The sequence below is a fragment of the Netta rufina genome, assembly GCF_964035555.1.
Source record: "Netta rufina genome assembly, chromosome: 12".
Classification (NCBI taxonomy): domain Eukaryota; kingdom Metazoa; phylum Chordata; class Aves; order Anseriformes; family Anatidae; genus Netta; species Netta rufina.
Window position 1 is genome coordinate 13,323,923 of NC_140135.1, and position 121,896 is coordinate 13,445,818.

The 121,896-nt window shown below is 42.3% G+C and overlaps 2 protein-coding genes across 5 annotated transcripts; both read left to right on the top strand.

Moving 5' to 3' along the window:
* Positions 1–8,957: 8,957 nt before the first annotated feature.
* Positions 8,958–34,086, top strand: WDR44 (WD repeat domain 44). Of its 2 annotated transcripts, none has more exons than XM_084293880.1 (20): positions 8,958–9,110; positions 15,591–15,624; positions 18,980–19,054; positions 19,541–20,174; positions 20,840–20,970; positions 21,068–21,160; positions 22,064–22,200; positions 23,115–23,198; positions 23,501–23,607; positions 24,562–24,713; positions 26,107–26,245; positions 26,341–26,405; positions 27,587–27,700; positions 28,531–28,653; positions 29,267–29,458; positions 29,630–29,731; positions 30,090–30,205; positions 31,655–31,782; positions 32,473–32,604; positions 33,007–34,086. In XM_084293880.1, the coding sequence occupies exons 1-20, from the start codon at positions 9,034–9,036 to the stop codon at positions 33,099–33,101; spliced, it is 2,730 nt and encodes a 909-aa protein (XP_084150006.1). In that variant the 5' UTR covers positions 8,958–9,033; the 3' UTR covers positions 33,102–34,086. The 2 variants fall into 2 exon arrangements, with proteins under 2 accessions (XP_084150006.1, XP_084150007.1); XM_084293881.1 differs by having other exon boundaries at positions 33,010–34,086.
* Positions 34,087–39,376: 5,290 nt separating this feature from the next.
* On the top strand, positions 39,377–121,610 carry DOCK11 (dedicator of cytokinesis 11). Of its 3 annotated transcripts, none has more exons than XM_084294040.1 (53): positions 39,377–39,496; positions 54,767–54,883; positions 55,109–55,198; positions 55,893–55,975; positions 56,490–56,559; positions 58,789–58,884; positions 61,923–62,057; positions 63,189–63,366; positions 63,827–63,906; positions 64,483–64,566; positions 66,544–66,684; positions 68,467–68,676; positions 69,224–69,346; positions 70,236–70,318; positions 71,361–71,483; positions 71,664–71,740; positions 72,858–73,042; positions 73,145–73,210; positions 73,357–73,449; positions 73,864–73,987; positions 74,677–74,798; positions 75,236–75,322; positions 76,697–76,786; positions 78,244–78,362; positions 80,767–80,836; positions 80,916–81,041; positions 81,615–81,686; positions 82,101–82,247; positions 82,668–82,751; positions 83,180–83,291; positions 86,852–87,030; positions 89,019–89,132; positions 89,820–89,895; positions 90,223–90,326; positions 92,361–92,472; positions 92,627–92,693; positions 93,180–93,227; positions 93,770–93,912; positions 94,544–94,659; positions 96,451–96,588; positions 101,578–101,760; positions 102,471–102,584; positions 104,300–104,515; positions 104,597–104,654; positions 106,073–106,179; positions 107,146–107,268; positions 108,148–108,261; positions 110,567–110,713; positions 111,758–111,968; positions 112,267–112,457; positions 113,104–113,204; positions 114,696–114,834; positions 117,434–121,610. In XM_084294040.1, exons 1-53 carry the CDS (start codon positions 39,395–39,397, stop codon positions 117,554–117,556), a joined length of 6,213 nt encoding a protein of 2,070 aa, XP_084150166.1. In that variant the 5' UTR covers positions 39,377–39,394; the 3' UTR covers positions 117,557–121,610. The 3 variants fall into 3 exon arrangements, 2 of the variants coding, with proteins under 2 accessions (XP_084150166.1, XP_084150167.1); XM_084294041.1 differs by having other exon boundaries at positions 75,239–75,322; XR_014618795.1 differs by lacking the exons at positions 110,567–110,713; positions 111,758–111,968; positions 112,267–112,457; ... (1 more) ...; positions 114,696–114,834; positions 117,434–121,610 and adding an exon at positions 106,850–106,914 and having other exon boundaries at positions 108,148–108,161.
* The last annotated feature ends 286 nt before the right edge of the window (positions 121,611–121,896 follow it).

Here is a 121,896-nt window from a genome sequence, read left to right on the forward strand (position 1 = left end):
CAGCCCTGTGGAAGCAGTTGCTTGGGGTGAGAAACAGAGCTTCCCCACCTGGGCTTGTGCATGCACACTGACCCATCACGGGCAGGATACAGCTGGGTTTCTGCACTTCCTAAATATTTTGGGAACCATTATTATTTTCTAATTTAAATGAAGTTGCAGGAAATTAAGGGAGGTGAGAATGAAAGTGCAGGTGTCAGCAAAGGAGGTGTTTTGTTGTTTCTCAACCAGGCACAGCAGGGACCTGGAGCTGCTGGCTAAGCCACAGCAATGCCAACACTAGGTTCGTGGAACTGCTTTTTACAAGTGACCACTGACGACTCTATTAGCTTCCACAGCAGGTTTCAACACCTGTAGAAGGAAGAAGATTTGTTTCCACTAATAACACATTCCCTGCTAGCAATGTAGAATAAGTTAAATACTGTGAGCTTTGTCTTAGAATAAAGGCTATAGGCCACATAGTGCCCTTTTAAAGCTCAGATGTGATGTTTGTACTAAACTTATCAGTGGTGAAATAGGCAGGTTGCCCTCCTGGCTGCCAGAGCATGCAATGAGGCTAAACATGGTTCTCAGCAGTCTTTAGAGGAAAAGTAAATACTGACTCTCATTAAATATAATAACATATAATAACCTGATATTCATTTACTTAATGCTCATGCTATTAATAGGTGATATTGACCTAAATGTCTGAATAGCCTTATCCAATGTTCTATCATCTACCATTAATCCTTATCAGCTTTGTGGTCATGTTCAGAGATCTCCCTTGGGTATGTTTCCTGGACACTAGTAAACAAATAAATTGCTTCTGCTGGCTGTAATTAAAAAAAAAAAAAAAAAAAAAAAAAAAAAAAAAAAAAACACACAAGCAAACAAGATTTCCAGCAGTAAAAGGGGACCTTGCACTATCCTTCAAACAAAGTGCAGTGGCAGAATAAGGCTCTCTTCCTGCTGGCAAGGAAAAAGCAGAAAAGAGAATGTGAGATCAATACAAACCAGATGCAGTGCAGTCCCTGGGGTGCCCTGCCATTTCCACAGCAAATACTTTTCTGGGCAGGGAGGGCTCTGTCTTATTTTTCTTGGGCACTTCTGCCTTCCATTGCTGTTATTCAAGTTTTACTTGCACCCCTCTCTGCCACCCTTCATGGACAGCTCTTTGCTATCAGCTGCTTTTCCCTGTCTTTCTCTGTCCTCTGCCAGTATTACTTCTTACACCAGGGAGTACAGCTCCCCTCCAGGAACAGGACAGGTGATTCAGTGAGTGGAGCTTTGGTGGATTCTTTCCAAACACCATAAAAGCCGCAAAGGCCCATTTCAGACTGTTCTCCCACATCTGACTAGACAAGTTTGCAGATATTCACCATGTGTTCTTTCTGGGCACTGGAGAGAGCAGCAATTTAATTCCCTCTGGGAGATGGAGTCTATCGAGAGAAAAAGCAGCAGAACAAGCCACTGGAAGTAAACAGTAATTATCATCAGAAGCACAGATATATATAAACTGGGGTTAAACTAATACTAAGGTTGAGGCAGAAAACCATGAAACCAGGAGAATTAATGCTAGGGCTGCCATGGCAACCCTGACTTACTCTGGCGTGGTTGGGTGTTGCAGCATTTCTCCAGGACCTCCCAGCAAGTGCCAATGTTTAGCAGTCATGGACGTTTTTGGACAGGTAACAGAGCTGCTGGAGAAAGTGGCTGGTGCATTTGTGTAAAAGGATGCAAGTTCTGATGGAAGATCTGGAAACACAGTTTTGCATCAGTAGACCCAGGCTCATGAGTTAGGTAGCATATGAAATCTTGAACCCCCAGCCCAAGCAAGACATTACACCAGCAGAAGCTGATGAGTCAGGAAAGCAAAAGCTTTAGCAGTGAAACTTGGAAAAATGAAACCCCAGCTGCAAGTCCAAATCAGAGTCAGCTCCAGCACTAGTCCTGTTGACAGAGCTGCTAACTTCCAGTTCCCTCCCTGGCCAGCAGATATCTCTGTGCAACAGAAACAACTTCATTTTCCTCTAAGTAATATTCCTTATGGCCATTCTTAGTGTGACTCAGAGTCGTGGTCGCAATTGTTCTGTGGAGGAAAGGAGTCTACAGATTAATAGTTGATAAAATCCTAGTTTAAGAAACATTTGATAAAATCCTAAGTTTAAAAACCATTCAAACTGCTGGTTGTAGCCCAGGGAAGCCTGGGCTCTCCTTGAGGCTCAGCAGAGGCTTTGTCCAGGCATGTGCCCTGTGGGCTATTACACACAGATGTGATGACCATGAACTAGAGATGTTTTTTTTTGTAGTGACAAGCTTTGTGTTAATGGCATATATAAAGTTATAACTTCCAGATACCATAATACTTTGTGGCATTATTATACCTTTCAAGATCTAACTGATTTTTGTGAATGTTTTAAGAGAACATCTACTTTGGTTTAAATTTCTGTTCAATGCAGAAAATGTATGCAAGGTAATCAATTCACCATAATGTTATTACCTTTTCTATTTCTACTTTCTCTTTCAAATATAAGAAGGGTCTGTAAAGCGATGTTAGTAAAAGCTACTTATTTGTTTCTGATTCAACACTTAGATTAATTTTGGATCCTTTTTTGATCTTCACAAGTAGCTAATTATCTTTTCAAACCTGACAAAATTCAGTTCAAAGGGAGCTGCTTACAATTCTGCCTTAGAAGAATAGTGAATGCACCTTCTTTTACTGTGGATTGCTTTCATCGTGACTTTTGATGAGCTACAATGAAGAACAAAAGCAAATCTCTAGAGGAAATCATGGCTCCGCTATACAGTGAGGCACCAACTCTGATTCATATTAGCAGTACGCTTCTAGGCACTTAAAGATGGAACACAGAGCAAACAAAAGTGTAACAATTGTGTATGAAAGCATACGCATCCACTGAACATCTTCAGACAAAAATAAAAAAAAAAATAAATAAAAACGACACAAAAACGTGGAAATTTGGAGGATGGAGCATTTGCATTGGCAAAGGCTGAGACACAACTCATCTGCACATGCAGAAATTGTCAGTATGCCAGGAAGAATGAATAAAGAGCATGTCTATGTAATTAAATTGGTTTATTTGTGAGAGCAGATGATGTAGCACAAGTCAGAGCAGCAGGAAAGTTCTCTGAATACAAATCTATGCACAGTGAGTTTCAGGAGGGCACCTCAGGTGGCACCTGGGGCATTCTCAACCATTTCTTATTCCATTCAGCAGGCACCCAGTTTACACTTCACCTTCAGTTTAGTAGTTGTGCTGTGTCCTGTTTTTTATTTTGGATAGCTCCCCTCAAAAATAACAAGGTTATTTCTCTTCCAACAAACCAGCTTGATGCTCTGGGTCTGGAAGCTAGGGGAAAACCTCAGATGTTGCCAGTTTTGCTCAGCTCCAGGCACCACATCCTCATGCTTGTGGGATGGACATAAGCATCTTGTTGTCAGAGCACCTTTTCCTCTTAATCACGTCGGGAAAAAATCCCATCCATCCTGGGACAATATTTTCCAGAGGAACTCTTCTGTATTTCACAGACAGGGTTATTTTCTTTCCTACAGTGTGACCAGTGCTGAGCACTTTCCATGTTCCCAGGAAGGAAAAGCTTTTGCTACCGCATGATCCCTGCATGAATGCAAACCTGTTCATTGCTGCTAGATTAAGCAGATCAAGCACGACAGCCTTGCAGTGTGGCTTTAGTGATCAGTAGCCGGCAGATGCCACTGTCTCTTTCCACACCCATCACACACAGCAGCAGCCACAGCCACCATCGCCTTATCTCCCTTGCCCCACCTTCTTCAGCATTGTGTTTGATGTATTTTTGTCAGTTTGCAGTGATCTCATTTGCTGTTTATGAGTGTTTAGTTGCTGTTGTCACCTGGACATCTGGAGAGGGCTGTCTGGGTGCCCTCAGCTGGGTATGACATGTTTCCCAGCACAGTTTTTCTCCTCCTCCATACCTGGAGGCAGGTGTTGGACCACATTCCATCAGTCGCCCTCATATTTGCATTTCTCAGCATGTTACTCCATCCCTCACAGGATGATTTGAGTTCACCCATCATGTCTGGGCTCCCTGCTCCCAAGCATCCTCCCTCCTTGCTCCAATGTCCCTCATATCCTCTCATTGCTGACACTCTCCCAAAGCGGATCCCTTCTTGTCACCTTCCCACCACCCCTGCTAGCTCTCCTGCACCATTTTGGGTGGTGGCAATTTTGGAAGGCTCTTCCGCAGCCTGCAGCAATGGGTAGATCCGTGCCCTGGGATGACAGTGCAGCATGTCTGCTAGACATCCACCTGGTACCATGGCAAGAAAAAAAGCAAAGGAAAGCACACAGAGGTATAAGTGATAGAAATTCAGACCAGAACACACCTCTGAATGCCAGCCCACGCTGTGCACAAGCAGTGATTGGGTGGATGTAGTTGGGACACAGCTCCTTGTGGCTTGCTCAGCCTCTGCTGCATATTGCATTGTGCTGCCTTGCTCCCCAGTATGCTTTTTGGGCACGTTAGCTGTAACAGAACACTGTGTGCATGTCTATGCATGTGTGCATGTGTGTGCCCTGACACATCTGCACACACAAACAGGTTCAGGGTGTCATTTACCACAGCAGGAGCCACAGGGCGCCACTCACCACAGACCCCAGGCTGTTGTTAGCTCTGTGCAAGGTTAAAACTTCCGCGGATGGACTGCCATTGGCGTAAAGCTGCCTGTGCAACACAGCTGTGACCCAAACTCCCCAGTGAGCCCTGTCACCAGACTGGTGCAGGGGCCAGCTGCTGCCACATGACGGCTGCCCAAGCGGCGGCAGTGAGTCAGCAGCGGTTTGCAGTGCTGGGAAGAAGCACTGTTCTCACAAAGGGAACCAGAAATCATAATTTACATCAATGGGCTGTCAAGCGAGTTGGCAAAGATAGATCCTCCTCCCGTGTGTATGTGTGTGTGTGCAAGGTATGCAGCTTTTCCTGTTTTCCTGCTCCGCTTAGACCAGCACAGGCTTGATGCTCAGGACTTTAACCCAGAGCGATTCATCCTCTTTCAACTGACCATTGATGCCATCCCCAAGCCACATCACAGCTCCACACAGACATCACCTCTGGTCATCTTTGTCTCTCTTACTCTCACCAAATGCCATAACCCAGGGGAACATGGTTATGCAGACAAGCATCTCCAAGCCCTGCGATCAGATGCAGGAGACCTTAGTGTGATTGTTGGGTCAGTCACATGTTCTGGGCTTGACTTTGATCTCTCCTCCCTATGGGTGACATGGAACCATAGGACCCTTGCCTCTCCCTGCACGGATAGGGTAGACAGAAGATCCCCTGCTGGCTGTGCTGTGGGTGGAACCCGTTCCAGCTTTGTTCTGAAAGTACTTCTTGCCCTTGTTTTTTTAAAGCAATGAAAGTAATAATTTTGCTTTAACTGTTTATGCCCCTAGTTGACTAGATGGATTGGGAGACAGGTGATAATTTGCAAAAGCTTTGAATCTACCTTATATCTGTCTGCAGTAGGTATCTTAAGATTTAGTGAGAGCAAGACCTATCTTCCAGCATAAGCACTGCTAGCACATGAGCTAGGAAACAACTGAGAGAGACTCCTGTGCTTTCTGGGCCTCTAACCTAGGAAAGCAGCAGCACGCTCACTGAAGCAGACACAACCCTTTCTGCTAGAAGTCAGGCTGGCAGTGGCCAAATGCTGGGAAACTTCCAGCTGCCAGTGGTGCTTTTGGTAGGATGGTCCTGCTGACACCCCGGGGTGCTGGGGACAGGCTGACACATGAGCCTAATTTATGGAAGTCCCTGGGGGAAGTTCACATCTAAGCCAAAGGGGAAAAAAAATCACTGTAAGCTCAGGAAGGGAGCAGGCAGGTGGGGCTGCAGCAACGGGTATGCAGCTCAGCCATGGGGCACAGAGATGCACTGGGACCAGCCTGTGCTCACCCAGCTATGAAACACATAGACTGCCTGCCTAGCAGTACATAGAAACCAGAAAGTAATTCAAGCTTTGACAGTGGGGTGAATTTTCTATTATTTTATGTTAGAAAATCCTGGCAAATGAACTGTCTGCTATGCCAAAGAATTTGCATTTTTAGCTCCTCTTCCTCTTAGGAGCCTGAGGCTTTTGGGAGAACTTTTTCTAGGCTCAGGGGCCATATTGGGTACAAAATTGAGGATCTAGCATCCCACTTCTCACAAAAGTGTCTGTCATGGCCTCTTCCAAGCCACAGCATGTCACATTTCATTCAAGCATGCTAGGCACATCCATGCCAAGGTGAGACAAACCCTTGTTAACTCCCATCAACGCTGACACTGTCCCAGTGTTCATCCCTGCCTGCAACCTGGGAAAGGCTGTGCAAGCCCTGGTGTGAAAATATGCAGGTCACTTGTTATTCCTAATTATAACCTGAGAAGCTGATTGTAATTTATCTCCATGGACAAAGGTGGGTTGGGTTGTGCCACAGTGGAACTGTGGTTGTAGTGCTCCTGCTCTGGAGGCTCTAACAGCCTCAGAGGAGCCAATCTGATGCAAAAGGCAAGTGATTTTGGAGAGTGAAGGTCAAGACCATTGCAGTTAGGCTGAATTTTATTCACCACATAGACCTGACTAAGCCCCTGAGCTGTACTTTTATTTTAGCGTTCCTGAATTCTGCAACTATATAATTTCCTCTGCGTAACAAAGCATGAAGTCGTGAAGCTGCCGCCAGTTACTGACAGGCTGCTAAACAATTCAAGATGCTTTTCAATAGTTTTTTTCCCCCCCATTTTCTAGAGCTGCCTGCCTTCCCAGCTAAGGTTACATCATTGTTGTCTTTAATAATTTAGAGACTATCCCACTTACACTAATGCAATCGGTGTGTTTGGCTGTCAGTTAGAGCAGGAACAGTGAGCAGTGAATCACAAGTCAGTAATTTTCTGTACCAGTTATTTGCTCAAATTCTTCAACACTAAGAGCTAAGGTGTACGCTAGGCTCCTACCTACTTATTTTTAAGAAGAATCAAAAGAATTGGTCATGCATTTCCAATTCACCTCCTTTCTGTTGTCCCAGCTTCATGATTTTTTAAGGAAACAGGAAGACACAGCCCCATACCACGTGTGTATGCATATGCACAAACACCTCAGTGTCAAATGATTTGACAAGAGTAGCTCTCTCAAACATTTTAAGTTCTTACCAGTTTTACACTGTCTCAACAGTTTTTCACAGATTTTGACTATAGCTGTACCACACAGTGACCCTCTACTAAGCTGTGCTCAGCAGGATGCTCAGAAGCATGTACTTATTGCTGTGCAGATATTAAAAGATTTCAAAGGAAGCTTCTTTCCTTCATGAGTTATTGCTGTCTGATCATTCATAATTTGATGGCAGAACAAAAACAACCAGAAGATGAAATGAAAATTTATTGGAAGGAAAATACAAGACAAAGCAAATAAGGAACCATATAATTTAATTCCTGCTACTGGTTTCAAACATTCATTACATTAGGTAATTAGAAAAAAAAATCCTTTTAAGGATTCTTAGCAATTAATCTAACAGACTAGCTTGATTCTCTGTCTTTTGTTTCTCACTATTACCTTGATTCTGATTTCCCCCTGTGACCAGACTGATGGGAAAAAAACAGGCTTTCTCCTCACTTCTTTTCCACTGTACATTTGCTTTATTAACCAGGTGTTTTGGCAGTGTTTAACAGCGTGGATAAATATTTGCATCTGATTTATTGACCTCTATTTGAACGTCACCTGAGAGGTCACACTAAGCGCTGCTTTGGTTGTAGCAATCTCCTTGAAACTGCGTTCGTGCGACAAGCAGAAAACTGGGGAGGGTGCTGCTGTGTGTGGTGATTTTACTCAGGTGGGCAGCTGAGCTCTACCACAATCCTTCTCACTCCCCCTCATCAAAGGGCAAGGGAGAGAAAATATGATGAAAAGGGCTCCAGGGTTGAGGTGGGAACGGGGAGACCACTCAACAATTATCACGAAGCCACCCTTGCAGCCCCCCACTACCAAAACCTTGCCACCACACTGTGCCACCGCTGCCTCGATGCCTTGAGCGTCCAGAGACTCTACCTCACATCCCATATGAACCAAGGGACAAGCCTGTGTTCAGTTTTGGGCCCCTCACTACAAGGACATGGAGGTGCTTGAGCGAGTCCAGAGAAGGGCGACAAAGCTGGTGAGGGGCCTGGAGAACAAGTCCTACGAGAAGTGGCTGAGGGAGCTGGGCTTGTTCAGCCTGGAGAAAAGGAGGCTCAGGGGCGACCTTATTGCTCTCTACAGGTACCTTAAAGGAAGCTGTAGTGAGGTGGGGGTTGGTCTGTTCTCCCACGTGCCTGGTGACAGGACGAGGGGGAATGGGCTAAAGTTGCGCCAGGGGAGTTTTAGGTTGGATGTTAGGAAGAACTTCTTTACCGAAAGGGTTGTTAGACATTGGAACAGGCTGCCCAGGGAAGTGGTGGAGTCACCATCCCTGGAAGTCTTTAAAAGACGTTTAGATGTAGAGCTTAGGGATATGGTTTAGTGGTGGACTGTTAGTGTTAGGTCAGAGGTTGGACTCGATGATCTTGAGGTCTCTTCCAACCTAGAAATTCTGTGATTCTGTGAAAATGTGATTCTTGGCTTGAGCCAGCCCTCCTGCACCTGGCATCCCTGACTGACGGACATAGCCCATAACGGAGCCCCTGCAACCCTGGGCTGGCCAGAGGGGAGGGAAGGGGACAGAACTGTGGGCAAGAGCGCTGTCAGCACGCCTTTCCCCTCTTCTTCAGCACCCCGCACTGCCCTGGGACGGCGCACAGCCGCAGGGCCGAGCCAGGGGCGGGTCGAGGCGAGCAGAAGGGCGCAGCGCGGCGCCCAACAGCCCCACTAGGGGGAGCCGCCATGACGGGAGGCGGCTCCGCCATACTGCCTGCTCCCGCCCTTCCGCCCGGCACAGGGCGGTGCCGCCCCTCTCGCGAGAGCCCCGCGGCCCCCGCCCGCTCCCCCGCCGTGCCCCGAGGTGGCGGCGGCCCGGCCAGGCCCGGCCCGGTCCCCGCTCCGTGCGGCCCGGCCCCGCCATGGCCTCCGACAGCGACACCGAGGAGTTCTACGACGCGCCCGAGGACGTGCACCTGGCGGCCGCCTCCCCCACGCCGTGAGTCCCCTGCCCTGCCCTGCCATACCCTGCCCTGCCCTCGATTCCCTCCCTGCCCTCAGCGCGGCCCTAGGGGAGGGGGATGCGGCCGCCCCCTCGCCTGAGGTGTGGGGGTCCCGGGGCGGTGGAGCCCTGCCTCAGCCCTGCGGCCCCCCAGCAGGGTGCTGGGCCGGGTTGGGGGGCCCTGCTCGGCCGGGGGTTGCTGGAGAGGGTGGTGAGGAGACAGGCAAGGGGATGCGAGGGACTGGGGGGGCTCTCGGGGGGCTCTTTTGGGGGCTGGCAGCAGGCGTGGTGTTGGTGAGATGGTAACGGCCCGTCTGGGGCAGCGACACGTAAGGTTTGGAAAAGATGTGTGATGAAATAAGGGCTGGCGGAACTGATTCTGGAGCGCGATTAAAATAAAAGAGCTTTCAGGGGGAAAAGGAGAGAGCAGGCTCCCCCAGCAACAGGCGAACTGTTGCTGTGCGTAAAACAACTTCTGGTGCACCCTGTCACTTGTTTTTAACAGCGTTGCATTGACGTGTCTTGTGAAATGCAAGCGTGGGGTTCCGTGCGGTGAGTTTAACAGCGTTTTTATAGTGCAGATTCAGAGCTGTTACCTCAAACAGCGTCACTACGTTGTTAATGTTAGTAAAACACATTATTTCTTCTTTAATTTATAAATATCTTTCTGGTTTTGTGCTAAAACAGGTTATGGGTTGTATCAGTTCTGGTTTTCACGCAGCCTGGATCAAACCTCTCCATCATTTGATCTCGCAAGATGAGGTTTCATGTAGGTTGTTTGAAGAGCAATAAGATATGGATTGTGGGATCCAGCCATTTGAAGCTTTAATAATTGACTAAGAGCTCATTTTAATCTGTGTGCCAGTGGCTGCTGGATGCCTTGAACAAAGGAAAAACTAGACCTGTGCTGCTCACTCCCACATCCTGTATCAAAGCTCTTCTGAACTTAGCTTTTTACATAGCACCATGAAAAGCACATCTTGGCACACAGTTCTGCAAGATATGGTGAGCCAAATTAACAGCATGCTGTTGCTGAAGTGTTGTGTTGCTCCAGCTAACCTTGCCCTGGCAGTAGTGGTCATCAGACTCCTGAGTTGCTTTAACTCAGGAATTCAAAGCAGCTGAAAACTAGAAACAGCAAAACCTATTCAGTAAGTTAAAACAGCTAGAATCTGGGAGGGCAGGGACAGGAGAGGGTAAAGGTGTGGGATTGTGTGGCTAGAAGCAGAAGTGGGAAGCAGGAAACATCTTTTGCTTCAAGAGAGCCATTAAATCTGACCTGACTGCATATCCTGCCTTTTATTTGATACAAATAATGCCATATGTCCAGGCTTGAAAGTTTCCCCCACCTGTATCTAAGCAGAACTTGATATGAAGTTAATAACTTAAAACTGAAGATGCTTTTTGGTTTTGTATTGCTCTTCCATAACCTATAAGGATGCATCGTTGACTCAATTTGATAGAGATCAGTCAGCTTGAGTCAAGGAAGGAGTTAATCTCAGAGGATTTACTTTGCAGTGCAGATACTGAATCTGTTATTCATCTGACATTGAATCTCTACTAACAATATTGAGAATATTTTCTCTAAATAAGCTCTGAGGTTTCTTAAGAGCTAATTTCAAATTTCCATTGCATGCTTCTTGGAAGCAGGATTGTAGATTGTAGTTTTGAGACCTGTATGTGTACTGAGTTGAGATCCACAAAAAACAACCCAAAACCTCATGGGAAGAAGGGCAACTGAAAACAAGTTCATGTGACCCTCTGCAGTTAGAGGTTTTTCTTTGTGCATTCACCATTCTGATATCAGCAAAATGACTTGGGAATTGATTTTACAGCATGTTACAGCCAGTTTTTAGCAAAGTAGTGTAGATATATTTGCCCTCATTAAAATTGTGGGTTTGGTAGCTTCCTCCCTTCTGCCCTGTGTGGGGAAGTTTACTAACTGCTGATACAGAAATTCTGAAAGTGGCAACTTCTTTGCTATTTAATTGTTTTGCTAGTTATCTCTTGTGATATGCAAGAATGGAATTTTCAAGTTGGATGTAAGCTCCCAGTTCCCACCTGCAGTTTGGGTTTCCAAAGATTAAACTCTCGCTCTCAAGGAAAGCACCGTATCTGCATCCTCACATACACATATGAACTGGTGCTTTAAAAGGATTAATTAGTAAAAAATTACAGAACTTGTTACAAAATGTTTGTCATATAATAGTGAACTGAGGTAGCTCATGGATTGATGACTTCTGTAAGGGGAAGTGTGTTTAAATGAGATGTTTGGAGACTATTGTTTTGCCTCTGGGGAGGCCTATATCCTTCACGTCTGCTGCAGGTAGATCTGTCCTTTTGTGGGTAGCTCTGCTTTTGTCATGACATATGGAGAGTGTCCATCTTACTGATAGCTAGGTCAAAAGCAATGTCCCTTTCTGAAAGCTTTTTAAGATAACTAGTGAAAAAGAAACCAAGGTGCCTATGTGGACCAGTCAATGAAGGCATCTATTTGTTGTACGGTCAACAAATTGGCGAGGAAGAGGTAGTGTGACAGAAAATGTCCTTATTCAACCTCTATCACTCTGCTTTCAAAAGACCATAACTACGGAAAAGGTCTAGAAAAGGTCTTCATGTCTCTAATAATTTCTGGGTCTCTCATGAAGAAGGATGTCGGCTTTGAGAGAAGAGAATATGAAGTAAGGCTCCCTTGTTTGGATGCAGGCGTGACTGACTTTATCTCATAAATAGGAAAAGCACTTTACCCACTCAAATCAAGAATAGCCAAACCTATTAGTTTGAATATCATATACTTAATAGCAAGGAGTAAGTTTGTTCCTGCTATACTCTTATCCTAAAAACTTGTTATAAGAAACCAAATAAAAGGCACTAGATTCAAGAGACGGTGTAGGTAAAGAGAAATATTGTGTGGTACGTTCAGAAATTTAATTTCTTAATTCTAGCTTCAGTAGTCCTTTTTTTTCTAAAGATGTTTCAACGCTTTTCCTGAAGAAATGAGTTTTCTTTGTAGGAAGCTGGATAATGTTAAGGTGTGCCCTGTTTATACATGAGACGTGTTTAGCACAACTTTGTGTGTGTGTGTGTTAGCCAGTGCACAAAACTGAAGTCAGCAGGAAGTGGAGCACTCATCACTTCGCTGTAGTGCCTTGCAGCACTGCAGACAGGTTTCTGCATCCTGAGCTAGCTGAAGATCCCACACGCTTTCCAAGGCTAGCTCAAACAGTGCATTGCAGTAGTGACTCGGTGTGGTTTAGAAGGTGTGGACTACCACAGAGAGCAGCTTCAGGAATAATTGTAGCTTCCAGGCCAGCCTTGAGTTAGAGGGAGGAAACCATGGTGTGCCTCTGCAAGCTGAAGGACACCAGTAAGTACTGTGCTGGCTGAGGTTGAGCCTGTATCTTCTGTACAAGGTGCAACAACTGTCCATACCCTTTGAATCTCTTTCCATCTGCCTGTTCCCACGCTTTCTTTGTAACAATGTTCATCCTCCCAGGAAATCAGGCAGTTTACTTCCGGAGTTCAACCAACGGGAATCGTTTAGCACACTGGGTTTGTTTTTTGAAGGGCTAAATGTAATTTATTTTTTTTTCTCTCACAAAACTTAGCAACAAGAAGTTGAAAATGTGAAGCTTAGTAAAGATTGAGTTACTTGTTGGAAAAGGTATTGGGCTGGAGCTACGAGTGGGAGAGACAGCCTCATGCAGTCTGGTCAGCATTAGGATGAATTTTGCAGCTGAAGAAATACAAAAAAGTTCTTCAGGAGTTTGTTTGACTTAGATATTAGTCAGACATGTGGTTATGTTTGTTCAGGTGAAATGAGCGGGTGAAATAGGATTTTTCTTTGACTACTGCCTAATCTTTATGGATAACCTTGAACTTCTCCCTTTGTTAAACTGGTATTACAATGGTATCATAAGAAAACTGAAGCTAGAAGCATTTTATTTGAAGTGTAATCTACAAAATCTGTTGCTATGAAAGTTTTAATCATATTATTTGCTGAACAATCATATGAGAAAACAAAATGAAGTTCTTGCATTTTCTGTGGTGTGTCAGTCTTTATGTTTTACCTGATAACCCTGTAAAGCCACAGACCTTTCAAAGCAAAATCAGTATTTGGTTATTGGGTTGTTGATCTACATAGAAAATCTTTTCAAACGCTTTTGCTGCTACATGCAGAAACACATACAGGCAGGAATTTCAGATGCAGTGTCTATAAAACTATTGGCCTTCACGTAAAACTGAATGGGAAGAAGGCTGGTAACTTCACATGGTTGGGAAGGCGAGACCATTGCGGAGTAGTGTTGACCTGTGAGATACTTCAGCTACCAAACTTGCTCTTTGGCTTATTTTCTTTATAAATGTAATAGCGCGTAAGCAGCAACTAATCGTGACTAAGAGAATGATATTGAATAGCTGAAAATTTTTCGGCCAAAATATTTTTCAGGGAAGCCACTGAACTTACGTGGCTATATTATGAACACATCTGAAAGTGGTAGCATTGCCAAAGTCATGGAAGCTTTGCAATGTTTTCAAAGCATGGTAATTTAAATGGCAAAGCTTTACCTTAACATTAGACTTGTATGCTCAATAAATCAAGCAATCAGTACAGTTATATTCTATACCTGTGATCTCTAGCATTTATCCCCTAAGCAGCTTTGTTGTAATGCATCTGAGTAAAACAATGGGAAATAACATCTGTTTCAGTCTTTTTGCAGCTTGCATTTTTTGTTACCCAGTTGGAGGAATGATTTGCCTGTACTGGCAGCGATGTGCTAATTGATGGGAAGTGTCAGAAAACTGAAGTAGGGATTTGCACTTTATTTAGGTTGTAACGTCTAAGCAGTACCTTGTACAACTGGACCATGTGCTTGCTGAAGCCTAGGCATTAATGTAGTAATTATAAAACGTGTTTCATTATTGAAGTCATTTTGTGTATTTAATGAACTGACACACAATTTGACCTCTGTTTCTGTGGAAATCCAAGAGTAGATAGTAGAATTGAAAATATTTCAGTAACAAGAAATTCAGCACAGGTTCTAGTCTTTCCCAGCAATATATTATTATGGGAGACCAAAGACATGTGTGTTTTTCAGGTCAAAATACCAATTGCTCACTTTGCACACCGTGGTCAGTACCTTCTAGAAAGGAGCATTCTTTGAAACTGTGTTACAGATCTTGTGTGTTTTAAATGTCAAGGTCTGCACAGATACCAGTTTAAGAGATTAAATTAGTTACACATAACATAGTCTTTAAACAAATCCTCTGTGCTTTCCTTAACTCTGCTGTAAAAGTGCAGTCTTTTCTTGTTGCCTTAAAATATTCTCAAACAGTAAAGTATAATTAAAAAAGAACCAAAATTCTTAAAAAAACTAGTTGGAAGTATGTCTTTTTCAGAAGATATTGTCTCTTAAAGCCATCATTTTGGAGTCAGGAGGGTCAAATTAGACTGAAATCTGTATTTGTCTGTATTGGTTGGTACAAGATGATACAAATTGTTGAATGTCCCTGACCTTGGTAGCTACCTGGGATGATTTTGCACTCCAGATTGTAGTTACATTTAGTGCTAAACCTGTAAGGCTGTAATCTGTAACTTGGTTCTGATTATGACTGACAAACTTCTTTATGTATTCGTAAGATCTTGTAGACATAATAAACCAAGTGAGTCATTGCTTAAGTATCTTCTAGAATTCTGAAAATCTCGTGAAAATGCAATTTCAGGATATAATAAAGGTTGACAGTTCACAGATGGGATTGCATGGTGATCTGAAGAGAAGTAATTATTTGATACCAGTCCCCTTTGATACCTTGTTGCATGTGATTAGTGATATGAGAGGTTGTGTGTGAGTGGATGCTAATGCAACTTAACTGCTTCAGAGTATGGATTTTGGAAAGCAAGCAGTGCAAAACTGCTTTTCTCCTTTCATGATGTAAATGCTTATAGTTACATTTAGCATTGTGATTAGAAACAAGAGTTTTCAATTACTAGAGATGTTGAAAAGCAAAATGTCTATGATAATGTTGACACTACAGATTAGGATTCAGGCACTTGATTTGCAAGATACTAGGGCGTTTGTACTTCTGCTTCCCATTTTGGTGTCCACCCTGTGCTTTCTGTATAAACATGCTGATTTTAAAGTATCTATAATGGGAGATGTTCTTCAATGTCTGCTTGGAATAGCATCAGTTTAGAAAAGGGTGATAGAAAAACGGTTTCTAGAAACTTGAGCTGAGAAACTGTCAGGGATTATAGAGCCTCCAGTAGATCTGTGCATCTTAGTTGGGCACTTACGTCTATGTGGAACATTTTTTGTAAAAGAGAGAAGTATCAGGAGCATTCACTTTGCTTGTGTGAAGCATCGAGTATACATTAACCGTAAAGGAAGACTCTGTTAGAGATTGTTTAATATGAAGTTTACTGTTAAGAGATGTATTTTTCTTGGAGCTGTACTTAAGTCTGTCTTTTCTTTCTAACAGGTCACCAACGAAAGTTGGATCCCATGTGTTAAAGGTAAGTTTCTTAAAATCAGACAAATATTTGTTGATGAACATAGTGCTAAGCATTTTCACCTAATGTAGTTGTGCTATGGTAGTTCTAACATCTACACAGACAGGAAATTGTAGACTTTCCTTGCTGTAGGGAGCAACCATTGGGCTTACATCTCTTGAAGTTCCAACTTTACTTTTATTTACAGTATGTTAACATGTCATGAAGCTAATTTTATTCAAAAAAAATAAAAAATACAATTGAGTTGTACCCAATTACTAGACTGTCCTCTTTCAGGTGATTTGTGAATAGGAAGTAAGTTCCTGCAGGACTTGTTCTTTTGGTCAGAATTTATCTGAAATAGTTGAGTCTGCTCCCTTCAGTCTTCAAAACAAGCAAAATCTTTGTGTGTATACTTCAGAAAGCCTCCCCTCTAAGTTATATGAAAATAAAATACTATATTTAGCTTATTGAGACAGCATTGCCACTTCCCACACAGGTAATTGGTATGCTGCATCTGTGCACAGTGACAGTGCAGCTGAAATCTGACACACATTAAATAGGTGAAGAGTTGGAACATTGTACAAATAACACTCATTTGCCTGTCTCAGAAGGGCCAAATGTGGTACTATGCAATACTTTCACATGGAATAAAGAAGACTTCACACTTGACACTGTCCTAAAAATGCTGGTCGCACAAAATAAGTGTTTATGACTCGTCAGCAGTGTTAGAAAATAAGTTATAGTACTCTGGTCTCCAGCTGCCAGCAAATCAATAATCTTTTTTTTTTTTTTACAGTGATACAATATCTTATGGTATCTCTTGTGGAACAGACTTATCCCCTATTTTGTGTTCTACTTAATATCCCTTTAATCGTAAAGTATTACATGTTTAAACCTTTCAGGAAACGTAACTATCATTCTGACTAAACTCATCGCAGTTAAACTAACTTTAATGTCAAATTTTGTTGACTGAAATGTGGAGAATTTTTAGCTATAAAGTTTTGCATGTTATAGTTTTTTCTTTTTCTAAGTGTCTTCCTAAGTCACTTGTTTAGCTGTTTTTGAAGCTGAAGCATTAATTCCTTCTCTTATTGGTACCATATCAGTTCAGTGAGTGTGTGACTAATGGTATAGTTTGTCTTGGAGTGGGGAAGAATTATTTCTTAAGTCCAAAGTTTAACAGGTGTGGGAGATAAAATGTCAACAAAATTAGAAATTAATACAATGGGCTACTGTAGGCACTGGTTACACTTCAGTATTTAAGTTATATCTTTGAAGACAGATTTTTAGTGATAAAGCAAAATAGAACTTGCACTTGCACTAGAAAGATTTTGTATGGAAGGTGGGGAAGGGAGTGGACAGGAAAGAAGAATTTTTCTGTAACTGCAGCTGTCTCTGCGTGACATTCCATTTCTAGAGGTCAAAGCTCTAAAAGGTGAATGTTTACAAGTGTTTTTTCCCCAAACATTAGTGTGTGTTAATATGCTATAAAAAGTTTTTGACTAGCTGAATATCTTAGAAGAAACATCTTTTTTTGTCAGCACTACGTAGCCAGAAAATCTTTCAAAGTCAAAAAAGGAGAGGTCTTTTTTAAAATACTCACTGAAAAACGTGAATTAAATGTTTAATATGGAGAATAACTTATTTTGTGTATATCCAAAGCCGTGTAAGCTAAATTAAATTAATAGCCCAACAAAAATATTTTATAATGGTAACAGTTAATCTCTGTGGGCTCTAACATTGTGGGGTGACAGCTGAGGACTGCTGACCTCTGCAGGAATTATCAGAGTTCTATATCTGTTGGCAAGAAGGAGTAGAAGAACAACAATTCTGTATCTCAGCTAAGGGAATTGGTCAAGATACATTTGTTTTCCCTTAATTTTTTGAGCAGTTGTTGGCTTATTAGGTAGCAATTTTTAGATCCAGTAATGAGAAGTCCTTCTCTTTTGTGAGACAAACTCTGGGCTGCTCCATTAGTCAAGAGGTCCCTTCCAACCTCAGAGTTTCTATCAAATTCCACTTTTGATACGGCTTTTATATATAGTATTTGCAGGCAATGTCAAAAAAACAAACAAACAAAAAAAAAAAACCAACAACATGCAAACAGAAGGCATATGATGAATGTGTTAATAGACCATACTAACTGAGGTTAAGGTAGGCTTCTGGTTAAAGCACTATCCTTCTATGGTATAAACTACTTCTCTGAACACAAGATTTTTTGGGAGTTGAATATTTTTACTCACAGCTAGGGTATTTTCAGACCTGTTTTAAGTCTTTGTATAGATTTCCATACCTAGCATGCCCAATATGTAGTCTAATTCTTCTGTTCACAGGGCTGCTTATCCTAAGGATGATAGCTTTAAGTCTTGCGTAATAAAAAGTAATTAAATCAATTGCAAAGACTGAATGCTTTATTTTGGCACACAAACCCACTTCTAGTGAAATCTTTTATTCTTCATTTGATAGGATATGCCAGAGTGTTGATGCTATTTATACACTTCTAAACTATGCTTCTTAAATTGCAAACTGACTTCACATCACTAGTGTAATATACTCGTAGTGTTGATGATACATATAGAAACTATAAATGGTATACTCAGTTTTGAATATTCATGCAGTCTTTTATCCAAATGTTTTGAAAATGTTCTTGTTTTTTTTTTTTGCTTGAATCTAGTAATTCCATTTGTTCTGCTACAGTTTATATAAATTTCAGAAGAATCTGCATGAAGATGACTGATAGCAAAAATAGTGCTAGATATAGTTATTGTAGTAGAAGGTAAGATTCCATGTCAGAACCTCAAAGGCGTTTTTGTGACTACTTGATAGATCTGCCTATCTTAACCTGCTAACTTCTAATTGTTTCTGTCATAAATGGTGATAATACAGTTCTTGCATCCTTTCCCACAACCTGATAAACAGCAAAATATTTTTGTAGCTTTTATTTCCTCCAGATTATTAAATACATGTATTTCTCTAAATTTCATGCTACCTTCAGTTTTATCTCAGTTGAGGTTGCAACCTGTTAAATATATAGAACTTATGCATATAAAAGAAATCTTATTTGAAAAAATATTAATGTTTATCATGGAGTCTGTTCCATCAGATTTCCCTACACTGCAACAGTAGCAAGGAGAAGGTAGAACACCAAATGTTGAATTGCATTTTTGTTTAGTGTGCAGGCTGACTCTGTGTGCACTAGTGTGAAATAATATTCCTGTGTACAGTGCATTTCTGTGTACTGTACATGTTTATATGACAGCGGGTGAAAATGCTGCAGAATTATTTTCCTTACACTATTTAGTTTGTTGTAGCTGTACTTCAGATCAGTTTATTGAAGAACTTCTTACTACCTTCTACGTGTGTTTTTTTTTCATAGGACCTAGACAGCAAACTACACAAAGCTGGAAATGAAACCTTTGTACAAGAAATGAAACAAGATGATTCAAAAGAGGTTAGCTAAATACTGCTTTACTTTTTCATCATCACACAAGAAATACTAAATAATAACATTAATCAGTTGTCATCTGAAAACTGACAGAGGTTAGAATTCATCGTTAACGTGAGATTGTTCATCTAAAGTGTAAATATCAAGCTAAGCATTCTGAAAACAAATTTAAGATTCATTAGTGATAAATTGTGTGGTTTACAGGATCGTATGTATCAGTGTGTGAGAGCTTGGAGGGTTGAACAGCTTTTGAGACAGAACCAGCTGTCTCAAACTAAGTTAGAGGAGTGGAAATTATTCACTTTTATCTTTCAGATATGCCTATTTCTGCACCTAGGTTTTAATCTCCAGAATTTTTAAGCAAAACGTATTTTGAATGCAAAGCAACTCTTCAATGGAAGGATTTTTGTGGGTATTGTACAGACCAACTGGTAAGTGTTCTCCAGGAGTGCCTGCTGTTTAACAATAGAATTTCTTTTTTCATTTCTTTAGATTATTGACAGTATTATAGAAGAAAGCCAGAAGGCACAGCAGCTAGAGGATGATGATTCCTTAGGTACTAGAGGAAAAGGACTGAGTGTTCCAACTTCAGATACAAATGCTTGGATTGCTGGAGCAGGTATCATTAGTAATATTCCAGAAGTATTAGCAGCTAAAATACCATTACAAGAAGATCCAAGTGAACCAATGTGTCAGAGTATGGGTAAGGACACTGACCTGAAGTCTGGGAAGCTTTTGTTTACTTCTGAGGAACAGGAAATTGATAAATTAACAGAAGTAACAAATATGACTGACCATAAAATGAATGAAACTGAAGCACAAGAAGAAACATCAAAAAATGAGGACATAACAGAGAAGAAAGAGGCAAACGCTTTAGAGCAAGTAGCTTCAGATTTATCTACCAAAGACCTTCATACAACAGAAGAAATGCCTCCAGCAAAACCTCCAAGGCAGCTTACTGTAGAACCTGATATAGTTGCTAGCACAAAGAAGCCTGTTCCAGCACGACCACCACCTCCAACAAATGTTCCCCCACCAAGACCACCACCACCTGCACGGCCAGCTCCACCACCCCGGAAAAAAAAGAGTGAACTGGATTTTGAAGTGCAAAAACCTGTTTTAGAAGGCAAGTATTCAATTTAAATGGCTTTAGGTGTCTACACGGTTACTGTTTTTGTGTTTTGAGTGGAGAATCATTTAATCTTGTGATTTCAGTTTAATTGACCTGTAAAGAAAAGGAAAAAGTCTTTTAACAATCTTAGCTTCTTACAATGTAAAAATACCCTTTTGCATTACAAATGTTCCTAATTCATGGACTTTCTTGCGTACGGACACATTTTACCAAAATAGCTACTTTTGCAGCAAAGAGAATTGGCCACAGTAATGCAGAAACAAAACAAAACAAAAAAAACACGTGATACAATTGCAGAAGTATCTTACAATAAAGTATCTGCAATATGTATTAGCATAGAAATACAAGTCAAGGTGTAATCTGAGGCTTCATGAAAACGAGTAGTTCTAGGTTACTAGAAAAATGATCAAAAGGGGAAAAAAAAAAAAGTTTCTTAATAAAATTTAAGAGAACTAGGTGTGAAACCATGCTTGTGCATCCAGCTACGTATGAAATATGTAAGTGATGAGACACCTATAGTGGTGGTTGGTATAAAAACAAAAAAAACTTGCCGGAAAGGGTGCTTGGGAGTTAAACTATTATGCTAGGACTCCAGTAAACTGTGTAGCCTGTCCATGGCTAGTTTTATGCTCTTCTTCCTGATATGAATCTCTTTCCAGTTCCTCGAGAGAATTTCACAGCTGGTGGTCTTTTAACTCCAGCTACAGCAACAGAAGGCATGCCCAAGGATTCTCAGCCTTCTTTGGATTTGGCAAGTGCAACTAGTGGAGATAAAATAGTCACTGCACAGGTATTGGGAAGTGGTTCTGAGACTGAGAATAACTAATATTTTCTTTGATTCTGTTGTTATACTAGAGATTATGTATTCTATATTTGCAATGTTTCAGGAAAATGGGAAAGCAGCTGATGGTCATACAACAAATGAAGTACTTGGACCACAAAGACCGAGGTCTAATTCTGGAAGAGAGCTCACAGATGAGGTAGTAATAAATGTGGTCTATACATAGTACTTTTCTGTGCTTGCAATTTCCTGTCTGAGTTAAATGGTATAGTCACATCACTCTTGCCTTCTGACCCACTATATGCTGTGACTAAAGGCTCAAGTAGAAGGGACAACATGCTGACTTTGTCCACATAAAGACTTCATAGTTCCTGAGTCATTTGGGGTATTAGTGTTTGAAAGCATGAGGTGTAATAGATATGGGATGATACGAGTCTGTGCTTGTAGCTGTACAAACATAGTACAAGATTCAACATAAGGGAACACCAGGAAACTTGATATTTTTTTCACGCATAGGAAAAAGGAAGCAGTCAGCAATAAGAGAATGACCTTCCTAATATTAAGAAATAGTTTGTTCAGTTTATAAACTGCAATAATCCTAGTGATGTTATCAAACTGTTACCAGTTTATTGGTGTATGTTTGTGGGTGGTTTATTACTGCTGAACAGGTATACTCATGCTCCAAAAAAACACTTTACTCTTGTGTTCTGCTTGCTAGGTTTAAATACTCTTTCTCTGTAGGTAAAGGTTCTTCGACTAAATCTAAACTACAGCTGCTAGAATATCTGAAAGGGTATTCAAAATCTTTTAATTACATATTAGCATGGAAGGTGTCAGGCAGTGTCTGATGTCAGTATAGCTTCACTTCTGATCTATGAAACTGAAGCTTGTGACGACATGTAATTGTTTCACTACATGTAGTGGTTGATAGCACTTGCACTAACATGCCAAAGGCAAATTTAGCTTGAACTTTCTTCAGAAAATATAATGAATTAGAGAATCATTCTGTAATATAATGTGTAAGACCAGATGATTTCTGTTTTGCTCTAGGTTTTGGAGCCTAATCAACTCATCTTGACTTCACACCTTATTTTTTCCATAGGAAATTCTAGCAAGTGTAATGATAAAAAACCTTGATACAGGTGAAGAAATACCCCTGAGTTTGGCAGAAGAAAAGTTGCCAACAGGCATTAATCCCCTCACTTTGCATATCATGAGGAGAACTAAGGAATATGTCAGGTATGAATGATGATATCTTTCAGCTCTTTATAATACTGTTGCTCTCATTGTTTTTGCATGCATGGGGACTCTTCTTATGCAATTAAGATCCCTGATCAATCTGTCTCTAATTTGCACGTTCAATTCCCAGCTCTTTATGAACTAGCTTATTTATTGAGGCAACAGAATTGTTTATTGAATTATTCTAATTTAACTAAAAGTTGATGGTAGTACTGGAATGTGCACCTCTCAGGGAAGTATCTCTGAAAATCCAACTGAACTGCAGTTAGCACTAAATGTGCTAAATATTATCGTTTCCCTTATGAATTAAAGTACTTGAATACAAACAGTAATTATTATGCTCATGCTACCTCCTCCTTTAAGCTTCTCAGTGTTTAATTTAGTAGAATGTGGTGCTGTGAGATCTGTGGTCATTACAGCTGACTACATGGGGGTTTTCCTTTTCTCGGCAGAGCATTAGGCCCTTCTGATGCTTAAAACTGATTCTATTTGTAAAACTTGGTTTAAAAAGAATATCTAGACTGATGCTTTCCCTATTTTCATCATCAAGAAACCGGATTTTTTTCCTAATGCCTAAAAATAAGTGCATTATAAATTAGATAATTTCTTTTTTCTTTTTTTTTTTTCCATTGCTCTGTTATTGAAAAGCTCACTTCTATGAAACTATCTTTGGTACCTAGGGAATATATGCAGTTTTAGTATCAAGATTCCTAACAATTGAAAGATCTGTTTTATCACTTGGTTAACATTGTGTCCGTATATTTCCGATATGTGATGTGAAAGAATGAAGTGGAATCCTAAAGTTCCTACTTCATTGATAGTAGGATCCTAAAGATCCTACTTTGTTGATGTTTCAGTCAGTTTAGATTTAGCATGATTTTATACTAAACAACAATCACTTCTGTGTTTCCTAGTAATGATGCAGCCCAGTCTGATGATGAAGACAAAATACAGACGCAGCAAACAGACACTGATGGAGGGAGGTTAAAACAGAAAACGTAAGATATTGTTTCATGTCCCTACGAAGAAATGTCAGATTTCATTTTAGTAACCTGAAGTTCCCCTTCTCACTTCTGAACAAGTTCACTTTTAGGTACAAGTGATACCTGAAACTACGTAAGCCCATTGTTCTGCAGTTAAATTAAAGGTTACATGACTGCTGGCAAATTAAATGCTTATTTTTAGAAGCAATAATGGAAAACAGTAATACTGCATTTCAAAACAAAGTTATTGATTCATAATAGGGGAAAATAAGAATTTGCCAGTATTATGTGTTGAAAAAGTTTCCTTGCTTTTTAAGGACCCAGCTGAAAAAATTCCTCGGCAAATCTGTAAAGCGAGCAAAGCACCTTGCTGAAGAATATGGCGAACGCGCTGTAAATAAAGTCAAGAGTGTTCGAGATGAAGGTCAGTGACACTGTTTCCATGCTCCGCAAATAGTCTGTTTATCCTCACGCCTCTTGAAATCGAAGCTGGCTGAGGGGCATTTACCACTGTATGCTACCACTGTACAGTTGATAATGATGTGGCTTCTTAAAGTTTGTAGCTGAGTAGGCATTTTGAGAATATCAGGCTACGAGAATGAATTCTTGTATAGTAGCTGGTGAATGACCTTTTTGGCTAAATCAGTTAAATACTGTATTTTTTTATGCTGTTAGAAAGCTGTCTGGGTATGAAAACAAACTTTTTGAGAAGTTATTCCAGCAAAGTAAGAAGTTGGGATTGTCTTCACTGCTTTAATGAAATCAGATAGTTTTCTGACAGTCAATTCCATATTCTCATAAAAACAGAGCTCCTATTAGTTTTCCTAGCTACAACTGAATTCTCCCTTTGTTTCACCATTATTTTTTTTCAGGCATATATGATACTTCAGTAAGCCAGTCTAACCGTAGCCTGAGATAAGTGCTATAGAATTGCTGTGCTTTAGAATCCTATGTTACCGCTGACTGTTTGCCCCACCTGTTTTTGCAATTCTTATGCTTCACAGTCAAACCACCTGGCCATTTCAGCACATAGAAACCAATACAATTAAATGGATGATTTTCAGCATGCATTAAATTGACAGAAATTGCTAACCACAGGATGTGCTGAATGCAAAATTTGTTGCAAGAAACAGGGCAGAACAAAAAATGATGGCAATTACTTCTAGTGTTGACTGTTTTACTGCAACGTAAAATCAGCGTAAATGTGTTTTTAGACCTTGATGCAACAGTACTTTTGTTTCACTTTAAGATCTTAAAATTGCCTATCAAAAGTTGCTAATTCAAGACTGATTTGCTACCAAAATGTTTTGGCACAAATGCTTTCTAATAGAAAAAATGTATGCTGCAATATGTACTTCCAAATTTGTGTTCCTCTTAGTCTTCCATACAGATCAAGATGATCCTTCTTCCAGCGATGATGAAGGGATGCCATATACAAGACCAGTTAAGTTCAAAGCAGCACATGGCTTCAAGGGACCTTATGATTTTGAGCAAATTAAAGTTGTTCAGGATCTCAGCGGGGAACATATGGTATGTCTCAAATTTCTTCTGTGGCTTTTTTTCATTTCTTCTGATGACCTTCAGAAATAACTGTCAAATTTCTTCTTGAAATTTCCGTTCCGAAAAAGTAATATTTTGGCATGGCAAAACCACCGCATCTGGCAAGAAATGGAAATTCAGCTGATTTGATGAGATCATCAGAAAAAAAAAAACAGTAGTCTACACATACTTAGGCATGAGGAATTCTCCAGAGCTTTTCCTCAGAAGAGTTTGTTTTTCTGGTTCTTGTAATTACAAATCTAGGCTGAGTAGTCTATGATTCGCTACCAGAACTGAGCACAGAGCAGTGAGTTTGAACCAATCAGCAGCAAATAAGCTGTTTTGCTTAACAGAGATTTGACTGTAAGTATTGAACTGAAACACTACATTGGTTCCATAGGCAAAAGTGGGGAGAGATTAATGGGGTATATACATTGGAATGATAAGGATGGAAGAGACTGGAGTGTGATGCTTGCAAAAGGACAACTGTGGAGAGTGATGCAGCAGAACTACCCATCCATCACTGAAGCGTGCATGCTCCCCTGCAGAGTCTGAAATGCACTGTAGTATTCCTGACTTCCCAGATACTTCTGACAGCAGCTGTGTAACAGCAATTGAAGCTGTCCTTTATCTTTAACTGTTAGACCAAGGATAATGACCTGTAGTAACCAGTTTGACTGTAGAGTTCAAGCTTGCCCTCCAAAACTGAAGTTTCTGGTCCTGAAGGTAATGCATCTGTATAAGGTTTCCATCAAGCCAGTAGCTGACTTCTTAAAACCTAGAAAATTACCCAAAAGTATCCTAAGAGAAAGTTAGGTTGGTGGAATCAAGTACCTCGTAGCTGTTCATTAAATAACAAAGAGGAGGTTGAATACTGCTTGTGCAGTATTGTGTTCTTACTGGTTGCTGACTTTTTGAACTTGGCACTGGAAAAATAATTGTTGTCATCACAGGCTTTGCGAAATGCTCATTTAATTTATATATACGTAGCACTTGGTTTGGGTGCCAGAATGCAACTAAGCATGATTACTCAAAAAAAAAGAGATAACGCAGCTTGTGGTAACTTCAAGCACAGCTACAAATACTTGCTACTTCTGCAAATAAGTCCTGCCTTGCTGACTGTTAGTAAGCATATCAGTTTTACGTAGAATGCTGTGGCAACATCGAGCTTCCTTAACTCCTCTCTTACAGAATAATCTTCCCTATATGCTTCATCTTTTCAACTATTTTTTGCAAAGCTTGTTACGCTGTCCACAAGCTTTAACAACTACCTTTCAGTGTCTTGATAGTGTGTCCTAAATCATATCAGTGGATATTCTAGAAGGGTTTCTTGCTATGGAAAAGGGCACTTTAACTTAAACTACAATCTCTTCGTTTTTTACAGGGTGCTGTTTGGACAATGAAATTCTCTCACTGTGGTCGATTACTTGCATCTGCAGGACAGGACAATGTAGTGAGAATATGGGTTTTAAAAAATGCTTTTGACTACTTTAATAATATGCGAATGAAATACAACACAGAAGGTATCTTTCTGTATATTAGTAGAGCTCTAAAACATTAGAAATTCTAGTTTTGTAGTAACATAGAGATGATCATGGAATTTCTGCCTTTGTTCTAGGCCGTGTTTCTCCTTCCCCATCTCAAGAGAGTCTGAATTCTTCGAAGTCTGATACTGATGCAGGGGTATGCATATTAGATATTGAGAGGGAAAGAGGTGGGGGGAGAAGTTGCACTGTTCTGCAATGCCAAATCTTCGTTGTCACTTCATCCAAACGCATTAAAGAATTTTTGCCCTGAGGCATGGGCAAACTGTTTAATCAACAGATTTCCTCAGTTGAATACTGTTATCCCATATATATGAGATGTAAGCAAGAAAAAGTCATTAAACTCAATGCATTACAAAATCTGCTTAACTTCGCTGTGACCTTTTGACAACTAACTCGTTCCTCAGAGTAGATTTCAGAATTAAATACTAAAGAAGGAAAAAACATTATCGAATTTCTTGACCTAGTGTTTTGTCTTAGAGCATTACTTGGAGTTAACATTTGACTTGCTGCCTTTTCTGAGAAAAGGCAAGCTGAATAATAGGATACTCAGAAGCCTGTTAAAACATGATGTTCTTTACACATCTGTATAGAATTAAATGGAACATATCATACCAAAAGTTAGGACATTGTTACTTGTATTCAGATATTTTGTAAGCTTGCCATTAAAATCTACATAATCAGGATTTTTCTATTTTTGGTTTTCAGTAATGTAAGAAAAAGATAATAAAATTGGGGGTAAAGTTTTTTAGCAGTAGCGTTATTTAATGTGTTGCCTTGGTGGTGGGGAATCTTTCCTTACCCTTAAGTGAATATGCCACACACAGCAGGGTTGTTGTTTTGATTTTTTTTCATGACAGCTTTAGTATAGGAACTTCTAGTCTTGTTTTGCACTTGTCTATTCTGGAAGGCGCTTTTATTAGGAAGCTAACGTTCTTGATATGCATTAGGAATATTGAAAAATACGTCAGTTTATTTTCTAAATCAAAATGCACTTTCAAGTTTGGTATGCTCTGTTCCAAAAACTTATCTTCAACTGTTTGCTTTAATTGCTGTCAAGCTTATCCCATTGAATAAAAGCTGTATTGATGGACAGTGTAGAGCTGCTTTGTTTTGGCATTTTGAGATGATGTTTCACAGCGCGTTTGTACTTGAAAATGACTGTTTTATTTTTTTATTAGGACAGTGCTGTTTATTTTAACTTTTCTAGGAGTAGTTATTCAATTCATATTGGTCCTGTAGATTTTGTTAGCAGTAAATGCTATATTTTTAATTTTTCCAACTGACATTTTCTAATGTTTCAAAACACTTATCTGATAGATTTGCAGTGGAGTTGATGAAGACCCAGATGATAAAAATGCCCCATTTCGTCAACGACCATTTTGCAAATACAAAGGCCACACAGCAGATCTTCTTGATCTTTCCTGGTCTAAAGTAAGGCACCATAATAGAGACATCACAGTTCTGTGTTTTCATTGTTTTCTTTTGACAAATGTCATTGGAACTATATTTATAAACAATATGAAATAATTTTTGAATTTAAAAGAAAAGGTTTTTAGAAACATTGCTTATTGCATCTGAAATAACTGATAAAATGAATAACTTCTTAGACTTCTCTAAGTCTTGGAAAAAAAAAAAAGCTAGTAACAATTACTAGCTTTTTTTTTTTTTTTTTTTACTAGTTGTGTATTCACTACTAAAGCTAGCTTAATTGTTTAGAGTGAGAGGAAAAGAATTTCCATTGAGCAATTTTGTGATTTCTGATTTATGGCATTAACTGCTTTTCTTGATTTCCATATACTTCACTGTTTTTTGCAAAATGTACAGATTCTATAGTTATTGAAAACATAATATATATTACCTTGTACTAAATAGAAACTAGAAAATTTTCTTGTACTTCTGAAATGTTTCACATGAAGCTAACTTGAGTAATTCTTCATATTGGAAGACTTGTCATTTTATTTAAGAATTCAGTCTGGTTGGAGGACCTTAGGCAGGAGAGGTTCTCAACCCCTTCTATTTTGCAATAAAACCCTCTCTTTTATACTGCATTACAGTCAATGCTCTGGAAATACTGTGGTAAAGAAAATTTTTGCATCACAGTGAACCAGTGTTAAACTAGAACTGTTAAACGTATTTATCAGTTGCAAGAAAGCATGTACAAGGCACTGCAATGCAAGCCAAAATTTGCAGTATCAGGTTGCTCCTGTATTTTCTGTTACGTTTGTGCCTATTAATAACCGTGGAATTCTTTTGTTACACAGAATTACTTCCTGCTTTCTTCTTCTATGGACAAAACTGTCAGATTATGGCACATATCAAGAAGAGAATGTCTCTGCTGTTTCCAGCACATAGACTTTGTTACTGCTATAGCATTCCATCCAAGGGTAAGTGTAATTGCCCTGTTTCTTCTAGAGACAGAATTTGAAATGACAAGTCTTCCCCCTTTACTTTTGATTTTTAAAAGCACATTGAATAACAGCATTTGTACACTTCAAAAATATCCCCATTAGATAATGTTCCAGAACTGTGTGTTGATCTTCATCAAACATCTCCAGAAATGTACGTTTAACCATACAGAGCTTCCTAATATTAATAAAACTGAAGGAGAGAAGCATTTTTGGCATTCCCTGAATCTATTCATATGTAACTAATAGATGCATTAGGAACTCTGAAGGGAACTTTGAGCTCCTGACAGGATTAGTATTTTTCTGACTTATGTTCAGAGGATAAAAAGTAACAGTAAACAATTCTCTAACTTGAAGTACTTCTGTTCCTTTGACAAGGTTAAACGTATTCAGTCTAAAATCTCTAAGAAACTGAACTCTTTTTACCAGTAACTTTAACGTTGGCTTTTCAGTAATCTGAAACTTCATAATCAATTAATTTGGGAGGCTCTAGATAAGAGATTGTTTCAAAGTGGGGTGGGAATATTTTAAGGAAATACTTCAAGGGCATGTTCATAGCATAAGCTGAGATTAATGCAGTGTGTCCTCTCAGGATGACAGGTACTTCTTAAGTGGTTCATTGGATGGGAAACTTCGACTCTGGAACATTCCTGATAAAAAAGTGGCATTATGGAATGAAGTAGATGGGCAGACAAAATTGATTACAGCTGCCAACTTCTGTCAGAATGGCAAATATGCAGTCATAGGCACATATGATGGAAGATGCATCTTCTACGACACAGAGGTAAAAAGTTTTGAAACCGTTTTCTCATGCTAAAGAACAAATGGATTTAAAAGTCATGCTTATAATTTACCTATAAAGAATCAAACCTGTTAGAACTTGAAGCAAAATAGCTTGAAATTGAAGTTTTTACATGATTATTTCAAATCAGGATAAAATTTAATTTATTTTCAGCACTTGAAGTACCATACACAAATTCATGTGCGTTCTACTAGAGGCCGAAATAGAGTTGGAAGAAAAATTACTGGCATTGAACCTTTGCCTGGGGAAAATAAGGTACCGTTTTTCAGTGCAACTTTGGCTCAGTATGGCATTTATATCTAATGCTCAGTAAGTTTGTTTTGCTTGCTCAGCTAAGCTATTTGCTGTAACTTGCTTAAATCAAGATTTTTCTAAGACTCCTAAAACAAAATTGCTCTTTGGTGTTACACACTTACAGAACGCTGAATAGTGTTAAAACATTTTTTAAATTACATTTTACTCTGTGATTAATGCAAAACTGAGAAAATGCTTGTAGATGGCTTTCACTGATTTTTTTTTTTTTTTTTTTTTTTAATTCTTACTGTTTCAATTAACTCTGCTCCTTCTTGGGCATGCTAATGGTTTTCTCTTCTACGTTTCTTATCTTTTCTAGATATTGGTCACATCAAATGATTCCAGAATCAGATTGTATGACCTAAGAGATTTGTCTTTATCTATGAAATATAAAGGCTATGTCAACAGTAGCAGCCAAATCAAAGCCAGCTTTAGGTAAGACAGGAGTTCTTGAATTTTGGAAATACCATAGATGAAGTACAGAGGCTTTTGGTTGAATAACCCGTTTAGTTCGGTATGAAAGTGAGTCTCTGAAACGTCACTTAGCTCAGAATACAGAGGTAACTGCAGGCTCTGGTCAAGAATGACATAACTGCCTATGGGCTGAGATCCTTCTATAAATGATTGAATCCTTTTATATTGACAGTATGATCATTCTAATTACGAGAACTGTGCTGCAGCTGGTAGGGCTGGAACACTGTATTCTTTCTCCTCTGTGGTAAATACATTTAATGCCCTTACTTTTGTTGTGTTGTAGATTGGTTGTTGGTCACCCAAATATTGCTCAAGGCTGTTAGTAACCCCGTGTATCATAACTCTCAGGAAACAGCCTGAAAATCTGAGTTTGAATTCTTTTTTCCTGTTTTCCTGTGCTTATCTAAGATATTCTTCTCAGTTTGGGTGTATTGCTGTGACTGTCGCAGAAATAGTAGTTTTTAGGATAGAAAAAGGAAGGGCAGAAGGGGAGAAGAACATCTATTCTACTTCTCTTTGAGCCTTTTAGAAGTTGAAGGGGAAAAACGCTTGGTTATCTTTTTAAGCTAGATGTTTAAGCACAGGAGGGTGGTGTTTAAGGAGAATAATAGTAGGTTTAATCTTGGTTGTCATCTGGTGGTCTTTGGGTCAGCTTAAAGATGGTTTCGGTGTTTCACAGAATGGCTGATGTTGGAAGGGATCTCTGGAGGTTATCTTGTGCAGACCCATGCTCAAGATTAATTTCCCAAATTAAGTCATCTCTACTTACAAGACTGTAGCATGGTATTAGTTTTGATAAGTAGCATATGTATATAGTAAGTAAATTATATACTTGAGTATATATTGATATATATTATATCAATATATATATTGAGTGCATGTATGGCTTTGTCTCTGTCAGTGTGTATTAGTCATCTGGTTAGTCTTATTGAATGCCTTTCATCTTCCACTTGTGTGGACTTTTTTCTGCCCATAATTTGTATTGCAAACGATTCCTGTTATACAGTCTCAGGTGTTCACACAGGTCCCAGACTCAGAAGCAAATTGTGCCTAAAAATTATGCCAGTTTTTTGTTATTGAGCATAGCTGTTTAATTTAACCCTATTCTATTCTAGTATTACCCTATTATACGAGATGCTGCAGGAGAATGGCTTCTGTGCACCATTATGAAGTTGTCTTATTCACAAGAACAGTTTTTTCAAAGTTTTTTTCTTTTATCAAGAAGCTTACATATACCTTTTTTTAGAGACTGCAGATCAAAAAATACAGTCTTCAAAGATAAAGGAGCAGTTTTGAGTTGTGAACTTAGCCTGGCTGCACTTGTAAAGTTGCAAGTCATCTGAAGTGCCGTTGTAACAGTTGCTTGAACATCCAATGAAAGTAATGTTTTTTTCTTCTTTCTATTTTTAGCCATGACTTTACGTATATTGTAAGTGGTTCAGAAGATAAATATGTTTATATTTGGAGTACCTACCATGACTTGAGCAAGTTTACGTCTGTAAGAAGAGACCGTAATGACTTCTGGGAAGGCATTAAAGGTAAATCAGTTTTTGATCTTTGTTTTATCAAAGCTTATATGATTTCAAAAATTAAAAAAATATTTTTCTTTCAGTTTTAATTTGCTTGGCAGTGCTATTCATTTAGTTTGAACAACTTGTTAGCATTTCAAAAGCAAGGTGATATTAAGTTGTGGGCTTTTAATGACTGGACTCTGTCAGAAAACCTTGTCCTCAGGAAAACGATGCATGAGATTGGGATGCATGACTGGGATGGCAAGTGGCAAAGTAGCTTCAGTCAGAGATTCTAAATGAATGTAATGTATCACTGGCAGAAATGGATTGCTCATCAACGCTTAAATCCTTTATGGAAAAGTAACTTTGCAAACAAATGCAAACATTCTTATTGTTCTTTAAAATCTATAATGAAAGAAAAAAATGCAGCTCTCTTCTATTTATCCACCATGCCCCCCATACCCAAGTGTTTGGAAAATGCATGACTGTTTATATTAAATGTGCTTCAGAGTTCTTGACAACTGGTTTTGGGCACTTCAAAGAGCTGAGATCCTCAATCTTGTAAAACAATGAAAATTGTTCCTTGAATTATGAGCTTACCTGGTTCCACTAGCACTGGTATTCTGGGATATTTACTGAAATGTATGCTTGCTGTTTCTTGTAAAGATTAATAATTCCTTGAAACAATGTAATCAAAATTGGGTTGTCTTTCTGAAGCGCACAATGCAGTGGTGACATCTGCGATTTTTGCTCCCAATCCTGGCTTGATGGTATCTCTGGAAACTTCTGATAAGCAAGAAGCTGAAAGTAAAGGAGAAGATTCTGAAACAGCAGATACCATTCCCTCTGGTAGGTATTTACGATGATCTCTGCTTGTTAGCATGGTATGAGAAGGAAAACAAGAAAACTACTTTCAGTTTGGGAGGGAGGCTTTGGAACAAAAGTCCTTGTAGGGAGCATGGATATATTTGTGACTTAGCAGTGGAACATTTTGACAGCTCTTGTATTCTTAAAATCACAGAGAAAATGAAGTGAGGGGCATAGCTAGTGCTCTTTGTACTTTAGGTGTATTCTTGTTATATCTGAGCTGTTATGAGGTATGTCTGTCTCTACCACATATATAATGTAATAGTCCCTTTCCTAGAAATGCAGATGTTTCTTGAAGTAATAGTTAGAAATAACGTTTATATATATTTGTATTTATATATATAACAGTTAAATAGAAATAACAGTTTATTCTCTTTCCTTAAGGAGCATTGAAGATGGATCACACGGAAGTGCTTTTATCAGCTGACTTTACTGGAGCAATCAAAGTCTTCATTAACAAAAAGAAATATGTATCTTAATTATTTTGCAACTGACAGCATAAAGCTATGGTACTATGGGATTCAAATTCCATAAATAATGTGGGTAAAAGCAAAGTATCTAATGTAATAATGTTACCGGCTGATTTATTTTAAAATCTTTATTTTAAGGCTACTTAAATATTGGATCCTTGGAAAGCAGTGTACCTATTAACACCTGGGCTTATAGAATAGAGAGGAATGTGTAAGAATAATCCTGCCATACATTAGAATCTAAACTTTCTGGGGGAAAAAAAAAAAAAGATATTTGCAATTTAATTGTGAACCTGCACAGGTTTCTGCACGAAAACGTATTCACACAGGTGTGTGCCTTTTGGTTACATGCGCTAATTTGAACATATATCAAGAAGAATATAGTGGTGCTTGTGGCCACTAGATGTCAGGAGTGAGAGTGGAGACGGATGGAGGGGAGGGATGGCTGAAAAGATGCTGAATGATTGTCTGATCTTTGCACAAAAATCCATTTGAGAAAGATCTTGAATTTGTAGTAGTTCTTGTTCAGAATTTTAAGTTATGCAAGTTATCAGTGGGTCATCAACCATGTGTAAATGTTTTTATAAATTTCTGAACTTCAGGACGTGAAAATTTTTGTTGTCTTTTAATTGTTGTGGACTTTAGATTCTTATATATAATTTTTTTGCACACTGGAGCACAATACTTGTGTAAAGAATTCTCGCATTCCTTGTTCATGGGCACCAGGATATATTCACCTTCCAGATAAAATTAAGCTGCATTAGAAAATTCTTATATTTTACAACTCTGTAAAATAAATTGTTTACATTTTTTAAGCATTGTAGCTTAAAGTTCTAAGTTCCTGTTTATTTGTTTAGTGCCACTGAATTTTGAAAGTCTTTGTAAATATTCATATAAAACACCTATGAAGTAACATTCTGGGCATCATAACCCACGAAATGTTATTGATGGTCAAGTGTTTCAGAGAACAGATGTATCATTAAACTTGGTCACACACTTGGAAGTTGTTGCTTCTTTTCCATTTTGGTTCATAAATTTGCCTTTTGTCTAAATAACTTTGATCAGTTTCTCACATCATTGTCTTGCATTCACTTGTTACTTTGGAGTTCTGCTTTGTCTGATCTTGTCACTTTTTAACAACTTTATTTCTGAAATAATGGGGAATAGTGTATTGGAAATGGATAAGCTGTTTTTTTAAGCATAGTTAAAGAGTAGTTACATGGTAATTTAATGTAAGGAGGAGACTTCAAAAGTGTGTAAAGAGAGCTGTCCTTTCCATTAGTGGAAGAACAAAGGTATGGAAAGTCAGGAAATCAGTCCTTCTCTTTTAATTCTTTTCTTGCTTGGGAGAATTTGACCATGACTGTGTAAGACTGTACCAGTACAAGAAAGGGAGTTGCAAGGGGTACATTGTCTGACAAAATAAGTAGAAAAAATGTTATGTGCTATAGAAAATTATTTTCAGATGGCACACTTGGAGTAAGTATAACTCAGATTTGAAAATGCTTGTGTACATGAGACAAAAACAAGCTTTCAAGATTTTGGTTTTGTTACTTTGAGTTCTACAGAGTTGACAGCTGACACAATAGAGAGGAATGTGTAAGAATAATCCTGCCATACACTAGAATCTAAACTACGTAAAATATTTGGTATGTGACTCCAAAAATGAGTTTCTGTAATAGGTTATATATCTAGAAGACTGTAACTGACAGTTTCCTGTGAGCTAATCTCAGACACTTCTGAAGTTTGGTATAGATGCTACACATTTAGTGACATGCAAGCAAAGAAGCTGCTTTATATAGTATAAACACCACCCCTTTGCTACAGCTTTCATGAAGAATCCTGTAGATCCTGCTGGCCCCCCAGCTTGCCTTGCACATGGTGAGTTGGCCCCACCTTGTACAGCAGCCCTGGCATGCAGAGCAGCAGTGAGACCCTGCTGAGATAAGCACTCACCTGGACTGCACCCTTCTGGGAAAATCGGTGTTTGGACTTCATGGTTCTCCCGTCTTTGAGCTGTGGTTGTGCAATCCTGTGTAAGTCAGCAGAGGGCGGTCCTTTAACAGCAAGGACTTCAAATTAAGCATCAGTAAGCATTAATTTACTGCTACCCAGCTGCAGTATGCTTCCTTCACAGGTGTGGAGAAGCCAACAATAAGCAGTTTCATGTTGACAGTGCCTTTGACATATCCAGCATTAGGTGACACAAGTCAATAGGCAGGACAGATGGCACAGAAGGAGTAACAGTAGTAGCTAAGGTCTGCTAAACCCTAGTTGACAACAGAGTCCAAACTGTGCTGTTCTTGCCATATCCAGCCTTGCATGTAACAGTGCCAGTGCTTTAATCAGGCTGCTTCTGGGGCACCAGATGTGCAGTGTATAGCTAAGGAAAAAGCAAGTGGTGTCTAATCAGATTATCAAATACGTAGGTTTTTCCCCTTCTTGCCTGACATTAGGCATGAGCTACACAGAAAGCACTGCTTGAGGAATTCTTCACTTCTGAACCCAGAGCAGTCTGTCCCTTGGCTTTGTTATCAAGAAGGGTAAATGCGCAGATGTGATTCCAAGGCTGCATCCTTTTTATTGTCATTATTTTAAATCTTGAACCACTGAAATGCCTTAAAATACCTCACAGAAATTGCGAAGTGAGGAAACAGAAGGCGTAAAGGCATTTATAACCCCTTCCCTCCCAGCAAAATATGTCTGGATCTGGGTTACTGAGTCCTGCAGGTTCTCTGCAGGAATGCAGGCTACTGTCCAATGAAGTGAAACAATGGGATTAATCACCTGCTTAAGGTCAGTCACTTAGTTAAGTGTTTTTCTGGGATAGGCCCTTCTGAAGGTGATAAAAAGGCCCACGGTTAACCAGTGAAGGCAGTTCTAAACGGGATTATTTGCTAATGATAATGAGTGTCTTTTACTTTGAATGGTTCATGAGAAATGAAATCCTAAACCTGCTTCTAACCCTTCAGCTTGTCTCAGAGGCTTTCAGAGCCGATTCCAGAGTCCCATAAATAGGGTTCTGGATCTTATATTAGTGTCAGCTACAGGCTGATGTCTATTACCCAAAAAATTGAGTGTCCCTTAGTGCATCTTCCACGTCACAATGCTACTGATAAGTGGGGAAGATTCTGCTGTTAGTCTATTATGATGTCCCTTGCAAATCTTGTTTTCTTGTAGTCTGTTCTGTCCATCTGACCTAGGGAAGGAGCTGGCAGGAGAGCTGCTTCACCCATGTTGGTTATACTTTCCAGTGTATCTCCTTGCTGTTCACCGTGAGCTGGTGCTGTTGCTCACCCTCTGATCAGCCAGGCAGGTGCAGTTGTCTCTGATGACTTGGAAAGCTGGAATGGATGTCATTAAGATTTTAACCGTCTAGAAAGTCATGTAAATAGGTAAATATATATATATATATGTATTTTCTGTTATCTTGGGTTGCCAGTCCAAGCTTTTTTTGTGGGAATGTTTGGATCTCCAGGGTGAAAAGATTTCTGTCATATTCCATCATCCTTCCTTCCCTTCAAATCTCGGGCTGCAGGTCAAAGTAGCATGGACAGCTGTTCACACACACCCTGATATTGTGGGTTTTCAACATCAGCACACACAATGCAAAGCACTGAAATCCCCTTGTGGTTTCTGATATGTCATCAATTCTGTGCTTGCTCTGAGGACATTTCAGGCTTTTTTTTTTTTTTTTTTTTTTTTAAAGCTGGTAGTCAAAAGCTGATACAGGCTGGAGGTAGTTTGGCATCAGCTGTGAGTTCTCTTCTGGCTGTGAACTCCATGTTGTTTTAGGAGCTTTACTTTTGTTTGTTTGTTTGTGTGTTTGTGTCTGTTCTGTTACTTATGTTTTATTGAAATTTCCTTTTAGGTTGGGTAGACCATAAAGCCTGGTTAGTAGCAGAGTACATTTCTACATTCAGGCTGTCGATTTTGCCTCTCCTCAGAAAGAGGAGTTCCCTGCCTGACCTTGATGAGTGAAGGGTGACAGACAACGGAAGCAGGAAGAGCTATCCTAAAGACAACCTTGGACTGCAGCGAAGACTATTTCTTCAGAAGACCTGGTGTTCATTGCAGTTCCTGTGCTCCCAGTAAATGCACGTGCACGTGCCTGGGAAAAAGGCAGCCGATCTGTCAGTTGTAACCCATCAGCTGGAGAGCCTGGTGCTGGGTGCTCTTGTTGGAATCTTCTAAAGGCAAAGGAGAGGCTGCTGATGCTTACATGGAAGAAGGCAGCAGCCTGGGCATTACTAAGTTATACACTGAAAAAATATTTTACTAAACTGTTTTTTGAAAAATTAAACTGGGATCTGCATTTTTTTTTTCTGAAAAACCATCTCTGGCCTTTCTTCCCCATGCAAAATGAGATACAAGTCTTGCAACCTTGGGCTTTCTGCAGTTATAATAACTGTTGTAATTTTGTTGCAGTGATGCTGTGGCTGCTGTTATCTTGCCTTAGTACTCCTTGTGCTTGAAACTCATATTCTGATGTTCGAACTTCCTGAGAGGGAGTCAGAGCTTTCTGCATGTTGTTTTCATGTGATGTGTCCTTCCCATTATTTCTGTTTTCCTTTTGTTTTCATGCTTAGCTCCAAAAATCAGCCTCACTCTTTGCTGGTCTTCCATGGCTTCTTAGCTCATTTGAGTGGGATGCTGATGTGCAGCTGATCAGACGCAGCTCCTCACTGGCACCACACCAAGCTCATAACCTTACTGGAAAGTTCTTGCTTCTCACTGCATAAACAAGGGTGGGTGCTCTAGGGATGATTTTATTGCAAATGACCCATCACAATGCTCTTCTTAGCCCTTTGGCAAATGTTCTAGTTCTCAGAGCTCTTCCTATCTAGCAAACCAAAGACAGAAATGGCACTGCTCTAAGTGCTGGTTCTTGATCAGAGGTGCTGTGCTGGCCCATGCTCTCCTGTGGTGCCCAGGCTGCCCTAAGCAACCACAGGGGCTGGGGCTGTTCCCTGCAGGCAGCATGAAAAAGGCTGCCCTGTTCTAGGACAAGCAGCCCTACGCACACAAGTTATGCTGTGTTCCCTGTCCTCTCACAGCCAGGTGACTGAGCACTATTGCCATAGCCCGGCTCATCACAGTGGAGTCGGTGGGGTTGTGTAGTGTGGCACTTTAGCTGGCAAAATCTCTGCAAGAATGTGCACGGGTGAAGGGATAAGGAAGTGAACCTCAGTGCTCTGCAGCTGGAATTGTTTTTCAGAAAGCTTATTGCTTCTTCAGAAACGATTTAGACAGATTTGGAAAAGCCTAGTGAAAGGATGTTTGTGAAATGCTAATTCTCCAGCTAATAGCCCCCTTCTTTTCCTGTCCCTCATCTAGTAGATATTTTATATTAAAGGATAAACTTTTAGATTTGTTTTGCCTCTGGTGTAGAAAATCAGAGCAACACTTAATATGAAATGGTGTCTGCTGCCCCTTCAGTGAACTGCTAAAAAGCAGAACAATAACTCTCTTGCATGCTTTAGAAGTCACAAATAACATTTTAAATGGTTTGGATCATAATGGCTGTATTCATTGCCCCCCTACAGACTGGCTCTCACAATCTAACCGATTTCTCTATATGTTGTGACTGACAGCGTGCCTCTAATTCCAGTGGAGTCCTTGTGAACAGTATTTAATCAGCCATATGGCACAGTATGTGTAAATTCCTTAACGCTGTGACTACAGGGCAGCTCTATTCCATTCAGTATTTTACTGTGCAGACAAAGCACACAATAAAAAAAAAAAAAAAAACAAGCAAAAGCATTTAAAAGAAAGGTATTAAGGTGCAAAATATATATTAAAAAAATAAAAATAAAAATTAATGGATCTCTCTGCCTTTATTGTAATTTCAAAATCACCATCCTGGGAACAATACACGGTGCTAAAGCAAGCGGGACCAGGAATTAATCTCACTTCTAAGGACCGTTCCTTCTACCCCCGCTGCTTTTCTTGTTTTTGCAGCCAGAGAGCTGGGCTCACGGCTGCTATCATCACAACCCCGGAGAGGCTCAGGACCACGATCTCGTCCCGGCTCCAGCTTAACCTTACAGCAGGGACCCACCTGGGGCAGAGCTGCACGGAGCCTCCCCCTTCTCCGCTCCCGGGCACCCCGGCCGGGCGGCACCTGCCGCGGGGACAAAGCGGGGCCGCGCCGGGGGCGGGAGCCGAGCTCGGGCCCTCCCCAGCTCCGCCCGCAGCCGCCGAGCGGCTCCGCCCGGCCCCCGCCCGGCCCCGGCCCGGCCCCGGCCCCGGCCCCGCCTGCCCGCAGCAGCCCCGCTCGGCTCGGCGCGGACCATGCCGCTATGGCGGAGGTGAGGAAGTTCACCAAGCGGCTCAGCAAGCCGGGCACGGCCGCCGAGCTGCGGCAGAGCGTGTCGGAGGCGGTGCGCAGCTCTTTCGTCCTGGTGAGTGCGGGGCGCGGAGGGGCGGCACGGTTCGGCTCGGCTCGGGCTCGGCACGGTGGTACCTCGGGCAGCTCCCGCCGGGGCCGCGCCCAGGCTGGGGAGCGGTGGCGGAAGGGGTAGAGAGCGGCAGGGGATGCTCAGAGCAGGGGAAGAGGAAAAGGAAAGGGCTGGGCAGGGGATGGGGATGAGGATGGGGGAGGTGGGGGCCACCTGCAGTCCCTGTGCCCGTCTGAACGTCGCTCGGAGATGCGAGGACCGCAGGAACCGGCGCTTCTGTCGTTTAGGATTAGGGTTAGGTAGCGCTCCCGTAGCAGGAGCGGGAATTAATAAGAAGCCATCAGTGCCGGGCAGCGAGCGAACAGGTGCTGGAGCTCACCCTGGTAGTGTGCAGGCAATGTAAATTTGGCAAATAAATAGGGTAGGACTGAAGGGCGCAGCCTGGCAAGGTGAGAGGGATGTGGGCATTGGCATAAGGGGCAGTGTGATGTATCCCAGGAATCACGCTCAAACGTCTGGGGCGAAAGTCATGTGCTTTCTCAGATGCATTTCATCCCTGCCTGTGGGATGCTGCAGCAGGTTGTCTTTGTTGTGCTCACAGCTGTGCAAATGTTAGCTGTGGTACCCTGGGTGGATGCTTGGGTCAGTTCAAAGCTTCCCTGGGCTTTGTTGGATGTGTTTCACTGCTGCTCATTGAATTACTCTAGCATGCAATCACGCTTGACCTTGACTTTGATGGAAGGTTGTTCAGTGGGACATGCAGAAAGTACAATACAAGTTCAGTGAATAATTCCTATTCAGTTTCTACTGGCACATTAAGTGGTGTGTGAGCTAAGTGGAGGGTTTTTAACAGTTCTCTTTAAAATAGAGTTTTCTTGTAAATGTGTTAATTGCTAGGGCTGAAAAAAAAATCATGGTAATAATACAGTCTGATTTCCTTGTGCCAAGGCTATTGTTTCCTGTGTGCAGTTGTTCAGGGATCTTTAGAAGCTCCTTTGGGGTTTGCTTTCACTCTTTCATCAACAATACATAGAGACAAATGCTTTGTGGAAGCTGATGGAACCTCGTTTAAAATGAGCTTGTTTAGGAGCTAAAGAGCTTTGGTATCCTACAGGCAAACAGTTACACAAGGCCTGTGCAGGGTGCCCTCTGCAATAGACTGGAGGGTTAGGTGGGATTGCAGATGAAAATAAATGAAATCCTGACAGCAACCCAAAGGAGCCAGCGGAGTCCAGCAGCTGTCAGCAGCCACTCTCTTTCTGAGCCTCTCTAGGGTTTCATTGCCCACACTGTTCCTGCCAACTCTATCTCATTCCCTTTCAGACAGGCAAATCCCCCAGGGCTGCTGTGCTGCTCAGTGTGTTTGCAGCCAAGCGCCGGAGGAGGGTGAGGGAAGGTGTCTCTGATTCCCTGGGCTTGGCAGAGTTTCTTGCTTCTGACAGTTCAGTGGCAAGGGATAAATCCCAGCACTTCTGCATCACCAGGAAGAGGCATAAGATGCTGCAGCATTCAGGGACTGTGGAAGGAGGTAGTGTAAGCTTAAGGACTGTCTCAGATAATCACTGCAGGTGTCTGAAATGCTATGTGTGAGGTGCATACTCCCCAGGTTTCTCCAAGGACAAGGTGGTTCCTCTGCATCTGCCAGATCATCATGTTTGTGAGGAAGGGACGGATGTCTGTGCTGAGGTGTGCTGGCTGTAGCTGAGTCCACAGAGATCTGTGAATGTTCACATGGATGAGACAAGGGGTGGGGAGCAGAGCTAACACTGCATGTGCCTGATCACATAACTTCATCTGCAGGAGGAGTGGGCACCATAAAGGTCCATTACTGTGTAGATGGAGCTCAGCATTTTGGGCATTCAAGGCACTCCCTTGAGAGGAGGAACTGTCTGGAGTAAGACGCCATTTGCAGTCAGTGAATGAAATACTGCTAAATGAAAACATCTCAGGGAGGAGAACCTTTAACGTCATAGAAAAGGTCAGCCTGTGTGGAGCCATAATTTGTGCGTCAAAGGAGATGCATCTCCAGTCAGGAACACTGCGCTCCTGCAAGGCCACCCTGAGTGAGTGGGACATCTGGCGTGATGCAGCTCCCAAAATGCTGTCCTGCAGGTGCAATGCAGTTGTTTCTGTTCCTGGTTTCCCATTTACGCTCACCTAGCACCATGAGGATATCTGTTCTTCTCTTTGGTGTGCAAACCTGGAGTGAAGTCAATGCGAGTTTTGTTGGTAACTTCTGGCAGGGCTTTGCTCTTTTGTGAAAGGGAAGCAGCAGAAAGTGTGGTGCTTGGGCTTCCCAGCAAAGAGAGGCTGCCCACAGCTTCACTCCCAGCCTTCCTGAGGTGGCCTGTGTTGCCCATGTCCCACCCATTGCCCTTTGCACCAGCTGCTAGGATGCAGTCGTTGTTCTTCCTGTCATGATTTAAGGGGAGCTGTGATCCTGATCTGTAGCAGTGAAAGTCTAGGCTGTGGTGGGGAGCTCAGAGGCAATTCAGTCCCCCTGGATGGGGAAGGATGAAGCACAGCTTTCACTTGGTGCTGTTCTCTTTCTTCTTCCTGTGCTGGTGTTCCCAGTGTGCTGGCTGTCATTCTGGCCTTGCATCACGTTCACAGACGGTCTTTGTAGAGGAGGTCTTGGCAAGAAAAAAGACTTCAGCAGGAATCCCTTGAAAGCACACACAGCCCTACAAAGCACTGCTGCAAGCACTTAGGGTGCTGTAGGCACCAGGGCATGTGGGAACCCCGATTCTGTCTGCACACTTTTCTTTGCAAAGCTGCAGGGCAGATTGTATCAAATTCAGCTTTGAATGGTCCCTGATGCATGCTACCGATTATAAATCATTGGATAGAGATTTGGCAGAATAACAGACAAACAAGGTCACTGTTGAAATAGACAAATGCAAAAGCATTCAATTGGTTGGTGGGATAAATGACATGCAAAACAATGAAGGAAAAAAAATACTAAGATTTGGTTAAAAAGAAGAACAGTCAAAGCATAAGTATGATAACTGACACCACTCTTAACTAAGGGATTACCTGCAGTTTAAACCTTGGGGCACCAATAGTAAAATACTGTGTTAAAACTGCAACTTCAGAGCCAGAGTACAAAGTGCTGATGCTATCTGAGAGGGGTAGCGAGGCCAGACCTCTAGCAAGAAAAGGAGCAGCCAGGAGACCTTTGACAGTGAATAGACACTCTTCATTTTGGCTCAGACGTTCAATGAAATCTCCACGTTTGGTATGTTGCTGACTATTAACGGGAAGGTCGTGTGGTGAGGCAGGGGAAACCTGCGCTGAGTTGCCTGCCACAGTGGAACCTGCACAGCCATGGGAGCACTGTGGGACAGAGCTCAGCCCTCCCCAGGAGGATGGAGCCCCATGCTCCCTGGCCTGGAAGAGGTGCCTGTGCACCTCTCCCTTGCCCCATCTTTGCTTTCCACTCAAAACGTTATGGGGTACTGTAGAGTTGAGCAGAGCACATGTGCTTGAATGAGATCTGTAATTTGTGGCACTGCCAGAAGAATAGCAAAGGCTCTGCCTTCTGCCTCAGGATGCAGATCAGCTGCACATGGTCATTTGCATTGTTTGGCCTGGGTGAGCATAAGGCCAAGGCTTCCCTGTGCCTCCCCACCTCACAGGAGCCATGCGCTCAGCAGCGGCTGGGCCCTGGCGGGGTGAGGGTGGTCTCAAGCCAGTTGCAGGCTTTCCAAAGGTGTCATTCGCTGTGCTGTGACAGAGAAACGAAATGTGGGAGATCACAGGAAGAAGTGTTTGACAAAACCCAGACAATCCATTTTCCCACAGTGCTGCCAAAACCAGTCATCTGGTGGTAATTGTAAGTATCCCCCAAGTACTCTGATTTTCTTTAGATCATTTCTATGCAGATTAACTGAAGACCCATTCACTGCTTCACCACAGAGGTTTACACAGGATGCAGACCCAGAGCATCATACCTGGGCACCTGCAGCTGTGCAGGCTTTCCCCAAGCTGGGTGTCAGCCCTCTCTGTGGGTCATCCCAAAGCGCAGCTCGGTGACATGTGTCCTGCGCACGCAGGCACAGCTTGGTGCTGTGTGCCCCACGCGCTCAGGCACGCTCACAGCTCTCAGCCACACGTCTGGCAGCACGTGAGCTCCCAGCAATTGCAATGTGGGAGGACCTCTGCTTGCAAACAGCTGCATCAATCCTTGCCATACAGATGTGTTCAAATCCAGAGCATCTTCTCTCCTGTGTTACGCGGTGCTATGGGATGTGCTCCCTGTAACAGCACCGTGAGACTGTGGGCAGCACGCCAGGAGGAGAAGATGGCTTTTATTTGATCCTGGTGGGACTGGGTTGGTATGTGTCGCTCAGTTTCAGGCAGACACAAAATAGGAGATAAAAAGCTCCCAAAGAGAGATATTAAGAAGGTTTTGACTTGAAGCAAAAAGGCACTTTGTTCTTTCTGTGTGTGTGTGGTTTGTTTTTTTAACATCTTAATCTATATTGTATGTGACTGAATTTGTACTCATGCAGGGGAAATCAGCTTTCTGCATAGAATCCTATTTTAATTATCTAAATTTGCTTTGATCAATGTGCAGACTGTTTATGCGCACTGCTCATAGCGATCTTAGTGCTGAAGAGAGACACATTATATGCGTGTTCCCCCTCGGGTGTAGTCAGTACTCTGTGTTTGCATAACTTCAATAGAAAAAGAGATGTACTGGAGACAAGGGAGGAAATTCAGCCCTTACTTCAGTGGGTGGGAGTTTTGCTGCCGGTTCAGCTGGGGCAGGCTTTCCTGCTGCGGCTGGCTGCCTCCAGAGACTGCCGCTACTGCTTGCTCGAGTGGTTTCTGTGGAAGTGCACACAGTGAGATTATTACTCACAGGGGCTTAGTCAAGAAAAAACTTATACACATTCTTAAAATTAATCACATACTTTCCTGAATTGGGGCTTGTGTACTGTGAAGGGCTGAATTTAGCTCAGCATCGGCTGGTTGCTGTGACATGGCCTTGGGCAGTGCATGCAGTGGAAGTGGCCTGGTTTGTTCCTGCGTGAGCACAACTGGGGTGTGCTCTGGATGAAGGGCACCACTTTACAGGGAGGAGCAAGGGCCCTGCTACACCACACAGCTATTTGGGGCCACTTCTTAGCAAATCTCCTACCAACGCCCAGTCCGGAAGAGAGAGCAATACCTCCCCCATGCATGCCTGTGTGCTAAGGAATGGGTACTGTAGTCTGAGCTGTGGTCACTACAGCCTTTTCTGGAAGTTTTTGGAGACTAAAACAAACTTCTGATAGGTATTAAATCTTACCCTTCCCAAAGCATCATTTAAATATGATTCATCCGAGGAAGAGAGCAAACCAGGCAGCCCTTAAACTCATGTGCATGTACCTCTTGCCACTTTTTGCTGGCTGTATGGCCGGGGCTTTAGCACTCATTGGACAAGGCTGAGAACGGTTTGTCCTGTGCCAGAGGCAGTGTCATGAAATTACAGGTGTCCCTGCATTGACAGCATCTGCCCCAACCTGCCACCGTCAATGCAGTGAAACGCCTGGAACAGATGGTTGTTCTTGGTGCCTGCAGCTAGTGCCAGCAATGCAGCTGGGGACTTGGTGTGCTCAAAATCCAGTGAGGGGACAGTTCTAGGGCTTTGTTTCATCTCTTTCTGGTATCTGGGGATATTTGCAGAGTCCCTCCCAGAACCAGGATCATTTGAACCTGGGCTGCTGTAGTGCATATTACAGCATCCTTTCATATAGGCAGTTTTGTGTATCTTAGAGTGTTTCACTTAAGTCTTTGCACACTGATTTATCATCTCTAATGATGCAAAATTGCACAAGGCTTTTGACATTTCTGTGGCCTAAGAATGCAAATCACAATCACACACAGTAGCTGAACAGCAACCACTCCTGGGGCATATGCGTGGTTTTAGATTTCCCTGCTTAATTGCCTCCTCACTGCTGTTCTGGCCAAGGAAGAGAAGGATGGCTTTGTATGCCTTTGTGGGCATCGCTGTCATCTTAGAAACGCTGGAGTGTTTTTCCCTGCTGCCATCTCCCTCCATCTCTTTCATTCCCTTAAAAAGTACAAATCAAAGCTCTCCCTTGCTGACTCCTCTTCCCTTCAGCGCAGCCCTGTCTCATCTCTACCATTTTTCCCTGCCTCCTGCTGCTTCTCTAATGGGGTCAGGTCTGCTCGTTCCTAACCCCTTTCTTACCCCTGTCTCCTTTCTTGCTGAACTGCAATTTCTTTCTCTCTTCTATTAATAACTCCTGCCACAGGGCTATCCCTGGGGAGCAGCTGTGTGTGGAAGGAGACCCTACCTGCTTCAATACAGAGCACTCCATCCTCCTTCCTATGTTTTGGCAGTGGTTGGGAGCCTGGGATGCAGGTTGGAGCTGTGCTAGCAGGGTGCAGATGAAGGCCATGGACTGCAGCCTGCATGCCGAGGGCTTGGGGCAGGGGTACCCAGGCAGCAGCAAGGTCCCGCAGCATGGCAGAAGCTGTGGCTTCTCTCGGGTGTTTGGTAGAACTGGGGAATCCACGAGCATTGATTTTTTTGTGCAATCCAGCCCCACACATCTGCAGAGTTGCTGCAGGCTGTGTGCAGAATCAGGAGAGAAGAAAGGAGTCTCCTCCTCTTGTAGGGAGATGATTGTCTTGGCTCTTCCCACAGCAGGCTGGGGCTTCAGGAAAGTTGCTCTTGGCTCAGGTTTCCCTTGCAGTTCCACCTTTTTCTCCACGCTCCCTTGTCCCTTTGAATAATGCTGGAGCTTGTGCGGATGTCTTCACCTGGGAGAAACTTGGAGGTGCTTCCATCAACAACAGCATTTCATCTGTAGCCGAGTCGAAGCATTGCAGAGCCTGTCCAGCAGCCTCAGAGACCCTCCTGGAGCACTCAGCCACCATGTGTTTATTGGGGAGAACGTGGTTTAACTTTGCAGCCGCTGCAGCCCAAAGGCAGAGCTGAGATGGGCGCTGACACGATTTCCTGAGCTGGTTAAGTCACCACTGACATCCCCGGGGCCTGACTTCACTGTTGTGGGTGTTCACTCTATTGCTAAGGCAACCCAAAACCAGATTGTGACTTCCTGCTTTGGTTCCCCCTGCAGTGCTGCATGGGCTGGTGCCTAGCTGGGCAGAGAAGCAGCTCGCCTCCTCCCGGGGCTGCTCGCCTGCGGGGAGTGGCTGCCCAGTTGGCTCGGCCCAGTGCGAATGAGATTTCTTGAGTGAAAAACAAGGGTTTTTTAAGAGCAGGCAGGAAAGGGAGGGGTTCTGCTTGTGTGCAATTAATTGTTTTCAGATGTTCTGAAGCTGGATCTTCTGGAGATGGATGCTAAATATAAAACTGATACTACATAAATAAATGATGAAATACCAGTGACATCTGAAAAGCACTTTGGGATGCTCTAGTTAAGAACTTATATAAATATCATGCATTATTGTCATTATAATAACTAGTTCCCTCTAGTTCCCTTTTTTAGCATGCCCGTGCTTACAGAATGTTTTGAGAATTCCTATCTGGCAGAAATTCAGCTGTCCCATGGAAACCAGTAGCTTTTTGCCAATTTCTATTAACACTATTATTTTCAGAAGAGAAAATCAAAGCTGCGCTGTGTTTCTATCTCTCATGCTCTGCAGCAGATGCTCAGCTGGATGCAGGTGCAGCTCTGCTGACACAGAGATGCACTGATCCTTCCCTCTGCTCCTCATGCGGAAGGACTGGGTTTGAGCCTGGACATACCTGTGCCAGGGTATAGGATGAGCACTGCTGGAGTACCCTGCTGAAGGCAGCACCTAACATCTCCTCAGGGAGCCTGTGCTGCTGCAGAGGAGATCTGTTTGCTGCTGGAAGAGGAGTAAACAACTGAGCAAAACCCATAAAAGCTGCATGGAAAAAAGCCTTTTTCCAGTCCCTGTCTCCAGACTCATCTCAGCCTTCAGAAGTGCTTCCTCCTGTGCACCCGACCCCTCCACCTATAAGCCCTGTATGCCATTCACACAAAGCCCTCTGAGAGCTTTTGAGTCAGGGTTACAGCAGAGTCTTGCACTCTTCCTGGGATGCAGTGGTTTTGTTCCTCCAGCACAACCAGGATTCCTGTCTAGGCATTTGTCTCATGTTTCTAAACTTCCTTCTCTCTGGCCAGTGTAAAAATAGTTTTGGCCTGCTCCTACCCCACTTTATTGACTGTTTCTCATCCCTGTGGTTTTACCGTAGCACGTCTCTGTGCATCTCTTACTGTGCCCGGCTGTTCCATCCAGCCAAGGGCTGAGTTTGCAGCAGACTCATAGGCAGGAGCTCCCCGCCACCCAGTGAGAGCTGCCTCATTGCCTCCCTCCTGGTTTCTCCTCAAAATGTGGCTTTGCTAAGAAGTCTGCAAACCCCTTGGCAGCAGCAAGGCTGCGTCGTGTTGTGACTGCTGCCATCTGTGCTGACTAACGCTGTCGCCCTGTTTGCCCTTCCTCCCCTGTTTCTCCATTTCCACCTCTTCTTTCCTCAGCTTCAGATACTGTTTGGTTTTGCACTGGGTTACAACAGTTCCAGACATTGAACAGGCAAGCTCAGGGTCTCTCACTTTTTGTTTTTCTGCCTTATACCCAGGTTCCTGGAATAATGAGTTACATGTGAATCTCAGCTTTTTTAAATGAAGTACCCTAGCCCTCTTGCGAGCTTGAGCTAGAGCCTGTAAATGCAATCAGATGGCAGTGCAGGAACTGGGGGCAGAGAAAGTGAAAAGTTACCAATGTGCTACTTAAATAAATAAAAACAATAATAAAAATCTCTTCAGGACCAAACGATCTGAGAGTGCCGTGACTTGTGATCTTTGAACCCTTGACTTTGGAAAAGTTTTTCTGTGGATAGAAATTCCTCAGTTCTGCATGTCCATAGAGGTTGACAAATGGGTTTTTTCAGTTCCCAGATTCCATATAAATTCTCCCATGGACTGTCAGGTTTCGTGCGCAAAACCCCAATTAAGGAGTTTTCTTCTCTGAGTGGTATCTTTGCATTTCCAGATTGCATACTGTGGTAGGAAGTGGTGCCTCTCTGACGAGGGCTGCTGCCAGTCTCAGAAGTGATGCGACTGTGAATGTTATGGGCAGGGGGTAGTTGTGCACTTCCTTTATTTGCCCCTTTAGCCTTGAATCAATTCCCCAGATTTAATTTGTTGTCTATTTTCTGTGTATCTCACCTACTTGGTCCCTTGGGATTTATTTTAAAATCTGGACTTGCTAGGCTTTGCACGTAAGTGCATTACTGGGTTGCAACAGATGAAGCAGTAAATAAATCAGCTATAAAATGCTCACTAATTTTTACAGAACAGTTGTACAGTGTGAGGCAATACGTTTACATGTGCACGTGGTCTGCGCTATTTCCTTTTCTCATAGGTACCTTAAATAAACATCTCTTTTCTTATACGGATCCTTTGCGTCTCTAGCTGCTTCGTGAGCATGGATTCCTGTTGCTGGCTGAAGCTTTCCCTTCTGAGGAAGTGAGAAACTGATGTCCCGGGTGCTGCTGAGCCTGCAAGCTTTTCAGTGAGAGGTGCGAAGGAAGTGCTGCAGGAACGGCTGAGCATCATGCAGGGCAAGCCCAGAAGCAATGCGTGCGCTAGCCGTTAGCAGCGCGGCACTTGCAGGGAGAAGCGAAAGCCGAACACCGTGCAGCCGTTGCACTGGGGCTGTGGGTTTTTCTGGGGTTGGCTTCCGCTGTGCAATGGGAAACGTGCGCTGGCAGCCACCGTAGGGCTGGTGTCAACACAAACAGATGAGCATAGTGGTTAAAACAGAGCCAGACCAGAGGGGTTTGCCATCAGATTGTTTTATTTTCTAGGTATTGTTTGTTTTAAGTGAGAGGCAGCCTGAAAGGACTGAAAATATACATACTTTCTGATAGTTTTCCCTTGGTTTCTGTTTTAAAATATCCTCGAACAAAACATTTTTCCTTCACTTTCTGTACAGTTGTGTCAATCTGATTATGTTTGTTGTAATTATGGGAGAAAAGGATCTCAGACAAACACTAATCATAGAATAAGCTTTTATTGTGCAACAAAAGTTGCATGTTTGTACAGTGTACAAATGCGGGACAGTAGAAGACGGTTATTTTTTTGAGCCATTGAAGTTGAAAATAGAAATGTCCTTCCCAGTATGAGTATGTCCAGGTGTTGTTGTATACCCTTGTTTATCAAGCAAATATAAGGAATTTGAAAAGCTTTGCAAATGGATACAGAAAGGAGACAATTCAGTCTGACTGCTCCAGATTCCCTCACTTTGGCTAATGTGTTACTCCTTTGCTAACACTTTCCTTCACCCCTATCTTGTGGTGGCTGTTCAGCAGAGGTTTGATCTTGTGCTTTTTTGTCGGCTGGACAAGCAGGGCGATGAGGTTAGGAACCTTTACTTGGGGTTTTCCTGGGGCCCAGCTCTTTGTGCTTGTGCTTGGACGAAGGCAGAGCCTAGCGTTGGCGTCCGTGGGCATGTTGCTGTTGAAGTAATTCAATTGAATTTCCTGTTAAAATGCCAGCCAACTTGCTTCTTGGTGGTGAGTCAATACTGTAATAGATTGGCTGTTGTTTGGCCTGTGCTGTTGTCCAAAAGGAGCCTCGTGACCTGACCTGGATGGGGGCTCGGGGTCTGCAGACCCCCCTTTCCCTTGTGCACCGCAGAGCCCTGTGCTCATGAGAGCAACGCTCTTGGGGCAGAAGCAGATGGATACAGCACACAGTGTTTTCAGGAGCAGTCCAGCGTGCAGGGATTGAACCAGGATTTTTTGTAAGAGAAGTGAGAGGGCTCATCCACAAGGGCTCACTGCTCCTCTCATTAAAATTTTGTTTAAAATCACGTTAATTTATTTTTCTCCTCTGTGAGGTCTTTCCCAACAATTCCCTGTTTTTATCCCAGTGCACTGGACTGTGGTGCTTTGGGTTGGAAGCTGCTGCTGGGTGTTCTCGGTTTCCCCCTCCTGCCCACCCTGGTACAGGGTGCTGGAGCAAGCCACAGGGCAGCACGGGGAACCCCTCTGCCAGCCCTGGGTAAGCAGCTGCTGTGTGCCTGTCTGGAACAGGCTTGCTTTGGCATCACTGTGTGGTTTTTCCTGCAGAAATGGGTTGATTTCGTTGCTGGACTGGCAGCATTTCTTTGCACTTGGATATTGGCTTTCCCTGTGGAGGAATTTGTGGTTTCTAAGACTCTAATTGCTTTAGTGTAATAGTTCTTCCTCTGCTTTTGTAATGACTTTGGTGGGTGCCATCTGCTGTTGTGACAGCACGGGGCAGCATGAGGCCGAGCCTTGTCTGCTGGGAGATGTCTGAATTAACCAAGCTCATCAGAAAAACTAAGACTTTGAAATCTGATTTTCAGGGCTTAAAGTTTTATCTCCTGCCCTGATGGGACACTGAGCACTAGGGTGGGCCAAAGGATGAAAAATATTTGTGATATCCCTACTTACTCTGGAGCTCTGTTTGCAGGGGCGTGAGCATGTCTGGCCCTGTGCAGTTCTGGACAGACGGAGGCGTCCGTGTTTCCTTGGCAGCAGGCAGACAGGCCACATCCTTCTGCTAGCTGTTGCTTTGCTTACATATAGCTTGACCTGTATCTTTTGGCTTCGCTTTAGAGACACTGGTGTGGTTCCCGTCGTGGCCTGTGACAAGTTGGTTGTACTGTGCTGGGTGCAGGGACAGAGGGCTGCTGTGTGTGGCTACTCTTGTCCTGCACTCTCCTTGCTGCAACAAGCCAATCGTGCAGCCGGGGTAACGAGAGCACTACGGGCTGTGTTTCTAACGTCCCTAGAGGAGAAACGAAGTCTGTGGGGACTGCAAACCCGCTTGGGGGACATCTCTATTGGCACCCACCTCTCGCCTCTGGGAGCTCCCTGGACAATCGGCCGCCCACCCTGGCACTGCAGCAGCCTGCACCACGCTTCCTGCCCGGTGTCACCAAATGCACAAGTGGGGAAGGGCAGCACTGAGTTATTTTAAGAAGCTTATTTGTACCTGCAGTGGACAGTGCTATAAGGGTTTTGAAGCCTCTCATGTGAGAATAAGGGGTCCTCTTTGGTCCTCAAAGTCATTACCCTGTAATTGACATCAATTTTACCATAAAATAACTTTTACAACAACTTCTGAAACACAGTCCGTTTCAGAACCATGTTGCAAGCAGGACTGAAAATAGTGAGTAATTGGGAGGCTTGAATTCAGAGTACCCAAAGCCACTATTTAATGCCACAGCAATGTGCAAGACTCTTAGAAGGAACCTAATTTACCATTACAGCTGCTGCTGGGGTGAGATGAGAACAGGAGCTGGTGGGACCTTTTAATGCCAGGAGTGTTGTTGGGATTGCTGTGGTGATGGCAGCGAGAACGGTGGATTGGGCAGCGGAGTGGCTGAGATTTGGGAATGCCTGACTTGCAAATGGGAGAGCAGCTCATGAATGTCCTAATGTGTTAAGTCACATTAATGTGCCAGGCTTGGCAAATTTGCAGAAATGTGTAGCATTATAACGAAATAAGGCCTGTGCTTCAGATGATTAAACAAATCTAGTTAAGTATTTAAAGAATGTGAGGCTAACTGAAGAAAAAAGGGGTTCCTTTTCTCCATCTTCCCGCCGGATTTTAGGGACTCCTAATTTTTCAGTGATCTCCTTTTACATGAGATTCGGTCCTGGCTGCCAGAGCAGGAGCAGCTCCAGGGGTGGTTGTGCCGGTGGCACACAGTGCTGGGGCTGGCAACACTTGCCACCCCACATCACAGACTCCCCCCAACTCCCTAGCTTGGCACACATCATGGGCTCTCTGCTGGGCAATGCTGCACTTCCTTACTCATGTCCTGGTGAGCTATTCCCTGTGATGCTGCAGTGCTGCTGCTGGTCATGCAACAGGAGGCTTGTGAGGTTTCTTTTGGGACTGCATTAGGAATGAAGCAAAGTTTTCCAGAGAGCGATTAAGAGGAAGCTGTTTCAAATATCTGAGCTAATCCCTGCTGGATTCCTGCAGCATGGAAAATAGACATTCTGAATGCAAAAGTGCCTTGGGCAGGAGGTATATTTTCTTCAGTCAAAAGTAAGAGTTTCTTTGTGGACAGCCAGAAGCAGGGCGGAGCGGGTGCTTGACAAAAGCCAGTGCAGAAATCACCCTGACCAGAGGCATCACTTACGCTAGTAACACAGGCCTTGATTACACATAGGCTCTGCTCTCTCCTCCTTCAGTGAGCTGCTAGGATACTGTCCTGATGCTGGGATGCAGTCCTGGGAAACATGTCATGCGAGGTACCCACTTTGCATTTCTGAAGTGCTGTGGGGAAAATATTTCATCTCAGTTATTTCATCTCAGTTTTGCTTTCTGAACATACTACAAGTTTCCTGGGCATGCACCTGGGATAGAAGAACAGCCTCTGCTCAGCAGGGCTGCCCTTTGAGTGGGAAAAGCCAGAGGCAGCCTCAGAGAGACGTCTGCCTTCGCTGTTCCAGTCCATCAGACCATCCAGGTCTGCCACAGAGCCTGGATTTTTATTCTCTTTTTACCATATGCCAGAGTATAGCAGAAAAAGGGGAAAAAATCTACAATTCCTTTATTTTTTAAGATGCTTCTGTATGAGAAGATATCAACATAACAAGATTTTCTACAGTGTTTCAGAAAAAGATAAAAACAAGATTAAAACATGACCACCCCTGAATGGCTCTCACCTGATACTGTTACCTGCTGATGTGACAACTTTCTCCCCAAAGTCCCAGCACCAGCTCCACTTCAACATAAGAGATGCTCAGCTGTCATTAGAACAAGTGGCTCACATTTGCTGCAAAGGGCTTGATCATATTAACCCATGCTGGAGACTCAGGTGCCAAGGGCATAGGACAGAAACTCTGGCTATGATTGCTTTTGGAAGAGCAATGTTGATTTCTTCTCTCATGCATCACAGGCAATGTTGAGTTGTTTGGATGCTCAGTGGCATGGCTATTTATTTACCTGGTGGTTTTGTATGGTGCTGAGCTTTCAATCCTTATTTTTGAGTCGTTTTCTCAGGCTGCAGCTTTCGTTGTCTTCAGCAAGAGACTTCCACCAGTCTAATTTTTAATTGAGGGAGCTATGCAAGTAGTTCATCCGGGTTAAAAAAAAAAAAACAAAACAAAAAAAAAAAAAAAAAAAACCTGTGTGGTAAATCTTGCTGCTGCTGTTGGAGAAGCATCCGACATTCCTTTTCCAAGGGTCAAGAGCCCAAGCACACCGTCTTACAAGGGTGTTAGCTCCCTGGGGCACGTGCCAGCCTGGCTCCACACAAGCTGGGGGGGTTTTGTTAATACCATCCATAGCATGGCCAGGCATCGACAGTCTTTTGGTAGGAATTCAAAGCAAGGGAAAGTTCATGTATTGGAATTTACTTCCCCTTTTGTTATGAGCATTCTTGTGCATACAGGGTCATGGGTTTGATTTGGTGTCATTTTTACAACTGCAGTGCTAAGTGCCTGACTCTTGCTTATGAAAGCCAAAGTCTAGGAGTGGGCAGCTAAGATGATGTTTTCCTACTTTGGAACTTGTCTTTGTTTTTCTAACATTTTAAAGCTATGTTTTCTGGGCTTGTAGCATGAACAGAAGTAATGCAGTGGTAAGCATACTGGCATTCTCCTAATAGTTCTTACTGGTGACTCCAGAGATTATGGAGAAGTTCCTCTTGCTTTCCAGAAACGTAAATGAGAGCAAAACCAGGCCCTGGGGTTTTCCAGATGTGGGCTGTGGCTGAGGTGTGATTCATGGAGAGGGCTTTCCAGAGGAATCTTCATTCCACAGGGAGAGATTTCCACACTGGAGGTTATTGCAGCCAGCTTACTACCATCCCACCAGCAGCACATTTCCAGAGATAGCACAACTCTCGTCATCTTGTCTAGCAAAACTGGCTTCGAGCTGGTGTAGAGTCCGTATTCCTTCTGAGCTGTGCAGATGAGCTGCTCATACTGGTGAAAGCTGAAGCATGTAGCTGTTAAAGCTGTGGCCTTTCCAGGAGAATTGCTTTCTCCATTAAGAAATTAGAGACTGTGCCTGGAGAAGAACAGCACAGTACTTGCTTTCTTCCTGTAGCTTATTACCAAGCACAAATAACGTAACCCCTTGTTTCCCTCACTGCAATGCATATACATCAGTAGTTCCTTGTATCATGCAAGTATCTGATTGTTGAATTCATAAGCAGTCCATTGGTAACATGGTTTGAAGTTGTCAGACCAAATTAGGCACAAGATGTTACTTACTGGTTATTTGATATATTATACATCTGTAAATATTCTACCTTTTATTCATCCTACAGGAAAAAACCAAAGTTGTTGAACCCTTGGACTATGAGAACGTGATCCTTCAACGCAAAGTTCAGATCTACAGTGATCCCCTCCGGGACCTGCTGATATTTCCGATTGAAGATGTGTCTGTGAGTTTGCACTGGCTCTTTCTTATGTTTGAGGCTCGGTCATCTCCAGTCCTGTTTACTTTGGAAAATTTCCACGCTTGTCTACATGTTGATTTTGGCTGCATTACTAACACATAAAAGTGAAACAACCCGTGGGTGATTTGGGCCCGCCATATTTATTTAAAGCAAGTATCAGTTCCTGAAGACCCAGTTTACACTGAAACCATTTTCTCCTTTTCCCTGCAGATTTCAGTTATCAGTCGTCAGAGAAGGACTGTCCAGTCTACAGTGCCAGAAGATGCTCTGAAGAAAGCTCAGAGTCTCTTTGTCAAAGAGGTAGGGGTAAAAGTCCATGCGATGCCTGTGCTCAGTGCACCTTCTCCCTTAAGCAAGATGCTCTGCTGTAGCTGCTTGTCTATGAGGTTGCAGATCACTTAGTTTATCCTTGGAAGCATTGATCACTGGCAGGGTACTGCACTAGCTAGTTCCTACATGCCTCTCGTATGGCACTTGTTTTCATCAGGTTTTGTATGCAGACAACATGTGCGGCTTGAGCTGCAAGGTGCGGGGTGTGCAGCAGGGCAGGGGCTGGGCTGCACAGCCTCTCTAGCTTCATCCTGAGTGCTGCAGATTTGTTTTTGTAAAATGCTGCCCTCTAAGACCATTCCTTCCAAGTGCAGTGGAAGTAAATGCCAGGCGACGGTCAGTGTGGAATGAAAGGCACTATAGTTGTGAGGGCAGGAAATCAGTGCTCTCAGGAAAGCAGTCCCCTTGCAAATCACTATTCCTTTTTTAAAGTGTTAGAGCTATGTGGATACAAAATCAGCAGCTGTGTGGCAGTCCAGATGCTGTGTGATTTTTGTCTCTGTGCTGAAAAGGTTCCTTATGACATCTTGTATGGTAGCACAAAAATAAGTTCACACTTTCCACTTATACTTACATCACCCAGCAGTCTGTAACCTTTTGAACTTGTACATGGTTTTGTTATGCTTTCTCTAGCTTTCAAATACCTGTATTGTTTTCTTTTCAGTGCATTAAAACCTACAGCTCAGACTGGCATGTGGTAAACTACAAATATGAGGAATACTCAGGCGACTTTCGGATGTTGCCATGGTAAGTGTCATGCTCCCTTGGAATACTAATGCATGGTCATGGGGCTGTGGTTTGATCAGGCTTAGGAGAAACAGTCTGGCCAAAGTAGGTCTGTTCTGAAGATCTTGCAGGGAAGTGAAGCAACAACAGAGCAACACTGTTGAACAAATTGTATTAAAATTTGTGAATAATCTTGCAGTCTGATCTGGCTTCTCCTTTAGCAGGATGGAAGATAGATCTGCTTCATCCCTGTGCTGCACAAATGCAAGTCAGCAAAAACTCTGCAAAGGCAGACGGCTAATACAGAGAATGTTAATTACGTGCTCCTTGTGCTTAGCTTCAATGAAGTGCATTCAGAAGTTAGATATCTCCAGCTGTAAAGGGCTGTAGGTCTTTTGAACTCTTCTACGGTTGGACAGTTCTGCTATGCTCTGTAATCTGCAGTTTGACAGTCAGTTGTGGGGCCAGCATCAGATAGCTGGCTTTGTGCATCCTTGTTTCCCAGTCATTAAAAATGAAAATGTTGTGATTTCAGCAAATCCTTTAGGCCAGACAAGATTCCAAGTCATGTGTTTGAAATCGATGAAGACTTTGAAAAAGACGAGGTAAGGAGAAAGTTTTTTACATATTCCACTCTAAGATCTGTTATAACGAATATTTCACAAGACAAAGTCAGAATTCAGCTCCCAGGAACGTCTTTATGGTGAAATGCTTCATACTGCAGATATGGGGCCAAAACTGAGACAGTGATTTATTTGAAAGTGTGACAAGATAATCTCTTGGAGCCAAGAGTCTCCTAAATTAGGTGGAAGATTAGCCTTAATGTTTCTCATGGCTTTTTCACTTGATAGAGTCCAGCAATGAAATAGGGGAAATAAAAAAAGGAAGCCAAGAAATTTACTAAGTAAAATTCTTTGTGACCATAATTTAAAGTGGGCAGTTTAGTTTCCAGCTACATGGTGATACAGCAATATCAGGGTCCTCTGCTTTAACAGGTTGGCGCTCTGCCTTGTAATCTGCCATTCTTAACCAGTTACTTCTCCCCAGCATGTTCACAGCACATCAATCCTAATTCTGTATACACTCTGCAGATATTCAGAGGCATTCACCTCTTCTGGAAGCTAGCGCCTTTGTGTTTACCTGTCTGCAGGGGAGATTTTGCAGCTTGAGAGTTTTTCCACATGGAGGAGCTGGGGGCTCTGACAATTGCGATATCTCAAACCTGGCAGTCATTTCAGGAAATATGTATGCCATGTTTTCCCCATGCATATTGCATTTTTGGGGTAGGGCATTGGCATGTTAACATATTTCTTTATCAATTACCATGTGAAGTTTAGTTCCAACACTTGACGCTAAGAAATTTTAGTTTACAGTCTGAAGAATTTAGTCCAGCTGTTTAAAATCCTTATGGCACCAAGGTGCTGCTGCTGAGGAACAGGAAAGTTTCTGTCTTGCAAAGCTGTAGATTTGAAGGGCTGTTTCATACACATTTCTAACAATTGCTATGCATGTTCCACACCTCATGTCTGGACTTGGATGACTTTTTTATAAATGGAAATGTATTGTCAAGTTTGGCCTTATTTTTTTTGGCTGCATTGTTGGTTTTCATTACACTGTTAACTTGAGCTGTTACTTCTTTAATAATATCTAATTTTGGCTGGAGACAAAACAGAGACAGAGCTTATCAGCATACCTCTGAAAAAGTAAAGAGATAAAAATATGCTATCAGAATTTGGTGGAGACCTTTTTTTCTTCTGATCAGTGTCCCAAATATGCAAACAAATGAAGTTACTGTTGTTGGCAATGGAAGAGTATTCCAGATACTTCGGCAGATATTTTGACATTTACGTCTTTTGGCTTGGTCATATCTAAAGGATTCTGTTACAATTTCCTGACAGAACATTTGCATTAGAACTATGCAATGGAAATTTGAGTAAAAGAAATCTCTTGATGAAAAAGGGCAAACCATTATAAAGGATAAATTATTGGTTGTTCTACCCAGAGAAATAAAGCATTAGAAAGTTTACTTTTCTCACTGGAAGTTTGACAAGAAAAGAGTGAAAACCTGACATTTGAGGTGCTGGAGATGATATAAACTAGTGCCTTGATAGCTCGTCAACAGTCAGTCCAGGTCCATCTCTGCTGCTGAGTCATTGAAAAGACCAGGGCAAGTTTTTCATCAGTCTGGGATCTTGTTTCCCTCCATCTTCAGTGGAGGTCACTGTTGGATATGGATGGAGAGCTTCACCCATTCTGGGACCAGAGGACAGGACAAAAGATAGAAATCCCAGCCAGTATGCCAAGAATAATGCAGTTGAGTCACTTGAAACTTATCATTTTGATAAATGTGAAATACTCTAGTTACTTTTCAGTTATTTGGGTTTGCTGTTCTTTTACCTAAATTTAAAATGCAAGTTGATTTGTACAAAAGGAAATGATGAAATAAATCTAATGTTCTGCATTTTGCAACTGTCCAAACAGACCATTTTGAAAACTTCTTGCTTCCCTGGGTTTTTGAAATACTACCTAAGAACCATGCATTTCTTCATTGCAAAATCCATGTGCAGTTCTGTCAGCACAGATGTAATTTTTCCTTGTTAAAGATGACCAGAACTAGCCTGTTTCACTTCTTTGTTGGAAAGAGATGACCCTGATATTTTATTGTGGTCACACTGTATATGTAGATGTGTATGTGTACATTCTACATGATAGCTTTGTTGCTGTAGTTCTCAATATTGCTTCCAGCGCAGACATACTCTCATGTCCAAGGGAAATTTTGCATGGAAGGCAGTTCATGTGACCTCCTCTTTTTATGATCCTTTGCTCTCTTTCAGGATTCCTCATCATTGTGTTCCCAGAAGGGTGGTGTGATAAAGCAAGGCTGGTTGCACAAAGCAAATGTAAACAGCACAATCACTGTTACCATGAAGGTGAGACTGATCCAGCATTGTGTTAATTGGAAACGAGACATAATCCCTGTTAAGTTCAGCTCACATCTCTAAAGGTAGCAGGAGTGTAGCAGTGGGTTCCAGTTCAGTTGGATGTCCATCCGTTTTGTAGACCATCCCAAGGTAGATTGGAAAACCAATCTGGAAACAGCTTTTGACCCTTCCCTCCCAAGAATATAAGACCAATGCACTTCAAATCACGACAGGCAAGCTGAAGAAAAAGGCAAAGCTGTTTTCATGATGAGCAGCTGAGGCTAGGAAGAGGAAGGCAATTTAAATAACTGAAACAGCTGCCCTGCAATGAAGACTTTATGAATAGATAGTTTCCTTGGCAGTAGAAAATACGTACAGAGAACAATTTTAAATTGAAATGACAAGGCTTTGCTCTAAGAGGAAGGATGATGTCACTGAGGAGATGGAGCATTACTGACCTAAAAGCAACAGCTGCATCGTCTCCTGTTCTCCCTTGTACATAATCTGGCATGACATTGCTTAGATTTTGCAGGGGAAGTTTTTTATAGTTCCACTGAAGGTTTTTGCTGTGGCAATGGGCCTTTCTGTTGCTCTACCCTGCAGTTGCCTTCTTAAAGCATAGAGAGAAAGAATATTAGGTAATTATGTTCAACTGTGCAGCTGAGGAATGGCTGCAGTGGGGTTCTTTACTTTGTAAGGTCAGTTGCTCTAAGGTTCAGTTCAACACGTTTTACATTCATAAGCGGAACTGGGCAGTTCATATGGCTAATTTTAATTTGAGTTTTAAAATGACTCCTCATTTACTTGAAGGAAATAGAGCAGGGATTTCTGTTTATCTGTTTTTCTGAGCAGCAAGTTTGAAGTCATTTCGGCTCCTGTAACTTCTGGAGAAGGAGGTACTACCATATATGTTCAAAGCAGTTAGTTATGTCCATTCTTGACTGAGCCTCCTGTGGTATTGTTGGCCTCAGTGCCCAGCACCTTAGACCCACCTTTCAGAGATGCCTGAACTGCACTGCTTTCAGTTCAGTTAATAAAAATCTCTCATTAAACTTAAAGTACCAGTAAGGAGTGGCCATTTTCTGAGCTGGTCACTGCTGTGTCTTACAAATCACCTTCTAAGGCACATGCGAGAAATCTGAGGACTTTGAAAGTCTTCACCCTTATCGCCACTTCAAGAAGCTGCTGCACTACTGTGGAAGCAGACACATCCATCTTCTGTGTGCTGGTTCTTTCGCTGCTGTGACATACTGAGTCTCTGGTACCTCATGCTGTTGCTAAGCTCATACAGAGTATATTTTGTGGAAAGCCAGCCCGTGAGCAAGCTGTAATGAGGCTACAGCTGTCAAAAATTATTTGAGAGTAACCTTTCCTTTGCAAAGAACTTCCCACTGCTTCAGTGGGCTGCTCTGCAGCAAGGGCGTCAGGATTTTCTCTTCTTTCGTCTCTGCCATAACAGACATCTCCAGTTCTCTAGCTGTCCTTCTGCAATTTCCATGCTCATCCACAACATCTGTAACCTGATCAAAAGGGATGTTTCCTCTGTTTTTAGGTTTATACTATTTATTTTAAATGTTTGTAGACTTCTGACAATTATTTCTGACAGCAGTGCTTAGAAGTGGGGCGAAGGTTACAGGAATAGTGTTTGCTTCTTGCTTCTGCATCTTTCCCTTGAACAGAATTCAGAGGATACAAATGGTTTTGCACGAAACCCCATATCCATGAGGGATATCAACCCTGTAATGTGTAGAGAGATATACATGTATAATGGGTTTCTGTAGCATTAACTATCAAAGTTTCCAAGACTGATTCAATGAAGTGCTGAATCAGTGTTTAAGTTGGTGTAACACTTAGCAGACTTAGATTTCTATGTGTTCTTACGCTTTGCTAAACTAAGGTTTAGTTGCATTTTTTTTTCAGTAAATCTGAAGCTCCACAACCTTTGATGCATCTCCGCAGCAAACTGCTCATCTAAATGATGCCAGAGGTTACCGTTCAGAGCAGTTAGTCACAATGCTCCCTACCAGTTCCATGCAAGTGAGCAAATGGTTTTATTGAACATATGATTGTGTCAGTAGTGGTGGGTGCAGGAAATTACTGGCAGTCTCCTATCTGGGATGAAAAATATTGTGTTCATTCATAGCTCTTCCAGATACTCAGAACAGTGGAAATACTCTGAGCCTCGCAATGCTGCTTGCCCTGGCTTGCTTTGTGGTTCTCCTGATATCCAGCAACTGTGAAATGCACCCTGCTCCTCACACACCTGGCAGCATATGGTGCTGTCTTAACTGCTGCCAGAATGTTCTCCTGAATGATAGTACCCTGCCTGTGAGCTGACAAATGTGAAGGAAGGTGTTCTGAGAAAAAGCTGGAGAGCTTTTTCTTTTTAAATCTATCTGGGGTCTCTTCATAACGATCAATAGCTCAAGCATATGAATACTTCTCCCAGATTTACTGCTTTTTAAGGTGAGAATTGAACATACTAAGCCAAAGCTAGTTCGTGAAAATAGGTGTGTTAGGAAAAAATGACAACAACAACAAAATACCCTGAGCAGTTGCATGGATTACAGTGTTCTTTGGCTTGCGTTTGAGTGCTAGGAATTTCCACATCTGCTCCAAAGTCTTCCGGAGAATTGCTTTGTAATTCTAACTGAGGTCTTTATCAAAAAAGCTCTGGAAATACCTGCTTTAGGGTGGGATGAATCTTCAAGCAATATATTGATCTGAATTTAGCATGCAGCATTATTTTATGAAGACAAATGAGTCTGGAGCCAGCTGAGAGATGAGCTTGAAGCCCTGGGGCTTTGCTTTAGATAGATGAACTTATAATAACAACAAGAACGTTAAAATTAAAGAAGACAAGAAAATCTCCCCGCACAAAAACAAGTTGTACTCAAAAGGGTGCGTTTGCAACACTCTAGGGTCATCAGTGCTTCTATTTATAGTATTTTCTCCGTAGCAGGAGGGCAGATACTGAAACTGAGGCTTTTGCTTTTAATATACAGAAGAGTGAATACTTGAATGAGCAAGACTTTGCACTTTTGCAGGTATTCAAGAGGAGGTATTTTTACTTGTCACAACTTACAGATGGCTCCTACATTCTTAATTCCTACAAAGATGAGAAAATTTCAAAAGAATCCAAAGGCTGTATCTTCTTGGATGCTTGCAATGATGTTGTTCAGGTAGGTGGACTTTCGCCATGACTGTACGTAGGCTTATGCATTGCTAGATCAGACAGAAATGTTCTCAGTCTGTGACACTGAGAGCTGAAAGCATGAATTTAGAAACTAACCCATAGCTTTTTTGCCCAGTTAGTCTCCCTGCTTTGTCCATCCCCTTTACCATGTGCCTTCCTGGTAAATGAAATATCTCACACCCTGAGGACTGGGGCCAATAAGTAGCTGGTGCAGCTAAGTCTTGGGCACCTTCTTTGTTTGCTGTTAGCACCAGCTTCTTATTAGGTCTTGTTAGGTTCTTAAGTTAAGTCTTGATATGTCTATGCAAACATACAGCCCTTTGGGGCTTACCTCCTGCAAATGGCCTGTAAGATTCTTGGAGGAGGTATTTGCACTGGGCTTAAACTTGGGGTTTCTTTGTGCTGAGAGTGAAGTGCACAGGGGAATTGCTGTTGTGTCTTGTGCCATTGCTGTCTCTGCTGAAGCTTCAAGCACCAAGTGCGATGGAGCTGATACAGGGCAACATAAATTACTTTGACTGTTTTCTTCAGTGTAGATGAGTCAGAGCTCTGCATTTCCATTTATCTTTCTGAATAGAATAAAAGCAGTAGTAGAGATGCCTCGGTGATGTACAGGATGTACTTCCCAAGTTGCATCAGATTTGCCTGGGCTTCTCATTAGAAAGTGCTGTTTAAAGGCCAGCAGAGCTCCAAAAATTGTATTGAACCACTTGCCTTTAAGATAGATGCCTCTAAATGTGCTGGAGCGCAAAATTACTGTGGACAAAACCAATTCCTGGTTTCTCTGGCTAAATATTAAAGGTCTAATGACATAGGAAGGAGCTTGCTTCTGTTCCTTAGTGCTATGTCTGTGGTTCAGTCTGATTTTCTTCCACTCCCAGAGTAACTGGCTACTGTGGAACTGCATACTGCTTGATCACTACTGTAAAGCCCTTTGTGATTAACTGCAGGAGAGGTGCTGTGGCAAGGACATTCTTACATTCTAAGTTAGGTGGTTTTTTCCCTGTCATGGTATTTCAGTTCAGGATGCTTTCTGCAGAGAGGAGCCTTGCAGAAGGTACTATGTGGAGTTATTGAGGAAAGTGTAACACAAAGCTTGACCTTTTTGTTTGTCCAGTGTCCTAAAATGCGCCGCTATGCATTTGAACTCAAGACAATAGATAAATACAGCCACTATCTCGCAGCTGAAACTGAGCAGGAGATGGAAGAGTGGCTGGTAACTCTGAGAAAGATCATTCAGAGCAATACTGAGAGTTTGGTGCAAGAGAAGAAAGATACTGTGGAATCTGCACAAGGTCAGTTTATAAATAAACACCTACCTTCACCATTCTCCAGCAGGATGTGAGCAGCGTGCTTATAAAAGCATATACTTTTCTTTCTGGATTAATCGCAAGAATTGTGGCTGACACAGGATATCATGCTGAATGGCTTAGTACAATGTAGACAATAGTCAGAGGAATAAAAGTGGAGAGAAACATGACCCTTCCTCTGGATGGGAAATCCATGGCAGTGTTTCAAGACTCCTGGAAAATTGGATCTGTGCTGAAGTTCTGCTTTGGAAAGACATAGCAGGCTGTTAATAGTACACTCTGGTACTAGTAATTTATGGAAAAATCTTACATCCTAGAAGTGGAAAAATCTCCATAAACTGTTTCTGTTCTATTGTAGCAAATACTGCAGTATGCTTTCTGGCAGAGGGAAATAAAATGGTGCTTAGGCAGTTGTTTTGGACATCTGTGTTTTTTGTCCTTGCAGATGATGAATCAAGCATGCAAGGAAAATCAGAAAACATCCTGGAGAGCCTAGAGAGAAGCATGCATCCAGAGCTGATGAAGGTATTGTGTTTGTAGAGATCGCTCTCCCTGCCCTACAGCTAGTTCTCTCCACCACATCTGTAACAGGAGTTTCCCTGTGCTTTGACTTCAGCTCTGAGGGAGCTGGGTAAGCACCAAGTGCTGCTGGGGTCTTGGGCATCTCACCTTCCTGTCTCCAGGACGGAGCTAGGGGAGCTCCATGGTTTGAGGCTGCATGGTGCTCACTCTTAGTGTGGGACCCATGAGGGAGATCCATGCTTACCGAATGAAGGGTTGTCACGGCTGGTATTACTCATTCCTGCTCCACAGGGATGACTGTCCTTGCTGTCAGTGCAGAGGGAGTTAAGTGGCAGCTGTCTCCTGCATGATCCAGAGCTCAGTTGCCTCCTCCTCTCTGCTCTCTCGTTTAGCAGAGCCACATCATTTTACTCTGACTGTGTGGTGTTGGTAGATATAGCTAGGAAGCTTTGCATTATCTCATATATCACAAAGGGAACCTGAAACATATTCATTTTGTTTTGCTCCCGTTCCTTCCAAATAACGAATGTTTGCCTCTGTGTGGCCAGGCAGTAACATCAATGCTTTTCTTTTTCCTAGTATGGAAGAGAAACAGATCAGCTGAATAAACTGAGCAGAAATGATGGAAGACAAAACCTCTTTTCTTTTGACCCAGAAGTCCAGGTAAACATTCCCTTGTTGGCAAATGTGAGGTTTTGCTCCTTTGGCATCATGCCTACCCTGTTCCCTTGCATGGCCACAGCATTTGCCTGTAGAGGCAGTATGTTTTTTGGTGGGTTGGAGAATAGGAGTGCAGCACATGTTCTTTTCAGTATGAGCCAAACAACTTAGATGATAGCTCAAATAAAAGGAGAGCTCATGGCAGCCCCACAAAGGGCCTCCCTCCAGCTTTGCTGGCTTATGTGATGCATCTTGATGTTTCTGGATCCTGAACCCATCATATGGGCCTCTGGGAGGTTCCCATGTTGGGTCAGAAGCTTTAGAAGTGGAGAAATCAATGCACATCTGGAGGAGGGAGCAGTGATCTTAGAGACAATCCTAGGAGCTTACAGGGAGAGCCTCAGTCTTCAGAGAGTTTTTAGATGTGGGGGAGGTACAAACAAAAAACACCATATGCTGTTCTCATGCACTGGAACAGGGGTTCATTGACTATTTGGCTTGTTTTCTTCTCGGCTTTGACCTCTTAGCTGAGCTTTCTGCCAAGGCCCAGGTGTGGGATTTCAGTGGAATGAGCTGCAATTGTTAACATGGCTTTAGAGAAGTGTTCCAAGTTGTTTCGTAGTTTCTGGTTCTCCTTCTGGCATGCTTTGGCTTGTTCACACCTGTGAAAAAAAACATCCTGGTTTACCAAGGACATGTAATTAGTCTTTAAAAGGTTTGTAAGTTTTTTGTTGTGGTGGTGGTTTTGTTTGTTTGTCTGTTTGTTTTGAAGAGAACCTTTGAGAAATTTCCTATCTTTTATTCAGATAATAAAAATGGAAATATCATTCAGTGTAGTGTGCAGAGCATCTGAGATGCTTTTTTCCTAACTAAACATTTTGGCTATATTTACTGCCCTCCCTACATAGACAGAGCTCTTCACTATGGCGTGGGCCAGTCAGATCTGCTGTAACATTGGGTATTCAAAATCACTGCCCCAGGCAGTATGATGTATACTTGCATGCTTGTATGCCTTGTGCTAAGCAAACTGGGAGCAGGAACATAGACCTGCAATGCACTTTTCTTATGCAAGGGAAATGGGGAAAACAATGGTAAGAGTTTCCTAGAATCAGATTAACAATTGCAGCCTATTTTACTGAAATTACTTGTTTGTGAGATTTCAGTATCCCAAGTTTGGCATGCAGATTTCTGCAGGATGTGAGGAGGAAAAACTAATAAGACTGTGTCGGATTGTCACTAAGAGATGTGCTGGTATTTAGGGGTGTCTGGTAGCTGTGTGTTCCTGGTGCCCAGGACAATGGGTGTGGTGAAGGCTAAGGGTCTTTTTCTGGTTAATGGTATTTTGGTCATTTATGTATCTGCTTTCTGAGAAGGGCAGACGTTGTGGCACAGACCAGCCATGGGTGTTCTGGGTTAGGAAGGAGGTGATTATAATCAAGGCAGTTTGGATTTCCCAGCCAGCTCTGCAGAGTCTTTGTTGTTGCTAACCATGCCAGTTATTGCTGTGCATCTAGAAATGCCTTCCAGTTCAAGATGTTGTTCACGATCCCAACAGAATGTGCCTTCTCTCTATTTCAGGCACAGGGACCATCTCTTAAACTAGTCAAATCTTCAAAGTGGAAGATACTTTTCTGAGTGTAACGACGGCTTATGTTCCGCTTTCTTCCCCAAGCTCTAAATGGTGTTTGGGAAGATCCCCAGGGTTACAGCAAAGCAGGAAGGAACTGAAATCATTCTGAGGTTTAGTTTTCTGTGCTATACAAACCAGATTGCTAAAAATTGATACATCCCCATGAATTCATGTCTTGAATACATTTGTGTAACATCACCAAATGACACTCATTTGTGAATGTCTTGTACTTTTTACACCACCTAAATGAAAATGGTTAAGATAGTATTGGCTGTAATGTGATCCCTTAACATTATTCAGGAGTATATTTTCTTTTTTAATGAGACTACATTTCTTTCTTTGCTGTATAGAGGCTAGACTTCTCAGGGATTGAGCCAGACGTGAAGCCATTTGAAGAAAAGTGCAGCAGGCGTTTTGTGGTGTACTGCCAGGATTTGTCCCTCAACCTTCTTGCTCAGCTCAATGATCGATCAGAAGGAGGACCTACCAACGTAAGGAGAGCTCTGGCATTTCCTGCTTTGGCATCTTTCTATTAATTGGCAAAAAAAAAAAAAAAAAAAAAAAACACAAAACAACAACAACAAAACTATTGTATGTTAATCTGCGTGGATAGAGACATCCCATTCTGTCATGAGCTGTGATGGAACCTGGGCCAGTGGTGTCTGCTGGCCCAGGGTCATTGCAGGATTTGTCTGCCTTGGTATTCTGGAGTTCCAAAATGTGTTTGGGGAAGAAGTTTGTCCTTCCGTGCCTCAGCCTGCCAGGAACTAGGACTGCTGGAAAGCCAGAGGTTCACAAGCATAGAGAACAAGGAGCGTGTCTGCAGTATTCTGAGTCCCTTTGAAAGTCCTGTTGGTAAATGATTAAGCTCCATCTCCAAACCACTCACTGCTGTGTTTTATTTCGTTTCCTCTAATGGCAAGGGATTTCCCTATTCTGAAACCTTCTCCCAAGTCCCAGACCAACAGCGTTCACAGCCACTTTATTGTATGCATTTGTTATTGTGCCAAAGTTGTACCTTAACCTAAAAAGCTCTTCCTTGTATTTTCTGAGCCTCTCGGGTCTGTAGACAGCAATTATATCTCTCCTCAGCCTTTGTTCTGCCAGGCTGAACAGACCAGTCTTTTCTCCCAAGACAAGCTCCCTATTATCATGTCCTATACTTGCTGTGGCTGGAGTCAGCCCTTTATGCAATGGTGCCCAGAGCAGCAGATAGCATTGCATGCGAGGGAGACAGCAGCACCAGCTGACCAGTCTCTGCTGATGGTACCTTGTCTGGTGCCTATTAGGACTGCAAAACCTCTTTGTGATAGTTTCACACCGGCAGCTCCCAGTCCATGTAGGATCAGTTAGTATACCAGGCTTGTTCTTCTCAGTCACTCCCAGCAGATGAGCACACCACTGATAGCAGAGATTGTTATTTGTACTTAATCAAGCCCAGCATTGGACCTAATCAGCACATTTTTAATATTGATGTAATGCTTCCAAGTTATGTTGTAATGTCTCAGACACACTACAGCCTTATCACAGGCCTTCACTTTTATCCTACATGAACGCATGCCTGCTGGGATCTTTGAACTAAAAATATGTGGAATTGCTGCCACTTACGTTGTGCTGTCAAGGTCAATAGCTACAAAGCAAGCTGAGCTTGGTGTGAGACAGCCCCCATCTGTAGAGCACCTCCTGAGATGCAGCTTTTGTACATGTGGTTCCCCAGCAGTGTTAGCCTTGTGTTCAAGCTTTCCTAGCTGGGAGGTGCTTTATACTAACTTTGCTTCTGCGCCCTGGTGTATAGCAGCCAAGGAACGTTTTGTTAATGCCTTGCAGTTGGACAGTCCAGAGCTGATGGACTTGGGACAATGACAAGTGAAGTGTTCTCTAGCATATGAACATAAACACTCTTAAGTTGCTTTCTTTCTCATTACAAGGGATGAATAATTCACAACGCTAATTGATGGATTGGGGTAATCTTTTCTTCATAACTTCATGGTTTATCATTTATATAAACCCCTCTACATTGCTAGTTTTTAAAGTAGCTTTGTTTAAATTGACCAGATCAAAATACAAGATGATGAAGGGAAAAAGTGGTTTTGTGTATTTATAGAGCAAATAAGCATGGATTATATGAATCCTGGAAAATTCTGGTACACTAAACTAAAGGAACAAACAGATACAGAAGGCAAACCTAGTGGGAAAGGCAAGGAATGTTACTATTCTTGAGCCAGTAGCATGTTGTTTTTGTGGTTTTTTTGACACATATATTCAATTTCCAGGTTGAGCCCTTTTTCCTAAGCTTGGCATTATTTGACCTGAAGAATAATTGCAAGATTTCAGCTGACTTCCATGTGGACTTGAACCCTCCATCTGTTCGTGATATGCTGCTGGATGCCTCCACATCTGGGGCAGAGGACACCAAGGGACGTTCACCAGGCGAGAACCTTGTGCATGGAATACCCGAGTCTTGCCTGCGCTACATAAAACGGGTGAAGAACTGACTTTGGCCTCTCATTCTGTGTCTCTGTTGAGGTTGTGGCTGTTCAGTAGCATTGTGGTGTGTTCTTATCCATTGTGTGGGCCAGTGCTCGTGAGCTGTCACTGTGAATGGCCATGCTCTGTTGTGAGAGCCATGGTTTAAAAACTACTTGGAAAGATTGCTTCCCCGAGACAGCCATCAGCCATCTCAATTGACCATATTTCTCTCACTTCATCTGCTGAAATGAAAACAGGTCAATTAAATGGAAAAGCAGAAGTCAGCTTTTCTCTGGAGCTGTGGGATTTTGTCGTATTTTGTTCAGTGTCGTAAGCTGATCGCCACTTTGGCCTTGCTGGTAGCTATAGGCAAAGTACCAGCTAGAGTTTTTCAAAAGCTGACTGTTCTCAAGCCTTGTGAGCCCCTGTGACCCATCTATGGCAGCAGCCGTAGCAGGGTCTGTGTGGACTGTGGCAAGGGATGTGAGACAACTGGGGCCAAACCCAGTGGTGTGAGTAGGGTGTCCCACTGTCTGACAGCCTGCTATTTATTTGTTGTAGGGTGTTTTCTCTGTGACTGACCCACATGTGGAGATCTTCCTGGTGGCCCGCGTGGAGAAGGTGCTGCAGGGCAGCATTACGCACTGTGCAGAGCCGTACATGAAAAACTCAGACCCGGGGAAGGTATTGGATGGGCCCATGGGAGTATCTGCTTAGTGGTGTTGTCTGTTGCTGTGGCGAGTAGCGTGGTCTGAAACATGGATTGTTTCTGCAGCTCTTTAGCTACTTTCTTGCAAATTCTGATCTTCATCCATTCTGCTGCCACCTGTGCTGTTCCCAGGCTGGCTTCATCTGGGCTTTCCTGGGAGAATCAGCTCCTTCCTCTGGGAGGAGGCAGACAAGTTTTAGAAAGATCCAGGCAGTTGGAGCAGGAGGACTTTCCCAATTACACTGAAACAAAGCAGAGCCTGGTATGGCAGTGGCGAAGTAGGACAATTCATCCCCTGAGAAAGGGGCCACACTGCTACACAGTGCAACACACAGCATCTCCGACTGGTCCTGCCTCACTCCCACTGGGAACAGCAATGTTTTAGTAGCAGCAGAACACAGGCTTCACCCTTTACTTTGCTTGCCCTGCCTTTGTCCTGCTGCATTGTATGGGGGAACTTATGCACATCTTTGTTAATGAGGGGCTCTGGTCCTGCTGTGCGTCAGCTCCACGTGGCATGCACAGAGACTGATGCTGCCTTGCTGCAGCCAACCAAACTTAGTCCCTGGAAAATTGACGTGTGGAATACCTGGTATGTGATGGCATTCCCTCTGTGCACTTTGTAAGCTACACAGCATGACTGTGCTCATGACATGTTTGTTACTGCTTTGCAAAAGTAATAAATGTGCATGGTGTGAAGTGACAAGAGATCTCCTATTGACTGCTCGTGCAGTGTTACGCCGTGTGCCTGCAAGGCTGGGCATTGTGGAATACAGAATGTCTTCTCACTTCTTTCACCTTTATTCTTTTTCCAGTGGTGTGGAAGCAGTGGCACATGCTCACCTTCTCTCTTGTGTTTTGCAGACAGCCCAGAAGGTCCATAAAGTGGCCAAGCAGGTGTGCAGCCGTCTTGGGCAGTACAGGATGCCCTTCGGCTGGGCTGCCAGGTTAGTCGCCTTGGACTGTGCTTTGGCTGGTATGGGAGCTTCTGCTGTAAGTTATTCGGGACACCATTAGGCTGAGTGGGCAAAGGGCCAACTTGCTGAAGTCAGTGACGTTGCATGGAAGCAACAGGGGGCAGAATCTGGCTCTGACTCCCTAGGCAGAACGTGGATTGGCCTGAAATACTCTATCTAGAATTAGAAACAAAATATTAAATAGTAAACAGTTCTGGGAAGGCAGTAACCTTCCCGCTGACCTGCAGTTACTGATTTCAAGGCAGAACATTCCTGGAGATGGATTACCCAGTCCCATGCTATTGCGGGAATTGGTGTAGAAATTCCTTCCTGGCACCATGCATTCCCAGGGAAAGGATAAAAGTGGAGACCTCCTGGCCTGATGGTGGCAATCAGCTTTGACTCTGCTTTAATTAATGTTCTTGGGAATGACCAGAGAATAGTGATCCTATTCCCTCACTGTTACCAGTTTATGTGACTGATAAAGTACATTAGTGGTAATTCCCTTAAAACTCACATCGGAAGAAGGCCCTACAGGCAAGTTCAACCCTTTGCCTCTGCCTCCTGCTGCTAATTGCCATTTGGTGGTGATGCAAGTGACAGTAATGATATGGGAACACCAAATGATTGTCATGGTAAGCTGGGATTTGGTGGTGTACAGCTTGCAATGTGTATTCCTGAGCTGGATTTTCCTGTAAGGAAAATACTTTACTACTCAGTATTAGTGGAAGGGGATTGAAGGACATTTATGACTGCGGAATAGATTTGGAGCTGGTCTGGGTGTGTATTTCTCACCTGGCTTGAGAGAAGAGAAGTGGATGGTGTCCTGTGCAATTCTATGTGACGTGGTGTGTTGCAGACTGTGTGGGGTCTAAACACCACATGAGGATGGGAGAGTGATCATGAGGTCTGGAGGTGATCAGAGCAGTCACTGTCCAGCGAACCTCTTGCCTGATAAATTCCAGACTGTCAAAGTCCTCAGATGTCTGCATATTTACCAACACTTAGGAAGTGTGTCTGTTCTTTTCTGCAGACCAGTTTTCAAAGACTCCCAGGGCACTCTTGATGCTGAAGGAAAATTCTCACCTCTGTACAAGCAAGACAGTGGCAAACTCTCAAATGAAGATATGCTGAAGCTTTTAGCAGAGTATAAGAAGTAAGTGTAAGAGACTGGTGCAGAGGCTGAGCAGGCATTTTAATATACATTTTTAAACAGTAAGTGTAAGCATGAGATGACATTTTCTAAAATACTCAGGAGGTAACAAAAAGCCCTGCTGATGTGTTCATCACCTGAATGTTCAAGATTCGTAGTCTTGTTCCTTTCTTCCTAACGCAGACCAGAGAAGACAAAACTACAGGTCATTCCAGCCCAGTTAAATATTGTCATCAAAGACATCCCACTGGACTTCACAAGTAAGAAACTTGGATCTAAAAATAAATATTGGTGGTGCTAGCCTCAGGAATTAGCACTTATATGGGGAGTTTTTCTGTTTTGTTAGCAAGAATATCCTGGGGTTGCAATAAGAAATGAGTAATTCAGGACAACTGCTGACTTGTAACTCTTTCTGATGGATTCTTTGGAGTGTTGTGGTTCAAGTGCAGAGGTTTACCTGAAGGGTGCATCTGCTTTGCAGCTTGATTGTCACATCCTAAATATAAAGGAATCCACCTGCCTGCTTTTGCCATTAATATTATGCCAGGCTTCTATAACACCAGAGGGCTTCACAAACATGCTCAGTGTGATTGACTCTTCACACTCATGATGTGTTCAGTGTCACCCCATTGGCCTTTGCCAGCTCCCGTCATGGGTTCTGTGATCCAGTCCCCTGTCCAAAAGGCTTTTCTGGCAGCCTTTTTTAATGTTTGTGAGCACCATCACTTGAGCTGACCTCTCCCTCATGATGGATGTGAGTCTTGGTGAATTAGGTGGGGATTATGCACAGGTATTCGCAGGCAAACTAACCATCAAGCATCTTTCTGAAGCAGAGAGTCAAGGACTGACATAGTAGAACCGATGCATTTTGAGAAGTCAGTCTCAAGTCATCATTTCAGTAACCTGTCTGCTTCAGTTAGGTAGCATTTGCATGACTTATAAAACAGTAACTTAACAGGTCATATTTTTGGGAGTCTCAGGGTAGAACTCTTGGGCAGAGAAGCCATCACTGCCCAGACATGGGTGGGCCACAAGGCCCTTCAACTTTGCCCAGAGCTGCAGCAAAGTGCCACTTCTGCAGTCCTCTCTGGCAAGGAGAACGGAGCACCGTGGTGCCTGTGCACCCGTCTTTTCTCAGTAATGCTAATGCAGATGGGGACCTCAGATGTCACGTGATCAAGAGGAGAATTTTCCCTTAATTGTTTCTGTGAGAGTGGGCCAAGTCCCACTGCCTGGTCACACACGACCCTCCAGTATGGAGAGAACTGAGTGCTCAGGAGCAATGGCAGACTTTCAGACCACAAATTTCCTGTCACATAAGCTGTACTTCCCATGTTTTTGGGGTGTGTGCTCATCCAAGCTTTTCTTCTCTTCTAGATTGTGTCACAGCTTCTTATATTCCTATAAAGCCTTTTGAGAAGAGCTGTGAGAACATTGCAGTTGAAGTGGAGGAGCTTGTCCCAGAAGTTGCAAAATACTGTTATCCCTTCACTGTCTACAAAAACCACCTTTATGTCTACCCCTTGCATTTGAAGTATGAGAACCAGAAAGTGTTTGCAAAGGTGAGCAAACCAGAGAACAGGCTGCAGGCAGACTTGGTGGGCTTTGGGGTGATGCTGCTGACCTGGAGCAATGGCTCATCTTTCTGTTCTTCCCCATTCCAGGCAAGGAATATTGCTGTCTGTATTGAGTTCAGGGATTCAGATGAAGCTGATTCCAGGCCGTTAAAGGTGGGTACTTGTTATTTCTAGGGAACTGTGACTGCCATTTGCTCACTGCTGTGCTGTCCATATGCCAGCCAAATTGAGCAGGACTGTAGGAAAGCACTTTTAGGGTGGCAACATCTCTGAATCCAGTTTCTCATTTGTATTTTCAGTGTATATATGGCAAACCTGGAGGCAACCTCCTGACAGCAAACGCATACGCAGCTGTGCTGCATCACAACCAGAGCCCAGAGTTCTACGATGAGGTAAAGCAAAATGGTGGGAAATAATTGATTTGCCTGGGTGCTACAAAGCCAAGCAGCTTTTCAGGATTTTTCCAGGGCTGGGTGAAATATTGAAAATGGAAAAAACAAAACCACCAGCCCTTTTCCCCTTTGCGCCTCAGTATAAGAGCCCTGCAAAGCAAGAGACTTTGTCAATTTTTAATGCAGGTTTGTTTTCTGCTGTCTTTACTGTCACGCTTTGTGCACTCCAATCACACACCCCCATTAATAACTAATGTGCAAATGTGATGAAAGTGTTAGCCAGGAATTATCTTGGATGAGTAGGAATGTGTCTTGTGTAACTGCAAAAAATGTAACATTTGTGAAATAAAATAGAACTTAAAATACTACTCCATGATTAAAAATACAGTCTTATCTATCATGATATCATTTTAGATTAAAATTGAGCTTCCAATTCACCTCCATCAAAAGCATCATTTGCTTTTCACCTTCTATCATGTCAGCTGTGAAATTAATACAAAGGCAACATCAAAAAAACAGGACACCGTTGAAACTCAAGGTATGTTCACTGCTTACGTTATTTCTGTTGAAGTTTAAGAGTCCAAGAAAAAATAAATGTAGACATGTGAAATGTATGTCTAGACGCACAAATGTAGCTTATCTGAATTTTGTTTTTAGAAAGCAACCTAAGACAAATTGTGGGTTTAAACTGTATCTCACATTTCTCATATCTCTGTGGGTTTAAACTAAATCTTATATTTTTGCTGCAATGTGGCAGCTATTTCTGCACGTTCTTGATTTGGCTTGTGTGAACAGGACTACAGTCAGTCAAGTCACTAACAAAAACTTGGCACAAAATCAAAGCCTCCAAGGTTGGCTGCCAACACTAGGCACATGTAAGAGACTGAGTGTACTGAAGTCCCGCTGGTTGGGATGCTTCTCCATCCCGCCAGTCCTCAGACAACTGATGGACCCTTGTCCTTGTCACGGTGCTCACAGCTCACACATCATTTCTGTTCCTCAAACCCACTCCTTATCCTGGTTGAGCACTGTCTTAATGTTGTTCACTGAGTCTTCAGGTAGAATATGTTTTAGCAAGGCTGACATGATCGATCCCAGCCTGTTTGAAGCCACTTGCACTGCTCCGAGTTGGATTTTCTTAGGGTGAGAGACAGCTCCTTTTGGAGCTTGAGCTAACCATGTATCACTGTGTGTCTGTTAACTTTGGTCCTTCGGTTGCCTCTGCAGTGGGGTACGCCTGGGTCCCGTTGCTGAAGGATGGACGGATTGTCACCCTGGAACGGCATTTGCCTGTTTCATCCAACCTTCCACCTGGGTACCTGGGTCTCGGGGACACAGAGTCACGAAGGGTAGGGCGGATATTTAAAATGGATTAAACATAGAGAAAATCTGAGTTTTTTTTTTACTGCTGTAAGTTCTTGCCTTGTGCTTGTGCTCTGAATGGCTGGAAAGATCCTCACAGGAGTGTAGCCCCCAAAGCTTACTATTCAAAGGGGTGGGAGATGGGACACTTTCATTCCACTTTCTGTGATTGTATAGGTTGCAGATCATATTTCTGTGACTGGCTGGACTGGGCTGTTGTACATGGTGCAGCTCAGGACAGTAGGCATATGCTCTGCATGCATATTCTCATGTGGACCCCTCTGCTCTGCCGTGGCTGCAGTCATGTCACTGGGGGTCCCCGTTCTTCCACCCCAACCTTACCTTCTGAGCAGGTGTCTGCCCGCACAGAACCACCTTCCCTTCACAGTCTGAGGCCAAGTGCTTCAATGTTGTCTGTTCACAGCAGTCCAGCGTGGATGCAAAGTGGGTGGATGGAGCAAAGCCTCTCTTTAAAATCAGAATCCACTTGGATTCGACCATTTACACCCAGGTAAGTCAAACATCTTGTCCTTGTAGACTTTCAACACAAATGCAGAGGAAGCAACTGTTGTATCTCTGCTGCTGCTCTGCTGTAGGTGCTGTGGGAAAGAGGTACCCATGTTTGCAGAGCAGCACTGAGATACTTCCATAGCAGGGATTACTTGTAGGGGTCTGCTGCTTTGTCTAGATTTGATGAGACAGCTGTGGGAGTGAATGAGCCCTGGGAGGTGCTGATGTTTTCTTGGCCAGTTGTGCTGTAGCTGGCAGGACAAGGGAAACATCTGAGAAAAAAAAAAAAAAAAAAAAAAACACAAACAAGAGGCAACAGGCACAAACTGAGGCACAGGAGATTCCGGCTGAATATGAGAGGGCACTTCTTTACTGTGAAGGTAACAGAGCATTGGAACAGGTTGCCCAGAGGGGTTGTGGAGTCTCCTTTTCTGGAGATATTTAATATCTGCCTGGATGCCATCCTGTGCAATGTACTCTAGGTGATCCTGCCTAACAGGGGTTGGACTAGATAATCTTCAGAAGTCCCTTCCAACCTTGCCCATTCTGTGACTCTGAAATAAGTTGCTTCAATGATGCAAAAGAGAAAAGAACTGGTGGAGATGGGAGATTTTTCCCAAATAATAGACTGTACATTGACTTAAAAAAAAAAAAAAAAAAAAAAAATCTGACAACAGCAGACACTTTTCACAAGTGAACAAGAATCCTCATTTCCCTTTGAAACCAGTTTAGGCTGTTTTACCTAGTCCTCAAGAGTTTTTTTTGACTTATGGTGGTGATGGACTTCCCCAAGTTTCATGTGATGTTCAAAGATCCCAAGCAAATGCTCCAGGGCACCTCCTGTCTGTACTGCTGATGCGGAAATGTACTTGGCAGGGCTTGTTGTCCTGTGCTGGATGGGATCGGCTGCATTTACATTCACTGCAACTTCTTATAAGCATCAACTAAACCTGTTTTAAGATCTTACTGATTCTGTACAGAACTAAGAGCAGCACAGTATCTCTACAGCCCTTCAAATTGCATCCCCAGATGCATTTCAGGGTTCAATAACCCCGTAATTACATTTCACATTGGAAGAGGAGGGAGGGAAACAGAGAAGCACAGGAAGGATCTGAGGTCTGCTTCAGATGGACTGCAGGAGGACAGTGAGGCAGATAGCGAGGCAATATGAAAGAGTTGCAGCTGTGCTGTCGTCCTAGGGGGTGGCAGCTGGGGACCAGGAGTGCCACTGCTAGTGACAGGAGCCTTGCTAGAAATGTACATGCTCCTGGCCCTCTGCTGCAGGTCTGTCAGCAGAGTTTCACGTGTAAGCTGGAAAGTAGGGGCAGGCAAAAACTGAGGCTGCTGCACTGAATTTACTTTTCATCTCTTCCAGGACATGCACTTGCACAAATTCTTCCAGTACTGCCAGCTGGTTCAGGCGGGAGCTAAGGAAGTCCCTGGAGAGCTTGTTAAATACCTAAAGGTGAACAGTGCCTGTCAGTAGGTTTTGTTTATGTTTTCTGGACCATCAGTAAATATCCAGAGCCATGTTCTGTAAGAACACACGCTCACTGCAGTGCTGGGACCAGCACATTGTGCAAGGTCCTTACCTTTGCTTACTGACACAGCTGTCTGCTGTCTGTGTGCTGCTTCCTGCTGCTTTTCCCAGTAGAAGAAACATGTAGTCAGCATTGCTCTGCCATGCTCATGCCAAACCCTCCTCTGGATAGGCTCACACACTCCTCTGCTGCTGCCGTAGATCTGATTTAAACTTTTAAAACTGTAGCATGATTTCTTGTTTTCACCAATTTATCCATTCAAAACAGGATTATTTTTTTCAGGCTGAAAAAAAAAATCTGTGAGATTGTAACTCAGTGAAGTTTGACCACAGATGGCCTGTGACCCAGACCAAGCTTTTCAGCACTTGCTGCAGCATGAGTAAGGGCCTCGGAGCAGGTCCAACAAAAGCTTCTGTAGGGAATATATTTCTTGGCTGTTTACTGTTCTTGTTTCCTTCCATAACTGCCTGTTTTTGAGATTGCTGCTGTAGCAACAACTCCATTTCCAGTGGTGAGGATTTATCATCACAAAGTTACTGGGTGTGTTTCAGATAGCATACAAATATTTTAAGTAGTAAAAATAATTGCAGGTTTGAAGCCAAGCACTAAGAGAAACTGTTGCCCTGACCACATTGCAGCCTGCAAGCAGGGAAACATTTCTATGCTAGGCACAAGTGGGGGCTTCTTACCACTGATATATCAGTAATTTCAGTCATTTTAATACCCACATACAGATTTCAGAACGTTTCTTTAGATTTGCGGATTTGAAAACCGAAAATGAAACACACTGTCCTTCCTAGACTCATATCACGAGATTCGGGCAAAAGAGATTTATGAGACAGGTGAAGGGTGTGTACAACAGATGATCTTGGCTTTCACCAAGTCACTTAAATCCCATTTCCAATAGCAAGCTCTACCCTTTAGATAAAAGTCTTACCACAAGTTATCAGGCATCAGTTTTCTGTGCTTCAAAGACATTTGTGAAAATGGTACTTAGTCACATCAAAAAACTGTCAAAAAGGGTGAGAAGAGTTGGAAGCAAACCTTCAGCCTTAAATTCTGGGTTACTAGGGTCAAACTGTAGCATGTGACCTCTAATTAAGTCATAGCTGCCTGGGCACATCTGAGAGGGGATTAATACCTGCCATGAGTGATTCATGTCGCTCCCTGAAGGCACGCAGCTGGAATCTGTCAGCTGAAAGGCAGGCAGTAAGTAGTGCTCTGGGTCCAAGTTCTCCTGTCCTCTGGCAGGCTGAAGCTCAAGCCCCGAAGCATTTGCTAATGCCTGTCATATTGCCACAGAAATGTCTGTGCACTATAAATATTTAACATCTGCAAAATGTTGAACTAAAAGTGTCTGTATTTTGAACATTTGTTTTAGTGTTTGCACGCCATGGAGATCCAAGTAATGATTCAGTTTCTACCTGTAATTCTTATGCAACTATTTAGAGTCCTTACAAATGTGACCCAGGAAGATGAAGTAGCTGTCAACTGCACCATGTGAGTGTCTGGTAAACCATCTGTCTTTCTTCAGTTGCAAACGCAAAGCCACAAACTACAGTGCAAGCCCGGGTGTGGTTTCACAGCACAGGGAGCTAAGTGACAGCGCTGGCTGTCCACTGCTGCGTGGTCGCACGGTCATGCAGTGGAGCACCAGACGCTGTCTTCCTCAAGCAAGTGGCGCGAGGCAGTGTGGGGCCCTTTTCCTGGGAGCTGCTGGGGGAAAATGCGTTAGTTTAAAGATAGCTGCTGAGAAGGAGTGCTGGAGATGGCGAGGAGGTGAGGGGATGTTTAGGCAAGTGATTTCAGGGAAACCATCCTGATATTTTGTCATTCGCTACAAGAAATATAATTAGCAGTAGTCCTAGGTGATATCTGTGGTGAGGTATCCCAGTGCAGCACCTGGAACCTGGGGTTTGGATTTTCTCCTCCCCACCACTTCATTTGGCTCACAGGCTTCATTCTGGAGGTTTCAGACCTCCCTTCAGCAGTCAGGCAGGGTTTGCTGGAGGGGCTTGCTGCTGCCAGGGAAGCCGGGTACTGGCATGCTGAAATGTTCATGGGTGCCCCAGCTGCTGGTGGTGTCACCATGGGTGGGAGCTTGAACCCCAAAAGCCCCATGGAGCGGGGTGCTGCCTCCCTGGAGGCTGCCTCAGGCAGTCCCTGCCCAGCTGTGGCAGCAGCCCCCAGAGGGCAGTGCTGCCTAGCGCCTGGCTGCCGTGCCGCTGCTCCCAAACAGAGCAAAAGGTCTGAAAGCGCCTTTCAGTCCTGCCTCTGGTCACCATGCGCATAAACCGAAGGATGTGTTAAAAACATGCATCTTCCTCCTATGGCTCTTGCTCCGTAAAGTGCTGCAATGCCTAGGGGAATGCTGGATGCCGCTGCATGGAGGGCTTGCTCCGACTGCAGGAAGAACTGTGCATCCACATATCAAACGCCTCTTGCTCTCGTCAAACCAAAGATCAGAGACAGCCCTGGTTCCCCAAGGATATACATCCCATTGCAGTCGCAGTCCTGGGTTGAAGGTGCGGGGACTGCTTCTGTGCCAAGCACTCTCCCATTCTGCTCAAATTGCCGAAGGACAAGGACAGGGGAATAAGTGACCCCACAGCTACCTTCTGGGTGACCAGCTCCCACGTTTAGCTCCACAGATCTGTACAAAGTTTGGCCTGATCCTTTCCTGTTTGTCAGTAGCTCTCTGTTAATGACAACTGCTTTCTTATCCAGGGTTTCAGAGTGGAATTTAAAACCAGCCTTATCTGATAAGCGGCTTGTAAACTCCTCTCTGTGGTTTGGCCTATGGGGTCTATGACAATGTGCAACAGTTTGTTGTTCCCTCTGACTTGAACTGGAATGTAAATTCCTGATGCTGGCTGGGGAAGCCAGGCACTTGCTGCCTTCATCAACTTCCTGGAGTGCTTCCAGAGGGCTGGCATGTTCTTCAGGGGTTGTGTATCCCCAGTGAACTGCAAGACAGCAGCCTGAAAATAATCTAGCACACGTAACAAGGAGCAAGGGAGGATACAAGTGACATCAATTCAGTAAAAAAGAGCCTTCAAAATTAATACATTTGGAGGAACCAGGAAGATATGAGTATAACAACCATGGAGAATTTTTCTCCACTTCTCAGCAGAGATCTTTTGTTGTTGTTGTTTTGTTTTTGTTTGTGTTGTTGTTTTTTTTTTATTGATTTTTCAGATTTGGTGTAGTGTTATGGTTGTTAGAAATCACTCTTATTAGCATTAGGAAAAAATTCACAATGAGGACAGACTCAACACGCAATAAGCTGTATGATGTGGATGAATTGGTGGTGTGCAGAAGATGAAATCTGGCTCCCTCTTCATGTAGAGATCTGGATATGCATCTTGTGTTGGGTGACACCAGCCAAAGAGAACTGGCTGCAGAGCAGATGAACTTCATATTTTCATTTTTGACTTATCTAACCCCTGAATGTTGTTGAGGTGCCTAACGCTCACTGCAATATGGGTTTAAGGATCTGCAGACTTCAATCCTGGTATGCACGGAGGCTAATGAGTAGGAGATATCCTCCACAGAGAATCACTCCACCTCACCTCCTTGTGTAGGGAGCATTGAACATTGAAGGTGGCTGGTCAGGGTGACACCTGGTCCAGTCCAGCATCAGGATAAAAAGCTTTGGGTGCTCAGCTCTAGGTGCTCTGTCGATAGATTGAGCTATGGCAAGGATGATGCAGCCACAACAACTGTGAGGGACGCTGGCCTGCAAGTACTGTCTGGAAAACCAGGACCTTTGCAGCAATCAGACCTTGCCAGTGTTGAGGCTTTGGGGGTTGAGCAGGATAGGGCACAGCCGGTGTCTGCTTTCATGAGCTGGAGGAACTTGCCCTCACACTGCATGCTGAACACAAACCACATTTCTCCCCAGGGTTCTTCTGCACATAGTGTCCAAGTGCCATGAAGAAGGCCTAGACCACTACTTGCGCTCCTTCATAAAGGTCAGTCATGACATACCATTCTGTGAAACTCCCTGGTGGGAGCAGGCACACCACTGACGTTGTTCTTCTTGCCTTTCAGTACGTCTTTCGAGCTGAGAAACCCAGTGTTGCACAGGCAAAGATGACCCATGAAATACTGGTCCTTTCCATGGCCACGATTTTGAAGCAATCAGCAGATTTTCTAGCCATCAATAAACTACTCAAGGTGAAGTGCTGGTAGTATTTGGCTGCCAAAGGTAGAAGTGGATCGGGAATAAAAGGGGAAAAGGGGATCTGGAATAAAGCCCAGCATTTCCACCCATCCAAGCCCACCAAGGAGCAAAGCTACCAGGGCAGCTCCTTGTATCCACATCCTTGAGGTTCTCCCCTTACAACAGAGACAAGTCCTCGCAGAGGACTTGCCTGTGTTAAGGTTCATGGCCAGACACAGCAAAGGGCTTTCCAATTTGCCAGTTTTATGTTTTTTCTTCATGCCATACGTGGGAATCAAACAGTTCCTGCCCTTCTGGGTAGGATAGCACCTTAAACTCTGCTGGCTGCTTGCAGAATGCCTTGGGGTGCAGAGGGATGGAGCTAGTCTCACCCCAAGGCTGGCAAGACTCCTCCAGGTAGCATGCTTCCAGATTGCTTCCCATGCCAAGCTGGCTGTGCAAGCACAGCCGTGCTTACAAAATGTCATTTGATTGCGAACTCTATCTCCCACACTGCTTCTTCCCCAAATAGTCAAGCATGTTCAGTCCTGCTTAGAAAAAAAAATAATATTCTTTGTTTGTTCTAGTACTCGTGGTTTTTCTTTGAAGCACTGGCAAAATCAATGGCAATATACTTACTGGAAGAAAACAAAATCAAGGTAAAAATGAATTTGTTCAATGCTGCATTACAGAGCTGTCACAAACTAATTCTCCTCCATTTTTTTTTAATGAAAAACTATGTAATTCTTTATTTAAAACAAAAAAAAAAGACAAGCTGAATGGCTAGCCAGATCATTCCTTTTTTTTCTTTTCTTTTCCCTCTTTTCTCTTTCTCATTCTCTTTCGTAATTTAAAAATTCCAGATCTCCCTGTGGCTTGTGCAGCCTTTCTTTTCTATTACAAGCTACTGTAGTTTCAGCCACAGCTTTTTTTTGTGCCAATGTTTTATTAGGAAGCAACATAAACAAATATCAAAAACATAAACAAATGTTGAAGGGAACTTGTGCCTGTGCTCAGTTCTCTCCCAGCTGCTTGCCTGCAGCACTGAGTGTACGACATGCTTTTGGTTTCAGCTGCCCAGGGGCCAGCGGTTTCCTGACTCCTACCAGCATGCCCTGCATTCGCTCCTGCTTGCCATCATTCCTCACGTGACCATACGCTATAACGAAATCCCTGAAGAATCTAGGAATGCCAATTTTAGCTTGGCTAATTTCCTGAAGGTCAGCAGTTTCTTTCATTCTCCCAGGCTTTTAAAAAAAAGAAAAAAAAGTAACAAGCAAACAAATATGTTTTTAGTGTCTCATCTCTCAGGTTTCTTCAGTGATGAAAACTCAAGAGATTAGCTTTCCTAGGAAAGAAACAATCTCTTTCTGAGAGACTATGATGCTGAATATGTTATCTAGGGTTTTCAGTCATGACTAGAAACGGTTCAAAACCTGAGATGAAATATGCATGTTCTCATTTTAAATATTTCTGTTCTCCACTGGAGACTTAAGTGAGGTCATCCAAATAATTTCAGAGAAACAGGATCAAGCAAATTGAGACCCAGAGGATTAAATCTGGCTGCTGGTGGGATGGTAGCGTGGAGAAGATTGCTTTCTTCTTTAATGATTGGTCACATGCCACTATGTTTTCTGCAGCGTTGTTTGACCTTTATGGACAGAGGATTTGTTTTTAACCTGATAAATGATTACATTTCTGGATTCAGCCCAAAAGACCCTAAGGTATGTAGTGCATTTCTTGAAAGGTGGTTTGTGGTTGTACTTGTCTACCTCAGCCCAAGCTCTGCAGTGACTATTTCATACCATGCCTGGAGGCCTTTTAGACACTGTTCTTGCAGAGCTTTCTGTAGGCAGAGACCTCTCTGTCTAGGCTGAGAGCCTCTATGCAGCTAAGCTTTAAAACAATATAAAGAGCCAGAACTAAAGGAGGAGCTGGTTAACGGTCTGGATGAAAAAGGTAAAGAAATCCCAAGTGACAGTTGCATGCAGTGATGCTTAAGAGGAAATCACAAAAATTGGTCAATTATTACTGAGTTCACCAAATGGTATTTGTATTCCTCGGTCTTTGTATAAGAAACACAGAACTGGAAGCAAATAAGTCAACCTGAAAACATATTTTTTGTTTGTCTATTTGTTTGTTTTTTCCTCAGCTGCTGGTTGAATACAAGTTTGAATTTCTTCAAACCATTTGCAATCATGAGCACTACATTCCTCTGAACTTACCAATGACCTTTTCCAAACCCAAGCTGCAGAGAATTCAAGGTATGTCCTTTCTCAAGGAACAGGCTAGAAAGCCATAATCTGTCATTCTCGATGGCCTCAAACCAGACATAACTTTCTTTACTGTCAAGGAAATTTATGTCTGAGTTAGCCTTATTTACATTAACCTTGGGAAAAGATGCTGCTCTGGCAGTATTGCCTTATTGGGCTCCAGAATGGTCTGCAATCAGTCCTTCCAGTATTTTCTGTGTTTAAATTCACAAGGGATTCACAATATCTAAAACAAATTGCCCCAATTTCAGTAAATACAAGTTGTACACGTGTAATCCTTAGTTTCTACAACTGTCAGCGTCCCCTGAGAAGTATTGTTTCTCATCAATCAGGGCCGTAGTGAATGGAGATAAAAGAAAAAAGATTGCATTTGCTGTTCTGCTGCCAGCCCTCTTTATGGCCACAAGAAGGTGATTTAGGTTGCTTTCTGCTTTCATTTTGAACACAAGTATAGCTGTGCACAGTGCATTCAAGCTTGTTCTCAAGCCTGGGCTGAAGGCAGTCAGCAGAGCCCATGCCAATCCTTAGTGCACAGCATGGATGTATGTGCCATGGCACCGTCACGCATTCAGCCTGCTTTTGCAGTCACACCATGTTCCCTTTTGTCCTGATGTTGCTCACCACAGGACAGATGTGGTTTGCAAGGGCCCGAGCTGAGGTGCTGTTTTTTGTATTTGTATTTGGCTGCAGCTGGGCTACTGATGACGGTAGGAATGCACAGTGCTGGGCCCAGAGTGCCTCACTGGCATCCTAAGATTGTTATAGACATAGCCTCATGCTCTCTGGGTCCTGATTTCGTATCTGTGCTAGACAAATGTAGTGAAAATTGCCAGATCTGGGTGCTAATAACCTGGCCAAGACAAGTACCAGAGAGGAAGGTGAGGCTTGGGATTTCCTATGTGATTTCCACAGGGATTTGTTTTGTTGGAGATGAGGGAATGTTTGGCTGTGCCTCCAGAAGCAGCCATGCAAATCCCAAAGGGGTTAGGTTCCCTTTGCATCCTGGTGGCAAAAGCAGCAATAACTCAGGTTTCCTTTATTCTGGTATGTTTCTGACTGCTCTGAGTTTTGTGGGCCAGGTGCTAACACTGGTGTACACTTACATCAGTTTGGCTACTTGCCTGCCATAGTTTTAACAAAGAGCATTGCTAGAAATGGCTGAGAAACAGAAAAACACACAACCACAGTGCCTCCCCATTGCTTATTAGTGGCACGATAACATAACAATGCTCTCTCATAATTAACATTCACTTTTGCGTTGCTTTAACTGAAAAGACATAAGAGCAGGTCACCTTTCCTCTTCTGTTTTACTGTAACTGGGACCTGACAGTTGAGATTTTGCTTTTAAAATACCCTCAAGTAGCAAAGTGTCTTTGTGGTAGTGCCTGTGCTATGCTTGCCGTGGTAGATGCATAGTGGTACATCTCCATTGCAGACTCATCTGTTTTCAAGGACAGAACTGTAATTACAGGAGACAGTGGGCTCAGAGGTTGGGAACTGTGATGTGCTTATCACCAAGGAAATGTCCTGCTGGGGAGCCTCACGTCTGTCTCAGCTTAATTTGAACAAAGACAGGGGACATGCCCAGCCCCCTAGTACTCTGTTCCTTGGGGAAAAAAAAAGGAATAGCCTCCAGGAAGATGGAAAAAGAGAGCTTCTGCAGCAGAAGCTGATATAGATGGGCCTGCAGGCAGAGCACATCCCAGTGGGCTAGAAGACTGTATCTTGGAGCAGTTTCTTTGAAACATCTTAACTGATGAGAGGCTGATAGCTGGTCTGCATCCCTATTGCCTCTCCTTGGGGACATGTGTGTTTCATCAGCCAGAGCAAACCACCAAGCCTGTCCTCAGTCAGCAGCACAGAGTTGTTTTTGCAATCTTTTGATAGCAAAAAAACCCAAGAGATTGACAGAAGTTGGAAGTTAAGCAAGTAGCTTGTAAAAATATTAAAACGTGACGTACTCTCTAATTTCTTCAAGATGTGTTTGCTTTTGCTGTCTTTGATGGTCCCTTTTCTTTTTACCCGCAAATTGGATTTTTTTTTTTTATTTGCTGGGGAACAGTTCACTTCAGTGGATAGGCCCAGCTGGTGTAACTGAAACCTCTAATGTCAAATTAAATATACAACCTCCAATCAATTAGCTTGCATCCAACTAATGAGATTACCATGATGTGTGATACTTAGGCATTTACTAACATGACTAACAATGAAAGCGAGATAATAGTTCAGATTGCTTTCTTTTTCCTCTGAATCAGATTTTCACAAACCAATAAATGCTACTTATGAATCAACCAATTTAAAATTATGTTTTGCATAGGACAAAGCTGTTGGTACCCTTTGGCTGGGATTTTCAAAGCTGTGTGTATGCACCATGCATAACCACAGAAAAGCTTTCATACTTGTGGGGCTTTCAAAAACATCTGAGCTGAGCACACAGGTTTTGTACCCTTTGGGGGAGGAATGCAGAACTTTGAGGTTATCCCTTGAGGCTTAGTGCTGCAATGCAACAGTCAAACGGTTGTCTGTTGTGGGTCTGATTAGGCATATGGGCTGCCCAAAAGAGATAACGGTGTCAGGGTAAGGTCATTTGTAGCAGGCTGAGCGAGCATGCAACCCACTCTGAAATCTGTGTCTCAGTCGCTTTTCTGCCAGGCAAGTCAGTGAAATTGATGCCTCATCCTTGTTGCAGTTGCTCCTTTGATCACAGTATAGACACAGACTGAATCTATGTGAGATGCAGAGCGTGTGTTAATCAACCAAGTTGATTAGGTACTGAGCTGCCTTTCTCCTGGTAGTCAGGGCTGCTTCTAAGCTGTGCTGAGTGTTTGTTGTTGAGAAGCTAATGGAGTCTCTCAACTTCTGGCAAGCAGCTTCCTGGAACCCTGCCCTGGTTCCCGGGTCCTTGCAGCGGGGCTGGAAAGCCTGGCTGTGTAAACTGCTGGAGGATGCAGTAGAGGTCACTTGGCATCACGTCCTTGTTTGCATCCCTCATCCCAGCAGAGCCTCTGCTCTGCTCTCTAACCCTGGTGACAAGGAATGCAGGTTTCACAGAGGATGTGGAACAAGCTGCAGAGATGGCACTACCAGAGCTGGACGACTGTGATAACCATGCAGTCTCCTTACCGCTCTCGCAGCTGCACTGTGGAGCTTAGTGCCTCTGCTGCCTGGGCACTCCAGGAATTTGTAGGGTCACATGGAGTGAGGAAGGAGCCTGTCAGCTCCCAGGCGGTAAGTCATGCTGTCTTTCCCTCTTTCACCCATCTCTGACTTTGCAAATTAGTCCTAATCCTTCATTTAGCTGCGGCTGAAATACTGAGGGCCACAATTAACAACTAGTCTGAGCTGGAAGACGCCAAGTTCTTTAATATAACTTAACTCAGTGGTGAAAAAAACTGTAGTCAGTACAGGCTTTATTAAAAGATCACTGCACTGCAGAAGAGAGTATGATGAACTGTGCTCTTGGACTGTTTTGGCTTACTTGACTGTTCTGTCTCACTCTGAATAGATATTTGGAACAGTTTCCTTAACCATTGCTTTGCTGTTTCTTTCAGATGTAAATCTTGAATACAGTTTAACTGATGAGTATTGCAAGCATCATTTCCTGGTGGGGATGCTTCTCAGAGAAGCCTCTGTTGCCTTGCAGGACAACTATGATATCAGATATACGGCCATTTCAGTCTTAAAAAATCTCTTGATAAAGCACGCCTTCGACAACAGATATCAGCACAAGGTCAGGAATATTTTGCTGGCTTTTAAATGTAAAGTTCTTGAATTTTATGAAAAATCTTACATCAGAATTTTAGATCTTGCACGGTGCACTGAGGGTGTTCTCATTACTATTTAGGAAACTGTTTTAAGTAACTGATATTTATGACATTACAGAAATAGCTCTGAGAAATGGTCCAGGAATACAAATAATTCAGTAAGATAACTGCAGCGCTCTTATCCACGCTGAGTATTTAGATAAAGCTCTGAGCCAGTAAGGAACCTGAGAGTGTCGTTAGCCAAGAGGCTGTTCAAAGTTAAGCAATGGCAATGTTCTTCTGGTCTTGGGCTTAAATTAATATCCTGCATTAATATACTATAATTAGGAAGCAGGACAGATCTCTGTTACAAGTCAGCTGCATGTTTGGCTAATTAGTGAATCAAGAGAAGATCTGTGGATTCTCATGAGACGCTGGATTTCCGCTGAGGAGTTTTCAGCTTTCTTTGGTCAGAGGTTCAGCATGCAGTATTGGTGAAAGCGACTGGAGGTGGACTTGTTTTCTTTCTGGATGCTGATCTCTCCTGAAGTACATGCCCTTGAAAGTACAGGACTACCTGTCTAAGTACTACCTGTCCTTGCTGTAAGCTGAAAACAAGCCTTTTTTTAGAGTTTAGCTCCTAAAATTGCTTCTAGTTCGCTGCCGTCTGGGTTTTATCTGGGAATATGGATAGTATCCTGGGCATGAAGGGTAAAAATGACCCAAATGTGCTAGGGACTCCTACCCCTCTGCATGGACAAGAACCAGCTCCTCTCCTCTCCCATCTCTGCGTCTTTGGCAGCATCACTAGATGGGCTGAGCAGGAGATAGTCTTGTTTTTCTGTGCAGCAAGGATTCCTGGTGACTTGTACAGCCTGGAAACAAAACCACAGCACGTTGGCCAGACTTGGTGTAACAGAGGAGATTTGCCAGCTGTCTGCCAAGGCTGGGTCAGAGGCAGCCTGTTTCTGCTCTTTTGGGTGCCTGAAAACCCTTATGCTAATTCAGAAGATGTTTGCCTCATCAGTGTGCAGCCTCCTCAAAAATACCATGTGCCTTAGAATTGTCCCTCTGGATTTTTGTACATGTGGTGCTCTGGGCTTCATGGCCAGGAAGCTGTCTGAAGCCAGGGCATGATGCTCAGCTGGTGTCCTGGGAATCAATTGCATTGCAGGCAGGATAGGCTGACCGTGGCAGGGTCTGTTGCTGCAGTCTTGCTCCAGCCAAGCAAACCTCATCTTTATCGATGCCTGAAAGAGGATTTGCTCAGCCTGTGATCATTTTCAAGATTTCTTGTATCGTTTGTCATACTGAATCAGAAGAAAATGTTGGATTCTTGTATCAGTCAAAATGCACCATTCGATTTGCAAGCCTTAGATACCTTTTTCTAACCTTTCTGTCAAGTCCAAAATAATCAATTTTTATCAAGAAAAGAATTGGTTGTCAAATAGTGCTGCATTTAGAAAAGCCAAACAGACTATTTTTGATCATTTCAAAAGTTTAAAAACAAGTCTGTATCAGTTAATTCAAGTTAATCCTTTCATACAAACTGTTCTAACTAGGAGCATTTGTTACAGAGAATTCCCAACTGGAAGCAATAGTCAGCACCAGACAAAAAGCGAACGTTTTTAGTTCATTGCTCCTGAGTGTTGCACTTGAAAATCAAGCCATGTGAGTGAAGTGCCAGTTAAAGAGTTAGGAAATCCGGGATTTAGTTTGTCACACTTCCTGTATGACTGTGAATGTCATTCAGCCCCCGAAATCCCTGACTTCCCAAAGATTGTAGCTAAAAGGGTAATATCCACTGGTAGCTGGAGAAGTGGTGATGAGAACTCAAACCAACCCATGCCTTCAGACACCATATAGAGTGTAAATACATATGTATGTATGTATATATACATTTCAGCTAAAGAGTTTCCCTTTTTCACTGTAGAAAGCCTACACTCTTACCTGCGTTGTCCTCCCTTTTTTTCAGAACCAGCAGGCAAAAATAGCCCAGCTCTACCTGCCGCTCTTTGGGCTGCTCCTGGAAAACATCCAGCGAGTGGCCGGACGCGACGTGCTCTCCTGCGCAGCCGCCTCCAGCCCTGTGAGTGCAGCCCCGTGACCCCACACCGCTCCCCCCTGCACCTCCTCTCCCTGTGCACCCTCAGTTGCAACTCCCACCGCCTGCAGCTAGCCTTAACTGTGGATACACGTTTTTTGTGGGTTTTTTTTTGTGTTTTTTTTTTCTCCCCGCCATCCACTAATGTGCTTTTTTATTTAATTTGGCATTTCCTGTGACTTTGCTCTGTCTGCTGGACTGCTGTTTTGCTTGCTATTGTTCAGTGTATTTCTTTACAGCATATGTAGTGCTGTACGGTGAGGTAAGTCCCTCCAGCTGGAGTGAGTTGGACCAGGACTCAGCCTCAGCCTCCAGTAGCTTTTCCGGGAACTGTCTGCCTGCCTGAGGGATGTGTGTGGACTCAGCCTTACAGACTAGGCTTTCCTCCTTGTTTAGCGCAAAGTGACAACAACAAAAAAGATATTTAAATAATAATTTCAAATCAAGTGATGAAACATTAAAGGGATAACACTGACATCATTTCCTTTAATATGTTTTACTGTTCCCCGAGTCATTTGTCTCCTTGTCGTGGGTGAAAGGAAATAGATTTATTTTTGTTTCATCTGCATTTTAAAAGTTGCCCTAATTTTCTTTTTTATTTCATTATTCTGTTCTACAGAAGAATTGGTATTAGCTCCCATTGGTCACAACAAAACTCATATTTCTTTACAGGCATCCAGAGATGAATTCATGTGCAGTTTTGCATCCCCCTCAAATAGATCCAGCCTGATTGCAGACAAAGATACAGGTAAATTAACTTTTCTAAAACATTGCTTTTGTTTTTATTTTCAGTGTAACTATCACCAGTCCTTGGTAGGCACAGCTGGTAAACAGCTCTCTCCCAAAATCTGAAATAGCCATCTGCTCAACAACTTCTAAGAGCTTGCATGCTTTTCCTAGGATGTGGTGGGACCCTGTGTGTCCTTTCCAGATGAACCAACTTTAAACAAAGGATTTCTGCATGCCCCATCTGTACTGTCCAAATTGCATCCCCCACTTGTTGTCCATGATGCATTGAGGAGTGTGGGTGCAAACCATGTCATTTTGGGTGTTTTTTTTTTGTTTTATTGTCCAGCCAGTGGAGCAGCACTTCCAAATGGCCATGGGATAAAGCGAGAGGACTCAAAAGGATCCCTGAACTCAGAAGGGGCAACCGGTTCACCGGATCAGTGTGAAAATGTAATGTATCTGGGGTTAGAAAGGATGGCATTTACTGCACCAGAATGTGGGCTGTGTACAGGCTGTTTTAGATAAGGGGGAGGGAAAAGGACTTCCCTGTGGTAACAAGCTCAAAGAACAGCTTATAAAAAACTCTCTTTGGAAACAATCAGATTCACGTTTCATAGTGGAGGTCAGACTCACTGGTCTGGTATGCCTTCCCTCTTTAAAAATCTCTGAGCTAAAAATATAACGGCTGACAAATTATGAAATATGAAAGCCAAAATCCATGGGGAAAGTCCATCTGCATATACCGATGTGCAGATGCATTCCCTGTGCTTGGATGGGTCTGAGCTGGTCAGTGCCTGGTATGTGGCGCTGGGAACTGGCTTCCACACACGGCTGGGCGGTAAAGTGCGTTGACATGAGGTTACCGGTGACTGCTGACTCAAGAGAAGATGAGATATTTGTAGGAAAATCAACACAGGTTAATAACCACAGTCCCAAACTTGCATAAGGTGACCATGGTCACACCAAAAAGAGGTCTGGTCCAAATATTCATATAGTGTGTACTCTCTTTGGCAGATTGCACAGATGGAAATCAGGTATTTGTGCAGACCAGCCCCTGGTTTTCTTCAAGGCACTCTCCAGATGCCTAGGGTTGGCATAAATCATTGATGCATCTTGAAAAACTGTGGCCCTTCCAACAAGCAAAGCAAAGATTATCTGGGCTTCTGCTGGCTGTGTCCTGACACGCTCAGGAGAGGTGGGGCCTTTCATGCTCCCCTACATGAATCACAAAGCTACAAGTCCAAGTATAGCCAAATGCCTGAATATCAAACTGTTCATATTCAGCAGAGCTCAGCGCATATGCTTCCACCCTGCTGGCAGCAACACCTGGCTGGGTTTGCAGAAAGCACTACGGCTTTCAGCTCAGCTTATCCCCACAGCCAGACACCCTCTTCTGTGTCCTTGTAGGAATATTTTTCAGAGTAGTTGAAAATAGATTCTCTGTCATTAAATGTAATATCCTCAAAGCCCTGTAAAAGTAATGCCATGTGAAGGAGCACAGCTTTAAGGCTGCTCTACGGGGGTAGACATGTTACTTATCGCCTGTTCCCCTGGAGTAAGTTGTGTACTGACTTGATAGTTTGGCATGGTCAACAGCAAAGTTCTGGCTGTAGCACTGTATCTCCAACCCTAATCTGAATGTTTAAATCTGTTTTCTTATGACTCATATCCATAGCCTGTCACAGAATAAACAACAAATATGATCTGTGGGTCAGTCTCCAAACATATGAGGCACAGCTTTAAGAGAAGCATCCTCCTTAGAGCTTAATTGCATCCATTTGTCAGGGAATACAGCTAGGGCAAGCACAGAGAATGAAAAAAAAAAAAAAAAGGTAAAACTGTAGGAGTCCAGTCTTTTCTACCACAGAATTCCCGGGCCTTTCCCACAAAGATTGACTCACCAGAAGGATTTCACTTATCTTTGCGTAATTCACCAAATAGGAGGGAAAAAAAAAAAAAAAAAAGAACACAAAAGCCACTCCCAAAAGTCAGGAGAGGAAAAAAAAAATAGTTTCTTAAGTTGGAAGTTCCTGTTTTTTTAATAACTGTTATTTTGAAGTGTACTTATTTGGCAGAAAATTAGATTATTGTTTTAAACCATGAAAGCTAATGAATTATTTTGTTTGATAAAAACTGACTTCAAAAACATGGAGCCTAGATGCTCTAGAGAGCAGAAGTGAAAGTAAGATTGCTGTGCATTTTGCTGGATAAGTCATCACTCTCTGCCCAGACAGTTTTTTCTGGGTGAAGAAGACTTTGGCTGTGCATCCAGGATTTCCAGACTGCCCATCCCTGCATTGGCAGCAGCCTCAAAGATGGAGATGTCTCCAAAGCGTGTCACACATGGTGCTGATGGGGTTGCAGATGCTGGGGACAAGAGGCATGCTGCAGTATCTGGAATGTGCTGATTTGTTGTGCCCGTGCTCAGGTGCAGCCTAGGCACCCAGAGCCACTGGCCTCTGTGTGACATCTGTGTCTTGTTAGATCCGCAGAAGCTCCACGAGGAGCAGCGTGTCACACTGCAGCCGCCTGGATCAGTTTGAGATCCGAACACTCCTGATGTGCTACCTCTACATTGTGAAGATGATTTCTGAAGGTTGGTGGCTCTTGCTTACTGAGGGTGGTGTACTGGAGGGCAGCCAGAAAGACAAAGAGTCCATCACTGGATGTTTTGGTCTGCAAAGTCAGCTTTTTTATTAAAAAAAAGAAAAAAAAGGCAAAAACAAAATGTAGTTTTTTTCCTCTTTCAGATACACTTTTAGCTTACTGGAATAAATTCTCCCCCCAGGAGCTGATCAACGTCCTTGTGCTTCTGGAGTGAGTATTGTGAGGCTACAATTCAAACACTGCACCTTTGTGCTGGCAGCATTGTCAAGGAAGTAGAAATGAGTGCGGCTGCCTCTCAGGGTGCACATGGTCTTGTGCAGCACTAGAGGTGTCTGGCCAGGGTACAATGAGATGATCTTCCTCCCTCTGACAAACAGGTGTCTATGGAGGGAGCAGGGTGAAGTGGCAGTTCTCTATGCTCAGTGCAGGCTGTGCAGAGGGTGTCCCACCACCCACAGGGCAGCCTGGCTCACAGCGCAGCACAGCCTCCCCCTCCTTGCTGGAACAGATGGGTGCAAGACATGGGTGCACCACTGGGTTCAGAAACCAAGGGTGTGAGGTCTAGTAATGCATAAATATAGACCCCAAACCCTCATGCAACAGACATGGCTGGAGTAATTTGAAATGTTTTGATCTTTCCTGATCTGCAGGATCTGTAACATACTTTTTGTTTTTTCTTTCTTTCTTTCTTTCTAGAGTGTGTTTATTTCACTTCAGATATGTGGGGAAGAGAAATATTGCCAGGTACTGTATTCTTCCATCTGGGGCCAGTGTGAGGGGGCCCTCCTCATGCTCCCTGCCACAGCAAAGGCAGGAAGGGAGCGTGCACACCCACGTCAGGCAAACCCAAGCAAGCAGGAAGCCTGCAGGGTCGGGGCTAGGACTCTGCTGAGTGTCATGCAGGGAGCAGAGCACCGTGCAGAGCACCGTGCTCCTTTTAGCACCGTGCCCCTTCCTTCCCCTCCAGCTCCTGCATGACACCCCTGGCCCTAGGCACTCCTGGATGCCTGCGCAGGTTTGCAATGTCCCCCACAGTTGGCTGCAGGTGAGACACAAGTCACAGCTTCGTCTCAGTTCCCTGAGCAGCAGCTCTGCTGTCTCATTCGCTCTAAGGCCATTTGTAGCAGGCGGGACCAAGGTAGCCTGGTCAGTCCTGGGGTTGGCTGGGATGAGACACTTTAGCTTGTGGGAGGGAGGCCAGGTGTCCATCCAGGTACCTCGTGTAATCCTGTAGTGGTGTGGCTTCTGGCCTTGTCCCATCCCACAGCCTTCACTTCCCCTTGCAGGGTGCACGACGCCTGGTTATCCAAGCACGTGGCAGCTGATCGGAAATCCCAGACGATGCCAGTGCTCCGCAGCAGAGCTGGTGGGATGCAGGTGCGGCTCCAGCACCTGGGCAGCTTGGACACATCCTTCACACTCAACCACAGTATGTACAGTGGAGTGAGAGGGGATCATGCAGTTTTAGCCTGTTGAAAACTTCATGCAGCCATTTGCTATTTGCTCTTGGTTGCATGGGGATACTTGAACTCTGCAGAATTGCAGTGGTCACCACTCTCTCTTGCAACGTTACTAGATTTGAAGGGGAGATATCTGAGCCACTGGGACTTAGGGCTTTTCCCCTTGCCTGTCATGACTCAGCTTCTTGTCTTGGAGTGAGCGCAGGTGATATCTTGGTTTGAGTAGTGAGCCTGGCAGGCAGGAGAGTTGCCCTGATGTGCAGTTCAGCCCCACACAGAGACCTGGGCTGGGATCTGCTCTAAACCTTTCCATGTGGGTATTTTCCATTTCCCTTCTGTGGGTGAAACTTGTACACCTCAGTCTGTGTCTGGCTTTAAAGACGGATTAAGGGGAAATACTGACATTGTTTTTTTTGGTTGGCATCAGGCTGAGGCATTCTCTAAATGGAGCCAGCAAATTTAGCATCTTGCTATGTGCACCTCATCTCACAACACCAGGGAAGTGTAAAGGGAGAACCAATCTATATCAGTCTTTACATCTTGTGGGAGCTGGAGTGCTGAATACTGTTTCCTCCTGATTTATTTTTTTTCTGTCCGCAGGTGCAGGCACCTCAGAAGCAGATATTGTGCACCAAGCATTACTGGAGGGCAATATAGCCACTGAAGTGTGCCTGACCGTTCTGGACACCATCTCTTTTTTCACTCAGAGTTTCAAGGTCAGCTTTGAAATCAAAAGTATTGGAGAATAGTGTGCTGTATTTCTGTGTGCTTGTTGCTTTTGTTGACCCATTCTCTTAGAATTTCGGATTGTGAAAGGATTTACAAAAGTAAATCATTTGCAGCTTGTTTATTTTCCAAAACACTAAGTGTTCACAGGCTCAACAAGCCTTATGCACTTATGCAATCTCACAATTTCTTCAAAATTGCAAGACCAGAGAAAATTACGTGGATGTTATACCATGAGCGTAGGCATTACAAAAATAGAATAAGAGGAAATGTACATCATATAGAAAGTAGGGACCAGAGGAAAGGGAAATGAACATGCTCACAATAGTCACTGTTTTCTACCATAAATTGCCTAGAAGTGAGACCCAGATTCTTTGAATTGTCGCACATGGATGTCCCAGTGGAAAAGGCTTTCCACATGTGGTTGCTGGTCCAGATAAGACCAGTGCTGCTGGCAGAAGTCTTCTCCTCCATATAGTGATTCACACTCCTGGCAGTTCTTGCCACCCACAGGAATCAAAGCCTTTGTGACGGAGAGAACCCTAGGCTGGGAAGAAAATACTGAAAAACTGTTCCAGAAAAGCTCTTCTTGAAGTGTGGTTGGAGGAATCCTGCCAATTGCAATGTGTCTTTCATAATGTCGCAAGAACAACTCTGTATTTCAGAGTAAGCACAATGAAGACTTCATTTTTAGATGTATTGAAAAACATGAAGACAAAGCGTATCCTCTGCTTCTGTTATGGAGCAAAAAGACCATCCTGGGGCATACATTAAATTACTCCATAATAGTTTTGCAATAGCAGAAGAATTTAGATGCAAGAGTTAAACCTTGCTTGAATTTCACAGTTGCCTCTTTTTTAATATAGCTGAACCACAAAACAATGTGATTTTCAAACCACAGGATAGACTGGATTCCCTTCCGCTTTAATGGGCTTCTGCTTTGCTTTTATGGTTATACGGTGTTACCACACAGAAGTGTGCAGTAAAAGTGCTGATGCTGTTCTTAATGACAATATAAATAATTTCAGTTTAAAATAATGGATTCTAAACTTGCTCTGCTATAAGATGTGTATAGGATGTCAAAGACAAATCCAAACCAGACAAAAGGTCAATTGGGCTGACAATCATACAGGGGACTGTTGATCTATCGATATGGAGCATCTGCATTCCTGCTGGGTGGCCACAATGTGCCAGGCTTCCTGCACAGTGGCTGCAAGGGTGGCAGAGACATAGGCAAGATAACTTTGACATGAAACTATATTAATCCTCTCTAGGTAATTCTGTTTTGCCATCTGTCTACAGGGGAGGAGGGAAAAGGGAGATGGGTTCTCCAGAAGGTGCAATTAGTCAAAACTCTGCAAAAGACAAGGGAAGTGATTTACTGATTTACTGCAGCAATAAAACACTTGTTGAGACTCATACAATGAAATGGAAAAAGAGTGTAACTGTTATGGTGGTAGCAGCCTGTTTTATGTAAAATATCTCTAGACCATTGATGAACGTTGCACAGAACATTGTCCAAAACCTAAAAGAGTTAGGTTTTGGAATTAGTGATGCAATAATAATAAAATGTATTGTTTTATTCTCTGCTATTAAAATAGCATCTGACCAAACACTGTAAGTTTGTACTGATTGTCACAGTTTCTGGTTATATTTTTACTAAAGGCTCTGCTCCTTCTCTGGCTTAAGAATTGGTGTGATTAATTATGCAAAATTATCTATTTCATTTTCAGCTTCAGGCACAACCTTGCTGCAAAGTAAATTCTCTTCTTGCTTTCCAGACCCAACTTTTAAGCAACGATGGTCATAATCCACTCATGAAGAAGGTTTTTGATATTCACCTTGCTTTTCTCAAAAATGGGCAGTCAGAAGCAGCTCTTAAGCATGTGTTTGCCTCTCTGAGAGCTTTTATTAGCAAGGTATGTAATGCTTAACTTAAAGGTGCAGGAGAATTTGCCTAGACATGACAGAATATAAAGCAATATTTAAGTTAACTTTAAAAAGTTTAACTCCTGTTAAACTGCTATTTTGTGCAGTTTGAAGATAAGATTTAGAAAATAGCTTCTTAACCAGGGCATGTCTTTAAAACAGTTATTACAGCCATTATTATTTGCTGTATACCAGGAAACAAAATGAGAAATCACAAGGAATTCCTTCATGAGCCTGGGTCGCACAACTGCTATTAAGGATTAGTATCCTTTCTACCCAAAGCTGATGCTTCTCGACTCTTTTTTCCCCAAACTGCCAGTATTGCTAACAGTATTATTGCTTGAATAGTACTTGCACTGAGGACCTGCTCATCCTCTAGCCTTGGGCTGCATTTTACAGAGGCTAGCACCTGCTGAACCTCTTCCTACACTTTTCTGAGCTATGAGGTTGTTTAATCCCCTGAGCTCATGCAGTGACAAAGCCACAGCTAACCACACAAGAACAGTGACTGATGCTATTGCTGACATTTCCTTTCACGTGTATCAAAATTTGCCACTTCTCATAAGTACATTTTTGATACCAGATGTACACACAAACTCCGCTGCTTCCAAGCTGCACAGTTATAATAAAATCAAAATGAATTAAAAGCTCTCAAATGACTTGAATGCAACACTTCATTAATGAGGTAAATTCATACAGCTTCAGATTGCAGCCAGGCAGCACAGCATGTGATTGATATGCAGAAAAGTATTGTTTCCAAAGGAGGTCTTGCATGAGTCACTGAACAAAGTCTGATGAAAGAAAGAGACTGCTAAAACTGTTTTTCAAAGGTGGTAAAAGTCTGTACTATGATTATTTTACTACAACTACACATAAAAGCTAAGAGCTAATATGAGTATGTCTAGGGCTGATTTTAGGTTTGTTCTGACCAGACATGTGAAAAGCAGAAAATGCAGAAGTCTCACTAGCTACCTATCTGGCTCCAGACAGCATGGTTTCCTACGTGATGTTTTCTCCATTGGGCTTCTTAAAGCCTGCCAAATTGGCAACTGTCACCAGCAGGAATCACTTAGTTTTTCTACAGGGTCTAATATATGTTTATTGTTTTACCTTTCCCAGTATCTTTCAAGTTTTCTGCTTGACTGTGATCTGCTTATCTTTGAAATACATCCTGTTGTAGAGCTACATAGACCCCACATGAACGTAGTCTCTCTGCACCTCTGTCCCCCTTATTAGCTGAAAGTTTGTATAGATGAAAGTATTGTTTCTTGCCTATAGCAAAGAAGAGACCTTCCTTGCCTCCTTGGCAAATTTTCTGTGTTTGTTCAAATGCAAAGCCAAAGCCGCACACCTGTTCAACTTGATCTCACCATCAGCCTTCAAAACCTGGAGCCCTTCAGGGGTTACACACTCATTGTACGAAATGCTGATTGCAGCAATGAAGGCTGCATTCCAGGCAGCTGCGAGGACAGGCATTCGGGTGGTTTTCTTGGATTTCTGCCATCCTGAATCCACACTGAATTTGGCATTATGAGTCTTTGGAGATTTGAAAAATTGCTTTCAGTTAATTTCTCACATTTCCCCTATGACAGGACACGGTGTTGCTTCTGTAAAAGCAAGATATGAGCCCAGCAGATGGTATCTATAAGGAAGTGATTTCTTTGCCAACTCCTTAACCACATGGGTCCTAAACTTCCTTTTAAGTCCTCTGAAAGGCTTTTCTAAGATCCGAAGCAACAATAAAATAGATGGGGCATCACTGCGTTTCACAACAAGTGCAAGGATGGCATGTTTTTCTGCAAGTTTGTTTTGAAATATGAAAGTTGAGCTGTTTTGTTTTGAGTTGCATATCATTGTTAGCTATAAAAGTGTTAATTTCAAGAAAACCAAAAGTGAATTATACCTCTGACGCAGCTAGAAGAGACCGTTTGTCAGTTTTATGGCTTTCTGCAGCTAATAATTAAAATGAAAAGCCCCCCCCTTTTATCTAGTGTCACAGCAAATAGTTGTTGGAGGGAAAACCTCCTGAGAGTTATTTCACTTCCCAAAATCTGTCTTAAAACACCCTTATTTCTTCATTAAACCTGGTTATTTCATAGGCAAGAGATTCAGAATAGAAATGTCGCAAGAAAGTAAGGAACAAAGGAGGCTTATAATTGTTTGCATATTTGGTTTTGGTTTTGAAAATGAATGCTGCTTGCATACATGTGAGCCAGGAATTTGGAAAGGGAGATTTGTCTGCTTTACCGGCTGGGAAGAAGCAATAATAGCTAGAATATTCCTGTTTAATATCCCAGGTTTTCTTAAAATCTAAACCTCTTTTTAGAGCATCAGATAGATGAATACGTATGTATATGCTTGGGAATGGTCTTTAAATTGTTATGAAGAAAAAGATGCACAGAGTAGAAGGCTGAGATAATTTGCCTGCGTTAAAGAGACAAGTGGATGTGAGAGTGAATGAAACCCCATGTAGCTGCCAGCTCCATGCCTCTCTGTCCCTTGGTGCATTCGTACTATCAGGGCCTGTTAGAGGCATCACCAATCCCAGGCCCTGCAGTATGAAGGTAGCAGAGCTTTGCTCCTTTCCTGCAACAGCTGATTGCATCTGACCATGTTAAGCCTTGCTTTCCTTCCCCATTAGTGCAATTTCACAGCATCAGGCTGTGATTTGTCCAAACTGATGCCCACAACTTTGAAAGGCAGGAAGGAGCATAAAGCTTTCTGCCCTACTTTACTGTGCCAAGGCTGGCCTGGAGCCTCTCACTGTGCTGACTCCTGCTCCAGCCCTTCATATTAGGACTGGTCCAGAAACACATTGCTCCAGAGCACACGGGGTCATGGCCACGTGCAATGTTTCTCAGCATTTCTCAGCTTGTGTTCTCCTGCCAGCTGGAGAGCCGCAGTCAGCACCTGGTCCAAGCTGCAGCAGGCATAAACCCTTGGCTCTGCAGCCCTGGCACCACATGTGATTGCATCTGCTTGGGATCATTCTCCAGGAGGGAGGTGCTCAGGGATGCGGACTGGCTATGAGCAGGTCACAGCTTTTCCTCCTGGAGCTGGTGCACAGTGGAGAAGAGCACACAGGGAGAGATTTGGGGCTTGTTGTCCAGATTTTCAGGCAAAGTTTTCTCCCTAGCACTGAGTTGGAAATATTCACTAAATCTCTGCAGGCAAGCAGTGATGCATGCCAAGAGCCAGTGCCAGACATATTTTCTTGGTTGCCCCTGTGCTGCCCATGCATGCCCAAACTGACATCACTGTGGCCATCTCTGTGCTAATCCCAATTACTAGTGTGATCCTATCTCACTATGGGAGGATTGCATTACAACAGGCAGCGGTTACTTAATAGCTCCTTTCCCAAGTGTACACGTGACCCTCTTGGCCCTGTTTTACTATGATACTTATTTGCTTCTTTTCTCCTATTTTTTTTTCCTGAAAATACTGCAAGAGGCAGAGAACATCAAATAGTTGGGCAATATTTTCATGCTGCCTTGTAACCTATGTGGCTCAGTGTAATCCTAATGCTGTAGTCTTCCTAGATGCAGCTCCTAGATTCCTGCTTTAAAATTTGCCCACCAGCATGCCGTGGTGGTGGCCACAGCAGTACCTACAATCTTTTCTGAGTCATATATATTTAATGTAAGGAATAGAGGGCCAAGGTAACATCGCCAACCTCTGACTTGGAGGATGTGAGTGAATACTCTGACAGCGTTTACTGTCATTTCCCTTGGGGAGGTGGTAGGACAGAGAGAGGTGACTCACAGACCATGCCCCCTCAGTACCACTGTGTCTTGAATGGACTGAGCAAATCCTCTCCCTCAAATAGACAGAAAACAGGGTTACCTCTTTTTGCCAGGAAGTTCCCTAGGGCTTGGTCCCTGGCAGAGGGATCAAAGTGCTGCTGCATGATGCCTGAACAGCCTCCGCTCACACCAGGACGCACCCCTCTCCAGCCAAGTGCCTGTGGTGGCTGTGGAGGCGGCTGCGTGCCAGCACAAAACCTTGCCTTGTTCTGCTTCTCTGCACCCAGCCCATTGTGGCAGGGGTGGAAGGAAGCAGTGTGCAGTCCCACCTCACAGCCTGCCACCACTCTGACCAAGGACGGATGGATGCCTGCTGGCATCCCTGCTCCAGCAAGCCATGCATGGAGGCTGCTGCCAATCGGGGCAATGCACTGCTGCAGCTGTCTGCTTTTCAGGCATGGCTGAGCTCGCCCCCGCAGACATGCGCTGAAATAGGTGTTTGCTAAGGTGACAGACGTGCTGTGGCAGTGCAGGCTGCTGCTCTTCCCTTTCTGCTTTTCTTCACCCTGCTGCAAATCCCCAAGCCCTGTTTCTAACCAAAGTAGCTCACGCTGTGGTTTGGCTTTGTCCTGCTGCTTCCTGGGGCTGGCTCAGTTTGTGGGGTCACTGCGTATTTTAGGTACTCTGGGACAAGCGTGTCCCTTACTTGCTTTCCTGAATTCCTGAGGGCAATTGTGAGATTTTTTCTGGGACTTGTAGAAGTAGCTGTGCAAGCATCACAGGTCATGTTTCCCAGCACGGTTGGACTTGTGGTCAAGCTCCAGCAGGTTTTCTGATACGTCACACAGCAGCCTTTGGCGGGAATGTCCGTGGGACCTCTTTCTGCCCTGCTGCTGGGGTTTATGGCTTTTGCAAAAGCATGAGACAGGATTCTCTCTGTCCAATATGATGAGAATTTGCACTGACCAAAAATTGTTGGGGGTAGGGATAGATGGACATACACAAGCACATCCCAAAAAAGTGTGACAGCTAAGGTCACGTTGCTTTAGGAAATGTGGTTAAAAATAGATCCTGATTTCATTCCCACAAATACTTTTGAGCATGAAGCTTTAGCAGAATTTTTATTTAGTCTGTCCAGGCTGGAGCCCACTATGTTGCCCCATGCCCGTGCCCATCTGAGCTCTGTAGGTATTATTTTGTGGAGTATGTTCTAATATTTGCATACCTTTTGTGAAGTTTCCCTCAGCGTTTTTCAAGGGAAGGGTGAACATGTGCGCTGCCCTCTGCTATGAGATCCTGAAGTGTTGCACTTCAAAGGTGGCTTCCACAAGGAATGAAGCCTCCGCTCTTCTGTATCTGCTGATGAGAAATAACTTTGAGTTCACCAAAAGAAGAACATTCCTGAGAACACATCTTCAGGTCAGTTACTGGGGAAAAGGAAGGGATCGGGACGCCTCAGATTTAATGAACAGATATATTGATATAGCTGTGTTACCACATGTCTGCAGAGGAATTGTTGTGTATTTCAAAAAAAAAGAGCAAATCTTGCCAATCTTTTATATGGACAAAATGCCTCTTGATTTCCAGGCTTTAACTAATCCCTGTTTTCAGTGATTGGCCTAGGGCCCATTGGGTGAAATACACAGCCATTAAGCACTCCAAATTGTTGATTTTTTGGAACTGAAACTACAAGACACATCTCTGCCTCGGGTGCTGACTGGCATGGGGTGTGAGGTATGGCAAGAAGAGCCACCTTTAGTGCAGGAGGGATTTTTCTGGAGCTGCTTTTGAAGCATTGCTTTTTTAAAGCAAATTTAAATACCCAGAGGGGCAGATGAACACCCACTGGGTCGTAATAAGTCAGGTAAGAAGGTAACCAATGTACTAATTTCTGCATCAGGATTTGTGTTATGTTTGTTATCTTGTTAATTCTGTGAATTTGCCGTTCAGCAAAGCAGCTTGGTCCTCTGGGGACTGTTTGTCCATGGGAGATCAGACAGTAAAGCCACAACAAATGTTGCTTACACTGTGGGAAAGATATGTTTTTGTATAAGCTTTTTATGTAACTGTGACAATAAATCTTTTCTATTAGGGCTCGTTTAAATAAAGCCCCTATGCTGTCCCAACAGATAATAATTGCAGTGAGCCAGTTAATAGCAGATGTGGCACTCAGCGGTGGCACGAGGTTTCAGGACTCCTTGCTCATCATTAACAACTTTGCAAACAGTGACAGGCCTATGAAGGTAGGTTGGAGAAGATAAATCACATGTGCTATCAGCCATTAATGCAAGATGGGGTATGTATGCACTAAAAGAAAGTGCATGCTCATGTTTAAGGGTAAGCCTAATGATTCTAACTGTATGATTTATAAGCACACGCTGGCCTGGTTGCTCAGTAAACAAGAATTATAGCAACAGCAGTAGGGCCAGCTGTACCATGCGTCATGTTCCACTGTGATGCCTAACGGCAAGAAGAGAGAGCACAGTAATTCAGGTTACACTTCACATAGGGTGCTCCTTTCAAGGGCTTCCAAAGAGCTTTCTAAGAACATCCAGCTTTGAGAGGAATGACAAGGGAGGCTTGTTGCCTAAAGGAAATAATTATCAGGAATTAAAATTAATTAACTGATTGTCAGTAATATTATGAAAGTCCTCTTTTGTAAAGATTAATGGTTTTATTTCTTTGGAAAATAACAGTCTCTCTTTGCATTAGAATGAACAGCTTCTACCTAACCCATTGAGCAATATATCATCACTACAACTTGCTTCATTGCGCATGGTGTAGCTGTCAGTGTAGGACTGAGAAAAATGGAAAAGAAGACTTTTACAATTCTATGGCCATCCTATGACCTAAAGGCAGAATGAGAACCTCAGTTGGGTGTTGAATTGTGATACAGCAAAGTTATAGTTAGGATGTACCTGACAAAAACTTCAGCTCTCTTCTGCACACATACATGTATGTTTACAAGCTTTTCACTGATCCAAATTTTGCTGATCTTATTTTATATCATGAGACCGTCATTATATCTAGTTTACGTACATAAATAAGTATAAGACAGATCTCCCAGTACAAGAGAGATTCTATTATGGTGGAGAGAATGCCGTGCACAGGTCCAGACATAGCACAAGGAGAGATAATAACCAGGTTCAATACAGAAAAGAGAAAGATGAGGAAGCTTCTAACTGCTACTTTTTACTACCAAAAAGGGAGGTTATAGAGATGAGGAAGTCAGGCTCTTCTCAAAGGGGCAGGATGGAAGGCAATGAACACAAGTTGCTACAAGGGAAATTCCAACTTTACATAAAGAAAAATTTGTTTTCCAAGATAGTGGGGCAGGGTCCAGAAAAGAGGTCAGATTTCTGTCCTTGGGGATTATCAAAACTTGGCTGGACAAGTCTTGCTCTAACTCAGTGCTGATCCTCCTCAGAGTAGACGATCAGACTTAAGCATGTGTTTTTTTCTCTAATACATTCCAGTGGTGGGAAGCTCTACAAATGCCTTTGGTGTTTTAGGAATTATAGAGTGAGCACATCAGATACTAACAAGCCAGATGTTGATTGAAGAGAAAAATGCTTCAGGAGTAGTTTACGGTTCCATTCTGTGGCATTCACGTGCAAGGAGCACCTCTGTCTCACCCTCACACCCACTCCTCAGGATGCAGAAGTACCTGCTGCACTTCAGCACAGGAATATCTAGCCTGACATCCTGTGCACAACCAGGAAAGATTTCCCTGCGCATGCTCAGATTGAAATATCTCTAATTGAGTATGAAATATTGTTTACTGTATAAACTGTGAGTTCAGTAGGTAAAAGCTACAGTCAGGACTATCCCCTATACTTTGTTTTTTCAGACTGACAGCAAGTGGAGTTCGGGCTTAAAGGGTACCAATGGTCTTTGACAAAGCCTAGAACACCTTTTGTTTCTGTGTTTGCTTCTAATTAAATTTGTTTTGTATCAGGCAACTGCTTTTCCTTCTGAAGTCAAAGATCTGACAAAGAGAATCCGTACAGTGCTTATGGCTACTGCCCAAATGAAAGAACATGAAAAAGATCCAGAAATGTTGATAGATCTACAGTACAGTTTAGCTAAATCTTATGCAAGCACCCCAGAGCTCCGGAAAACATGGCTGGACAGTATGGCAAAGATACATGTGAAAAATGGAGACTTTTCAGAGGTAATTTACATAATTAAAAACAATGTGCCTAACAAGACAGATGTTCAGATGACATTTTAATTTTCCCTTTATACTTTGCAGGCAGCCATGTGTTACGTTCATGTAGCAGCCCTTGTTGCAGAGTTTCTGCACAGAAAAAGTAAGTGTTTACTGTTTAAGAGGCATAAGACAATGCCTCTTAATGATGCATTGTGAATGATGATTTGGTAAATTATTATTTATTGATCTCTTCTGAACATGCTAAAAAGGAAAAAAAAATGCAGTGTGACATGATGAAGGTAGAAGAAGGTGAGGATTTTTGAAGAAAATAATCTAAGTGTTCAAACACAGGCATCTACTAGACTGTCCAGGTCTTCTTAGACAGTTATGTTGGCGCCTTGCTGAGAAAAATAAGAACTGACACATCATGTCTCTGTTTAAATGTTTAGATGTGTTTCACATTAGGAAATGTGCTCACAGGGGAAGCCCATTTTACAAACAGGCTGTATGTATGTTCATCAGAAGTATCACTATAGGCAACTGGAGAAAACTAGTGAAAACTATATAGAAGCAGTCAAAATTCACTCAAAAAATGAAGCTATAGCCTAACTATACAAATATATAAAGAGCAACTGGAAAAAAGAGAGTGGTGTGGTTTAATGCAAAACAGGAGGCAAGGACAAACTTGTGTATTCTCAAGTAAGAGCATAACATTTTGCAGGTTTTCTTGTAAAAATCTATTCCACGGTAGATATATTGACCCCATTTCTTGTTTCCATGTAAGGGAGTATTGTTGAAAGAGACTTAACTCTCTACTACTTTTAAAAGTTAAAGCCACACAGAAGTTGACTATGTGCACTGCCTTGGCTGGAAAGGTCTCTGAGTGCTTTGCTCAGGGGGCTTGAAGTTCCTTCAAATTCTGTGTGTTGGCTAAATGGAAAAAATCGGCACATGTTTTTTTTGATATGTATGTAAACTTCATATGGCTGCAGAGGGGAGAGCATTGAAAGTTGAACCATCTGTATTTGTACCCTGGAAGCTGCTGTCCACAACCAGTGGTAAAAAAGAAGAGGAACAAGTCTGAAGGAATATTAAATGATATACCTTGTGTTATCTCTGTCACAGACACTGTTTACATATATGTAGGCTGCAAACAGTTCAATACAGGCTGAACTACTCAAAGCTTCAGGGTGCATAACTATGGTTTCTGCTAGGAGTATACTGCCCTGTTCACTTCCTATCCTGCTCTTCAGCATCCAGTGGTAGCTTTCTCCTTGCTACTTCTTTGCAAAAATATACCCTGGTCTGTCCTAATGGGTTGGTCAAAGGTGACTTCCAGATACTACACTGGAAGATCTGTTGTTGGTGTTAGTCACATACTAGGAATGACTCCTTTGGCAAATGGCTGGAGAGATTCTTATGTGTTCAATCCCGTGATAGCAAATCAGTAGCAAAAATGGGAGTTGGGTCCCCTGCTGCCTTTAGGACTTTGCTATCAAATGGACTTCTTTGGCCACTGAAGCACGATGCATTTGAGAAAAGTTATTCTATGAATACATTTTCTTTTGTCTGCTACAGAACTCTTCCCCAGTGGATGCACTGCCTTCAGGAAGATCACTCCCAACATTGATGAAGAAGGTGCAATGAAAGAAGATGGTGGGATGATGGATGTACATTACAGTGAGGTGAGGTCCTGTAGTATAGACTACAGAAAATTTGATAACCTAATAGGATTTAGTGTTAAACCATGCTCATGTGAGCTTTAGCAAATTGTAGTTGTGCACTGTCATCTGTAAGGAAGGCTGTTCCATGGCAATTTCCCAAGAGAACTCTTCGTTGACAGATGTTATGGGTACAATTCAGATAGGTAAATCTGGTGCAAGTTCTTGGTTCCTTTGAAAGGCTTTTCTAGTTCTGAGAGTGAAAAAGCTACACCGCAAACTTTGTCTGCCACGTTATGCAAATTCTAGCCCTTGCCAGCATAGGACAGCGCAGCTTGGTATTTTTGAGGCACAGAGTGTAAGTCAAGCTCTGCTGAGCAAGAGGTCCATTTAGATTCCCCTTGAGTTTGGGCTGTGCTGCAGGACACCATGGTAACAGAACAATCTAGAGATCATAGCAGGGCACTGGGGAAACAGGAAGATCCTCCCGTAAGTTCCAGAGAGTCACGATTACTTCTGCTCCATCCATGTGCAACTGGGTGGGCCACATGGGTGACTGAGGTAGCCCTGCAGCCTAGCTGCTTGACTGTCCATTCATTAAGACTAGGCTTGGGGATCCTTAGCAGCACATCCCATTGCTATTACATGCATGTTCCTTGAACATACCTCTTTGTTATGTACCTCTTTCTTCCAGAACTGTCATCTCCATATCCTCCCAAAGTTTTGGCATTCTCCTAGGGAGATAGCTAAATAACCAAGGTATGCTTGCTGGCTACTGTGCTGATTGATGAGTTACTAAGAATTAAACTTTTAAAAACTAACTTTTTTTTTCCCCTTCACAGTTTAGAATACATTTGGAAAGGCCAGGAACACAAAGTGTTTGAACTTATGTAACTGTGGCCACTTATACTGGGACCTATTAAAGTATTTGAAGCTCAAATGGTTTATCTTCTCTTTGACTTAACAACAACCATTTGGTTGCTCTTGTAGGAGGTCCTAGTGGAGCTGCTGGAGCAATGTATAGATGGTCTGTGGAAAGCAGAGCGTTACGAAACAATTTCTGAAGTTTCCAAACTGATCATTCCTATTTATGAAAAACGGCGTGAATTTGAGGTACTCATTTTGTAGTAGTTTGTATGTATCAGGTAATTTCATAGATTGCTAGGTTAAAAACAAGACACTTCTGTTTCTCACATTCTGAGTTAATGGATTGTAGTCTGTAAAGCATGCATAGTGCTTCATTGCTGGTCATTAAACAAATGAATGAAAGCAGTGGTCTGGAGGGTAATAAAGTTAAACATTCCTAGACGTGGAAGACCATTGCTAGTGAATAATGCCCATCTTCCTTTCCCTAAAATAAAGCTGTCATTCCCATATGCTCATCAAAGCCATAGATTCTTTTTGTCCTTTAATACATAGAGACTTGAGTGTTTTAAGGGTTAAGAAAAGTGTGAACTGTTCAAAGAGAGGACTAGGTCCTCAAGTAATGCAGTGGCTAACAGAGGAAGGAAGGAAGCTGTTACTGTCTTGCTACTCCCTAATACCTGCATTGATCTGTGCCCCAGTGAGGCTCAAATGCTGATCAGTGCTCCCCTTTCCCTTCCTCTATCCAGCTACATTAATAAAGCTATTAGAAGTCTTGATCTATAGTTTTCAACATAAAGTTGTTTTTAATCAGAAAAGAATTTCCGAGTAAAATACTGCAAGCTGGTCTACCCTTAAAGGCTTAGTCAGAGAACATGCTGAGACTGTAGGCTGTGTTCTGTTGAAAGACGGTGGTTTTATTGCAGTCCACTGTACCTTTCAGACCTGAAGCCAAAATTTGCTTGAGACTGAGGTTTTTTGAAAGAAACTACATGAACTCAACCTCTTTAGAAATTCTGATTTGCATTCTCCAATGGATTGTGATCAAATACTCAGTAGCTTCCAGTGTTAGCTAGAATTTCCTGCTTGTGTAATTCTGCTCTAATGATGTCAAGATTTGTTTTTCAGAAACTTACTCAACTATACAGAACGCTTCATGGAGCATATGCTAAGATATTGGAAGTGATGCACACAAGGAAGAGGCTTCTTGGAACTTTTTTCAGAGTGGCCTTTTATGGACAAGTAAGTATATACACAGGTTTGCCAGCTACCGCTCACCTGGCATCCAGACCCATAAAGCTGCTGCTCGGTCAGGTCTTAAGCTGAAAAACCTACAAGCTCCTCTGGTGCTCCACCAGTGTGTTGTGTCTTTGTGTTTTGGTATTGCACCCTTGAGGTGAGTGTTTGTATCTCTCTCTGGGAGCACTTGATTTATTATAAATTTTATGTTTAAGCTGATGGGATTTTCATAAAGCAACTCAGCAGTAAGAAAATGGCTTAGTGAGTTCAGAAATTTTCCTTTTTTAAAAAAATTATAGCAGTTACAAGTTACACAAATGCAATTTAGCGTGTATAGTATATAACCAGTAATAGTATTCAACCATAGATTATAAACAGTAATAGTAACAGATATTTTCTTTTGCGGACAAATGCTGCTCCCATCTAAATATTAGTAAAGTAAAAGTTTACCATAGAAGCTGGAGGCAAAATATGTATCAGAGTTGGTTTCATACTTTTAGGGATAGATAGTATTTTTCATTAGCAGGGGTAGTTGGAAAAATGGAGATCTGGGGCTCAGTCTGGAAGAGTGTGATCTTACTGTATCTGATGCAGTCTTCTGAACCCGAAAGTAGTTGCATGGGTTTTTCTTCCACCTATAGCAGTTAATCTAATAAAGTGTGTTACTTCTCATCTCCCTTGCATCTCTGGACTATCTTCTTCTGCTTATGGACCCATAACCCCAAGGGAAATGCAGATTCCCTCTTTAGAAAATACTATGTAAATGATATTAGCCCTTCCTTTCCTGGTTCCTTCTTTTAGAAGATGTGATGAATACCCCTGAAACCATCATGGGTTTGTACCTTTGAACATCACTGTCATTTCACGAACAACATATCTTTATTGAGAGCAGCTCAGAGGAGAAGGACCTGGGAGTGCTGGTTGATGAGAAGCTCAACATGAGCCAGCAATGTGCACTTGTAGTCCAGAAAGACAACCGTATCCTGGGCTGTATCAAAAGGAGAGTGGCCAGCAGGCTGAGGAAGGTGATTCTCCCTCTCTGCACTGCTCTCCTGGGACCCCACATGGAGTACTGCATTCAGGTCTGGGGCCCCTGGCACGGGGAGGGCATGGACATATTAGAATGAGCCTAGAAAAGGGCCACAAAGATTATCAAAGGGCTGGAGCCCCTCTCCTACGGAGGCAGACTGAGGGAGCTGGGGATGTTCAGCCTGGAGAAGGGAAGGCTCCAGGAAGACCTTATAGCAGCCCTCTAGTACCTAAAGGGGAGCTACAGAAAATCTGGGAAGAGACTCTCTGTCATGGCATTTTAATTCCATAGGTTGGAATAAGATGATCCCTAAGGTCTATTCCAACCCAAGCCATTCTATGAGTCTATGATCACTGACTTTTGCTGCAGCATTTTGTCCTCATCTTCATACTTCATACTTTGGGTATGTAAAAAGTTAATATGGTTAGCAACAGATAAAAGGAAACAAGTGCTAGTTTGGTTTTCTAGAATCTAGAAATAACTGGATCAATCCCTAAAACTAAGCAATATAACATACCATCCTGACAAACAATACTTGATCCAGTTTTCCATTGTCAAGCATTGTCAGCTTTATAGGTCAGCTACATACAGATAGTTTTAATAATGTCACAATTTCTGATTGGAGCAACTTGCCAAAGCATGAAGCTTTCAGGCTGTTTCCATTACAGGAAGAACTGGCAATGCAGGCACAACCTTTGGTGCAATTTTGTTTCTGTTTACAACAAATACACTGAGTTCCACTTCCCTGAATACAAGAAGAATCAAAACAGTGGAAGCACGTTTCCTTATTTATTGCTTGAAGTCCCCGTTGGCTTACAGAAAATCCTTTCCTTTAGATTTTTCATATGGCTCTGCTTTCATGGCTTGGCAAATTTATGTCTTTCTACTCCTTCTTTATCCCTGGTTTTGGTGTTTTTTTGTTGTTTTTTTTTTTTTTTTTCTCCTAGTTGCCTCTTTCCAACCTTCCTAAAAGTCAACCTCTGACCAAACCCCTCTTCCACATTGTTTAGATTTCTCATTAGTCATACTAACGCCTTTGTGTTTAGCAATGACATGCTTATATTTGTTGAGGAATTTAAAAATTTATTTGCGCAATTTTTGAAGGAGTCTATTAAACAGACCACATTGTGAGATTTAGTGCAAGTCATAGTCTTCTAAACCTTCTTCACTTTCTGAAATGTTAGTAGGAAGTTGCTTTCAAAGTAGCAAATCTGAAATAATGTTTTCCAAGAGAAGAAACTCATCTATTCCTCATGCCTTGTTTATGATTACTACTAGACATTCTTTGAAGAAGAAGATGGAAAGGAATATATCTATAAAGAGCCCAAGCTGACAGGCCTATCAGAGATCTCTCTCAGACTTCTTAAACTTTATGGAGAAAAGTTTGGGTCGGAAACTGTAAAAATTATCCAGGATTCCAACAAGGTAATGTTAAAATGCATGAACAACCTAACAAAATGCAGTGAATGTCAGGGCCACGTACTAGAGAGTGAACTGATGAGTGCACTGACAGAAATATCAGTTGTACTCTACTAATACTGGTCAGGCCTGGGACTACACTGCTCTAAGCACTGTGCAAATGCAGCACAGAAGGATGAGCTTTGCTCTGTGGACCTGACAGATGGGAGATGACGCAGCATCCCTTCCTTCTGCCAGTAGAGAGGGAGGAGTGAGCCCGGTCTTCTGCCCTTTTACAGGCACCTTGCTTCCAATTGCCCCTCCCATCCCTATGCTCCCACATGGACAAAGTGCATAGCTTGGCAGTGTGGTGCTGATCTGTCTTCCAGGTGGAAATAAATGCATTGGGAAGTGGCAATTCACGTCTCTCTGAGCCCTGTTGCTGAAAGGTGTTGGGAACCAGCACAGAGGAGCAGATGATTGGAAGGAGAATTACTTGTCATTGTCATTACTTGACACTCCAAATCTAAGAGAAAATCTTTCCCGGCCTCATAATCATAGCTTCCTTTCCCTATAGAATATCCATTTATGCTCACTACAAGGACTGTGCACGCTCTTGGGTTGCAACTGTGGATATGTCTTAGTTACTAAAGATAGTGCTAGAGACCTCAAATGTTGTTTTGTGCAAACCTGCAGATTTGCATGGTACAGCACAGTGCTGCATAAATGCTAGCTCATGGCTGGGAAGCAATATGATCATATTGGAAGTTCAGGAGTGTGCTGCATTGATTGATAGCACAATATGACTATCCCTTCGAGGTGTACCTTGTTTGGCACCAAATGTGGTATTTCTTGTGCCACAGCCTCATTGTCTTGTATGTCTGCTAGCTGATGGTCTAACCAACACAGCTGAGGTTAAAAGGAGTGTTTGATGTATCATTCACATGTGTGCAATGGGGCCAGGACAGCAGAGAGTCAGAGTGTACATCTGATCCCTATAGATAAATTAAATGATTGTGAGTTAACTTGCTAACCTTTGTTCTTTTAGTGAGAAACTCTCTTATTTCACAGGTCAATGTTAAAGACCTTGACCCTAAGTATGCTCATATTCAAGTGACTTACGTGAAGCCCTATTTTGAAGACAAAGAAATCTCTGAAAGAAAGACTGAATTTGAAAGAAATCACAACATCAATAGATTTGTATTTGAGACTCCTTACACTTTATCTGGAAAAAAACATGGCAGTGTGGAAGAACAGTGTAAAAAAAGAACCATTCTAACTAGTAAGTACAAGCATCTGAACTTGAGACAGTGGGTGTCAGCAACTGGTTCTAGACCTTTTTATCTTGTAAAAACTTCTTAATCAAAATTGTGATATGATATTCTGGTTAGGAGGGGGGATTTACCTTGCATTTCTATGTGCAAATTTTTACAAGTGAATAAACTGTGATACTAAATTATAGCCTTATTCAGGATTTCACACACACTAAGTAAAACTCTGAGCATAAGGATGTATCTGTATATACTCCTGTTTGCTAAAAGACTTTTCAATCTATAAACCTCATTTGCTGTTTCTGCTAGCTTCGAACTCCTTTCCATACGTAAAGAAGAGAATTCCAGTCAATTATGAACACCAGGTTAATTTAAAACCAATTGATGTTGCAACTGATGAAATAAAAGACAAGACAGCAGAGCTGCAAAAACTCTGCTCTGCTGGTGATGTTGACATGATCCAGCTGCAGCTCAAACTGCAAGGCTGTGTTTCTGTGCAGGTAAGGCTTGACATCTATTCAAAATTACATTTATATACACATCTCTGAGTGAGTCATCTTTTCACAACGCAGCACATTTACTTTCCAGAAATCATTAACTACCTGGTTTGCAGCACTGCAGCCATCATCCTGCCAACACAGCTTGCCTTGCCACACATATTTGTGGGTGGTTTGTGGCAATAAGGGTTTTGTCCAGGGGTGTTTGCAGTGCCAAGTCCAAGTGTAGCTGCACATTAGTTGTCCATGGGTGGATGCTAAATTATACTTAGTTCTTGAAGACTGTACTGTAAATATCAGGCTCAAATAACCTTTTTGTGAACCTGACTTTTCTCCAGCCGGATATATGACCTTAAGTCTCAGACCATACAGCTTGCCAAACGGAAATAAGAGGAAAGTATGAGGAAACAGATTGCCTCTCTGTTTTTTATCTCCCTTTATCTTTTGGTCTTAAAAAGCCTAGATGGAAAACAATTCTCAAGTGTAAAGACTTCAGGTGCCTCTGGTGATACTAGTAATGTAGAGCTGGTGGCATTCAAATAATAAGCTAATTATTTTCAAGGAAAAAAAAAGATAAATACTTCTTAACTACCTTTAGCAACTCAATTGAAGTTCTATCATAAATGATTCCTTACTTCTTTGGTTCCAGGTTAATGCTGGTCCCTTGGCCTATGCCAGGGCTTTCCTAAGTGACAGCCAGTCCAGCAAATATCCCGCTAAGAAGGTGAATGAGTTGAAAGAAATGTTCAGGTAGGACTTCTAATGTAATAAAAACTTGTCAACTGGCTGGAATATGGTAGTTGCTTTTCTTGTGTTTTGGTGTGTTTCCAAAATCAGTAAATGCTGAATGCTCACGTCTTATAAAGGTCCAGATCTGATGGTGCCATGGTTGCTCAGACATATGGAAAAAAGCCACTGTAACTATATATGTCAAGTGTTCCCAGTCTTCGGGTTGTGATTTCCATGACTGAATGCCTGCTTCAGTTTTTTGTGTGCATATTTGAGTTTATAGAAAGTACATTTGAAAATTAGAGGTCTAATAGTCTTGTGTTCAGGACTCTTTCATTTTGTGCGTTTTTTCCCCATCTTTCCAAAGAGGTTTTTGACTATATAATGATGAACTTCAAATATTTTAAAGCAAATCCCTTTTTTATGGGAGACCATCATTCTTGACTGTTGCTATATTTGGACCCTATATGACTTGCACAGGCATTTTTCTAACTCTCTCCAGTCCCCCAGAATAGGTGCATAGACCATGGCCTTTTACTTCCCACTTGAAAGTGTCCCCCTTATAATCCAGCAGCTCCTGCTTCACCTCAGGATGACGTGTGTTCCCACACTTCACCACACTACTTTCTGGACCTCTTGGGAGCAAGCAGTTGCCCACCAGCTCCTGCATTCATGGCTTGGTGCTGGTGACACCCATTTCATCTGCAGGTGACAAAGCAGCATTAGGGCCAATTCTAGGTATCTTCAGTGTATTGAGTAATCTAGCAAACCATTGAAAGAATAAGGGAATACTCCCTGCAAACCTGCCATGCATGGCTGCAGAACAGAGGAGAAGGTCAAACATAATCTGTTTCATGCAAAAAATAAAATAAATAAATAAATACATTTCTCAAAAATCCCAGACATGATTGTAGTATTTTCACTATAGTCTCATTAGAGAGAGAGAAATAATGCCTGTGAAATAAGAGAAGAAAATGAGCAACACTAACCGAGAAAACAGTGTTACAGCTCCCCATGATCTATATTTCTTGTCTGGAGTTAGCAACTTGACCTCGTGTAGTGCAAGTGCTGCATCACATACACCCAGATTTGTCAAGCCCTGTACAATTGATTTCCCTCCTTTTGATTTCCCTCCTTTTGATTTTTACAATTGATTTTGCCTGAGTATGGTTTGCCTCTGTTTTTTGACCCCACCTGCTGCTGGTTGGGCTCATCTGAGTTCTACAAGCTGTGTGTGGTGCCACAGGTTCTGGAGAAGGTCAGAGATCATTGTGCGGTGCAGGTATGTGCTCCCTTTTTTGAGCACTCGGGCTCAAAGGAACCCAGCAGAACACGATCCTGTGCTGAAGTCACTCCCCATTCACTGACCCACTGTGCCAGGAATGCCTCTAGAATGTGACTTGTCCCAGACACTGGGGAACAGGGAAAAACTGTTTTATTTCGGTAAAAAAAAAAAAAAAAAAAAAAGACTGGGAAATTGTAATACACAAAGTTCATTCCTTTCCTCCCCAGGAAGTTTATACAAGCCTGTGGAATTGCTCTGGAGCTCAACGAGCGACTCATTAAGGAGGATCAAGTGGAGTACCATGAGGGACTAAAATCAAACTTCCGGGATATGGTGAAAGAGCTTTCAGATATCATCCATGAACAGGCATGTACTGCATGTCAAGAGCCCACAAAAGTGGTTCTCTGTGCTTGTAAATTAGCTAATGTCGAAAACTTACTGAAAACTAAATGAAAACACCTCATGTAATTTAACTAAATTCAAAAAAGACAAATAACTAAATGTGAAAAGTAAATGATACACTCGGTAGGTTCCTAACAACCAGTTTCTGTTGCTTGCAAGCCTCATCCTGGCATTGGTATACAGGGTGGAGTCTTCAGTGACAAACATCATTAGTTTCCTGGCTACTGTGGTCATCAGAAATCTTGTGCCGTGTTTTGTTTCATGCTTTCTGCATTGGAAAAGTCCTGTGATAAGTCACAGGTTGAAATTGTCTGGCAAAATTTCCGTTTCCTGTTATATCCCACTTATGTTCCTTTTTTTTTTTTTTTTTTTAAAGGATATTTTCTTTGAATTTTGACTTAATGCTAACTATTCATATGCACTGATAAGGTATTTGTGCTAAATTATGTGACCCATGTTTTAACATTTGATTGGATCTTTCTAGGAAAACACACTTGAATAGTGACATCAGAGAGGGGAGAGGTTCGGGAAACAATTCCACATCTACCTAATATCATGCTATGAGATCAGATGAAAACTGTTTTTCTGAAGTAACCTCTTTATCTCTGTACTCTAATTGTGCCTTCATTATGACAAAAGAAAAATAAATGTAGATTTATAGTATCAAGCATGTAAGATGAATGGTTCTGACTGTGTTGTGATTCATAGGTCTTGAAAGTTAGAATAATGTTTTCAAAATCTCCCAGTTCCTCTACAAACAGTCATTTAGCTTCTCACGCCATAGGTAGATAAACTGCTTAAATATAGTTTATTTACCTTTTATACAACAGTTCCACGTGTGGCAATTAAAAATGTAGCATGTTAAATTCCTAAAAATAGAGAGACAAATTCCACAACAAATTGAGAAGTAGATAAGAAAAATGAGCAAGTAGCAAAATAATATAACTGCACCAGGCTGCTATTTCTAAGTCACGTTTATTTACAGTAAAATAATGCTTATGAAAAGCAAACAAAGGGTTTTTTTTGTGGAAAAGTACCATATCATTTCAGGGAAGCAGGATGAGTAGTCTCATGACGCAGCTGAATTTTGTCATAGAAATATAAGGGAGGATCTGTTTGAGAATAAGTAATATTCTGCTTGCGACCACCATTTTCCTAGCGTGCAAACTACTATTTTGCACATTTAGTGCATTCATTTTTTCCATGTACACTCCCTACCTTGTTTACTTCACTGTTGAATTTTGCTCAGAGATGTTTGTCCATAGGAGTTGCCACCTGCTTACTCTACACTGTTTGCAAGTAAACCTCTCCAAGACATTTGATTTGCATGCAGCTGCTGGAACTTCTGTGGTTTCTGAATTCTGCAATAGTCAAATTGAAAACAAATTGCTCAGTTCTGCACTTTGGCAGTATAATAGTTTAGATTATCTTAGAACAAAGAAGCGTTATTAAAGCACACCCTATTATCTTTACATATTTACAAATGCAATGTCTTGTTCTCTTCTGTTGATGTGTGAAATATTGCAGCAACGGAAGAGTCAAAGTGAATTGCTCACTGGAAGGAGGTATTTTCACTTTCTTCTATGGGGCTTTAGTATTTTGTAGTTGATCAAAAAACAGCTTAAAACATCATGTTTACAAGCACTGTTCATAATCGTACAAAATTGTATAGATAACTGCTGACATTAATTTTGTATTGCCATCAAATGAGCCAAGTATCTAGCAATTTAAACAATGAAACATTTTCTTTTTCTGCAAAATTGCTCAGTTAAGTGTAAAAAGTATATTATATTAATTTATATTAATTTCATTACAAATAACAAATCCTTTTCTAATTTTTTTCAGTGCCCCAAAGCAACACAGGCAGTGCATTTACTTTGAGGTGGCAGGGCAGATGGGTCAGCCTGTGACCTATCTACTGATATTTTAAGTTAGGGAAATGTAAAAACAAAAAATTGGTAAACTGCACCTGAATAAGTACAAGAAGCCTCAGAGAGTGTCTGAATACTGATGTCCAGAAACTGTTTATGATGGCCAGTGATCTCAGTTTCACAAATGTAAATTAAGACTAACTTGTTGGCTGATGAACCACAGAGTGAAAAACAAATACTCAATAAGCTCTAGAGCAGCTCTACCAGTACAGTCAGATTCCATGCGGTGAGACCATCCTTCAGCTTATAAAATACAAAATTTTGTCACAGGTATAGCGGGTGTTTGTTATACTTAGCTGCATATGCTCCCCGTGTTTATTAATGAATTAATATATATATATATATATATCACTGCTAAGATATAATACAATTCTCTCTGTATAGAAATTTTTTTTCTTTGTTTGACTGGATAGTCATAACTGAAAGCTATCTGGTAATGTGGAGAAGAACGTATATATGAATGCTACAGAAATTGCTAAATTACTGTTCTTTCTCATTTTTTGTTGTGCTGCCTTTGTGAAACAGCTTTGAAGACAAGGTTGGATATCTTTTTCACGTATCTTTTTAAAGAGCTTGATTATAATAATGAACTAAAACACTTACTGAACTTGTGGCTGTTTTGTTTCGTCTAGATGTACCATGAAGATACAATGCATTCGCCATGGATGCATGACTCCTTACATGTCTTCTGCGCCATCAGCGGGACATCTGGTGATGGAAGTTATTGTTCACTCAGACCCACTGCTGAAATATAAACATATCAGCGTAATTTTACAGAGCTTTCTCAGGAATATTTGGAACTGTACAAAAGATGTTAAAAAGAATCCATGATACGTGAATTTACCATTTTCTTCCTCCAAAGTTACTATGCTTTCAAACAGGGTGCTTGCTTATTTTGCTGAGCAACACTGAAAGTGCCTGGACATTGCACCACTGTGCTTGTTTTCTACCTTTTTTTTTTTTTTTTTTTTTTTTTTTTTTTTTTGTAAGTGTATAACAGGACATGGAAAGGCAGTTATCTAAGTATGTATTGAATTGCAGAACTATGAATTGGAATGTTAATGGTACTATGTAAAATTGTATAATGGAATATGATAAAATGTAAAACTACTTTGTAAATAGAAGGAGCATAGAGTATATAGAAATTAGCACTGTATCATATTTGCTGCTAAAAGCTTTCTCGGGCAGGGAAGATGACGGAGAAGTTGTAAGAGATCTCACTTGTAAGAGATCTTCCTTGTCTAGAAAGTGACAGGGGGTCCAGATGCCCCTGTTTTCCTCATATGATGAGAGTAAACTTGTGTTAGTCTGGAATAACTAAAACCCGAATCAGAAATTATAGTTTTTGTACATCCTTTGGGCAGATAATTGTAAAGTGACCTCCATGAGAACTGAGTATACTATAGATGATTTGAATTTTGGCTAACCTTTCATGTCTCTAAGAGGATGGATTGTAGTCACTAAGGACAACCTAACAAATTTGTCATTTGATACCAGTTTTTCCTCTTTATCATTCATTGTCTCACACAAATATAAACTCTGAGAACACCTTAAAGTGAGTTGGGCATTATAAAGTGCTTTAATGTCTTTTGATATAATTCTAATAATCTGTGAGATGTGTTTTAAAAAGAAGTGCAGTGCGTTGAAATTAAGTAAATCATACATAAATGGTATTGTTTTAACATCATATGACATGCATGTTCCCTCCTGTTAAATTGATCTGCTTTCTGCAAACTTGTTATTTTTGTCCAAGAAGTGGTTGAAGAAAATCTTTTCTCCATAATGCTTTTATTCCATCTTCCCCTCCCTAGAGCTTTAGTATGTTAGCTCTGTCTCCTTTAATAAGACGCTTTCAGATCCAGAAAGAAGAAAACAGATCAGTAATTTTTTTATCCACCAACATTTAGATGTCCATGTTTTTCCAAGTCCCATAAATTGTAAATATGGTTCCAGTAGTTGATATGGGAAGGGGTTTTGTCTGTTTCTTTTTAATGATATGTAACAAAATGCCATAATAAAAGGACTCCAGCCTAGGTATTTAGCTTGGCTATAGTGTCCATAGAACGTTAAGCTTCTAATTTCTGTAACAAAAAGTATCTTCAAATAGTAAATGGACCACATTTCAAAATGTTCATTATGCATGATTCTAAATACCCGAAATTAATTGTCTTTTGAGAAACAAATGTTGTGATCCATACATTCACCCCCTAGCAGTTGCAAGCAACTTATAGATATGCCGGTGTAACAGACAGCTCACATTTCTGCTTCTATGTGCTTTTATGCTAGGCAAGCCCTAAATTTAGTTTAACAGAAAGAGGAAGAGAGTTTGAATGTTTAAATATGGTTACTACCTTACTGATTTTCATCTTTCAGCAAATAATGTTTAAAGGCAGATAGTGAGAGTTTCCCAAATTACTTTTCTAAAAGGTGATGAAGCTGCTTAATAGTGGATACATTAAAAACCTTGTTTTTGGAGCTAGTAATACTTTAAACATCAGTACTAAAGACCTATTCTGAATACAAGAAGCAATAATGAGAATTCACTAAAATTCATGAACTATCACTCTCTTATCAGTTACATTTTTCTGTAGCAGTTTTCCTGGAATTGCGGTGAAATACTTGGATGTCCGTAATGTTCCAAAATAATGTTTATGGATTGATTTTCATATTTTATTCCTTATTTTTGGTGAAATTCCAGTGAAATTCTTGTTTGTGTGTCTGGATGTCTTTAATGTTCCAAGATGAAATTTTGTCTGAACTTCTAAACCTAATGTTGGTATTGGAGTTATTCTATCATTTCATTTTAATATCAATATGGAAACCTGTCTCAGTAATTCAGCCACCCCAAAAAAATATTTAATACAAGTCCTTCCTTCTTTGGAAGAATATAAATATTGTTTATTAGCACTTCAGTTTTTCTTACACTGCCTAACTAAGCAACAGTGGGTGTCATTTGGCCTATAATAATTAGTAGACATATTTTAAATTACAAATGGCATGCACACTTTCTAATACCAGTGTATCTGCACATATGTATTTTATATATAAGACTTTTTTTATATAGGACTTCTAATAACTTCTGCTGCAAAACTAGTCTCTATCAAGTCTCTAGAACAAATGCATTGGTAATTTAGCAATTACTTGATTGTTTGCATAAAGGGAAAGGAAAAAGGGTAAAATGCTTGGCAATGAGGCACTTGACTACTATCAGTATCCGGATTGTTTTGGATAATAGTATGTGTTAGAGCCAAATTGTTTGCAGATAGGACATAAAGAGCAATGCAGGGTCTGCCAGCACTTTATATTCAAGAAATGCTTTTAGAGATTTATATACCTGTGTGGGATAGCACAGGAAAGCATAAACATTTCCTGTCATCTCTGACATGCTGTTTTTCTCTCTGCAGAGAGATAAGTAAGTAGTACTTTCAGACTTCAGAGCTACATTTCTTTCAAAAAAAAATTAAAATAAAATAGTCTGGAACCCAGAATTTACTACAGCCGAGGATATATTTCTATGTGCTACTTGACGTTCTAAATTTCTTCTGAGAATCGACATTTTCTTGAGACAGGGTAATGAATGGGAAATCTTGGGTCTGAGAATATCTGTAGTGTGTGAACATGAACATCTTGCTTCAGAAGCCTTTTGAACATATACCACATGGTATTTTGATATCGAGTAAGAGTTTACATAGGCATAATGCGTTTTGTCTTAAAGTATGTTTGTTTTCCCTTCTTGTAAAGACAGCATCCCATTGACTTTGCAGCAGGCTTCAGAATAAAGGGGAGGAAGAGACTCTCCCTCTCCAACTTCACTTAACACGTAAAAAAAAAAAAAAAAAAGAAAAAAAAAAAAAAAAGAGGAAAAAACACATGATTTGCCCACTTTAAGAGTGTAGCATGTGTCTAGGGTGTTTCTTTTGATACTCATTGAGCTAAGTTCTCCTAATTAAACAAAGCGATCTTACTGGATTTGGAAATACCATATGCAACTAATTATTATGCAACCACATACTGTAGTACATACTCTTTAGATAATATGCTTGTGTCAAGCAATGGTAAACCAATTATGATATACACCTAATAATCTATTGTAATCTACTCTCTCTTCATGTAAATAGCATCTGCTAGCCCATAGTCATAGCAGAAGTGTTTTTATCGTGCATGTTGCATGTATATGTGTTGTACAAGCTCTCTTTAACTTTCTGTATGTGATGACAGAATGGTACATGCTGTTTGACTTGGTTGTTAACTGGTGTAACTTTGGCACTGAGAAATACACAAAGCTACTCCAGAGAATTCTGACACCAGTGATCCTATATTGCTCTTTTTATTACTGTTTTCTTTTTCTTGAAGAATCAAAAATTTTGACAAGAAGCAAGGACAAATTCATATTTCAGTTGATAAAAGAAGGGACAGTTTGTTCTAGGTCACACTAAAAGACCACAAAATCAGAAAAAATAAGTGTTGCAATCAGTACACTTTGCGTAGGCTTCTTTTTTTCCTTCACTGAACAACAGAATGTCTTATCTGAAGATACCATGCTAAGATTTGTGAAACCTAGCCAAATGTGTTATTGCATACACTTAAAAACAAACAAACAAACAAACAAACAAAAAACACACACAGGGAAAACAAAGAAAAAAACTTCAAATACATAAGTACACCAAATGTAATCATTAACAGTGAATTTTTCATTGTCAAATAGAAGCTGTTGATTCAGAAATACCAAAGGAGCAAGAATGCCACACATCCTTCTCTGAGCATCCTGGAAATATGATTCTTCAAGAAACCAACAACTGAGACAGGAATGTATACAAATTTATAAATAGAAATAAAGTATGATTCACCCGTGAAGAAATGTCACGGCAAGTCAGCCTACTTTCCTAAAAAGTAAGCTCGTGATCATGTTTTTGCTGTGTTTTGTAGTTCCAATTTTCAAACCTACACTTCTGCTCTTTGGGAATATGTTTATGGTTGCTCTACTCCAACTAACTCGGCTTAGATTGCTAGATTCAGTTGCCAGTAAACTAGTAAATATTCCAAGCACAGGCTATTACGTGATGTAATGGAAGTCAGTAATACCATTGCTATTTAC

What these genes read in the sequence shown, in the direction of transcription:
- WDR44 (XM_084293880.1), top strand. Translation starts at nt 9,034, where the DNA reads ATGGCCTCCGACAGCGACACCGAGGAGTTCTACGACGCGCCCGAGGAC. An exon ending in GCATCTTCTACGACACAGAG is followed by an intron (nt 29,459 to 29,629) that starts GTAAAAAGTTTT and finishes ATTTATTTTCAG; the next exon opens with CACTTGAAGTACCATACACA. An exon ending in AGCAGATACCATTCCCTCTG is followed by an intron (nt 32,605 to 33,006) that starts GTAGGTATTTAC and finishes TCTTTCCTTAAG; the next exon opens with GAGCATTGAAGATGGATCAC.
- DOCK11 (XM_084294040.1), top strand. Translation starts at nt 39,395, where the DNA reads ATGGCGGAGGTGAGGAAGTTCACCAAGCGGCTCAGCAAGCCGGGCACG. An exon ending in ACAACAGATATCAGCACAAG is followed by an intron (nt 87,031 to 89,018) that starts GTCAGGAATATT and finishes CCTTTTTTTCAG; the next exon opens with AACCAGCAGGCAAAAATAGC. An exon ending in AGAGTTTCTGCACAGAAAAA is followed by an intron (nt 104,655 to 106,072) that starts GTAAGTGTTTAC and finishes TGTCTGCTACAG; the next exon opens with AACTCTTCCCCAGTGGATGC.